The 144179-nt window shown below is 42.2% G+C and overlaps 2 protein-coding genes across 4 annotated transcripts; one reads left to right on the forward strand and one right to left on the reverse strand.

Annotated features, from left to right (window-relative positions):
* The first annotated feature begins 6844 nt into the window (after nt 1-6844).
* Nucleotides 6845-56358, forward strand: COG3 (component of oligomeric golgi complex 3). Of its 3 annotated transcripts, none has more exons than XM_032790380.2 (23): nt 6845-7153; nt 16270-16416; nt 16989-17050; nt 18195-18360; nt 20586-20660; nt 20777-20869; nt 21177-21302; nt 23290-23370; nt 24317-24360; nt 24622-24748; nt 25186-25277; nt 26092-26231; nt 28355-28515; nt 34416-34521; nt 36536-36660; nt 39911-40000; nt 44178-44298; nt 47318-47406; nt 47516-47650; nt 50100-50175; nt 51842-51969; nt 52886-52984; nt 54351-56358. In XM_032790380.2, exons 1-23 carry the CDS (start codon nt 6995-6997, stop codon nt 54378-54380), a joined length of 2472 nt encoding a protein of 823 aa, XP_032646271.1. In that variant the 5' UTR covers nt 6845-6994; the 3' UTR covers nt 54381-56358. The 3 variants fall into 3 exon arrangements, with proteins under 3 accessions (XP_032646271.1, XP_032646272.1, XP_032646273.1); XM_032790381.2 differs by having other exon boundaries at nt 28358-28515; XM_032790382.2 differs by lacking the exon at nt 20586-20660 and having other exon boundaries at nt 6905-7153.
* Nucleotides 56359-58808: 2450 nt separating this feature from the next.
* On the reverse strand, nt 58809-110269 carry ERICH6B (glutamate rich 6B). Its single transcript, XM_032790379.1, has 15 exons — nt 109888-110269; nt 103292-103349; nt 98844-98953; nt 96638-96718; nt 90885-90983; nt 87663-87719; nt 80791-80858; nt 75380-75481; nt 74152-74306; nt 71997-72061; nt 71235-71350; nt 67511-67599; nt 67046-67198; nt 60538-60766; nt 58809-59033 (listed from the first exon to the last, which is right to left on the reverse strand). The coding sequence occupies exons 1-15, from the start codon at nt 110267-110269 to the stop codon at nt 58809-58811; spliced, it is 1989 nt and encodes a 662-aa protein (XP_032646270.1).
* Between the last annotated feature and the right edge of the window lie 33910 nt (nt 110270-144179).

A 144179-nucleotide genomic window follows, 5' to 3' on the forward strand; every position in this document is an offset into this window, starting at 1 on the left:
GGTCAGGCATAATCAGAGCACATACTGTAGCAGTGTTAATTCTATCATGAATTTTGCACTGCCACACAGCTGTCATGCTTAGTGGAGTGTAAAATGTAGCAATTTTTGGACCATCTTTGAAGATTAGGGTTTTTGCCATACTCCTTGGACACTGTCCAAGCAACCTGCCCCAGAACCTCATTCCTATTGTATATTCCAAAGAAGTATCTCCTTTAGACAGCCTAAACTGCCAGCCTGCACTTCTGGTTCCTGTTGCTCCCTGGCTGCAAACTAAACTCTAGCTCATTCCCTGTGTAGTAAGTACAGGCCCTGATAAAGGCCCAGTATGAGGCCTGAACTAAAGTAATGGTCAAGACTTAGCTAAAACACAAAGTCAAGCTGTGAGCTGAAGGCCGGCTTGGTTCACAGAAGCTGGCAAGGAAAGGGCTGATGTTGCATAAACATATATTCACCTAGCATACTGAAGTATAAGCATGGTACCAGAACACCTTATACTGGAACATTCCAAGGCTAAGAAAGAACAGGCTGACCCATCCCAATGACAGGGGCAAAAAAGGTAAAATGATGGAGTTGTTTTGATTGAACCAAGTTGTACAAGGTGAGAGATGGCCCCTTACTACGTAAAGGGGTTGCACCTCAATACGTCAGGAGTGATGTGTAACCTGTTTGTACCTGTGTATAAGAATACATCCCTGGGGCAGTGTCTTTGTCCGGCCTAGGGGGCAGTGGAAAGTCCTGCTACTAACTGAGCCGAGTCCATTGACCGTGCGTACATATTCGTAGTATGCCCTGAATTGGCTAAGAAACCTACAGGGAACTATTATTGTGTCCAATACGGCAATAAACCTGGTCGACGTGCCTTCGTACCTTACTAGACTCTGTGGTCATTGGGGGTTCTCTTCGGGTCTGCTGTGTCAGCTATCTGCACAGAGCTGGGGCAGCACATAGAGGGAACACACACACGCAGCCGAGTGATACTACAAGGAGAGAGCAGAGTACCAAACTTGGTAGGAATCTGACAACACACCTCTGACAACACCTGCCCACCTTTGCTTCTTGGTATCTAGATGTAAGCAGAGTCAGGATGAGTGCTACCTGACATCTGGTGGTGAACTGTAAGAGTAGTGGAAAAAATTTCAAATTTGCATTGGCATCCATTCCCCCTCCCCCACTTAGGCATAACCCACCGCAGGCTTGAGATGGTGATTTTAACAGCTCTGGGATCCCAATTTCTTTGTTGTTGGGGCAGGAGGAAAAAAAGTTTGTCACCCTGATTGCGTGAATGGGGAGCTGTGGGACTGCTTTGTACAGAAATGAGCTCAACCGTCAGTTGGGGTGGTACTTGCTAAACATGGAACATGGTTCCAAAACCCCATGAATTGAGAGAGGGTGGGACTGGTGTGTGTGTACTAATGGTATGGGTCCTTTTTGAGGGCCTGGAACACACCAAGTTACATTTTCTCTCTTCCACTGGTAAAGAGTAGAGCTAATTTTGATTCTATTAGGAGTCCATCTAGAGACTGCTGAGCTGAATTCATATTGGGCCAATGGTCGCCACCAGCGCCAGGGCTCCCCTACTAAAGAGACTGAAATCACTGTAAAGAGCTGAATTGAGATCACGGAGTGTGTCGTTAACCAGCGCTGGGGACCCTGCAAGACTATTTGTTAAGTGGTGGCAGAGCGAGGGCAGTTTTGCAACATGTTGGAGCAGCCCCATGAAAGTGAGTGAGTGAAGCGGTTTCGAGGACAGTGGAGGGCGGCACAGCTGGTGTGTGCTGCGCAGGCTGGTCGTGGCTGAAGGCTGTGCAGAACTCCACCGAGAGGTGGTAGCAATTGGCCCTGGCCCACGCTTAAGGTGCCCCATAACACCCTGTGTGGATCCCCCCCCCCCATTTCACCCCGGGGGGGGGTAAAAACTCTGCAGATAAACTCTCGAATTCTAGGGTGGCACTGACCAGAGACTTTTGGGTTGTTGGACTTTGGGGTGATTGGACTTAAGACCCTAAGGGGAAAAGGACATTGCCAAACGTACTTGGGGGTGGGTTTTTGTTATAATCCTGTTTGTGGTGTTTCTCCAATGGGATGCCGCATTGTTTCCTTCCTTTATTAAAAAGTTTTTGCTACACTCAGACTCCGTGCTTGCAAGGGGGGAAGCATTACCTCCTAGAGGTGGCCAGAGGGGTGTGTTATGTAAGTGTCCCAGGTCACTGGGTGGGGGCTCGAGCCGGTTATGCACGGTGTTGTTGAAACGGAACCCCTGGATACTGAACCCGGCCCTTGTTGGTGCCAATTCAGAGGGGCAGAAGGGTTACACATGGAAGAGCTCAGGAGGAAGTATGCACTGTAATCAGATTAACCACACCTTGTAGGGAAAGTTAGAGTGCAAGATGCAGGACCGGAAGGGCAAAAAACAATTATAGTGTGCCCAGCTACAGCAACATGGTAATCTATATTTTAGAAAAGTCCAACTCTGAATGTGGAATCGGATTGCAGAGCTTCCTAAGATAGATAATGCAGACCCACCTCACTTGTTTTCCCGTTCTTGCCAGGCTCTGGCAGGCACCACTGCATCAGTTTGTACTATGGTTATATTTTCAAGGTTATCTCCATACCTACAAGGGCTAGAAACATTTATTTAAGAGCAAGAGCTCAGATAAATGCTGGAGGAACCAACTAGGGTACAACTCCATACCAAGGAGCCAATTCTGCAGCATATTCCATCACAATAGAAGTAGACAAAGTCTGAGTATAGTGTGATTCATTACAGATAATTAATATTTTAAAAAGTCTCTTCAGTTTTCAGTCTGGATTAAATTTGATCACAGCACCAGAACTCAAATAATTTAGGAATGTTTAGTGACTTGATCATTTTGCTATACATTACTTAGGGATGAAATTTAAAGTATAATTTGTTTTCTAAAACAGTACTAACCATGCCTTTTTATATCAAGATCTTACATTTATAATTAGCTGTAGTTATAATTGCCATTAAACTGAAGTGTTACTTAGCTTTTTGTACTGCTTGCAGTAATATGTGCAGGTGTAACAGTATGACAGGGCTGTTTTATAATCCACAGTCATTACCTTCAGTTATACAGAAACAGAGAAAAACAAACTCAATAAATCTGAAGCATTCACTCCCCACAGAAACATAGAAGAAAAAGTCTCCCAAAACGTTCACCTAAGTTGCAGTTAGTCTTTGATCATCAAATCTATAGTCTGCGGAGTCTAAAGTAACATCTTCCCTCCACTTGCTTGTAGGAATCTTCAGCTGGAATCTATGCAGACTCTTCTTCTGCTGAAATAACTACTAGCCAGTCAGCTAACTGATTAAATCTATGCACTTAACTGAAGGAGTGGTTAAACAGATTCCTGCTGCACAATGCTTCTGGGCTGAGCTCTTAACTCACCCAGCACATGCAGTGCTCTGAAAAGCAGCTGCCTGACTGCTTGCCCTCATGGAGTCTGACCCCAGGAACAGGGAACCTATTGGACCATACACAAAACTACCACTCTCAATTCCAGAAGCTTTGAGATGTGGAGTGATTAATCTGCCTAGCAACAATGATCCAGACACAACTCTCCTACCTTCCCAACAATGGGCCTCTTAAAGAGCTATCTTTTTATTAGGCACATGTTAGACTGACTTTTCAGAAAGTCCAAATTAATCAACTGACTGGATAAGTGCTATATTTTCTTCATAAAATAATATGGAAAAGTAAAATTAAAAAGTAAATTTTTAATGCAAGAAACATGCTTAGCAGAAAAAGTACTATATAAATGAGTCTGGATGCTAGTTTCAAAGCTAAACGATAAACTGGGAAATAATTGCAAGATTGTTTTAATGTTCAAAGTGTAGCATCTTTTATTACTGCACAAGCAAGTAAAGCTACATTTAACATAGAGCAAGTCTGAAGTTCTTCGCTAGTGAAACCACAGAAAAATCTGAGAGTCTCTGGATTATGAGTAGAAGGGTGAGCAACAAGGGAGGTGGTGTGGTGGGAATCTACTGTAGACACTAGACCAGGGGAATGAGGTGGACAAGACTTTCTTCAGGCAACTAACAAGTTACTAGATCACAGGCCCTGTTTCTCATGGGAGACTTCAATCACCCTGATATCTGCTGGGAGAGCAATACAGTGGTGCACAGACAATCCAGGAAGTTTTTGGAAAGTGTAGGGGACAATTTCCTGGTGCAAGTGCTGGAGGAACCAACTAGGGGCAGAGCTGTTTTCGATGTGCTGCTCGCAAACAGGGAAGAATTAGTAGGGGAAGCAAAAGTGGATGGGAACCTGGGAGGCAGTGATCATGAGATGGTTGAGTTCAGGATCCTGACACAAGGAAGGAAGGAGAGCAGGAGAATATGGACGCTGTACTTCAGAAAACCAGACTGACTCCCTCAGGGAACTGATGGACAGGATCCTCTGGGAGAATAACAGAAGGGGGAAAGGAGTCCAGGAAAGCGGGCTGTATTTTAAAGAATCCTTGTTGAGGTTGCAGGAACAAACCATCCCAATGTGTAGAAAGAATAGTAAATATGGCACGTGACCAGCTTGGCTTAACAGTGAAATCCTTGCTGATCTTAAACACAAAAAAGAAGCTTACAAGAAGTGAAAGATTGGACAAATGACCAGGGAGGAGTCTAAAAATATTGCTCAGGCATGCAGCAGTGAAATCAGGAAGGCCAAATCACACTTGGAGTTGCAGCTAGCACGGGATGTAAAGAGTAACAGGAAAGGTTTCTACAGGTATGTTAGCAACAAGAAGGTGGTCAGGGAAATTGTGGGACTCTTACTGAATAGGGGAGGCATCCTAGTGACAGAGGTTGTGGAAAAAGCTAATGCACTCAATACTTTTTTCACCTGTCTTCACAAACAAGGTCAGCTCCCAGACTACTGCACTGGGCAGCACAGATGGGAGGAGGTGATACAGGATACAGAGGGACCGAGACAAATTAGAGGATTGGGCCAAAAGAAATCTGATGAGGTTCAACAAGGACAAGTGCAGAGTCCTGCACTTAGGAAGGAAGAATCCTATGCTCTCCTACAGACTAGGGACCAAGTGGCTAGGCAGCAGTCCTGCAGAAAAGGACCTAGGGGTTATGGTGGACAAGAAGCTGGATATGAGTCAACAGTGTGTCCTTGTTGCCAAGAAGGCTAATGGCATTTTGGGCTGTAAAAGTAGGAGTATTGCTAGCAGCTCAAGAGACGTGATCATTCCCTTCTATTTGGCATTGGTGAGGCCTCATCTGGAGTATTGTGTCCAGTTTTGGGCCCCACACTATGAGAAGGATGTGGAAAAATTGGAAAGAGTCCAGTGGAGGGCAATAAACATGATTAGGGGGCTGGAGCACATGATTTATGAGGAGAAGCTGAAGGAATTGGGATTATTTAGACAGTAGAAGAGAAAAATGAGGGGGGATTTGCTAGCTGCTGTCATTTACCTGAATAGGGGTTCCAAAGAGGATGGATCTAGAGTGTTCTCAGTGGTAAAAGATGATAGAACAAGGAGTAAAGGTCTCAAGTTGCAGTGGGGGAGGTTTGGGCTGGATATTAGGAAAAAAATTTTCACTAGGAGGGTGGTGAAGCACTGGAATGGGTTACCTAGGGAGGTGGTGGAATCTCCTTCCTTAGACGTTTTTAAAGTCAGGCTTGACAAAGCCCTGGCTGTGATGATTTAGTTGGGAATTAGGTCCTGCTTTGAGCAGGGGCTTGGATTAGATGACCTCCTGAGGTCCCTTCCAACCCTGATAGTCTATGATTCTATGAGAAGAGTAAATACAAGTAAAGATTATGGAGTTTAATGTGCTTTGTGGCAATATTGAATAGTAAGGTCCAATAGTGAATAAACCAAATTGAGGAGAAATGACAAATATTGCAGGGCTCCTTGAGAGATTATACAATGAATAAAGACAACTAATTTTAATATCCATGAGAACATACATAATTCTAGGTGTCAAAACATGATGACTCATATGTTCTTTGTCTGAGTGAAGGGAAGAGGCAGAGCCTACACAATTGTGTGAGGACACCTGCAAGTATGTCCCCTAGCCATGAAGGGGTGATACCTGTGAGGGGTTCCACCCAGTGGCCTCTTTTGGGGTAGTGATGGTGCCTCTATTTTCCCTCATTACCTGGTTTCAGAGTTAATACCTCTTGAAGCTGACTAGATGGGTCTGAGTGCTCAGTCTCTTGCCAATCAGCACTTTCTTGTTCCAGGCTGGCTGAAGACTTGGGCATATGCCCTGGCCATAGTTACACGCACTTCATGTTTCATCATTTTAATTGTCATCAGGCTAGAACTAAGCTTTATTTTTGAAATCAGTGGGGTGTGGCTTCCAGGCTTTTGCTGCAGGAGGATTGCAGGGATGGATACAATTGGCCAAGCAGTGCTACTGACCCTCCCTGAAGTATTGTTATGACAAAGCAGGAAGCAACCTGCCACTACGGTGACCAGATGTCCTGATTTTTGGGTTTCTTTTTAAAAAACATAGGGTCCCACCGCCATCCTGATTTTTTGCATTTCCTGTCTGGTCACCCTACCTGCCCCGGCCAAAGCGGGACGAGAACACGTGTCTCAGGGCTCCTAGCGCCGCTGAGCACTAGTGCCTCGAGCCGGCAAGGGCCACTGTCCGCACTGGTGACTTTTCTCACGGGCAATAGCTGCAGAATCCTGCGCTCATTGGTCACAACGGAGCGGGTAAGCAGGCCCCGCCCCCGTGCCCGTCCACGCATCGCAATGATGTCACGAGGGCGAAGGCACTTCCGCCCTATGGGATTCGAAGAATCCCTTCCATGCACCGGAAGTTTCCGTCCCCGATCAGTTCCTCCCCCTGGTTGTGTACGAGTGGAACCCTCCCGCGTGCCTCGTTCCCTCCGGAGGCGTTTCCGGGTTCAGATGGTTCCGCTCCTCTCTCTGCCTCTCGCTGCGTCGGACTCTCCCGGATCCCGGAAGTGGCCCCTCCTGCTCGCTCCGGCTGCTGCTGGCCGTGAGGATGGCGGAGCCGCCCCCGGAGCTGGGCGACAGGGAGATCCGGGACAAGCTCGGCCTGTGGGACCGCAGGCCGCGGCCCCTGGCGCCTCTCACCGACCGACAGACGGACTCGGTGCTGGAGCTCAAAGCGGCGGCCGAGAACCCGCCCGTCCCGGCCGAGGTGAGCGGGGAGGGGCAGCAGGTGGCGCGGAGCGGCCGCGGCCGGAGCCTGTGGCGGGGCCGGAGGCAGGGCGGTCTGGCGGGCGCTGGGACCTCCCCGTTCCTGTAACGGGAGTAGCTGCCACGTAGCCAGGCTGGAAATCATGGTCTGGGCTGGTCGGAGGCTGCTCCCCGGGGCCCGCTGGGGGCGTATCGGGCCATCTCCTGCTGCCTGGGACGGGCCCTTGGTCCGGGTGGTGCTTTGCCCCGGGGCGCATCGATACCGTGCGGAGCTGCCCCCGGTGGGAGGAGGACTCGGGTCTGGCAGGCAGGGGCCTCGCTGGTGGGAGGGGGCCCGCAGGGCGGTGGTGAGGCAGCGCAGTGCTGTCCTGGAGACGAAATGTGCGAAGTCTTGAGGAGTTATGTGGTCAAGAGGGCCTCTCTCTCTGGCATCTTCCCTAAGAGTGAGCTCCAGTACCTGCCGTATTCTCCATGCAAATAACTATATTCTAGCTATCCTAACGTGCTACTCTGGTTTTACCTGGATTCACTATCCACTTCCTGTACTAAACTGATGCAGGGCGCCGTTAATAGCGGTGCTGTTCCACCCCAGAGATGGCTCCATTCTAGTATTTCTAGAATCAGAGGGACCTCGATAGGTCATCTAGTCCAGTCCCTTGCACTGACACAGGACTATTATCTTCTAGGGATGGCCAAACTGCGGCTCGCAAGTAACAAAGTAACTCTTTTACAGTTAAAGTGTGGCTCATGGAACTCCCCCCCCCCACTCCCCACCATTCTCCTCCTACCAGATGGAGGAGGGAGGGAAGCTTGGGGCTTCTGCAGTGCTGACGAGTGGTGGGGCTAGGGGCTTCTGCCCCAAGGGAGACACCTGCCGGGTCAGGACTTCAGCCCTGCTCTTGCTGAAGTCCCGAGCACTGACAGGTGTGCCTGACTGTCAGACTTCTGAAGATTATCATATGAAACTCAGAGGATCTGAAAGTTTGGCCACTCCTGAATCTAGTCCATCCCTGAAAGGTGTTTATTTAACCTGTTCTTAAAATTCTTTAACAATGGACATTATATAACCTTCTAGCTCGTTTGTTCCACTGCTTAACTACCATTACAGTTAGAAGATTTTCCTCATGGAAGAGCCTAAATCACCCTTGCTGGAATTTAAGCCCATTACTGCTTGTGCTTTTTCAGTGGATAAGAACAGTTCTTCTTCGAGTGCTTGCTCATATCCATTCCAGTTAGGTGTGCGCGCGCCACATGCACGTTCATCGGAGATTTTTTACCCTAGCAACACTCGGTGAGCCGGCAGGGCGCCCCCTGGAGTGGCGCTGCTATGGTGCCGGATATATACCCCTGCCGGCCCGTCCGCTCCTCAGTTCCTTCTTACCGCCCGTGTCGGTCATTGGAACAGTGGAGTGCAGCTTAGCTGACCTCCACCTGCCTAGCGATTCGCTCATTTCTATTGTATTGTGTATATAGTTCGATTTCCTGTAAGTATAGTTAGTGTTTAGTTATTAGTTCTGTAGTAGTTATTGTATATAGTTAAGAGGGATTGGGGGTTAGCCCCTTCCCCTCACCCGGTACCGGGGCCCATGCCCGGTTCACCGGGCTTCAAACCATGCTTGGCCTCTCATAGGTCGATGCCCACAGGAGACCCTCACGACTTCTGTCTCAAGTGTTTGGGTGAATCCCATCTCACGGACAAGTGCTGCATCTGTAAGGCTTTCAAGCCCTGGACTAAAAAAGAGTGGGACATTCGCCTGAAGCAACTCTTGATGGAGGCAGCGCTGACTCTTCCGTCTTTGGCACCGCCTGCAGTACCGGGAACAAGTGCCTCTTCTGCACTGGAGCGCGCGCCGACAGTGAAGGCTCCTCGACATCAATAATCACCGGCCCAAGCACTGCTCTCTCTCACCAAGGAGCAAGAAGCACAAGCCTCCTGCGGCTACTGTATTTACGCCGCAGTCTGAGCGCTTAGCTAAGTCGGACCGCCCGGCACTGACAACTGCCACGGCACCGACGTCCTCCGCACCGTTGATTCCAGCCTCGCAAGAGCCGTCGAGTCCGGTGCCTACCAGCTCCCCGGCACGCGCCGTGGTTGAGCTTATTGTGCCCTCCACTCCGGAGACGTTTTCCACAGCACGGGACTTGATTGCCTTGACGGAGCCTGAGCTGCCTCAACCCCCGGCACCGCCGGTGTGGGTTGTTCAGTCAATAGGCAAGCCGGCCTTCATGAGACCATCTTCGCCCGGTACCACTGAACGTCGCCTGTCCCGATCCAGGTCCCACAGACACTCTCGGTCCCGTCATCGATCCCGGTCCCGGCGCCGCTCGCAGTCCCGGTCGAGGTACCAGTCGTACTCGCGGCACAGTTCGAGGTCCTGGTTGCCGACCAGATACTCTCGGCACCGCTCTACGTCCTGACACCACTCGCGGCACCGTACCTCTCGCAGCCGATCTCGGCACGGCGATTCAAGGCACCGGTCGACCTCCCGGCACCACGCTGGTCGCAGGTCCCGATCCCGGTCCCGGCACCGATACGACTCCCGGTAGCGTTCTCTGGCACCGCGTGGGGACAGATCGAGTGGACGCAGGGACCTGCATCAAACAGTCTCTGCCCCTCCGTGGCCTTCTCGTCATTCATCTACCTCCTCCCATGAAGACAGTGCATCCTATGGGGATTCGGATACTCACAACACGTTCTCCCAAGGAACCCTTGGCACGGACCAGGGACCTTATCAGTGGTCCTTTTGGACACCTTGGGCTTATCATCAAGCCCAGGGTGAACCCCCTATACCATCGCGCTCCGACCCTTCCGAACACTGAGCACCAGAGGCCACCATTAGCTGACCTCCCTCGGCTGGTACGGAGGAATCTCCTGCCCACATACCAGACCCACAAGATCTACCGGCTCCGGACGTTCCTGAGGATCAGGAGTCAGTCCAGGACTCGCTTGTCCCTGGGGTTTCATCCTCCTCCTCCCCGGATGAAGCAGTGGCAGGGACGTCAACATCGGGACCCCCTCCAATCAACCTCAGGTCACATCAGGACCTTTTGCGGCGTGTCGTCCTTAATATCAACTTACCTGTAGAGGAAGTTCCTGAGGTGGAGGACTCGGTAATCAGTATACTGTCGTGGAGGTGCCAACTAGGGTGGCCCTCCCCTTCATTCATTCGATCCAGGCTAGAGCGGATACCATCTGGCAATCCCCGGCATCCATACCGCCCACAGGCAGAGAAGTCGAACGGAAATACATGGTGCCCTCCAAAGGGTATGAGTACCTTTATGTACACCCCCCTCCCTGTTCATTGGTTGTACAGTCCGTCAATGAATGGGAGAGCCATGGCCAGCAAGCCGCTGCACCTAAATCAAGGGAGGCCAGGCAAATGGATCTATTAGGAAGAAAAATCTATTCCGCGGGAGGCCTCCAACTCAGGATGGCGAACCAACAAGTCCTCCTGAGTAGATACAGCTATAACACCTGGGAGGTGGTAGGGAAGTTTACAGAGCTCGTCCCGCAGGACTCCCGCCAGGAATTCACAGCACTCCTGGAGGAGGGGAAGAAAGTTACGCGGACCTCCCTCCAGGCCTCGCTGGATGCCGCCGATTTGGCAGCTAGAATGGTCGCCTCTGGAATCGCCATGCGACGTATATCATGGCTGCAAGTGTCAAGCCTGCCACCTGAATTTCAGCAGACTATACAAGACTTACCTTTTGATGGCCAGGACCTGTTCTCGCAGAGTCTAAAAGACAATCACATAATTATGTGTTTGCTGGGAATGCATACGCCACAAACTCAAAGACGGTCTTTCTGGCCCCAACCTCAGCGCCGCTACCCCCCGCCTCGGCCAAGGCAAGACTTCACCAGAAGGCGAAGTCTTACCAGACGCTGACGTCAGTCTGGGCCTCAAGGGGGTAACAATTCCGGTCCCACCAAGCCACCAGTGGGACTGAAACCAAACTTTTGAGGGTGCGCCCAAGAGCAGTGTACCAATGGCCTCCCAGGATCCTTTTCAGTTCTACAACCGCCTTGCCCCATTTCTCCCTGTGTGGTCCCAACTAACCTCGGACCGTTGGTTCCTACGCACGGTAGAGTTTGGATACCGTCTTCAGTTTATTTCAACCCCTCCCTCCCATCCCCCCTCCTCGTCCCTCTTTAGGGACCCCTCTCACGAGCAACTCCCTCTCACGAGCTATAGAGGAGGTTCCGGAGGAGTTAAGAGGCAAGGGGTTCTATTCCAGATATTTCCTAATCCCCAAGGCAAAAGGGGGCCTCCGGCCTATCCTGGACCTGCGAGGACTGAACAAATTCGTGAAAAAGATCAAGTTCCGCATGGTATCCCTGGGAATCATCATCCCTGTAGAACTGATAAATGAAATTGTTTGTTTTTAATTGTTCACTTTATTAATGTAAGTTCTGTTCACCATTCCCTACACTTGTCTGCATTGTAACTTCTGTTCACTGTTTGATTTTGTATTCCATATGACTTGGCATTGTGCCTCTCTCATACAACTTTGTATTAGAAAATTGGTAGAAAACTTTGTATCAGATGTTATAGCCCCTAAAGATAGTATAGTTAAAGTGAAAGAAACATGTGCCTTTTTGCTAGAAGTAGAATAAGATCTCCCCCCCACTCTGTAATCAATTGCCCCATTGACTGAATGAGGTGTGAATGAGTGAGGCTTGGAAGACACCCACCTCCAGACAGCTACAACAGTTATACAACAGATTGATGAGATGGGAATGAAGCAGAGCAAAGGACAATAGAACTTGTCAAGTGGGCCCATATGTGAGCGGGAGCAGAATATTGAGTGACCTCATGGATTATAGCAAGCACCTTTCTTTAGAAAACGCCCTCTTTGAGCAGCATTGGGACAACATCCCAGAAAAAAAGCTAGCACAAAGACCATACGGACACAGACCAGATTTTGAATCTGCGTCTGGATTTGCATAAGAGGAAGCTGCCTATAATACAATGGTGTCTTCCAGAAGGACCTGTGGTCTCGTCTTGTCACATCGGGCATCGATCGGTCGGCAGAAGCCCGGCTCCCCCTCCCCCATCTAACTCACCTGGCCAGGCTGCAGTTTAAGGGGAACAACTAAGTGGTTAAAACAGCCCAAGACGGAGTTGTTTGTTCTGTGGGTGGTGTGTGAATGCCATGACGTAAATATATCATATGCATTATGATTAGAGTAATTAATCTAATACCTGTTATTACTTAATAAATGTGCGTTTTGCCTTAACCCCCTGAAAGATCCTCGTATAGTACTTTTGAGTACAACTATCCCTCCTGGATCCGGAATCTCTCTGCCGGCAGGGGTATATATCCGGCACCATAGCGGCACCACTCCAGGAGGCGCCCTGCCGGCCCACCGAGTGTTGCTAAGGTAAAAAATCTCCGACTGACGTGCACACGGCGCGCGCACACCTAACTGAAATGGATATGAGCAACACATCTCGAAGAACTACAGTTACAAAGGTGAGTAACCGTCTTTTTATCACCCTCCTCTTGATAAGTCTTTTTTGTTCTTGATGGTTATGTTCCTCCTCCGTATTCTTTTCTCCTAAATAAACCCAGTGTTTTCAATATAATAATCCTAACAGATACAAACTTTGCGTATGGCTTTCATTTTGTAAAGGACTTTAGGATGCTTTGTTGCCACATAATTTAAAATCAGCACTGGAAGGGAGAATATTCATTAAAATACAACTATGTGAACTCAACCTTCCATAATGTCACAAAATATTAAACACTAAAAAACATAAGTTGATTCTGTTCTCATGTGATGTCTGAGGAGTTGTGAACTGCAACAAATATGGAATACTTGAGTTATGAACACATTATTTAGACAGCATATGTGCTGGTGTAGAGCCTATCAGTTAAAAATGAAGTATTTCCACTCTTTACCTTCATAAAAGTTTATGCGCTATTGATTTTTAACAAGAAGCAATGGAATCAAATTATTTTAATCAGAAGGTAGTCAATAACACATTAGGGTAGTATTGGTTTTCGGTTTAGTAGCTCTGCACATTATCACTCTTGTTTGTCTTACCTGCAAATTGTAATGCTGCCCATTGCATATAATTGTTTGAAACTGTTAAGATTACTGTGATAAATAGTGTTGTTAGCATTCCAAATACGTATTTCTGCTAAGAAGACAGGCCTGTCTGTATCTTGGCAATAGCTTTTGTTAGTATAGGTCAGTTTATTCAACACCCTGAGTATATTTAATTTCTTTGTGTGAAAATCGGAGTCTCACAATCAGTTTTCTCATTTGTTTGCTAGAAGGAAAAACATACATAGCAGCAGATAAGTGGGAGTGGAGTTTCCTTAATATATTTAAGATGGGCAATTGGGGTATACATGAAGAAACTGTAAAACATGTTGTTACTCTCTTCAAATTTTCCCTTTGAATGAGAAAAGATTTTATAGTTCAATAGAATTATAGTAGGTGTTACAAATCCTAGTATTTCTTTAATGCTATTGTATAGACAGATCTATGAAGAAAAAAAGTGAATTTAAAAAAGGAACAAAAATGTTGCTACTCAGAAATGCTAGGTGAGTTAATTGAAGTATTTCCATCTAGCGCCATTCTGTTCTAGCTGAATTTTACAAGAAATTCTTATTTATGAATGACCAACTTCCCTATTCCTTAAGTTGTATTTAATTGAAACGCAATAAGCTGTCAGCAGTCTGATAGTCCAGATGTTTATAGAAGGGTTGCTCATGCTTGGACAGCATAGTGACCGAAAGAGTTACTGCACATGATAATACTTAGCACTCTTATAATGCTGTTCTGTCATAGATCTAAATTTATCTTACAAAAGAAGGTGGGAAAACTGAGGAGCAGAGAAGTTATGGGCTTGATCTTCACAGATGCTGAGCACTCTTAGCATCCATTGAAGGAAATTGGAATTGTGGGTCTTCAACATCTCTGAAAATTCGTTTCTAGCTGACTTGCCTGAGGTCATACAGCTAGTCAGAATAGAAGTCACGTCCCTTAGCTCTCAGTCCTGTGTTCTATCCATTAGCTTCTCACTTCTGGAAATCTAAGTTAAAATTCCACCTCAAGTCAATGGCTTCCCCATTCTTAGACCCAGTTTGTCCACATTACAAAACTACCAGATTGTTAGGCATGGCAAACCCTGCCCAAGCAAGGATCAGGATTAAATGGTGGCAGAGTCCTTGACCCAACCCCGACGAGACCCCACTACAAAGGTCAGGTTTATGTCGGATCAGGAAACAACCTTAACATGTATGGTCGGGTTGTCCCTGTTCACCTTGTCTTGTTTGGGGATCCTCATCAGCTGCGGGCCCTGCTTCTGCCAGCCATCACAACCTTGTTGGACTGTATGTGCTAAAGTGTGTTTGTGTCAATGGGTTGCAGTGCCTTTCACTCCACAGTGCAGCAGCTGGTGGTAACTGGCAGGAGTGGGCCATACAGCTGCCACTGTGCCAACTCTGCAGGTGGCCGGAGATGGATTATGGACATTGGCTATGGGAAGCCCCACCAGGCTGAGCCCCAAGCAGTGGCATGCTGACCAAGGTTTGGAGTGGGAGTGTTGTGGTCAGGTCTGAAAATGACTCAACCCTCTTGGGCTCTGGGCAGGTCCTGCTCAGACCTCTACATAGTAGGGGTGTTGAATGTCAAAATTAAGGTGCATTGACAAAGCTATCTGAGGAACCTGACATTATCAGTCTCTACTTTTATGTCTACTAAAAATGCCTATTGAGAAACCCCTCCCCAACCCTAACAAAAATCAAAAAGATATGATGTTCTGCTGAATTCCTTAGTTATCAGTGTTTTAAAACCTAGACCGGGCTTTTACCAGGTTAATATTTTCACATAGTGACTTTTGTTGCCACAGATAACTTGTTCTGTGTAGAGTTGTAATGTGATTTTTTTTTTTAATTGTGTGCAGTGCTCTTTTGTTATGTTCGTTGTTGTAAGCTTTAATTGTGCAAATGTGTCTAAGAGGATGTTATGTTAGAATAGTTAGTGAGAACATTCTCGTTAGCTGTAAAATTTTATTCAAGGATAACATACAGCATCTAATTCCAAGTCTCCAATCTAAAAATACTTAAATTATTCCAAATTACTTGGATTTTTTTTTCATGTTTAGTAAAAGATATTTAATAAACTGAAATTCTGAAAAATAGGAATGATCCTCTAAAGAAATCTTCCTGTATAATCATCTGGAGTATCTATTTGGAAGTATTATTTACAATGTTGTTCTGAAATTATTGGAATTTCAGGTTGTGGCAATGTTGGGTTTGGAATTTCCTTTTGTCATATGGCAGTAAAATCTAATGGAAGTTTGTTTAGCTTGTATGCCAATCAAAAGGTTTTTGTGCTGGGCAGATACTGCAAACCTTTATGTTATTTTGTCTTGCACTTGGAAATATGAATCATTGCGGTCTTGTCTCTACTACCTGTGGGATCAATGTTACAGCGATCCATCCACCGGGACTCGATTTAGTGGGTCTAGTGAAGACCCACTAAATCGACTGCCGATCGCTCTCCTATTGACTCGATACTCCACCAGAATGAGAAGAGTAAGGGGAGTTGACGTGAGAGTTTCTGCTGTCGACCCAGCACTATGCGTATCCCACTGTAAGTAGATCCAAGCTACGCTGACTTGAGTTACTTGAGCTGCGAAAGTAACTCAAATTGCTTAGATCGACTTTTCCCTGTAGTGTATACCTGCCCCATGTCTTCTGATATTAAGTCCACAAATATTAATTTGTCTTGCTGTTCAGCTAGCTAAACTGGAGATTTGTAAAGTTTTTCAATAGTATAGGAGATCATATCCAAGAGGGTTGTATTAATTCATTTTCAGTTTTTCTTGTTTAGTAGAAAGTATTCATTTAATTCTTTGTCGTGTGATAATTAAGTGAATATTTTAAATATTTCTGAATACTGATACTCTGGTGTTTAATTATGTTATTGAAATAATTTTTTAAATGTCCACACTGATTAGTCCTTCAAAGTTAAACAAATGGGAACTTAAGAAATAAGTTTGATGTGATTGAGATATTGTTTACACTATAGCATATTAATTTAAAATTAAACATTAATTTTTAAAAAGTCATTTAAACTGATGGGGTTTTTATGTACAGCTTCCAATTGAAGATTTATGCAGTTTAACATCACAGTCACTAAGTGTCACATTGGCTGCAGCAATACCTGAATCAACAGAGGATATCCTCTTGAAAGGCTTCACCGCTTTGGGAATGGAAGATGAAAGAATTGAAACTGCACAGCGGGTAAATCACACCAAATTGCTTTACAATCCTAGAGGCATCACTTTAGTGCTAAAATTCTTCCCAGTGAATCTGTGGAGCTTTTAATACTGTGTGCCTTTCTTATGTTTTTATAAAATTATTTTGTTAGCATTTAAGAGACATTCAAAAAAAATTGAAGAAAACAAAACTTTAGCGTCTTCGTTGTGCAATAGTAGATTTTTCCCCCTGTATTTAGAGGCTAAAGCATCTCCAAAGAAAAGTGGTGCTGCCTGCAGAATGTCGCATGTCAACCCCATAATGTTTGCAAAGAGATAGACAGTGCTAATGTTGTATTCCTAGAAACTCATGGAGATGGCATTCTACCTTTTTCCTTTAGTTAGGTGATAGAATTGTGCTCTGCTATATGCCGGACTATCTGAATCATTGTTGACTGTTTAAGGTTTTTTTTCCCTTTAATAATGAAAGATGCTCATGTTGTGGTGCAATTCATCATCTGTATCCTGTTGATTGCTCTGGAACTCCAGATATGATGGTTTCTTGTATTGGTTCCTTGTAATGTCTGGTTGTTGACAATCTAAAAATCTTTGTTCTAGTTCTTCTCATGGTTTGCTCAGCTGCAGGCCCAGATGGATCAAGATGAAGGTGCTAAGTACAGGTATGATCCTTCTTCCATTTGTTGAATTTTATCACTGTATATTTTTAGTCTCTTCACTGAGCAACAGCTTCTAAACTAGAAGTGAAATTTTGCTTTTCTGTATATATCAATTCTCCTTTAAACATATTGCAGCATATGATATGTAAGATTTTATCCTGTCCACTAATATACATGCATGTAATTTTTCAGCATCCTATGACACTTTTCCCAGTTATGTTTAATTTGTATCTATTTTGACTGACTGATTTTCTTCAGTCTAGGAAGGACTACTTTCAACTGACTTTAGCTATTTATCAACAATTCATAAGGAGTTGTGTCTGAAAGAGTTCTGGAGTGGCTAATGGTCTTAGATATTTCTGCTGTGGCTAGTGCCACAATTTTGAGTTGTCACATCCAAAATTAAGAGTGTGCATTACATTTTATTGTAAAGTAACCTGCTCTTTTCCCTGTCTCCTGGGGTTTTTTGGTCTGCTTGTTCTCTGGCCTTTATTGTGGGAAGAGTTTTGTGTTGTATCTGGAAAATGGTAAGGCTTGGACTTATTCTGAGCCCATCTCTGTGAACTGTCGCAAAGTTGGAGAGTAACACCCCTGTTCTCTCTCTTACGATATGTTTCTGATGCATGGCAGTAGTGTTTGTAGATCACAGGTGGAAAAGTGGTCTATTAGATGGCTATGCTGTGTCTGTTTTAGTTGGAGGAGTCTAGAGAAGAGTGTTAATTAGTTCTCTGCCCTTACTATTCTGGGGATTACACAAGTCTGAGGAGAGTTTGTGATTTTACATACTGTTATATATGTCCACAGTAGTTGATGCCCAAGAGTCATTAGTTTTGAAGTTCCTTTTTTATTTAAATTGGACACTTAACATTTTAATTTATGCTTAATAGTGCTTGAAAATTGATGTCTTTATCAGTTTTAAAACAGAATCTATGACCCGTGAGCTTAAATATCAGGTTAGTTTGTGATTTAAGATTTTATTATACATTGTTTTTTGGTCTGTGCATTTACTTCCTGCAAGAGATTTACCTTTTTCTAGCGAGGTTTCTGTGTCCCCAGGAAAATGGAGTAAATAGTGCTATGTATTGGTTATGTATTTAAATATGTAAAGAAAAGCATTACCCTTTTTCATTGTGGTTCTCTTTTCTAGACAAATGAGGGATTATTTGTCTGGATTTCAGGAGCAATGTGATGCTATACTGAATGACGTGAACAGTGCTCTTCAACATTTGGAGTCTTTGCAAAAACAGTATCTCTTTGTGTCCACCAAGACAGGAACACTGCACGAAGCCTGTGAGCAGCTTTTGAAAGAGCAGGTATTTTGTGATACGGGTGTTACTGACGATTGTTAAATTTAAAGGTACCAAAAAATAAAGTCCTCTGTTTACAGACCAGGCATCTTGTGGGCAGTAATGGCAGTGCATGATTTACTCCTGAAGGAATTGTAGAGGCTCCAGCATAGCAGTGGGGAGCACAGCCCAGTGGCTGCATGGAGGTGGAAGATCACCCTGCAGCCCCCCCTTACCCTGGGACACAGACTCGGACTCAGACACAGAACAAGGGTCAGACCTGTCTCAGAAACACACCAGGGGTCTGCCTCTCCACGCCAGGTACACCAGGTGTGGGTAGGCAGGCTCAGCCCAGCAGGATCCAAGTATGGAGGGGCTTAGTGAGGGTGGATCGAGGTGCGTGGTGAGAGGGTTCTGTGTGGGGCAGTCTAGGTTCAGGTGGCTCAATGGGGGGCCTGAGTGTGGGGGCATCTGCATGTATAGGGTTTTGTTGGGGCAGTTCTGGGTGCAGGGGCAATGGGACTCTGCAGAGGGGTCCAGTTGAAGGTCGTTAGGGCTCAGCGGAGGGGAATGTGGGAGTGAGGGATGGGGCTTGGCGGGGGGGATGAGTGTGGGGGGCTTTTTCAGGGGGTCCTTGGTTCAGAGGAAGAAACAGAACAAGAGTAGCATTCTCTAGTCTCTTCACTGTGGTCCCTGGGAGTTGTAGACGAGAGTCTCTAGTGAAAACACTTTTCTGAAATTAGAAAGGTAATGTTAGAATTGAGTGAACCATTCACTAGAAAGTCATATGTTTTAATGTGGAAATATTTTCTTCAGTAGCCACCTAATTAAAGGAACATCCTAAGACTTTTTTTCATTCCTCTTTTTTGGACTGTTTACCTGTGAAAAATTTGGCTTAAGGTTTGTCATTTATACAGGTTTATTTAGCAGCTATTTCTGCCAACCATTTCCCAGCTGGGGTCTGCCCTTTATATTTTGCACCCCTTTAGTAAAAGATTTTTAAAAGGTCTCATAAACTCTTCTTGCTTATTCATAAACCCACAAGTCATTCAAGTTTCAATTTAGTTGTCAGCAGACTGATGACATTACTGTTTGAACATTTATGGAAATATTGTTTAAACTTCCTCTGTTTGAAAGCAGCCAGAAAACTAAATGAGTTGTAGGCTGTTATAGCTGATTCTCATCTTACATCATGTTCCTCTCAGACAAAATGGTCATGAAACATTAACGAAAATTGTCCAAGGTTGTTATAGCTAAACTGATACTACTCTGAAAAGTGATGCCACATAAACAGCATTATGAGGGGTTCTGTGTTTGTTTGATATCCAGCTGACTTCAAGAGCAAGTGCTCAGAATATAATATTTAAAGAAACAAGGTCAGGTAATATCTTTTATTGGACCAACTTCTGTTGGTGAGAGAGACAAGCTTTTAAGCTTACACAGACTCTAAAAAACAGTCTGTCTCACCAGCAGAAGTTGGTCCAATAAAAGATATTACCTCATCCGCCAACATGGCTACACCATTGCTGCAACAACACTGCATACAGATTTTTTTTGTCAGCACTGCAAACTAAGTCTGAGATATTAGTCAAACTGCTTTCATTCCTTATCCCATATCACCGCCCATAATAGGGTTCTGCAGAGCAAAATATGCTCTCAATGAGCACCATCCACCCATTGTTTAAATTTATGCCCTCAGTGACCCTTGTGTAAACACCCCCATTGCATTCTGTGGCTTTGCACAAGTGCAACTGCTTAGAAATCAGTAAACAATTCTGATGTTGAGGGAAGCAGGATTATGTAAAAGTAAATGATATTCTCCAAACCTGCTGCTTCTGCTGATCTTCAGTGACTTCTTCTGAGTCCTATTTTTGGATGCTTTTGAGGGATAAAGGAACTGAAGATAGGAATGTATGCATGGTATATTTTTAAAGAATGTTGGGATCCTGAAGTGCTTCAGAATACCATTTAATATTCTTACTACTTGAAAAGATTCTATGGCTCCTTCAGAATACTGCAAGACCCCTAGATTGTGCGTCTGTAAAGACAATACACTCGAGAACAGCATTTAGTGGTAACATTTCTTTTTCTAATTCAGAGTTTAGAACATGACAAGATTTCTGCCTTTGGCAAATTTTTTGGTGGTCTATTATGTAGCTAGCAAAATATGATCTAATTTTTTAAGCGTCTTATTTGAAACCTAAATTGTTCATTAAGTTACTTGCAATCTTTTATTTGCTCTGTTTGAACAGTCAGAACTCGTTGACCTGGCTGAAAATATCCAACAGAAACTCTCTTATTTTAATGAACTAGAAAATATTAACACAGTAAGTGTTGTTTTATTTCTTATAATCTTAGAAAGTCTAGTAGACTATATTAATCACCTCAGTTCTGTGACCAAAATTAGTTATTTCTTCTGATTGATGTATTTTGTTTTTTAAAGAAATTAAGTTCCCCCACATTGTCTGTGAACAGTGAAGGATTTATACCTATGCTGGCTAAGCTTGATGATTGTATTACATATATTTCATCACACGTAAGTAACTTAACATTTTGTATTTTTAAATTAAATCTTAACACTTTAGAGATACATATTCTAGTTATTTTGGATTTTTCTAGATGTATTTATTTTTACAGAGGGGAAAAAAAGGCAAGGATGACACTGTCTGCTCCTTAAAATGTATCTCATCTGCATACTTTTAGTCCACTTTTGCTTAAGGTTATAAACCTACAACAGTTAGCTTCCATTAGATACTTTTTGCCTATTACTTTTTCTTTTAAAAGTGTTTTTTTATGTCTACCATTACTGCCACATTTAAAATGCTTTTCTTTATTCTCTACAGCCTAATTTTAAAGATTATCCCGTGTATTTGGTTAAGTTTAAACAATGTCTTTCTAAAGCTATGCACCTTATGAAAACATACACTGTGAACACACTACAGAACCTCACAAGCCAGTTGATAAAAAGGGTAAGTTGGTTAAGCAGGTACTAACTTAATTAGTCTGATGTATTTGTCGTAACCCTAGACAAGGGGATCTCAAACTGGGGATTGTGACTCCTCAGGGGGTCACAAGGTTATTACTTGGGGGGTGAGAGCTGCAGCCTCCACCTTGAGGCCCGCTTCACCTCCAGAATTTATAATAGTGTTAAATATTTAAAAAAGTGTTTGTTTTTTTTTTTAACTTATATGGGGGTCGCACTCATAGGCATTTTTTCCAGCTTCTTCCTTTCTCGTCTCCTCGTCCCAAGAATCTCACTTATTCCCCAATTCCTCAGTCTCACTGCTTTTCTGATCTCTCTCCAGTGTCTCCCTCCTATATCCCCTGCAAACCAAGGATCTGTCTACAATGCAAAATACCCAGACCCACGCAACTAGTCTCACAGCCTGGGTCAGCTGAGTTGGGCTTGTGCTGTGGGGCTAAAAACAGCAATGTAGACAGTTGGGTTGGAGCCTGGGCTCTGAAACCCATCAGGGGGCGTGGGTCTCAGAGCCTGCCCTCGGGCTGGAACCCAGGCTCTGAGACCAACCTGCCTTGTTGGGTTTCAGACCCCAGGCTTCAGCTCGAGCCTGAATGTCGACACCGTTGTTTTTAGCCCTGTAACATGAACTCAATGAGCCCGAATTGGTTTTCGTGGGCTCTAGGACTCACTGCTGTAGACCTTTTTTTTGCAGCGTACGTACTCTAGGGATACATCTGCACCACAGTATAGCACCCATGACTGGCTTGTGTAAGCTGTGGGGCTGTAAAATTGCAGGGTAGGTGTTCAGGCTTGGGCTGGCGCCAAGCTCTGGGACCCTGCGAGGCTAAGGATTTAGCTAGATGAAAAGAGGGATTGGACAGTTATATGAATAACAAGAATGTTCAGAGTTATACTAGTTAATGCTAACAAAAAAGATACTAGAAGAGAGGCAAAACTTCATGTTTCAAGGTTTAAGTCAATCTGTAGCTATTGGGGATTATGAATGAGACCTTCATGGGGGAGGAGAGGGCAGATTACCCCATATCCTTCTACAGTGGGTTTTTTTTTCACTTTCCTCTGAAGCATCTAGTGTGGCTTCTGAGATAGGATAGTAGATTAGATGGCCCACAGGTCCAATCCAGTAAGGCAATTCATATGCTTCTATGAGAAGAAATTCATTGGGGCTAGCCTGCTATTTGCAGTCTCTCCTGCTTTCTCTCTGAAAGTCTTCTGTCTGTCTCCCAGTGGCACAGGGACAGGGAACCAGTGTGGTGGTCTCTATTTGTGGGAGCACAGACAGACTGCTCCAGGGGATGGTTAAAGAAGAGTTAGAGATGGGGATACTTTTTGCCCTCTCCATGTCACAGGCTGAATGCTGCTCCGCGCTTGTGGAGTGGCCTGAGAGGGAGGTGAGCTGGTGGCTAAATATCCAGAAGGTATTCAAAATGGTAGGCTCTTTTTTCTGCTCTCCGTTCTGGTCTATTACTAGAACAGGTAAAAGCTCTTGCTCTGCACTGAGCTGAGCCATAGAGGGCAAGGCAAATGCCTGAGACTCAAGGAAGCCCAGTTCAGGCTTGGGTGAGAGAGAGTTGAATGTTAACTCAACCTTTCAGTTCCAGGTTTTCCAGGATAGAAGTTAGGTTTCCATTTATCATTGCTGGTTAATCAGTGGAACAGCATTGGCAGGTTTCAGAGGAAATGGCATTGTGACTGTTTTTTAGTGGAGAAGAAGGGAGAGAAGTAAAAATGAAAGTGTGCAATAAATATTCTAACCCTTGCTGCTCTGGTCTTGAATATTGCTCTCCCAACTGGGTTTATCTGAGCTTTTAGAGAGTGACAGCCTTTGGCACACTGAATAAAAAAGCATAAAAAGGTCATAAAAGTGCAAAAATTTCACAAAACAGTTCCTCAAAAGCTTAAATGTCTCAGCCAGTTGATACTATCAGCTAAATATAGAGGAATCTTATTTATCAATTTGTTTTTTCTCTTTTCAGGATCCTTCATCTGTGCCAAATTCTGACAATGCCTTTACACTATTTTACGTAAAATTCAGAGCTGCTGCTCCCAAAGTTAGAGTAAGTAGCTTGGTAATTAATAGCTGATAGTGAAGCCATAAAATGAGTTTTAAATTCATTGTTAATGTTAATATGTGGATTGCATTTTATACCTGTTTTAAGGATAATGTTCAGATCTACCTTCCTATGTTAGAAAATGGTGAATGATGCATTTCTTATTTACTAGATGACGAACATTAATTTTTTTACCCATTATTTGTGGCAAACCATGTTTTGGATGGAAATTGGAATTAAATTAAAAATACACCAACAGCATTTTAAAATTGTTTGTTATTAGTTAAATAAAATCACCTTTAAATGTTCTTATACTTTTTTTCTTGTGTAAGTATCAAAGTATGTTTTGCATTTAAAACTGAATTATTAAACAAGGGAAATATTATTTGTATCTGGGAAATTAATGTGATTGTTTCTGGTCACCACATCTTTCAAGACTTTAGAATTAGTGGATCTCAAACTCTCACCTCATTTTTGATAGATTGGGAGAGGGAAACAAGCTTTTCTGTTTTTGTTTTTCCAATTCTTAATTTTTCTCAGCTTTGAACAAACTAAACATTGAAATGAATGAGTTGAATAAACCAGAATGAAGAAAATATTCTCTCTCCATCTACAGAAGAGCCTACTACCGTGTCAAAAGCTGGTTTAGCAACAAACTCTTGTTCCAAGTGCTTAGCCAGTGTCTTCCACCAGTTCATTGGTTGGACTTTCTTTAAAACTTCAGGAAAAAACATACTGCTCTAATATTTTGTGGTTTAATTGATTTTAATAGGTTATAGTCATCTTAAACCTTAATGTAGGTTGTCATAATTTCAAAAGTAATTTTAAACAGGTGTATTTTTGAAAAGAAAAATATTTAAATTTAAGACAGATCTTTTTAATTTAAAAGTAATTTTTGTCCATCCTTAATGTGCTTGGAGTTCATGGATTTTTTTCTTCTTTTTCAATATAGACTCTTATTGAGCAAATAGAGCAAAGAGCTGAGAAGATGCCAGAGTGAGTATAATGTAATACGGTTATTTTCAAGTGTTTGAAATTCTGGAAGCTTGGAATATTTTACCTCCGTTAAAATATTGAGTTAAAAAAATACCGTTTTTTTCGGGAGGGCAAAAGGGGGGAGGACGGACGACAACTAATAACTTTGTTTTGTTTTGAGACTGTGTAGCAGAAAAGTTACAATACTGCCAATGGTGACCTGAAAATCTAAATCTCTTGTACACGGTTGTTTGGGGGTTTTTTGTTTTTGTTTTTGGCTAGGTACCAGCAACTTCTGAGTGAAATCCATCAATGTTACCTTGCTCAGCGGGAACACTTGCTAGGCCCTAGTATTGCTAATACTGTAACGGAGTTAACCAGTCAGAACAACAGAGATCATTGTGCGCTGGTAAGAATCTTAGTGGTGGGGTTTTTTGTGTGTTTCCCGATTTCTTTAGCAAAACTCAATTTCCTTTCTAGATCCAACCGGTCTTGGATAAAATGACTGGTTTCCAGAAATTTTATTAGTGTGAAACTTTGTCCAGTTTTCAGAAAAGTCCCCCCCCCCCTTGTAAAATCTCTGCTGCTTCTCACAAAGTGACATGGAAAAAAATGGTTCTCTTTTAAACTTTGCCCAGCGTATGCAAAAACAAAAAGTTTTCCAAGGAGCCTTCTCTTGTTCTGCAAAATCTGTGCTAGAGATCTAGTACCTCGTTTTTAACATAGTGTACTTTTGAACTGCTGGGAGATTAAACTCCAGATTAGTCTTATCTGTAGCATGACTTTCAATGTACATGCAAGAAGGATACAATTTGTTAATTAAATATTTGTTTTTATTAAATGCAGGTACGAAGTGGCTGTGCCTTTATGGTCCATGTATGCCAGGATGAACACCAGCTTTACAATGAGTTTTTCACAAAACCAACACCAAAATTGGAGTAGGTGGTATATACTGTTCTTGTTTTATTGCATACCATGCCTACTGTAGTGTTATACCAGGGGTCGACAACCTCTGGCACGCGGCTCACCAGGGTAAGCACCCTGGTGGGCTGGGCCAGTTTGTTTATATGCCATGTCGGCAGGTTCGGTGGACCGCAGAGTTTAAGATTATCTTCAGAATCATAAGGGCTAGAGACTTAAAAACATTTAAATTCAAGCTTTGATTCTGGAGCACAAAACAGGAACCATCAGGAAAAAATATTAGTCTATGCCACCTCAACACTGCCTAATCTGACCTCTGATGATACTTATTGTATAACACAGGGGTCGGCAACATCTGACATGCAGCTTGTCAGGGTAAGCACTCTGGTGGGCTGGGCCAGTTTGTTTACCTGCCGTGTCAGCAGGTTGGGCAGATCGCGGCTCCCACTGGCTGCGGTTCGCTGTCCCAGGCCAATGGGGGCTGTGGGAAGCGCTGCGGGCTGAGGAATGTGCTGGCTGCGGCTTCAATACTCTTAAGTAGGGCTTAATTATAGAACTGTGCTGTCAAAAGCAACACATCAGTTCTAAGGAGAAAAGAGGCCAGATTGTTGTAAATTGGTCTGAGATTAGCTATCTTCAGTGTAGATTTTATATAATTCTGTTATGAATGGTAACGTCAGTTGGATTAAAATTAGGATACGTTATGCTGAAAACAGTTTATTGGTGCTGGCATACAGGAACTAGTCCTTTCTGTAACATGATCTTAGTGTCATATTTTGGTATCCTGGAAATGTTTTTTTAACAATATTATACATTTTATCTTTCTTCTAGTGAACTTTTGGAGAAATTGTGTGTCTCATTATATGATGTCTTCAGGCCATTGATCATCCATGTTATTCACTTAGAAACTTTGTCTGAACTCTGTGGAATTCTCAAAAATGAGATGCTTGAAGACCATGTACAGAACAATGGTAATACATAGGTGAAAAATGAGTGATTGTGGTGTTAATCAGTGTTAGAAACTACTAAACTTTATAGGAGACCGGATGTGGGTGTTTTTTATATGCTAAACATGTCAAAGGTGACACATGATTATTTTAAATGAACTTTGTCCTGTTTGGTTACATTATGGTAAACAATTTATTTAAAAACATTTCTTCATTGAAATGAGTATACAAGGGGTGTTCTAGAGATTCTTGCTACATTTTGATTTTACAACAGGCCTTGATCCTGCAAATGCTTATACATGTGTATAACTTTATTCTCACAACTAACCATGTTGATGTCAATGGAATTACGCAGATCAATTTGTGCACTTGTAGGGTACAGGACTAGTGCTATAGAGTGCAGTGAAAGGAATAGTATATGTTATACTTTATATCTAGTCAGGGATTCCAGTGGGAGGTGTGTGTGTGTGTTTTTTTGTTTTTGTTTGTTGAAGTCTTATTATTCATGTAGGAACCGGGGTTGGCAATTTCCTGGGGAAAAAAGCTAGCTTAGGACATGATGCTGGTAAATTCCACTTAAACCCAGTTTAAACTGGGAAAAATAATTGCATCAATGTCCAGCAAGTTCAGCAAGCATAGAATGAATCTTTTCAACTTTGGATATATCCATTCAAAACTGAGGAATGAGCTCAATCTATCCACAACATCAAAGTTGGTCTTCTGCTGTAGGCTGCTGCAAGGTCAGATGGACCTGGACTGGTGATCTGCAACTCTTCATGCTTGTGATTGCTTAATGCTTCAAGCCTAGAACTCTGCATTGTTGTTGTTTTCATATATTGAAATGTTTTTGACTTTTGTTTATGTAATATTGAAAACTGAAATGAATCATGACACATTATAGCTTCCTTGAGAAGATACTGAACCCAAAATGTGTACAGACATTCTGATGTTCAGTATTATAATTTTATATATATTAATATTACACCCACTGCAGTTTTACTTTTTATTTGTATAATCCTAAATTAAGCTATGAATCCTATTGTCTTATGTAACTAAAACAAAGTGTAAGGTGTGAAATAATGAACCCGTTTTCATAATAGAAAATGCCTTAAATTGAGGTGGTAAAAATCATGATTTTACCTGGTAAAACCACCTCTGGTAAATATCAAACCATTCCTGTTAGGGACTAGTTCTTCATCTGTGGCTCACTGTGAAACTTATGAACTCTGGGCCATATGCCTTCAGGACCTTTTCAGATTTCCATTGCCTTGTAGTATATAATTGCATATGAAAAAATATGCAGACTGTTTTACTTTAGAAGTATCAGTAATGTCAAATCTGTTTTTTTCCTGATTTGAGAACGTTGGATGTGTGTATTGTGAGCTGTCTCACGTATGCTGAAAGAGCAGGTGTTGAACCTGTAATAAAGACTTTTTTTTCACCACAGCACAAATCAGAGTGGCTGTCTATCTCTGGGGTTGTGAAGATAAGTTAATTTACTTTCCGAAGAGCAGAATTTTGGCCCTGATCCCTCACACTATCAAAACCAAAACACAATAACTTTGCAGAGTAGCCTCTGGGCTAACTTTTACTTACTGGTTTTACCATTTAAACATAGAGCTGATATTTTGATTTAAGCTGCTTCTGCTTGGATCAATAAGTACATACAAATGTCTTATTGAGGTAGGTAGGCTAAATTACATGTAGCTCTTTTCAGTCCACGTGGTAATACTGTGCTGTGTATATGACAAAACTAATCTAGGGCATATTTTTAGTATGTAGGCAAAATCTTCATTTTGACATATTTTTAGCATCTCCTGAAACATCAGCATACTTAAACTATAATATGGTATGTTCTGTCATATTCCCAGTTTGCGTATGGGGCAATCTTAGGCAGAGAGAGAGAGCTGAAAGTGACTGGCTCTACACCACATAGCAAGTCACTGGCAGCGCTGTAGTTAAGAGCACAAGAATTCATGGTTTGTAACAAACCACTCAGCATGCAGCTCTTCAAATGTTATTTGGGCCTGACTTCCTTTGCAGCAAATAAATTAATTTGTGACAAAGTATGAAACTCAAAAGTTCTTTTTAAACATTACTTTTCTAGATGTAATTAATGAGCAATTGTATTGATGTTCTTTTGTCAGCAGAACAACTAGGTGCATTTGCTGCTGGTGTCCAGCAGATGTTAGAGGATGTACAAGAACGTCTTGTCTACAGGACATTCATCTACATTCAGACAGACATCATAGGCTACAAGCCTGCTCCTGGGGATCTTGCATATCCGGATAAATTGGAAATGATGGAGGTATAGTATCAGTTTGCTTAATTTGTTTTCCTAGTTATACATCATATGCAATTATATAGTGAAGAGCACGGCAAACAGGATTTTTCTGTTTATATATGTATTTTAAAGCATTGACATCATCAGCGTGGCATCCATTGATTAATCTTTGGCCCTGAAATCAGATAGTATAACGTATCTTAGATCAAGTTAAGTGAATCTGGCCACAGTTTTCAACACCGCGGTAGTGTGTATTGTGGTGCTTCTAACTTCTCTTTAAACAATTTCTGTTTGTTTATTTAGATGTTCTTGATTTTTGTTTTTGTCAATGGAAAGTTGGAGTTAAATGTACTGAATTGTAGGATAAATTCTATGAATGAACACAGTTAGCTGATATTTTGTTTTCAAAGTTGCTGGGCAGATACTGGCTTTAAAAAAGCTTCAAAGATGAATTTGTTAGGTCAGTAGTAGTTCCCAATAACTTTCTCTTTCAAGTAGCTACTGTCTCTAGCTATTCATAACAGCCATTCTCAGCTCCCTGCAGGATAAGTTCATGCTCTTCACACGGGTCCTGCCAGAAAGAATTAAAATGATAATTTTACTTATAATTTAAAATAAATTAGTATAATTAATACAAGATCTCAGGTAAATGACTCATAATGTCAATATCTTGTCAAAGAATGGTTTAAAAAATCTTTTGGATATGAAGAAAACAGTGAACTTAATACATAATTTAAGGCATATTAAAAATTGATATTTTATTAAAGGGGTAAGTCATAGTAAAAAGAGCGATTGCTGATGCTAATTTGGCAATGAGAGCTCAGAATGTTAAAGGATTTGACTGGACCCTTGCCTTACTTGGCCATTGTGTTTGTAAGATTGTAACTTTTAGTCCATTTTATTTTCCAACTGACCTAACAGCACAGATGACATCATCAGACTTACTGCTACTGAAACATCCTCAGAGGCAGTTTTTTGTGAACAGTGGGTTGGTGCATGTTACTGTAGGTTTAAGTTGTACAAATGCTTGCCTTGGACAGGAGAAATAAATTTATTAAAGCTGTACGTAATTTTTTTTACAACTCTGTTCTTGAAACTGACAAAGCTTTATAAGAAGTGTCCTGTTCAATGCCCTATCCGTGTTCCTATAATCTTGAATGTTTTCTCACCAGTATAAAACGTCTTACAATATTATTGTTCAAGCATAAGTAGTAAACACAAAATGCCCAGGATTGTATAAAAGTAGTTATGATGTTCATATTTGTGAACATATTATCCTTATACATATAGTATCATTATGCCTTCCCATAAAGTATAATGCCTTTTTTAAAAAAACGTTGTTAAATGTGATGAATCCATTCAAGCCTAATCTACAGTCAGGTTTTACCGATATAACGATTTTAGTTAGCTGTCTTTTTTAACCGAAATTATTATACTGTAAGCCCTAGTGGATGCAGTTATAAAGGTATGTGGGAATACAGGTGACTTTTAAACCAGTATAGTTATTCCTCTTCCTATACATGGATAGCTATACCGGTATAAGATACCTTTATCCTGATATAACTACCGTCACGCTTGGCAGGGAGGGTATTTTTTACCACTCTAACTATAGCAGTATAACTAAAACAGTACAGCTTTCTAGTGTAGCCAAGGTCTGTCTTACTGATAATACGCTAATTGAGATTCTGTGGCTGATCATTTATAGAGAAGAAGAGGTTTACACTTAATTTCACTGATAGATAAAGTTTACACTTCTTACATGTCCTGATGTGTCTGTCATTGTGATTCTAATCACTTTTAAACCTCAAACTTTGAATATTTGGAGAGCAATGATTACGTCTAAGTAAATGAATTATTCAAATGTAATGCTTAAAATGCAGTGAAAGAGCATGTTTTAAGCTCTTTGCTCAAATGTCCTTTTTCCACTTTCAAATGGCTGCTGCCAATCTGACAAATAGTTTGAAGTACTAAAGTGCAGCACTGTAACAGGACTTCAAAGTGCTAAGCAGAGTCTGGAGAGTCTTTTGCTGATTTCTTGTGAAGAATGAGCTAAAGATACTTCTCTGATGCCACCCGCTGATAACATTTCTACGAGTAAACAATCCAAATCAGCATGTGGATTTTAGAATACTGAGAATTGTCCACCTTTAAACAGAAAGCAGTGCCCAAACTTAACTAAAGCTGAACAAACCTGTCCCATAAATTATGATCTGCATGGAATCTACTGAAATGTTGAATCAGGTTCCATGGGTCAAATTTGAACAGCTGATTCCTAATTGGACCAATTGTCCAAATCTCTGTAATAGATGAATATTGGCAAACTGGAAAGTGTTCAGTTAAAAAATCTTGATAAACAAAGCACCTTAAAAAATTGTGTTTAGTTAAAAAGTGCTAAACAAAAATCAAGTTTTGCTATCCTCACTTTTGCCCTTTTTCCACGTACAAATCTGAAGATTTAAACAAAAAAAGGTTTCACTTGGTTCTCCACAACCTCCATTTTTAGTTGACGTTGTATCTTTAATTATATACTCTTCTACAGTACCAGAGTTCTGCTTAACACAATTTTAATAGAAGGGATGAAGAAACACAAACCAAAATAGGAAAAGAATAGGTTAAAGAATATTTAGATAAGTTAGTTGTATTCAAGTTGGCAGGACTTCATGAAGTTCACCCTAGGGTTCTTAAGGAACTAGATGAAGCAATCTTGGAACCATTAGGCATTATTTTCGAGAACTCATGGAGAACGGTGAGGTCCCAGAGGACTTGAGAAGGGCAAATATAGTACTTATCTTTAAAAAGAGAAACAAAGAGAACTTGGGAAATTATAGACCAGTCAGCCTAGCTTAGATACCTGGAAAGATGCTGGAACAAATCATCAAACAATAATTTGTAAGCACCTAAGGCTAATAGGGTTACAAGGAAGCAGTAAGGACACAATCCATATGACATTCTCATAAGCAAACTAGAAACATGTAGTCTAGATGAAATTACTATAAAATGCATGCATAACTGTTTGAAAAACCATAGTCAGTAGTTATTAATGGTTCACTATCACAGTGGGAAGGTATGTCTAATGAACTCCCACCGGAGTCTGTCCCATTTCCAGTACTATTCAACATTTTAATGAATGACTTGAATAATGGATGGAGAGTATGCAAATAAAATCTGCTCATGACACCAAGCTGAGAGGGCTTGCAAGCACTTTGGAGGACAAGATGATAATTCAAAATTGATAAATTAGAGACTTGGTCTGAAATCAATGCAGTAAAATTCAGTACAGACAAGTGCAAAGTTCTACACTTAAAAAGGAAAAATCAAATATCCAAATACAAGGTGAGGAGTAACTGGAAGGTAGTTGTACTGCATAAAAGGATTGGGGTGAGTGTGTGTTATGATGGATCACAAGTTGAATATGAGCCAACAATGTGATGCTGTTACAAGAAAAAGCAAATATCATTCTGGAGTGTATTAACAGGAGTGTCATATGTAAGACTTGGAGGTATTCGTTCTGCTCCACTCAGCACTGGCGAGGCCTCAACTGGAGTATTGTGTCCAGTTTTGGAGGGCACACTTTAAGAAAGGTGAGGACAAATTGGAAGTCAAGGGCAGAGTAACAAAAATGATAAAAGTTTTAGAAAGCCTGACCTATGAGGAAAGGTTAAAAAAGGGGGGATGTTCAGTCTTGAGAAGAAAAGACTAAGAGGTACCCGATAAGCCTTCAAATATGTTACTGTTATAGAGAGGACCGTGATCAATTGTTCTCCATGTCCACTGAAGGTAGGAAAAGAAGTGATCAGCTTAATCTGAAGCAAAGGAGATTTAGGTTGCATATTAGGAAAAGCTTTCTAACTGTAAGGCTAGTTAAGCACTGGAACAGGTTACAAAGAGAATCCCTGTTAGTGGAGGTTTTTAAGAAAAGGTTAGACAAGCCTGTCAGGGAAAGTCTAGGTCCTGTCTCTGCCAGGGTCCCTTTCAGCGCTATATTTCTATGATTCTGTGGCACCTTCCAGACTATGTAAACAAATAGATTCTCTACACCTCAGAGCTTGCATTCTGTTAAATGTAGATGTTAACCTCTATTTTAAGGTCTTACCTGAACCCAGCACAGTAAACAGCAATAAAAAAAATGAATATCTCACAATCTTCATGTAATACAATATTAAGTCAGAGTTGCTCTATTTGCCCAGTGCATTTATGAATAGATTTTTCATTCTCCATGTTGTTGGTTTTCATACTTCAAAAATATAAAGAATATTTCTTTCACAGTACGTGAATATATTTATGTATTTTGGCCCAACAGTAACAATTACAGTAACTTTGCTTAATGAAACCACCCTCATATTAAAACATACCATACATACTAGTTCATTAGCCCGTTTGTTTATAAGATGGTTAGGTAAAAATAGCAAAAACTGTATGACCCTTTCATAAGCCGACCCTATATTTCAGGAGTTGGCAAACTTTGGCTCCCGGCCCGTCGGGATAAGCTGCCGGCGGGTCAGGATGTTTTGTTTACTTGGAGGACCTGCAGGCAGGGAGCCCTTCAGCTTCCAGTGTCCGCGGTTTGCCGTTCGCAGCCAATGGGAACTGCAGGAAGTGGCACACCATTGGCTGGGAATAGTGAACCCGCGGCCACAGGGAGCTGAGGGGCTCCATGCCTGCAGATGCTCCAGGTAAACAAAATGACAGTGTATTAGATATTCAATTCAATGATTCCATAGAGTTTAAAGTCATCAGATTTTGGTGTAGACCCATCTATAAACTGACCCCCACTCTTTGATGCGTCACTTTTTTACCAAACATATTCGGCTTATGAATGAGTATATACGGTATATCACTTTACATTCACGACTGTCTTCGGTCTTTCTTTGAATATTTTTTACATACTGGAGATGCCATTTTTTAAATCAAGGAAAAATGACTTAAAATGTGGCAAGTAACTGTCGAAATGGCACCTCTTTACTGGATAGATCTGTTATGCATTTGTATGCAATTATATTTACTTTAGGGGGCATATTTTTGTCTTTTACTTCTGTTAGCCCTAACAAAGGTAACACAACTAACAAAGTGAGCCCAGTGTCTGTTTCTTCTGGCTCATCAGCAGAGTTGTTTACCTGAGATTCAATTGTTTACACTTGTGCAAACCAGTTAAAGGCAATAAGATCACACAGGTCACTGAGCCAATATTAAAAGGCTTTAGTGCTGCCCAGGTGTAACAGAGGGCCTACACTGACCTACAGAACCTTGATTACTGGTGCTGGAGCGTGAGAAGGAACAAACCCAGCTTGACTGAGTCCAGGTTTAGTTTGTAGGTCTGGCAGAATTTTTGAGATTTTGAAAAATTTTCTCATCCTGAATCAAGACAAAAAGACAAACTCAAATTTTCACTAGCCCAAATCTGAATTTTTTGGATTGGATCTGTCCAAACACTTCAGTTAGTTTTAGACTTACAAAGGAACTTTTTCATTTGGAAAGTGTCAAAATGACACATTTAGACAATCTTGATCTCTGTTTTAAGGTTGTAGCTGAACCCAGCACAGCAAATAGCAGCAGGAAAAAATGAATATCTTGCAGTCCTCATATAATGTAGTGTTAAATCAAAGTTACTCCATTTGCTGAGCTCTTCTCTGAATTTTCAAATGTTTTTCACAATGGAAAATTCAGAATCAGCCCTTTCCCACAAACTGTTTAGGTTTTGATGAATTAGCATTTTCTGATCAAAAAAAAAAAATTCTGGAAAAAATTCCTGACCAGCTCCATTTAGCAGCAGCAACATTTGTTCAGTTATCTGTTTTTGCCATGAAAATCCAGGTAGGCTGGACACATTAATACAACTTTTTTCTACATTGTAAACATAAGTTACAGTTTCTTCTTTAAAAAAAATTGTTTAATGTAATAATTGCATGATATATATTCCCCTGCAGCAAATTGCACAAAGTTTAAAAGATGAACAGAAGAAGTTGCCTTCTGATGCTTCATTTTCGGATGTGCGGCTAGAAGATGCAGAGTCCTGCAACCTAATTAAATCTGGTATGCCTGGGAATATATTTTATATTATCAAATGAAGTAGTAAAATGGGCATAGTGGGCATTAAGATAAGCAAATAATGAGAAAATTATATTTACTTTAATAAAAAATTTTTTAAAGTATTTGGAGAATTTTGGGAAGATCTTGCATAAAAGGAACTTTGACTCAAGAATTTTTATTTAAACTTTTAACATTTGTCTTCCCGGAAAACCTCAGGAACTGGATTTTCAGTGTGTTTATTATCTGCCTTAATCCTGTGATGGTGATTGTGGCACATCTGTACTACAAACACATTCATTCTGTGAAATACTTACTCCTGTTGTCAAGGAGCATAGCTTTTTTTAATATGACATATAATAAAGAGCTGAGCTCACATGAGAAGAATGGGTTTTATATGATTCCGGCATGTGTATTATGTGAGCATTTTGGAAGTTGTAGTTCAAGAATGTTTTCCTGTTTAAAACATAGAATCAGACAGTGATTGCTTCCTTTAATGTTTTTCTTAACTGATTTCAATAACTTGTAGTCTAGTTATTGCAATAATTCATTTAGTCTATGAATTTTAGAACCTTATTTTGGGATCCATGTTTTTATACATTTATAAAGAATTAATTCTGTGACATTTGATTTTGTTAATACCAGAACTCCACCTGAGTACTGCTTACATGCCTTTAAATGTGCCTGGAATCCCTAGATGACTTTTTTCCCCTCCATCTTACTACAGTTTACTCACTTATTAATGTTCTGCTTCCCAGTTGTATCTTTCTAGCTCTGGCAGTTGTCTTCACTATTCCATGAATTTATCATGGTTTCCTACTGTGGACATACCAGGCTGACACACCAAAGACTTAGACTAGAACACACAAGTCTAGACTTGAGCAAATGGTAGGAACTGCACAATTGTAAGAGATTGTTGGATTATCTCCACACCAGGACATTGTAGGCTTTTGTTCCATGACTGGTTCTGTTGACTTCCTTTATTTTTTATTATTTAAAATGGTTGTCACTGAGGTTAACTAGTAGTTGCCCCAAAATCTAGAGGAAAGATGAGTTCTGTGAGGCTCTCTACCACCAATTATTAGGGAAACCCAATCTGAATGTGCACAGATGGTTTTGTACCTCCTCCACCATTAAGGGTGCTCTTGTAACAGGACTGTGACTTGCAATAAAATCTGTATGACAAAATCATTGTTCTGTGTCCTAACAGCTGACAATGTCATATTAGCGTGGGTTCTAAATTATGTATTTCAACTGTGTTAAATCTTCTCAGGTCATCTACTGTACAGCAAGGAAAGAATAGCAAAGTAAACTCATTCAATATTGTTCCTTTTCTCTCCTCCCTCTGGGTTCCTGTTAAAGCCCTGTGAGCAACCCTCCTATATTTTGTCCACTGTCTTTTCTCCCCCATAAGTCTCTTCAGTAGTTACGCATCACATCCTTTTAGCAGCTAGGATACTACAGTGACTTCCAGAGAAATGCCTATAAAAGTAATACATTTAACAAAGGATGAACTAGATCTCCTTTGGGCAGTCAGTAGTACATGTTAAATTGGCCAGGGGTGAAGGATTAGATGATTGTCATTGGGTGAAGGAAGATACGCTTTCTCAGGGATGGGTCACTGGCTGTACCTGATGGCCTGAAGATTGAGTGTGGTAGCAAAGTTATTTTCAAATGTCTTTTAGCAATTTTTTAATTTAGGAGGGCAAGCTTTTGTTTTTCTGATAACCATGTATGCCCTCTCCTTAAATACATGTTTCAGAGTATATACACTAATTCAAGATTACCTAGTACATTTTCAAGATGAATTCAAACTCTACACAGCTGCTTGCATACTCAGTGCATGTATATACTTGAAGTCAGGTTTCTTCCCTCTGAGGAGTTTGAAAACAAAGTAATTTTGTAATGTGTGACATTCCTATGGAGGTCAGCATTAAATAACACTCACTACATACTGTTTTCAGATGGAAGGAAAGAGTAATAACTTTTTTTAATGTGTGTTTTTTCTACCTTTAAATAGGTACAGCAGAATCCCTTAATCCCAGACTGCAGACTATGATTTCACCAGCAGATCTACATGGAATGTGGTATCCCACAGTCAGAAGGACTCTAGTGTGTCTCTCTAAACTGTACAGATGTATAGATGTATGCACAAACTTCCTCTTCTTTTATCTTACTGTACCATTTTAATTTAAAATAGAAAAGAATATACTACAAATTCTAGATATTTTTGTCTAAAAATAACCGTAAAATGTTAATATTTATCTTTTGTTAGCTGTTGCCTTTTTTACTGGTCTCTTCATATAAAATAAGTAAATTGGAAAATTGCCGATTGGTCAAAGACAAGTGATTTTGCACATGTAAATTTATAAAGTAAGTACCAAATCATGTCCAAAATTGCATTTGCCATCTTACTAAGATTTTTCAATGGGTAAAGTTTAAAAAGTCATGTACCTTACAGACCAAAAAAATAAAATAAAAATGCTCCAGCTCAGTCAAGTTATGAGATTCATGTAGAATTTATTGGGTGAAATTCTGTGGTCTGTTGCTCCTGGATGCACTGTGTTGGTGTTCATTGCTGGGGTCACCAGCAGTGGTTGAGCCCTTCCCCCCTCTGGAGACACCTGGAGTACAATGCTGAAGGAGCAGGCAGCCCGTGAATTCCCCATCTTCCCAAGGGCAGAGGGGCTTAAGCTTTGGGCTTCAGCCCTGGAGTGGTGGGGCAGCAGGCTCTGCAGGGGGTTTCGGGATCCAGCCCCAGGCTGTAGCTGCTCAGCGGCAGGGTCCAGGTTCCAGCTATGGGGCTGGGGGCTTCAGGCTCCAGCCCCCTGCTGCCTCCCCTGAGCCCCTATCCAGGGCTTCGTTTGTCCCCAGGCTTAGCAGGGCTGAGTAATGCTGCTGTGAAAAACAATACTTGTACGTTTGTTAATATCACTTTTCACAACAGATTTACTAGTTAGCAATAAATAAGTTACAATGATTTGGATGTGTTTATGTGCATATTTATTTGTTTTTCCTAAATAATTAAGTATTTTAGGAAAAAGCGTGAGAGCGGCCACCAAATTTGTTTCCTGAGAACCCCTGCCTTAAAGTATATGAAAGTATGCAACAGCCAGGGCCGATGCAACCATTTAGGCGAACTAGGCGGTTGCCTAGGGTGCCAAGATTTGGGGGCGCCAAAAAGCAGCGCCCCCCAAAAATTTTTTAAATGGTTGCAGCAGCTGCTGCGTAGTCTGAGCTGCCGGCGGCAGCAGCTGCCTGCAGCCCGGCAGCTTAGGGCGCCCCCGGGGTCAGCGCGCAGTGCGGTGTGGTTGCCCGGCAGCTTCGGGCACCCCGGGTCAGTGCCGCGCAGCGCGGCCGCCGGCCCTCGGCAGCTCCCGGTCCGCAGCCCCCGCGACCGACGGGCTGCCGGAGCGCGCAGCCGCGGCCGCCGGCAGTTCGGCGCCCCGTCGTGCGCGGCTGCGGGCGCACTGCGTTTCGGCAGCGGCGCCGCGGCCGCCCGCAGCTTTCGGCGCCCCTCGGGTGCAGCCGCAGCCACAGGCAGCCCGCAGCTTAGGGGATCCCCGGGTCAGGGAGCCGCCGCAGCGGTCCGGCCCCCCCCCCCCCCCGGGTCAGGGAGCCGCGGCTGGTGGACCTGCCGCAGCATGCCTGCGGCAGCTCCGCCGGAGGCGCAGACCCGGCGCGGGGGGCGGCGAAATGTCCCAGCGCCTAGGGCGTCAGAAATCCTAGCGCCGGCCCTGGCAACAGCGTGAATCTGGGTAAAACACATCTAATAATAGCGGATACAGTAAAACACTCTGTTCATGGAGATTCAAGAAATACTTATTCAGATAACATACTCTTAAAGGGAAAGTTCCACAATTAGATTGCCATTTAACATAACTACGAAAAGGCTGGTAAATCTCTGAGAAACCCAGGGAACACATGCATTTTTGCTGTATGTTGATTTTTGTTTTTACTCAGTTGATAAGAGACACAGCAAAAGGGCTACTTTGACACTTTTGAAGAAATCCTTATTTGAGAGGCATAATTCGTGAAAGTGTGGGAGGTGTCAAATGGAATATGGAAAAATATAATCGTTAAAATAATTAACACTTTGATGTTAATCTCAGTAAAAATAGTAATGTTTTTGATTGGAGCCCACTGTTTGAAAGAAAGAAAATGCAGTTTGGACTTATTTACATAGCCCAATTATAAGAGTGTGTGTGTATGAAGAAGCAGGGATCACTGATCAGCATACAGTTTTCAGTGAACCTTTTGAAAATCTGACGCTTTACATATATTATTGAGTATCTAAAGCCCTGGCTATGCCACATGTACAAAAGTGTTTTTGTAACCAGTTTTTGTGACACACTCATTTGACTGTTTACAGCTAACACAGTGGAGCCAAGTTCACACAACTTTTTTCCATGATGCAACACTGTGTCTTGTGTGTCCACACCTTCCTCCATATCAGTGTATTCTGGGAAAATCTGGGTAACTATCCTATGTTACCTAAGCAGGAGTGGAGTGCTCAGAAGTATACACACAGGGCTTGGCTACATTGGCACTTTACAGCGCTGCAACTTTCACGCTCAGGGGTGTGAAAAAACACCCCCCTGAGCGCTGCAAGATGCAGCGCTGTAAAGTGTCAGTGTAATCAGGGCGGCAGCCCTGGGAACGCGGCTCCCAGCACTGCACTCTACACCCGTAAGGGATGTGGTTTACAAGCAGCGCTGGGAGATCTCTCTCCCAGCGCTGCGGCTCTGACTACACTCACACTTCAAAGCGCTGCCGCGGCAGCGCTCCCACAGCGCTGCCAGGGCAGCGCTTTGAAACTTCTAATGTAGCCAAGCCCTGTGTGGCACTAACAGTATGTGGAGTAATGCAATGTGAGATGTCCTACTACCCAAGAGAGCTGTGAGAAAGGAGGACTAGCCAGATTGGTTTTCCAGCTCAGGCAGGTGGTGACATCTACACTGCAAAAGTAGTGTTCTGAATAATTGCAGGAAGACAGGCATGTTCTAACCTAGGCAACTGGCAAGGGCAAAACACTGTTTAAGTGCCATGGTTACTAATAGAGTGTTAACCATGTGGTGTATAAGGACACAAAGCATATTCAGAGCAATCGTGTCACTAACTGGTTACAAACTCTGTTAAAATTTGTAGTATATGTAGTATATTTCTTGTTTTAGTTGCTTAATTTTGTACCCACCATATCCAGTCGGTTTACTTGTTTTTAAAAGCTTTTATATTTGTGGGTTCCCTGCTAGTGTGGCTTCAACCCAGTACACTTACGTATATGCTTAACTTTATGCATTGTGAGCGGAACCATTGACCTGAGAATCAGAGCCACTGTCCTGGGTGTTATTTAAGCTATGTAGAAGGTTGACAAACATTTTTTTCCTCCCTCTAGAAGGCAGTATTCCAAGGATTATCACAAGAGGCTTTATCTGCCTGTATTCATTCACTGCTGGGAGCTGCGGATTCAATTTCCAAAAATAAGGTCAGGCAAAGTTATCTTTCTAGAATGTAGTAGTGTTCATTAGGAAAGATTCTTTCATATATAATGAAGGGCCTTAAAGAGTTGTCCAGGATTCTGTTGAAATCTCATTAAAATACACTGTCTGTCTCTGTCCCCAGAGATCCATGGGAATTGCTTGCATTCCACTGTGATATAAGATGTGGTAAAGCAGAGAAAATGATGCATACACAAATCATGCTGAAAAACTAAACTTAAAAATCGTAGAGATAAATGTTATAGGCTAGTGTAACTCGTATGACTCAGCGAAACAATAGACTAAAGTGGGATTCCTCTAATCTCTGTACCTAATATTTCTGTGTATCTTATATTTTGTTTACTGGACTTGCATGTGTTATACTGAGTATTAAGTCTCCTATTGGGCTAGTTGATAAGGCTGTTCCTTGCAAATATTGGTCTGTACAATGAAAAGAGGTGCTCTTATCTATCATTCCTTTTTAATGGGACACTATCAATTTAGTTGGTGTTCTATATAATAAAAATATTTGTGAAAACGCTTTCTTAAATTTCATTGAAAATATGTTTTAATGTAAATGTTTCTCTCCAGTTTATTGAACACAAATATTGGAGTGTTGTTGCTAATTCGTTAAAACCAGAAGATAAATTACTACACATACAAATTTTTTTGTGGGCTATAATAATAGACCAAACTTAGTGGATTGTATAAATGGCAGAAAGTATTTAGAATTTATTTAAAAAAAAAAGTCTCTTTGTTTCAGTTGCCTAAGCTAGTTGTATTTGCACAGATCAGGAATTGATTTGAAATACACCTACTTTTTTTCAAGTGTCATTTTAAAAGCATAATTCTCAAAAATAATTGATAGATTTAGGGAAATCCATTGATATGGGAAAATTTCACTTGAAATTTCTGTAAATTATTATCTTTTATATGCAGCTTGTTCAGAGTTCTGCAGTTATTTGGTATTGCAGTGTTTCTCAAACTGGTGTCGCCGCTTGTTAGGGAAAGTCCCTGGCGGGCTGGACCAGTTTTTTTTACCTACCTCGTCCGCAGATCTGGCCAATCGCGGCTCCTAGTGGCCGCGGTTTGCCGCTGCAGGCCAATGGGGGCTGCTGGAAGTGGCGGCCAGTAAGTCCCTCGGCCCATGCCACTTCCAGCAGCTCCCATTGGCCTGCAGCAGCGAACCATGGCCAGTGGGAGCTGCGATTAGCCGGACCTGCAGACGGGGCAGGTAAAAAACCGGCCCAGCCCGCCAGGGGCTTTTGCTACACAAGCGGTGACCCCAGTTTGAGAAACACTGTGGTATTGTGTCAATATCCTTTATTACATCAGCCTTGATAGAAAATGTTGTAGAGAATGAGGCCTTGATTCTGCAGTGAGTTCTGTGCAGGCACGCCACTTCCTGCTATCAGGATTTAAGGCATTTCACTCCTGGGGCATGTTAATTTAACACTCACTAGAGCACTCAGATTAAGTCATGCATTAATTAAAAAAATAAAGAGGCAAATTCCTATATTATACTGTTAGTAATGCCTTGATTTATTAAAAATGTTCATCTGATTTTACTTTTCACCAGTTTTGTTCATTGTTTTTTCTTTTGAATTACTTTCTTTTTTAATGCCAAAGTACAGCCTGTAATATAAACAAATGTTGCTGCTTTGTTAACTTAAACCTGGAGAAAAATCTCTCCTACCTAGCAATAGCAACAGCAGAGGTGTAATCTTGAGTCTCATTTCCTTTACCTTACTGAGGCATGATCTTCAAGATTTAAAAATGTATGCAGCATTAAAAGTCCACAGCTGAAATAGTAAAGAATGCAAGAGTTAAGGTTCCTACAGTATGGTGAACTCTGGCCTTGTACACTCTGTGTCTTTGTTGTACTACTTAGAAATTAACTAAGCTTTACATTTAATGATAAAAACTAGGGCAGTCAGTCAATCACATTTAACTCATGCGATTAACTCAAAAAAATTAATTGTGATTAATCGCACTGTTAAACAATAGAATACCAATTGAAATTTATTAAATATTTTTGGATGCTTTTCTACAGTTTCAAATATATTGATTTCTTATTGCAACACAGAATACAAAGTGTACAGTGCTCGCTTTATATTGTTTTTGATTACAAATATTTGCACTGTAAAGTGATAAAAGTATTTTTCAATTCACCTCATACAAGTCTTTATCGTGAAAATGTAACTTAGAAATGTAGGGGTTTTTTTTGTTATGTAACTGCATTCAAAAACATAACAATATAAAACTTTAGACTAGCCTACAAGTCTACTCAGTCCTACTTCTTCAGCCAGTTGCTAAGACAAACACGTTTGTTTACATTTACAGAAGATAAGACTGCCTGCTTCTTATTTAATATGTCACCTGAAAGTGAGAACAGGCGTTTGTATTGGCACTTTTGTAGCTGGTGTTGCAAGGGATTTGCATGGCAGATATGCTAAACATTCGTATGCTCCTTCATGCTTTGGCCACCATTCCAGAGGACATGCTTCTCATTAAAAAAATAATGCCTTAATTAAATTTGTGACTGAACTCCTTGGGGGAGTATTGTATGACTCCTGTTCTGTTTTACCCTCATTCTGCCATATATTTCATGTTATAGCAGTCTCAGATGATGACACAGCACATGTTCATTCTAAGAACACTTTCACTTCAGATTTGACAAAACGCAAAGAAGGTACCAATATGATATTTCTAAGAATAGCTACAGCACTCGAACAAAGGTTTAAGAATCTGAAGTGCCCTCCAAAATATGAGTGGGATGAGGTATGGAGCATGCTGTCAGAAGTCTTACAATAGCAACAGTCCAATGCGGAAACTACAGAACCCGAACCACCAAAAAAGAAAATCAACCTTCTGCTGATGACGTCTGACTCAGATGATGAAAATGAACACGTGTTGGTCCACTCTGCTTTGGATCGTTATCAAGCAGAAGCCCTCATCAGCATGGACTCATGTGTCCTCTGGAATGGTGGTTGAAGCATGAAGGGGCACATGAATCTTTAGTGCATCTGGCACAGAAATATCTTCTGACACCGGCTACAACAGTGCCAGAAGAACGCCTGTTCTCACTTTCAAGTGACATTGTAAACAAGCAGGCAGCATTATCTCCTGTAAATTGTAACCAAACTTGTTTGTCTTCCCGACTGGCTGAACAAAAAATAAGACTGAGTGGACTTGTAGGCTCTAAAGTTTTACATTGTTGTATTTTTGAATGCAGTTATTTTTTTGTACAAAACTACATTTGTAAGTTCAGCTTTTATGATAGAGATTTCACTACGGTGCTTGTATTAGGTGAATTGAAAAAAAATATTTTTTGTTTTTTTACAGTGCAAATATTTAATCAAAAATGGCTATAGAGTGAGTACTGTACACTTTGTATTGTGTTATAATTGAAATCAATATATTTGAAAATGTAGAAAACATCCAAAAATATTTAAATAAATATCAGAGGGGTAGCCGTGTTAGTCTGGATCTGTAAAAGCATCAGAGAATCCTGTGGCACCTTATAGACTAACAGACGTTTTGGAGCGTGAGCTTTCGTGGGTGAATACCCACTTCGTCAGACGCAGGTAGTGGAAATTTCCAGGGGCAGGTATATATATGCTAGCCAACACAAGCTAGTAGATAACGAGGAGTTAGTTCAATCAGGGAGATGACGGCCCTGTTGTAGGCCGCGAAGTTAGAGGTGTGAACCAGGAGGAAACTGGTTCTGTAATTGGGCAAGCCATTCACAGTCCCTTTGTTTAGTCAGGAGGGCTGGATGGTTCAATTGCGATGAACGCCAGCTCAGCACTTTCTCTTTGAAGTCTGGCCCTGACTTCTTGCTGCAGGAGCCACCTTAAGGTCTGCTATAGTGTGGCCAGGGAGGTTGAAGTGCTCTCCTACAGGTTTTTGTATATTGCCATTCCTGATATCTGATTTGTGTCCATTTATCCTTTTCACTACGGAAAAGGAGTTATGCTTTCTTTGCACACTAATGCAGAAAGCATGTACTCAGGGTTTATTAAGGAGCATGCAAATGGTCTATTTCTGTTGAATGAGTTATCAGAAATAATATAGAAAAGTAGCGTATCAGACACTGGTCATATTTAGGAGAACTTACAATTGTGCTCTTATATTAATATTTTTCTTTAAGTTTTTGACATTCTTTTTCTCATTATAATTTAGACCCAGATTGATGGACAGCTTTTCTTAATAAAACACCTTTTGATTCTTCGTGAACAAATTGCTCCTTTCCACACTGAATTCACCATTAAGGAAATTTCCCTGGACCTTAAGAAAACTAGAGGTACTTCACAGTGCTGGCAGACAGAGCTGGGTGGGCTTGCTCTCCCCCTGATGTGCTAGCAAAGGTGGTGGGTTTATTTTATGTTCACCTGCAATGATCTGCATGCTTGCTACATTGTCTTGCTTGGTCTAATCCTTTCTAATACAGGTTTTACCTACTACGAAGAGCAGCCCAGAATGCTTCTAACAAACTCTACTATACTTCTGATTTATATTAAGTGCTGTATCTGTGCTTTAGCCACTGACCTGTCTGATTCATACATGCTGTTTAAAAACAAAACCAAAAAACTATTGCTAAATAAACTTCACATTTGTATTGTGCTGAAATATTTCATCCTTAGCTGTACTCTACAGAGCAGTTTCTTGTTTCTGCTACTTAGCAGATTGATTTTAACAACATGAAACTTACTTGTCTAGGCCAAAATTAAGATTGCCCCAGTCTTTTCTGTAGAAGTTTGACTAGAGAAGTATTCCTTATTCTGTAAAGTTAGTCAATACTTTTCTGTTTGTCACGGTGAGAGTTGTTTCATGAAGCATACATACATCTAGTAAGAAGGGAAAAAAAAGAGCAGAGGCCGTCCAGAAGAGGCAGTAGTTGTTAATGTTTTCCTGAGAGTGCATTATGAAGCACAGAGGGAAAAAAACTGGAGGAAAAAACAGAAGGGTGAGAGAGACTCAGTACTGTTCATAAACCTGAGAAAAAGGAGCTAGAACATCTCCTTCCATTACAGAAGAGTCAGTTGAAGAAATAACCTTCCGTTTCTGTCATCTAATACGCTGTTATCTTTGCTTTGAAGTTACTGAATCTTATTACTAACAATTTCATCTATTGCATTTGAACGTGAATGAGATCTCCCCCCTATTAAGTGGTTTCTAGTTGGCTGAAGGTTAAAGGGTAAATATGTCCTTATGGTGTCTTGTCTTGGCTGACATAAAAGTTTGTTCTGTATCTTTTTTTTAAAATGAATAAATTTTTGTACCAGCCAATGCCTTACGAAGGTGGTAAGTAACAGGAAAAGAGGTTTGATTGGACCAAGCTTCTGCATATTGACTTAACTTAAATCAAATGTGGATTTAAAGTTCGAGACATCATCAACTTAAAAATCATGCTCCAGTATGAAAAAGAGTTACTTCTAAGTAGTACTTATAACACTAAGATTATTATAACTGAAAGAGATGGGGGGGGGGGGGTAGAATATTATATTTTTTGTTTGTTTTGTGCATTTAACAGCACTTCCAAGATAGCTAGTCTTGCAACAGTCCAGTTTCTCCTGTTTGGGTGGGCCTTTTATAAAGCAACACAGGAGAGAAACACTTTTTAAAAATAAAAGGAAGATACAGGTATGTAAAACAACAAATTGGCAAATGGACTCTGGGACACAGGCAGTAGCTGAAACTACTTCCTATTAATTTTTTAAAAGTTGACTAGATTTCAGGCTGATGGTATCTCTTTAATCTCTCATACCTTTGGAAATGGGTTCATTTTCTTTGGCCCTTATATGTCGGTACACTTACTGCAGGTATCAGTGTTACTACTTTTCTTCTCGCTACTTCCACATACCTCATAAACACAAACCCTCTGCAGTACTGAAATTTTTTCACCTTCCCCTTATTGAAAAACAGACAGACACCAGGCATCTAACACATCAGTCACTGGTTTGGGATGCTGTGTGGGTCTAATGGTATAAAACCTTTACTCAGGTGACTAACTTTCCCTAGTTCTGTGAATAATCCCACTGACATCGGTAGGACTACTCACGTATAACTCGGGGTTTGCAGGATGATCCCTAAACGATTACCATTCTCTGCATGGCTGAGTACATTTTGATGTATAGTAAATTTGTCTATCTGAAGTGTACCTTTGTAAGAACGGGTTTGGTCTTGTACAGCCCATTTACATTGCTGGCACTAGCAAATATTAGGTTGTCTGGCTATACCACGAGGAGGACAGGAGACTCTGGATGTGGTTTAATTAGCCTGCAGTTTTATTCCTAAATGTCTGAGAGTAGCTGGCAGATATGTGTATAGGGCAGGTACTTCCATAATCATTTACATATACCCAGGCCTCCCTCTTTCCTATCAGTCCTCAGCCAACCTGCTGCTGCCCGCCCCCCCCCTTGAATGAGTATTAAAAGGGTCTATAAAGGAGGGAGGTTGGCTCCCTGCCATGCCAGTCATTGGAGCCCCAAGCCCTCAATTTCTACTCCTTTAAAGAATACCTCCTTTAAATAATTTTCCAATCCATTTTATCTGATCACCGTATCCCTTCCCTACAAAAGAGCTGCAGTGGACATCCGCCCCAAGCTTACATCATGAGTTGTGACATCACAGCCTAACTCCCCCCTTTCACTTGTTCATCCTACTAAGCCCCCAACTTCCTGGGGGAAGGTGAAAAGAACCACCTCTCTTTGGCTAATCTGGAGGTGAGGGAAATATTCCTTCCCAGCCGCCCCTCCTGCCTCCCTCCTTGCCCCCCCCCGAGAAGGGCTTGACTAGTGTACTGCCCACCGCAGATCATGATGAAATTTAGTATTTCAACTATTCCCATGAACGGGAGAGTGAGTGCTGCTCAGCCTGGTCCAAGTGAAAAAGAGAGTTTGTACTGCACAAATATGGGTGTAAATAGTCCCCTTCTCTTCCAATCACCTGAGGGCAGAGGGAAATGGGTCTGCATCCCCATGCTGACCTGACCTGGAGCAGCCTCTACTTAGCACATATCTCACTGGCTCTCTACTCCTTAAAGGGGCAACACCCCTTCTCTGACAAGCCAAACAAGGGGCACCACTGCTTAATATGCAGTGAGGTCATTGTAAGCTCCCCAGTGTGTGGACTCCCTATTTTCAAGTTGTATTGGGGCTAGCACGAGGGACGCTCATCTGATTGGAGCCTTGGGTGTTACTTTAATAACAAATAGTAGTAATCAAGCCATGCCACTGTAATGAAGAAATTAAGTATTTCTGTTTAAATTACTCTGGCTGAATCCTGTACATTTACAGTCTGGTTGACTTTCTGCTTCACAGATGCAGCATTTAAAATCCTGAATCCAAAGACTGTTCCAAGATTTTTTAGACTAAACAGCAACAACGCACTGATACAGTTTTTATTGGAGGTAATATGGAGTCTTTTTGTTAACTCCGCGTAGGGAAAAAAGCTCATTTTGTTTAAATGTGTGGTGATTTCTGAGCAAATAAAAAGAAGATAATTGTCTTATGTTCAAGGGTACTCCAGAGATCAGAGAACATTATATTGACTCTAAGAAAGATGTGGACCACCACCTGAAATCAGCTTGTGAGCAGTTTATTCAGCAGCATACCAAACAGTTTATAGAGCAGCTGGAGGAGTTCATGTCAAAGGTACAAAGAGGCTATGTATTACTGAAATATTTTTTTCTGAAATGGCAGGATTAATTTGTATTTAAATTTGTTTAATGTTCATTTTATAATAGACGGGGCTGGTAGAGCAGCCTATACTTAAGGCTGCCTGACACTTCCCATGATAAGACTTTGTTTTCAGTTGCTTATAACCTCAGCAGAAATTGTTCCACCATTGCTGAGAATGAGATTAGGGAAACATATATTTTGCCCACGTTAAAATTAATTCTCATGCTGTTTCATTGAGAAGCTGCATTGCCTCAGTGCTTTATAGCAGGGACATGAAATTTAGCCAAGGGGGAAAAGGGGGTCTCTTTAGTGCTGGGGATTTAAGTTTTGCTGTTTCATGAAAAGCCAGCCAAATTTTCCTGAGTGTATAATCACAGATGTCATGTGCTTAGGGGCTGAGATTGTGGTAGTTCATTAAATTAGTTACATTCTTGAAAGAGTCTGTCAGTATTTGGAATGCCCAAGCCCGTGAACATATGGGGTGAGCAGGGCTTTTCTTTGCAAGTGCTGCTCCTGCCACAGGAGGAGAGGAAAAGAGAGGATTCGGATGAACGGGATGGTAGGGTGGGGAGACTGAGGCAGAAGGGTCTATAAACAATAACTTGGAATGGAACCCAAGATTCTTGAGTTTGGTCATTCTTCTGCTATCATTAACTATACACTAGCAAATACGTCTCATCCCCCTCTCGTATTTGTCCACCTGGAGGATGGCACTCTACTGTTGCTGCCAGTTATTCTCAGTTCAAGTGGCGAAGATCTCTGCAGTGGATATTAAGGTTCTGATCCTGCTGATGAACCATGTGGGTGTTAATATGATACCACATGATGGAATTTGTTTTCAGTTTGCTTTTTTAAAAACCCAGGATATTGCAGACATCATAATGTTAATTTAGCAGTTCTTTATGTATAAAGTCAAGCACTGAAAAGTTAGGAATTGCCAGAATTAAGGCTGCATGTTCAAATGTATTACAATAGTTTCTAATTTCCTAACTTCTACATGATTGACTTTGCAACCGTTTTATTTTCTTAAGATAGTTTTTGCACAATTTTTATGAATATGGTATTGAAAGCTTTAATAACAGAATTACCATGTCACATTTTAAGTTGTGAACATGAACTAAAACCAACCAAGTGAACATACCTGGGAATAAACCCTAATGGTCTTGCTTAGAATGGCAATACAAGCTTTATTTGCAGTGTGAGAGATTGTAACAGTGCATTTATGACAGTGTTTTTCATGGAAGAATAGTGTTCTTATCCTTGGCAGATAGAAGTAGTCTATATGAAATAACTTTTTTCTCCTGATGTATACTGTTGAGATGGAGGCAAGAGATCCATGGAGGTAAGTTTTGTCAGTTTTTTTTTTATAGTAACACTTTCTGTATGGTATACCTTAAGCAGTAAATGTGTCTGTTTGAAGGAGGGTGCAGCAAAGCATCTTTTCTGTTCAGTGTACATCTCTGAAGCAGTATTAATGCTGAGTTTGTTCTCTCTTTTTATGCAAGTTCAGTGTGGAAAGATCATACAATAGAAATGATGTTTGTAAAGTGCTTTGAAGAGGAAAAGCACTGGACATGCTGAGCATTGTTGGGTCCTCGTATTTGTAACATCTTTAGTATAACTGCACATAAACAGGTTTATCATGAGGATCGTGACACCTCAAGACTGGTGGTTGCAGTTAACACCAAAGTTATCCTGTTTCCTTGCTTTTGGGAGTTCAGAAAATTACAACAGTGAATTTACTTTTAAAAAGTGCCTTGGTCCATGGACTAGATGAAATATTTAGATGCGTAAAGATGGAGGTAGGTGCCTAGTGAGATTTACAAACATGCCTAAGTGAGTTAGGTGCATAATTCCTATGATTTTCTATAGAATTTACGCACCTAGCTTACTTAGGCCCCCAGTAGGATATACTAAAGTGCCTATCTGTAGGCGTCTAAATATATTTGTAAATCTGGCCCCTTTTCTAATTTCAGTTGTGAGAAGAGTTTTTATATTGTACAATAAGACATTCTGACAACTCAGCATGTTAAGATGCCTACATAGGTTTGACTGCTGCATTTGCATTTTTTTTGGCCAAGATTTGCTGGGTACACAGTTCCTTTTAAGGGCTTACTCTGTTATCTTTTATGTAGCTACAGATTCTTTTGAAATAGTTAAAGTATCTCGATTTGCTTCCTTTCATTTATGTCAGGCATAAGTATGATTAAATTAGCCTCCTATTAATTGTATAAATAAATATGGAACAGAAATCTTACACTATTGTTTTTGGAATTGCATTTGTCATGACTTGACTTTCCTTCTATTTATATCCTCAATCAAAATATACAAGAAAGGAAAAAAACTGTCTCAGACTAGAAATTTGTTTGATATGATTTCACTTTTTGATACCAATGGAAACAAAAATTTCTCATTGTTTTAGGTTGCTGCATTAAAAGCAATGGCCAGTCAAGGAGGTCCCAAATATAACCTTTCACAGCAGCCTTGGGCACAGCCAGGTATTCCTTTGCTTTACATTTTCCATTTTATTCAGAATAGTCTTACTGAGGCTCTTGTAGGGTAATATATTGGCTAATAGATGACAGTTTGTATTAATTCCTACTTTTCTAGAACTTGTTTTGAAAACTATTCCACTCAGCCAAACAACCTTTCTAGTTATCACTTTTGAGAACATTAAAGCAATACAAAATGCATTCTGGGCTAGACCATTTCAGGAAATAATTTGTTTTCTGTTCTACTAGGCCATGACTTTCAAAATTAGCCTAAAATGTTAGGTTCCTTTCTCCGTATTTAGGAACTTTTCTGATTTTCAAAGTGCCAAGCACACAACAGCTTCTCCATCGCTTTAGTTTTTTAAAATCTTGGCCAAAGTATTTTCAACAATTGTGTTAGTTTCAGTATCTAATACCAGAGAGCTTCATCTTCCATATCCTGTAGGTGACTTTAAATGTCTGAAAAACTTCAAAACATGAGTTTAATTTTTGCAGTATGTGGGTGCATTAAACAGTGTTGAAGATGTGACAGTTGAAATGCACTTTTCATGTGATGACCATTTAATGCACAGTGTACTTGAAAGTTACCTTGATTAGATTAAGATAAAGCTCCTGCTTCTATACCAAAGGGATTACTGAATATTACTTTGAGGCTTATTGTTTATAGTTTTGTAAATAAATTACATTTTCAACTCTTCAGAATATGCAAAGTGAGAAGCCGACTACAAATTCCTTCATATTATGAGCTCAAATGAGAACACTTCCTAGGAACCTTTGTTGGGATTGAGGAGCTAATATTTGTGATATTTACAATATGTAGATCTAGAAATCTGAATCTTTGTGTCATAGATCTGAACCTTTAGTGCACTAAGTTCTTAAAATGTAAGGCCTGACACGTTTCTTCATAATTCAATGCTGCCTCGTTGCAGGTCAAACAGTCTTGTTGCTAATTGGAACTCTTGGCTATAGTTTCTAGCCTGTCTTAACATTTGCTTTGTGATTCTGTACGTAATTGCAAATGTGAACATAGCATGTTTGCAAATGAGAACCTGTTTATTTTAAATGAAATTTCAAGAACCACCTGGTATGTAGGACAATCCCAATGAGCTATTTGCCATGCTGTCAGATTTCTCGGAGGCCAGAGAAGGGAAAGGAAAATACAAAAGCTGCAAGAGTAAGAAAAATAAAGGATGTAACCCTTTTTCCGCCAAAGTTTGTGAATATTTCCCCATGTTTTTTTTCAAGCCTCTTTGAAAATGGCATTAAAAGTATATAGCAACAATATAGAAAACACGTTTTAATCCAGCACAACATTCCTGTGATTGGTAGGTTGCATACCTGTCTCAAGCATACGGTTAGTTCTAGGTGCGCTGTCTCCATGAAGACTGGGCATGAGCGCTTTAAAGAAATCCTGCAAAGTACTATTTTCTTTTCTTGAGCTGAGTATTGCCCAACAGTCACATCTCCAACTAAATTAGGAACATTGAAGGGAGGAGTCTTGTCAAGGCTTTTGACCACTGAAGGGTAATGAGTGTGATTTTGGGGGTTCAGAAGGGTGTGGGGTGGTGATTTGCATAAAGTAGGGAAAAAATAGAGGGGACCATTTGGAATATAGACTTTCAACCAGCAGGAGCAAATATTTGTGTCTCATCATTTTAAATTTTATTTCCAGCAAAGGTCAATGATTTAGTGTCTTCCACTTATAAGACAATAAAAACAAAGCTGCCATTGGTATTACGAAGCATGTCATTATACTTGGCCAATAAGGACACTGAATTCATTTTGTTTAAGCCAATTAGGGTAAGTATTGTTAGTGTATACATCAGCATACTTTCCATAGATTGGCCAACCTTAACGTAGTTGAATAGATTCTGAAAGTGTGCTTTGTAAGCTCATTTATTTTTTGTAGGAATGAATTAATGTAGCTGTTTCTAAGTTTCTTTATTAGACGATTATTTATTTTTCTTGTTAACTTTTACAGGATTTTCTAAATTTCTGTTGCTTTTGTCCATTACATATTCTTGTATGTGCATTATTGTACATTAGAAATCCAGACAGTAATCATATTGTAGACACCATGCATGTAGTAAGCAAGCAGTCTAGGGTATCATAAATCATAGTGTGGCTTTGCTCTGAAAAGAGACCATGTAAAAATGAAACCTTATTCCACAGACCTGATGTAAGTGTTCAGATTAAGAAAATAAATGTATATTGCTTTTACTCCTACCCAGTGTGCACAGCAAACATTGTATTGAGAGAGTTGTCTGGATTGTGTTTCTTCTTGTGTATCACCAAAGTTTGGTAAGTCCAGTCAGGTACACCTGTGTAGACCGATCAAAGCCAATGAGGGTTGCCCAGGTTTAACAGAGGACCTGTTACTAGTGAATGTGCACAAAGAAGAAAACCCAGCATGGTTCTTAGATGCCAGGTTAAGTATACAAGGCTAAGTGTTAAGAACCCCCCCGCCCCGGTCTTTTACTTGTTAACATAATACATATTATCTGGAGTAGTCATATAATAGACAAGGAAACCTCTCCATGCTGTTTTTAGAGTTACTTTTTAGAGGAGAACCACTTTTAAGAGCACAGAGTTCTACCACACACACTTCTCCATTCACTTTAGAGGCTGTTTGATACACAGGATGTTCAGTTTGTTTCATATTTGAGACAGATCTTGTGATATTCCAACACTAAATGTTTTTCTTTCCTTTATAAAGACTAATATTCAGCAAGTGTTCCAGAAACTCCATGTTTTGTTAAAGGAAGAATTTAGCAATGAAGATCTCCAGATCATAGCTTGTCCTTCAATGGAACAGGTATAAAGTGAAGCTCCTTATTTTATAGATTACTCATTTTCGCATGACTAGCTCACACTTTTTAATTAACCTGCTTTTCCATTTTGCCTAATATTTATTCATATTCCTCTTTTCTGATTCTTTGAAAATCCAGAATTAATTTGAATGCTAAACCCTGAGCAAATGCAATTGTTTAGTTTTTACAAATATCTGTTAAACTGTTTTAAAACTGAGATTAGTGATTAAGACATGCAGCGTTGGGATTTTATTGTACAAGGTCATGGCAAGGATTGTTCTGGTGAACTACACCCGCTTCGGGCACCTTTCCTCTTTGGAGAAGTGATCAGATGTGCTAGGTGTGTAAAAATTCTGAAGGAATTGCAAGGATCCGTTTGAACTAACGAACAACTGGAAAAATGTAGCTAATCATGGAAACTTAAACAGAATTTCAGGTTTAAGGAGGGCTTTTATCCTCAAAGATAATCAGTGTAAGGAACTCTGCATCAGAAGGCCCTGCATAAGCCACACTCTTAGTGATCCCATAGCTTTAAAAAAAAAATGTATTGGACGTCCGTGGTATCTTGGGTATACGGGATCAACTGGTGATTCTTGTTCACACAGTATTAAACTGTTAATCAAATATGTGGACAAGAGGAATTTCCCCACAGGGTATTTTGATAGGGAACATGAAGTGGGAGAAGAATATTAACTTCCTCTGAAGATGGAGCAGGAATAATCTACTGGGATAAGGTGAATTTTTCCCACAGTAGTCAGATTTCTGTTCTTTTAGTGATGGACAATGGTGCACCAGTATTTTGGATCTCTCTTATTCTCCCCCTTCTGGTTTATGTAAGCTAAAGTTTTCTGGGTTATTAATATTGTAAATGATTCAGAATGTGCCTCTTGGCTATTTTAAATGTACTTAATTATCTATCAAATGGCTACTGCACATAAATTCCTTTTAAAATTGCATGCGGATCATAGAATATTAGGGTTGGAAGGGACCTCAGGAGGTCATCTAGTCCAACCCCCTGCTCACAGCAGGACCAATCCCCAGACAGATTTTTGCCTCAGATCCCTAAATGGCCCCCTCAAGAACTGAACTCATAACCCTGGATTTAGCAGGCCAATGCTCAAACCACTGAGTTATTCCTGCTGAAAGAGCCAGTTTGTCAAGTCATTGATTACGGACTCTTAGTAAGCAACTTAGCTAGAACTGGTGACTGCACTTTTTGACCAATATTCTTATAATTGTTCTCTTGGTTCCTGTAAATCCTTGAAGATTTGTAGAATGTTTGTTTAGATGCTCAAACAGCATAAGTCTGCTCCTGACCTTGGATAATGGTAACAACACAAAAGCTAACGTATATTTCATTTTGCCTTTCAGGTGAACCTACTTTTGTCACTGTCTAAATAGCCCAACAGTCAGGCCATTTGAGGTAAATCTCAGTGGTATGCCAGGCAGTGAAGGGGACATGCAATCATTTGCCGGAAGTAAATAAAGGATTTACACTGGGATCTGTCAAGGCATCAGCTTTAATACTCCCCGGGCTGCTTAATACTGATTTACAGAAGAATTGAGTTCTACAAATTGTATGGCAGTTTTTTCTTTCCTAAAACTTAAGGGAACAAACTCGCTGAAGATTTTTATCTAAGCTCGGTTTCTGCCTTGCCATCATCTGTAAACACGTCTCAGATTGAAATGCTAAGACTTAAATATATTTAAGATCTCACTTCTTTTCCTTTTATGGAGAAGATGTGCGTGCAGTAAAAGAACTAGCAATTTCATGGCACACACTGAAGATAAATGACAGGAAATCAAAGTTGAAAAAAGTCAGCGTGCACCGTGTTTGAATGGGGTGGTGACCTGAGTGTGAAATGTTGCTGCAACTTCATTTTGACAGGCACACTCATTTTTCTCAACCCTTCGAAGAATCCTTTTAGTCCACAATACATTTGAAGAACATAGTTCAAAGTATATTAGTTTGTGAAAACTGTCTTGTTTCCCTTGAATTTCAGAACGTTCTGCAATATTTGACGCCATGTATTTTGGGTGCCCTATAATGATTAGTAGAAGTTAGCACTGACACTTGTACTCTGTTATTCTGGAGTGCTCTAAGTGAAGAATCTTTAAAGAGTTCTGACCATGTTATGAAATGAATATGTGGGGTTTGCAGTGGAAAGCTGTGCAATATAATTGTTAATGTTTGTGAGGGGGAACTACCCATGTACTAAAGGCTTTATGGCAAAGGTGAAGCTTAGCATTAAAGTTTTCAGGTACTTAAGGTTTCAGGTTAAGGGGTTTTATTTTTTCTGATTTAAGGTTGAGCAATGCCGCCGCATTGTCAGAAGTGAGTGCTCAGATGCTGTAGGCCAGGAAAAGGGGCTCGAAGAGCAGCTCCTACTGGCAAAGCTGTGACTGTGGAACTTGTGCAGTACTGGTGCGGTGGAGTAAAGATGTGTAAAGGAGAAGTGATCATGAGTGAATACAAAAGCACCTTTGTAAGTTAGGGTCATGAGAGAAGTACCTGCTGATCAGTAAACTATGCATATGTGTAACATCTGATTATGGTCAGTGTGCAATGAATGATTGATACACAACATTGCCATGTTCCATTTCAGGTTAAGTGCTTAAACACTTGTCCATAAACTGAATGAAACACTGAAAATGGCTTTAGAGTGTCTTTACTGACCTTATTGTAAAGATATGTGGAAGGCAAGATAGCGACTTAAATGGCAGATTTTTACTTATTCTCTAGTTTGCATGTTGTAGAAATTTTACATATTTTTGGTAACTTGATTTAACAGTTTTGCTGTTACAGATCAGCTGACTGGATACTAAAATGGCAAGTTTTAAAGCCACCATGAGCAGCATTATAGCAGACACTCTGGGGTATGAAAATGGTACTTATGGGATCTCATGTAACTTTTTGAAATTAACTAAGGAACTAACAAGGAAGAGAACATACCCCTTCTCTTTATCTATTCAAGAACATAGGCTGTAAAATAATGTCCAATGCCTTGTAATATATGTACATTTGGTCTTTTTATAGTGTTTTACAAAAGAGTGCATGAGTGCTGTACGGAGTTATGGCTGAATTAATTGTACAGAAATGGTCTGAAGGGTAAAATATTACGTTAGTCTTGTGTTTTGAATCTTTTCACTTCTAAAATACTCAGAGAGCTCTAGCACAGCTGATTTAAAAGATTGCAAGAGCAATCAGTTTATTCAGCCTGTTTGCTAAATGAAGATTTGTTTAAACATGTACAGTTTCAGATATTTACATATATAATAGTGTAAATAATTTCAAAAGATTAATTTAAAGTGCTTTATATGATCTGACTAGACATTTGCTGTTTTTAATGTTTTTTTAAAATAAAAATTTTGCTTCCTATTTTGGTCCCTGAGTAGAGCTTTGTGTGTATTTGAGACTTGTCTGACAAGATAACTGTAATGGCAAACCAATAAATATCCTGCAGGCATGTACGATGCTTCATTAAGAAAGACAAGATCTATTTTGTTGTTAGCAGTAAGAGCACTGGCTTTATCTGGCACAGACAGATGCATCACTGAGTACTGCGTGTGCAGCTAATTGTGTTGAATTCATCTCTTTATAGTCATAATAAAAGTAAATTTGTATTTTCTTTACTCATGAAGGATCTTGTGTGACTAAATGGTCTCTTCACTGCAATTTTATTATAGGGAAGAAGCCAAGGTTGTAATATTTTAACTAATTGGTTTTTGCTAAGAGTAAACTTGGGAGCTGATGGCAGAACGCACCAGTATTATTCAGCCCTTGTTTTATATGATGACTTGACTTGTTGCCTAGTTACCTGCTGGTTCATCTATCTATCCTTTGTCATTATGTATTGAATGTATTGTTCTTCTGGTGTTCAGTCCTGTAGGAATGTTCCTTCCAGAATGTTGTGGTTTTTTCCTTGTAATGGCAACATAAACTTCCCATTTATCCCTTGGCTTTGACAGTAGCATTTGAATTCACTATTTTTTAAAAAATCCTGTTTTCCCTAATCTCATTTGTAGAATTCAAGTGGTTTAATTGTCACGCGGTGGTGCCTCATAGCAGTTGTTTCCTGATCACTCTCCTGAACACACACAACATAATGAAGAGGCAGGGTCCTAACACCTGTTAGAATTATACCATTCAAAACTAAATTGAGTGAATAACTACATGGCACCCAAAGAAGTCTTTTGGACATTATTATTGATTTGTTTTGAGTCTCGGTCCAGTTTCCACATCCATCCCAGTTGCTAATACAGTAGTGAAAATCGTAGGGGCACCCTTTGTATCCAAGCCAAGAAGTTTCAAACAGGAGGAATGATGTGGGGACAACATAAAACACTTCAGAATGCACTCAGTTTATGGAAGGAATATTCATTAGATAAGTAATTTTTTTTCGAAGTTTATAAAATTCTGTAACATGTCATGCCTTCCTAGGTACACTGGATGTAAACATTTATAACAGCCATAAAGAATAAGCAGAATGAGTTTATAAAGAACGTCATGCCACGTGAACATGATCACCTTTTAATACATTTACTAAACTAGTGAATGAAGTACATCTACGGTCTGAAATCTGGTACATCATTTGATAGCATCTTGAAATTTTAGTTGGAAAAACAAATTGAAATTGGTTTGGTTATGAGTGCATGTGGATAGAAAGCTAACTGGAAGACTGAAGAAGTAGTGATGACTACTAAAGGGAGCTAGAGAGGTAGAAATATCGTCAGGAAATAATAAAATGAATCTGAACTTGTTAAAGTGCAAGCTACTGTAGCTGGGGGAAATATGAAACCAGGTATTCAAGGGGAGAGAAATCTGGCATGCAGTAACATAGAGGCCAAAGTTTGATAATAGTGAATTAGGTATGAGTTGGTTCTGTGAAATGGTAGGGGGGGAAATGCTTAGGTTATATGGACAGAGACCATATGTTATGGAGAGCAGTGAACATATAGTCCCTTTTCATTCAGTACCAGTCAGACCACTCCTAGAATATACTCCATTCAGGTCTGGGCACTTCAAGAAAATTGTAGACAAACTGAAGGCCTTTCAGAGAAGAGCAAAAGAATCATGAAGACTTGCGAGAGTGACTTACAAGGAGAGGCTGAAATAATAGTGGTGTCCAACTGTTTCATTTAAGAAAACCAGTTCAGAGAGGAAAAAAATTCTTAGCTCCATTTGTTTGATTAACTTGTCGTTTTGGTTAGGATCTGTGGCAGAGCCCTGTTCTCTTCACCCTGTCTCACTGACGGACACAGGTGGAGGCTTGTTCAACACCAACCCTTGTCGCTCAGGCTACTTCACTGTTAACCCTCTGGGATGATCACTGTGATAAAAATTGGAGAGAGTTCATACCACACAAGGCTCTTCGTCCACAATCTTTTTTACTTTCATTCATATTCATACCCTTCCCCTTTAGTAACCAAGGGGGGTGTTTTGTTGTACTATACACACGCTGCTTATTCATCCCACAGTGTATTTGTGGGCAGAAATGCTGGGCAAGGCATGCTCACTGGGTCACGCAACAGGCACTGTTTAACATAGGCTCCCACCAAACTTAAGGTTACCATATTGTCCTTCCTCCTACTTACAAGAACCACCTTCTCATTCTATCAAACTAGTGCACATGTATTGGTCTATCCATAGGAATATACAATCCACTGCATATTTTCAAATGTGCTGTTTAGTGCCATAGATGCTCTACATTGGAATACAGCTAAACACTTAGGACATGCTTGAAAATGAGTTTTATTGTTTTCACCGTGAACTGCTCACATAATCTTACTTGACTAGAGGGAAATCTAACATTGCAACAACCAAAGTGTCTACTGGGCAAGAGTCTTTCTACCTCTCCATTTCAGCAGTTTACGCAGCTGTGCTAGAACAAGAAGCAGTGCCTGAATTTTGTTTAATGGTGTGCGCTGCAAGTCTCGTAATACTTTCTTCATTTTGGCTAGGAGGCTGTTGATCTGAATTCTTCTGGAGTGCAGGAGTAGCCCCAGTTGGTGTTCTGCTGGTTTAAGTAAGTGGAGTGTGGCTGTGTCTCTCAACTTCAAAAAAGCCAACATAAAGAGAACTTAGTCTTCCGAGTCAACCGAAAAGGCTGCATGATTAATACTTATAATCCCATTGCAGAATATCAGAAAATGCTGACTATCAGTCTATGCAAAGTGTTTACAGTGAGCTTTTATTTAAACCATATTAAATCTTCACCTGTAAACGGAAAAACCTAAAATAGTTATACACCTTGCAGCTGTGTCTCTAGTAGCCCAAAGGAGATAGGGGTTATTTGCCACAGAAAGTAAATTAAACTTTTCACACCTGTTTACTGTGAAATCCTCCTGGTGCATCCTTTGTTCACTGAAAATAATCCCACAATGCATCATTCTGAGACACCCTTGTTATCTAGGCATGCCACAAGAAACCTATTTTGATTTTATTTGTCACATTCTGGAGTAATTTCTGCAAAGCCAAGCAAACCCTCATTAAAAGTCTAAGGAAGCACCAACAGTGTCCCTGGGTCCTTCAGACAGGAACTGAGTAAAATTGAGTGAACACAGGTGGAACTAATCCTTCCATCTCCAATTTGTCTTTCTCCCACAAGCTAAATTTTTAAAAAGATGTGTGCGGAGGTTGTGTAGTGGAACTTTCAGCTGTGCAATAATCGATACAGCAGCTGAAGAAAAGTCTTGGGACTTGTGGTCTCCAGCTTACTGTTTATGGGTGTGAACTTGGATCTTCCCTCTTCAAAGCTGCAGGAGCCCCGCCACTTGAGCTAAGAGATTTCCATAGCTGCTCGCAATATAGGAACAATGGTAAAGAGCTGAGTAGTTCTGTTTTCATCCAGCAGAGGGCACTGATATACACATGTATGCCTGCAAGTTCACTACTCTATTATTAAGCCAAGTTCAGCAGGAGAGCTAGCTGGGCAGGAACCAGAATTTCCATTTCACAGGATTAGTTCTGAATTGGAACAAAAACCATTTGTTTCCTGCAAAACAGGCTTTTAGAGGAGGGGAGGGATTAGTTCCAGGGTAATTGAAACATTTTGTTTAGAGAAAATCAAAGCTTTTGTTTCAATTGACTTATTTTCTATAATACATTTCAAAATGAAAGTAATTTTGAAACAAAAAAGATCAAAACATTCTGTTTTGAAAATGTTAAAATGGAATGTTTTAACCTTTATCAAAATGCTTTTTATTTCTTTTCTGAATTGAAATTTCATCAGAATCAGTGCTGTAGGAAATTTTGCCAAAACAGCATTTTCTGTCAGAACATTTTGCCAAAACAGCATTTTCTGTCAGAAAAATGCTCCAATATACAATTTTCAGCTTGCTCTATTCAGCAGCAATTGCAGATGTGGAATAAACTTTCTAAATAGCCAGTAAGGATTTTTAACAAAGGACGCTAACAGGACTCCAGAAAATGTCACATCTCAGTCGAAAGCCATTTCTATGAAGAAGTTAATGCCCTGTCCATTGGGACAATTTAGTCCTGTTAATTGGTGAATAGGAAATGGATTTGTAGTGCTGATGCTTAATCCTGAGAACTTACCTTTAGCCTCGCCCCCACGTTGAAATGGATGCAGTTTTGTTCTTTAGTGAATGATAAGTAAATTTGCTCCTGAGCTACAATTTTAATCCTGATATAAATGTTTAGTTTCATGCAGATGGGCTGGAAAGGAGGCGCATGAACATGATGGCTGAAGTCATGCCAACTCCAGTGCTTCTGTCTTCTTCCTTTCTTATCAAAGTAGGAGCCAGTGAGGCGATCCAGATTCAGCCTAGAGAAAAAGTCTGAGTTAAGAAGACAAAAGCGCACACTGCCTGGGGAATATATATAATGAAGTCTGTCTTTGGTCTCTTAGGACCCATTCTCCTCTCACTGGTGTAATTGTTGCCATCAGCGTAATTTCTCCTGATGTTCTACAGTATGAATGCGATCAGAATCACGCCCAGCATGTTTTGTTTGGGAACTCAGCCAAACACAAAAGCATCATTTACACCCTATTAAGTGTTGGATGCACTTGTAAGCAAAGCTGAGTAGGAAGTGGTTTTCTCATCCCAGGAACATTTTTGAGCTTTTTGAAAAAATGTTCCCAGTGCCAATCAGGATGAAAAGCCGCACTCAAAAGTTCTTGGGAACTGACCATCAGAAAAAGAATAAATCAAATCTGGTCAGGTCAATCGTGAAGTTTGGTTTCAACTTTGACTTTTTTATTAAAAGTGTTAGTATACTTAGCTTAAATTTCTAAAGGAAAGGTTGGTTCAGATTGAAGACAAAGTGGACATTTGTTTAGAAATGTCAAAATGGGATGTTTAGACAATTTCAAAGCAAGTTTTCAAAAAAAATTTTGAACCTCGAAATTTGTTGAAAATGACCTATTCCGTCAAACAGTTTTGGTATGTTCCTGACCAGCCCTACTTATCCCAGTTTCCATAATGAAGAGGAAGTGGGGAAGGTGGATGGGGCTCTAGGAAACAGATTTTCAAGGGCTCTGTCCTACAGTTGCAGCCAGAGTTTCAAAAGACCCTAGCTCCTGTGATAATACTTATGGCCAGGTTTTAAAAGAAGTTCAGTGGTCAACCTGTGGGACTCTTCATCTGCTACCTGAATGGGAGTCAAGTTCTTGAAAATCGGCCCCAGAGTGTGGCTGATGAGCTTTTTTTTGACCCCATTCCGTCTGATCCAACTTAACTGACGTCCACTTGATTCACTTAGACCATACTGGCTTCATCCTAGGCAAATAGCTATTCTACAGCCATCAGACACTTCATGGGTGTGGCCTGTCAAATTAAGGGGAAGCCAGTGTGTGTGGTGCATCTCTCACTGCTGAGCAAGTATTTGATGCTAAAACTGTACAAGTGTTTCCCACCTCTGATCTGTATTCCTGAGCTAAGGGAGCTCTCACCATTCGTATGTATCCCTTTGGCACTTTTCTTTTACAAAGTGGCACGGAACTGGGCTGCAGTCTTTGCCACCCACTATACACACTCACCATTGAATTCGTGGCTGTTGGTATCCAAAATGCAACAGAGATAACTGGAATACTTCTAAAAGCAGTTGGAGCAGGGTAGGTGCATGTGTGCTGCTCCCAATGGGTGCTTATGGCTAGCTGTGGAAGAAGAATGTCCCTACATAGCCTCTCGGAAGCATTTCTGGCTATAAGATTAACCACTTCCAAGCAGAAGGCCATCTTTCACCTGCTGTTCTCCAATATCTATTTTCTGAGTATAACTTTCAATGGCCTCAAAAGGGGATTATTTAACTGAACATCGCAAATGCCAAAGCTGAGTGACAATGTCGCACACTTACTCCCCAGAAATCTATTAAAGTAGCATCACAATTGCCCACTCCAGCTGCCTGTAGGAAAAGAAACTGGACTAGGCCTTGAGAGGGTCTTTCTACTGTGTTTTGATCGTAAGTGTGAGGCACTCACATTTCATGGGGATGAGCACATGGTACATACAGTTACATGAAAAACTACCTATCTGAGTGGAACTTAATTCCTTTTGTTACTTTGTGGGCTGACACACACCCAGAAAATGATTTTCATGATGCTTTTTGTTTCCTAAATCCCACTAACAGAGCAAAACGGCACTCCCCATGCAGCTGTTCCTGAGCGTTTAAGTATAGCCACTTTGACAATGAGTGGTTAGGCACTAATTCTGTGTGTTGTGTTGCTACATTACACTTCCTGGTGGGTGATGGTCACCCCAGAGCAGAGGGCCGGCCGCACTAGGTTGATGCACCACATAAGCCCTATTTTAAGGGTGTAAGTGGCATCTCGGCCTAGTTCTGCTCCTGTGCCCAGGACTGAATTTCATTCTGCTATGTTTATTCAGCAGGAATGCTGAGAAGGTCCTGTGTGGGATGGGCAGGGTGGGGTTCATATATTCTAGTTTGGCTTAGCAGTGCAAGCCGTTTGGGCCCAAAGTGCTTTGAGACCTGTTTTCCATTCTGAATGGTGATGTCAGGCCCTAGTCCAGGCGTGGCCAACCTGTGGCTCCAGAGCCATACACAGCTCTTCAGAAGTTAATGTGCGGCTCCTTGTATAGGCACCAACTCCAGGGCTGGAGCTACAGCTGCCAACTTTCCAATGTGTGTGTGCAGGGGGGTGCTCACTGCTCAGCCCTGGCTCTTCCACAGGCCCTGCTCCCACTCCACCCCTTCCCGCCCCCTATCCTGAGCCTGCCATGCCCTCGCTCCTCCCCCAGAGCCTCCTGCATGCCACAAAACAGCTGGACAGGAGATGCGGGAAGGGATGAGAGGAGCTGATTGGCAGGGCTGCCGGTGGGCAGGAGGCACTGGGAGAGGGGGTGGGGAACTGATGGGGGGCTGCTGACATATTATTGTGGCTGTTTGGCAATGTATATTGGTAAATGCTGGCTCCTTCTCTGGCTCAGGTTGACCACCCCTGCCCTAGCCATTTCTCCTCATAGTGGAATCAAAGAGAAAACCCTTTCAGGGTCCCTCAAACAGGCTCTGATGCTGTCTAGAACATGCTATTTGACACACTTTTGTTACAGTGAGAGTCCAAAGGTTCATTGGATTTCATTCTATGGCTAGAAGAGCTGTACTCAAACTGTGGGCCGTGACCCTGCTTTAATGGGGTCGCCAGGGCCGGCATTAGGCTTGCTGCCTAGGGTCAAAGCCAAAGCCCAAAGGCTTCAGCCCTGGTTACAGGCTGCACACCTGGGGCTGAAGCCCTTGGGCTTTGGTTCGCCCAGGGCAGCAGAGCTTGGGGGGGCTCAGGCTTCGGTCCCCCATCCTGGGGTCACGTAGTCATTTTTGTCATCAGAAGCGGGTCACAGTGCAATGAAGTTTGAGAATCCCTGGTCTAGAAGATTAAATATCTGAAGAATTACACTCCGAGGAGCAAACACTGTATCCCAGCAGCTTGGATGAGGAGAAATGGATGTGAATTGAGGCTGTGCCGCGGGGTTCTCCTCGCTTTAATGTAACTCACCTCACTTGCTAAATGTTGATGCTGTGGCTCAAACTCTGCCATTATTTCCACTGGCAATGCCTACCCCCTTACAGCTATAGGGTTGCCTCTGTGTAAATGATAACAGTTGGTGGCCTCATATTTTCATTACTTTTTTGCCCATATGTTAAAAGGCTCTGTTCCCGAGCTAGTGAAATCATTGACCTGAGTGGTTGTAGAATCAAGTCATGTAAGTTAGCACCTACATCTTTGTATCTCTCTCTGATCATTTCTTTTTTTATTGCCAAACAAATCAAAATGTATTTGTACCTTATACATGTGCAGCGTTTCAGTTAAAACTTAATACATGTTCTCTGTATTTTTGTGTGTGTACCAGAGAGCTGACTTGCTGGATAAAGACAGCTGAATGAAATAGAAAATCAGCACAAATTCACAAGATACAATGCTGGCAGAGAGAGAATCGGGGAGATCGCTCTGAGAGCTGATAAATGGCCCCCCAATAAAGAGTTTGGATAGTTTTTATAATTTAGCCTATATGTCAGTCTGAATTTTTGTCTAGTTTAAATATAAAGAAATTGGTTCTTACCTCACTGCTACACAAAACTGACCAGAACAGCAATGGCCGGTGAATGGCTCAGCAGCCATGTTACATTGTGTGTCAAGTATTAAAAGAAATGCAAAAACAATAATACACCCCAGCGAAGCTGCTCTGGAGCACAAATTGAAGACATGTTTGAACTGGTCTATGTTAAAATTAGATGACACGAAAGTGAGTTAGTTTTATTTTGAAACCAAGGGTTTTTTTTTTAAATATGTACCGTAATAGTAGTTCATTCTATATAGCCCTTAATTTCTGTACAGTGAAGCACCAAGCAAAGGCATCCCCTCTCACAACAGTACAGCTGTAAATCAAGGACCAGGTCCTTGGCTAGTGTAAATCATCTACACGATTTACACCAGCTCAAGATCTTGACCCTAATGTTCCCCCCCAAAAAACTTGTACCAATCCCAAAAGAAACCTGGAGTGATTATGTGTTAACTCAAAGAACTGAAGAAAGGCAGAGGCAGATCAACTAAGTGCACTGTAAGTTGTGATTATGGAAGGAGAAGCACATGGTTAAGCAATCTTAAATGTTAAGATTACTCACCATCAGTGCATTTCCATAAACTCATTCTCATGGTGAAAATAGGATTGTGACTATGATGCTTGCTTCCCTCTGGGACTTGCTGTTTGCTGCTGCACTATAATATTTCTCTTTTGGATCCATGATTACTGCTGTGACCCAATTGCCATCGGAATACAAACAAGTGTAGGTGGTGTGATCTGACTCCAGTTGGTGAAAACATTAAAAATGAGGGAACATAGTCTATAATCACAACTGTAGACTGAGAGAGAGAAGGAATGAAATAAGGGAAACAAACAGCTGGAATACTTCTGAAAACAAGAGGAGCCACCATTGTGTTCTTAAAATGAATGCACAGGCATTTCCAGACCAGAGAGACAAAGGAGTAATGGAAAGACAGCAGGAGAGAGAGGTGGAAAACAGAGGATCAAGTCTAGGGGGTCAGTGGTATTTTACTGCTGCTAGGAATTGCTGTGTTAGAGTGTTGTAAAAATCATACTGCTTCATGATGGATGAAAGAGCAATGTGTCTGGAGACAAATACTGGGAATGTAGTGGCCTTTATGGACATGTTATTAAAAAAGCTATTTGCAATGATTTGTAATATCCAGTAAGACATTTAATGTATCCAATAATTAGTTTCAACACAGAGAGGACTTGTAAAATTTAAATCAGCACATACTTACTTCCCAGTGTAAGAGATTAAAATGAAAAACTGATATTTATGTGCTGCATTGCTGTCTTTCATTCCCTGGCTTTTTAAGGTAAACTTTCTGGGGGCGGGGAGTTGGAAATTAGGATGTTATGACTTAAAAAGCAAGGATTCCTGTTGTAAACAATCTATTTATAGATATTAGGGTTTAGTCTATGGAAGAAATTGGTCACCTGAATAATTCTTTATGGCCTGGAGCATTCACTGGATATGAGAAACAAACCAAATGCAAGGTTGCCATGAAGCCAAATGATACCGGCCCTTGCAACTGCCATTCTGATGCACAGACTAATGTACAGAGTCTGGGCAAAACAGACTGGGAGGTAAATGCCAGGAATGTTGGCATAACTGGGTTTAAGCCAACTGATAGCAAGGGGGTTGCAATAGACTGAGATGTGTAACTGGGGTAATCAAACTCTGCTGAACACTCAGAATTACTGGCAACTGGCCCAAAGACTTTTGTCTACAATTAACGTATATAAAATGGAGCAGACAGCTGCTACTGCCCTCTTTAAAGAAGAAGTGTGACACTATCACTACAAATACCAGCATATCTTGGGCTGAATGCCCTGACCTCAGCTCACAATGGAGTACCATACCTCTGGATTAAGTCTGAGGGTAGTGGGTTGCCTTTGGTTCACTGTCGCTATCTCTAAAGTTGAGTATGCTGATCGGTTTTGGCTCAGAGTTACCTTGTGCTCCCCTGTTTATTTGTTGTATGAATTGTTGGCTCCTGTCGTATGCACACGTTGCAAGCTCCTCAGGACAGGGGCCACCTTTTGTCCTGTGTTTGTACAGCACCTAGCACAGGGCCCTAGTCTGTGATTAGGGCTCATAGGCGCTGCTGCAATAATCAATCAAGGCTGGACTGGTCAAAAGAGCACCCATAGGTTTTAGAAAGTAACTACACTCACCCTCCATATTCTTAGCTATTGTATGCACCAGAAGCAGGCCAAAGGACAGCAGGACTTCTGTCACTCTGCAACCCCCTCTTCACCTCCAAAGCTGGGCACCCCCAAGTCCCAGTGGCACATCGCTTCTCCTCTATGACCAGCTAGGAAGTGGCTCAGCTCCTTCCCTAGGACAGTTGGCACTACTACAGTTGGTGGAAGTGTGCCAAATCTCCAGCCACTCCTGCCTGCTTAGCTATCCTCACCTCTGAGACTTCTCTACCCCAAAAGCCAAGGTGGTGTCCCCAGTCACTGATCATTAGACTCGGGCTTCCTGGCTGCAATCATTAGTGCTAGCTGGAAGACTGTCTAACAGTACTTGTGCTCACCAGATGATCCCATTCCTATGGTAGCATGTGGCATAGCCGCGGTTTGTGAAGAATGCTCGAATCCCTGAGTATGTGTGATCCTCTAGGATGATGTATATAAACTGTACTTCCTTGACATAGACGATCAGGATGGCAATGTTACCTGATGGATAACTGGGAGATAGTTAAGGAAAACCCTCCCCGCAGAAACAAACACACACTCTCCCACAGCTCCTGCAATAAGGCAGATTTCGGTGGAATATCACCCCCAGTAGACGCAAAGGCTCAGTTTCTTGGCTGGATTTAATCAGCGTAGCACCACTGCAGTTACTGAAGCTAAGCTGCTTTACACCAGCTGCGGATTTGGCTCACAACGCTGAGACATAGTTTATCTGTTAGTACAGGAGGAAACTCCTAGCCAGAAAAATCCTCAAATCATTCTGAAATTTGGCCCACTATTTAAAGGAATACATCTTTGCAGGATACAAAACCTGACCTGTCCCATCTGGAAAAAGAAGAAAGAATTTCTGTCCATCAGGATAATATCTTCTCACAGGGTCACGAGCATGACAATTCTGTAGAAATACAAGGATTTGGTGAAGTGAGAAAGTGTGAGGCGAGGGGAGGCGTTCCAGGCCTAATACCCATCAGGACTGTTTTGCGATTGTGTATGCAGCACATGCACCCCCAACTAAAAATCCGTAACAATGTGACAGAGAGGCTTAGATTCCAAATACGATATTCACGAACAATTTCGCCTCCAATATTTGCTCATCTCCAACTGGGACCAAATGATTTGGCCCAATAATATAAATCGATAGATGCTGTATCTCCCATTTTACTGTTGAAGTTTGTTTTTTTTGTTTTTAATTAAAAGTCTGCTAACTGACACAGGAGACAACACCCTCCACAGTTTATATTTTACACGTCTTATGTACAAAGCTCAGCTCTTTAATTTATATTGGTAGCCTTTCCCCGATAATATTTTGCCAAGGGGCTTTCTTTCCATCAGACACATAAGTTAATTTACCCTGCCATGTACTGACAGATGATTGCACAGCAAATATAAACATGCCTTTACTTAGGGGTTGGCTCCAAGCACTGCAGGAGGTTGAGCTCCATGCTTCCTTGTAGGAACGAACAGCAGAGCCACTTGCTTCTCCTAGAAGAATGCTGAATAGTTTGCTTTGGGAGGGAAAGGGGAGCAGTGGGAGCAACTTTACACTCTAGCATTTTAGCATTATTAAAGCAGCAGCTAATTCAGAAATGCAGAAAGAGGCCTTCCCCGCCATATCTCTCTCCAGGAGATTAGAGGTCCACCTCAGTAGCTTCCAGGCTTATACATTTCTCCTGTGTGAAGTGACTGATTCTGGCCGTAACAAACGCCCTAATTTATAACCCGAAGATGTATATTTTGGCTCTGCAAACTAGCTAAAAATGATCTCCTGGTTGTGAGGGGATGGGCAGGGAGAAATAAATGTTGCTCTCGCTTCCATGTTTCAAAGACTTTTTATGAAGCGCAAAAGCAGGAGGTTCTAGATAGGAGGCTTTGTCATGCACATAGCTCACAGGGGAAAGTAGTGTAATGGATTTCTAGATCTACAATAAAAAAAATCCCCCCATCGCTTGTGATGTAAATCAAGGTAATTTTCATGTAAATGTGTGGGCACTGTAACATTTTCTGCTTTGGAAAGCAGGAGGGATTTCAACATAACAGCCCAGCCCTTGTTCACAATGCAGTTTTGGTGCTGAACGCCTTGTACTCCCATTGTGTTCCACGGGAGCTGGGGTGATTAGCACCATCCAGGAGAGCCTCAGGCCCATGGAGTAGTAACATACTCTTTGGGTATTGCCACTTCTTCTTCGTGTATGCGCAATGTGCCTCAGGTGGCACGTGACCAAGATTCATCACCGAATTTGGTTCGCTGGTTGGATCATTAGCTTCCCCAGCTCTGGCCGGGTACTGATGGGGTGTGTGGCATACCGGAGACAATAGGATTGAAACTCCTCGTGGAATAAGGGGCTACTCAACAGGAGCAAGGCCCTAGATTATTGGCTGTAGTTCAGTGACATGGATCTGAAGAAACCCTTTCAGGGAGTGAATGGAAGAGCAGAGGTGTGGATTCAGGAGGGTAAAGCCAACATATCATATTGCTACCCTCCTGTATATAACCTGGTTTCCAGTCCAATGTAAATCATTGGGCTTTGCTAATACCTACGTCTACACAGTATACATCTGTTATAAAAGCAGTTGAACACTTCCAGCAAAACATATCCCAGTCCACAGGCACATCCTGGTGTAAATGAACTGGCTCCCTGCATAACCTTCAGCTGTGCTGGCTTATGAAGTACCACACTCAATTCAGCTTCAAATTCACCTCTGTCCAGAGTCTGTGACTCGCTGTAGACCAGGAGCAAAAGAACCAACAGATAGTGGAATATATCAGCCCTCCAACCCTCTCTTGGTGGCTTGATGCTCACGAGAATTTGAGTGTGTGGTAAAGACCATGACACCCTCAGAGAGTAGTGATGGAAAGAGAGATGGGGTAGCTAGACGAGGCAGATACTCAAGGGCATGGGAGACCCTAGGAAAAGGCAAGAGATTGCATGGCTAAGGTGGAGGAGGAAGAGACCCAAGGACTAGGGGGAAGAGGACCCTAGATATGATAACGTCAGGAAAGAGGTGGCTGAGATAGATGGGGTTCCACCAGAGGGGAATATAACTGAGGTGAGCAAATCCACCAATAAGCGCAGGATCCCCCCTTGGCAGAGGAGAAACTTTGTCACAATTGATAACTATGCTATTAGCTTGCTGTTTATATTACTGACACCAGCAATGTGAAACAGTGGGGAAACACTCTACAAGAAACTAGGGAGATGCTGAAGGATGGATCCTGCATATCTCTGGCTCCCTCCTCTGCTGTTTCGCTGTGGTGGTTTTGTGTTAGGTCCATGACACATATTTGGCCCCTGCCAGATGAAGAGCTCTGTTACCTGTCTCTCTTGGTAAAATGGATGGGCCTCTTACCATGGATGGACAAAATAAAAAGTCCTTTGTAACTCTGAAAAATTAGCTACTTTGCATGTAATATTAAGAGTATGAGAGCACTGGTCTGAAACAAGCATGCTGCCTAAGAGCAGCTACTGTGCCTGCTTTGATCCACCTCCCACCCTTCTCTGCCAGTGCTTCTCAGTACTAATATGCAAAATCCATACTATTCCCTGTCTGGCTCTCTAGTGAAAGACACCACTACTGGAGTCAAATTGTGAATAGCCTCTTGGGTAGAACTGGAGGCAAGACTCAGACGCTAGTTCCATGCTCACTGATGAGCGATGCTGGGATTTGAAGTTGGCTCTCTAAAGCTTTCAAGCTAGACAGAGCTCTTCTTCAGGTCTAGGTGAAAAAGAGCTCTGCATAGACCTGAAAAGGAGCTCTGTGTGGCTTGACAGCTTGTCTCTCTCACCAACAGAAATTGGCCAATAGAAGATATTACCTCACCCACCTTGTCCAGGGGCAAGTCACATAATTTTGCTGTGACTCAGTTCCCCTTATGTAAAATGGGGATAATAATAATTCCTTTCTCTCAATTGTTGTCTGTCTATTTTGACTGCAAGGTCTTTCAGAGCAGGGACTCTCTCTTATTGGGTCTGTACAGTATCTTGCACAATGGAGGCCTGATTTCTGTTGGGACCGCTCAGGGCAAGTACAGCACAAATATATTAATAATAATAAAGCATGTCTCTGGGCAGTTCATAGAATAGACTGCATCCTCCTGAATCTCTCTTTTGGGGCTGTACTTTCCACAGGGAGGAGGGCTCTGTATGCTAGTTACAGGATCCACAGACACTTGCAGTGTATTCACCTTGCCGGCCCCACTCTGAGACAAGCCCCTGAGGAGACACGTAAAGTGGAGTACACAGTGCTGAGAGGGCTGGACAGTTGTGCCAACTCCCAGAGAGCAGCGTTCTCTTTAAAGCAGAGGCTCAGCATATTCTTCCCACCGTTCGAGTGAAGGGTTTTGTGTCACCATCCCACTTTTCTAAGTCCCATTGAGATTTACTGTCACAGGTGTTGCTGCCCTTATAACAGCGCTTTCAAGAGAGGTTGCTGAACAGACCAAATCTCGTGAGCATTCAGACAACTTACCTATGTGGAGAGATAGGTACTATCATCAAAAGACAATACAGCCATCAGGTTATCATCACACACCTTTAAGTGCTCTCCTCTGAACTCTGTGTCCAGGTCTTCAAGAGTCTGAGGCAGCGCTGGACCAACAACTGGGACCTCTTCTTGGGGTTGCGAGAATTTAAATGAAATTTTGGTCACTGAAACAATTTTAAGATGAAGGTGTTCAGGGAATTCAGTGCAGCTCTGCCTCTCAAAGCTCAGAGTTAGCCTAATTTCATCGATATAATGGAGCATCTGTTTAAGGGTAACTCAATTGCAAGGAAACTTTAGTCTAAACATCATGGAAAACCTGACAATGTGGTCTATAGGTTTGGCTACACAGCATCTGCGAGTAAGCCTCCCAGACCATGGCTGCAGACTTGTGCTAGTGGAGCTTGTGTTAGTGTGCTAAAAATAGCTGTGTAGATGTGGCTTCCAAGCGTGGGGGGAGAGTGGGCACTGAGAGACTGAGCGCCAGCCTGAGCTGCAGAGTCCACATAGCAATGTTTAGCATGCCAGGGTGAGCCCTACTATCACAAATCTGTCTATGAACGCACTCCCAGATGCAGTGTAGAAATACCCCATGAGCCTGTGGGACAGTTTCCCAAGGGGAGTGAGGAAAGCCCCATTGCTTAGGGTAGTTAAACTAAATGGGCAATATGCTATCAAATGTCATGTAGGGAACAATCCTGCACTGACCAGAAGATGGATTACATGTGACCTAATAGATCTCTTCCATCCCTGTCTGATATGATTCTATATCAAACACAATGCCTAAAACAGTACCACAGTAACCGTACTTACAGGCACCAAACTTGATATGCCGCTCATATAGTTCCCTGTATTTATCAAAACTTCTCTCTTTCAACCTAAGGACAACAAACAATATATTTTAAAATCACACACTTCTTGTTGGCTAAAGACAACCTAAACAATTTCAGAAAAACATGTGACATTAGGGCATGATGTTCTACCTGCACATTTACATATATAAATAATTACTCCACCTGAACACCCCAAGTCATGTCAACATTGTTGTCTGCCCAGCAGGGCCTTCTCTGAGAGACAACACTGAGTTGGGGTCCAGCAGGGCTGTGGGACCCCTCTGCCCCCTCCAGAAGCCACTGTCTCTGGGTCCAAAAGAAGAGGTTTTATTGCTTGTCTATGTACATGACCGCATACAAAACTGAGGAGAACATGGAATTCTACATGCAAAGCTCCATCAGTTACACTCTAGTGTATTCGTCAAGAAACGTAGTAGAAAGGGAGTCCTGACTCCTGCAAAGGGTTCTGGATAATGGGAGAGGGTAAAGGAGTCACCTGAGGTTTTTCTCCCAGATGGTAGGAGAACCCGACCATGCCCAGTTATTTACACTGGATGGCTCCAGCACAGACCCCAGTGCCTTACTTTTTGCAAGTATAAGAGGACCATTGCCTCCTTACTAACATTCAGTGGAGGTGTTTTGTCTGGCTAGCTCCCAGCACTAGAAGATTGGGGAGAGGACAATGTTCCAGGTCAGCCTCAGCCTCTGAGCCTGATTGACAGGGCGGGCAGGCTAATCAGGGAGTCAGGAGGCCGAGGGGGGGGTGGGTCCTGTCCTGTGTGTGAGATGGAATTGCCTGGGTCAAACAGAGTGGGGCCGAGCTAAGGAGAAAGCAGGGTCCCAAGCCGAGCTGGGGAGCAGAGCCATGCCGGATCCAGGGGGGCCAGAGACACAGCCCAGGCAGAGCAGATCCTGTGCTGGGAGCAGAGCTGCAGCCACAGAGCCAGATGTGGTGAGCACCTGGGGCCAGCCAAGGGGGGACCTTGGGCAAAGGGCCCAGTGCAAAAAGACACCCCCAGCCAAGGATCCTTGCGGGCCAGGCTGGGAGGGGGATCTTAACCTGACGGGGGGCTGACGCTGAGAAGAAGGGTCCCACCACCCAAAGCCCGGAGGTGTGTGGCCACCACCACTGCAAGTGTCCAACCCACAGCATCCCTGTAGCACAGCCAGGGCCTGAGCAGGAGACCTGGGACCTACAAGGAACAGACTGTGAAATGCCCTGATGTCTAGAGACACTGTTTATAATGTTCCCTGCCACAGAGCGGGGTGATGTGTTTTCCTTTAACCTTTCCCATTTTTCCTTATTCATTTTTTTTAATTAATTGTTAATTAAACAACTTGTATTTGCTTTACATTGTATGAAATGATTGGTGGGTCAGGGAGGTGCCCAGTGCAGAGACAGTAGCCCAGAGTGGGGCACCCTAGCCTGAGTTCCTAGGTGACCACAGCAGGGTTGGGAGACGAGCCCCCCAGGAATCCTAGGCCCAGCCTTGTTACAAGGATTCTGCCAGACAGGAGAATGGAAGGGGAGTCCTTTGGGTAAAGGAAGTGGGAGCGAGGACTCAGATTCTTTCGCTAGCCCATTTCACCAGGGTAATGCAGAAGCCAGGAAAGTTCCCCACAACAGTGGGACCATTCCCCCACTTACAGAAGGAGGCCCTGCCTTTTGATGGGGGATCAGAAGGAAAGTTAAATGTCCCAATGCACTCGGGAGTACCCACTTTCTAGCACCTTTCACAGGGTTGGGGAAGGGAGGGTGAGAAGTCCACAATGCAGCCAACAATACAGCATCTGCAGAGTGGGTTTTGAGAAATCTCTCTGGCTGGGCTGCTGAGTTGGACTTATTCTGTCTGGCTTACCCTGATTGTTCACTGCACCCTGTAGGGTCGGGGTGAAGATCTCCTAGATAGGGGTTCTCTTTGTGGCTTCAGGAGTCCCTAGAGCAGTCTCTTGCATAGGGTACTCCTGTTCCTCCCCACCCTGAGCTGACTGCAGTTTCCTCCTCTTTAAATGCCTTCTCCCCTATCATACATGATTGACAAGGCCAGAGGGGCAGGGCTAGCCCTGTCGCTCGGGCCTCTCTGGCACCTTCCTCATCATCATGGGGTCTATGACCCCCTCACAGAGACACTTACTGCTGCTCAAGTTTCTTTCTGGTTTCACTCTCTAGCACTGCTTCCGGAAGGTGAGGATGAGGAGCAATGTCAATCTCGTCATCAGATGAGGTGCTTTCCATCAGCTCCTTGATCACACACTCAAATACCTCCTTGTACGTCCTGCAGCACAAAAACTACAAAATACACCAGACGTGGGAACACAGTGGGACCAGCCTACAGGGAACTGGCAGAAAGTGTAACCTTTTCCACACATGGCTTCACATTCCTCCCAACAGGCAAGGAGTCTGAGATTAGGCAAGATCATCTCATGAGTGATGCAGGATTTTCCCACTTCATATGGCTTTACTAATGCCAGCAAACCAGGTTCTCTGGTCCATTGACTCACCACTGCTCCATTTCCAAGAACCCAACGCTTCTATACCACAAGCTACAGCTCTTCCTCTTGACTGAGGCCAGAATGTCTCCCTCCAACTTTGCTTCTCTGACCATCCACTCCTTCAGTGATCTCTTCCCATTCCCCCCTCATCACCAATGCCCCAAAGGTGCTTCTCTTTTCTCCCCCTTGCCTTCTTAATCCAATTTCCTAACCACTCCAAACTGCTTGTCATCCAGCTCCTTTCAACCCTCTCCATACTGCCCCCTTAGCCCTGCTTCTGCCTTCCTCCCCAACTCTGATGGCTGGTTATTGCTCTGCTTCCCACATAACAACAATCACTACAGCATATAGCAGGGGCTTTCTTCATTTGTCTCCCTCTCCTTTCCATAATGTATCAGCCTACGTTTATGGATACTCAGGCTCAGGTTAAAAAGTGACTTGCTTATGGTCACACCTCAAGTCTATAGTAGAAATAGGAGCAAATCACAAGAGTCCTGAATCTCAGACCTTGCACCCTGGTCACTGGACCAAACTGCTCCCATTTTTTGTTGTGGATTTTCCCTCCATTGGTATAATTCACAATGATTTTTGGGTGACCCTGTCTTGTGTCCAACTGCTGATGGCAGCAGGAATTCTTGGGGGTGCTGGGATGCCAAATCTTCTTCCTTCCATGGCACTACTTGACCAAAATATAATCCTGAATATGTTACAAAAGACCTAACAGTTCCCTCACCTCCACAGTCCTGGTCTAATCACCTATGTTTGGTTCTAGTTATCAGGAACTGCAGGGGCATGGTAACCTATTGGCTTTGCTGCTGGAAAACTACCAGGACAAGATAGCTTAATTGTGTAAGTAGCACAGCTACTCACAGTTTCCAGTGGCTCTGTGTCCAGGTCTTCTGTTGTTGGGATGGGCTTTGCAACAGCCATACAAAACTCACAGTTTTCATGTACTTCAGTGAAGTGATTTTCCTCAGAGGACAAAGGAAAATGGTGAAGAACATTAGCTTTTTTTAAAAAAAATTAATTGTACTTAAAGCCTAACTGCTCACATGAGAAAATCACATTTATCTAAAAAGAGTCAAGTTTGCACCTCTCCATAACTACCACTATCAGTAAGGTGATGTCATGAGGCTATCCAGGAAGTTCTAGGTTATGTGTGAAAATCTGTATTCCCAAGTGAATTGCTGATCTTTACTCTTTCATCAGGGCTGGATGAAAAGTGTTAATTGCTTTTCATGGGAAATTTTGAAAAAAAAATTTTTTTTCCAAAAAAGTTTCGTTTCTTTTTTTTTTTTAGATTTTGATGAAAAAAATGAAAAACAGATTAAAAAAAAAAGAAAAGAAAATTCCTGAAGTTTTGAAGGTAATTTCTACAAAGAACAGATTCATAGATTCTAAGACCAGAAGTGACAAGAGTGATCCTCTAGTCTGATCTCCTGGATGACACAGACCAGAAAACTTCCCCAACACAATTCCTAGAGCAGATTTTTTTAGAAAAAACATCCAGTCTTGATTTAAAAATTGTCAGTGATGGAGAATCCACCACAACACTAGGCAAATTGTTCTAATGGTTCCTTACCTTCATTGTTAAAAATTTACACCCTATTTCCTGTCTGAATTTGTCTAGCTTCATCTTCCAGCCATTGGATCACATTATACCTTTCTTTGCTCAGTTGAAGAGCCCATTATTAAATATGTGTTCTCAAAATATTTTATAGATACTTATAAACTATGATCAAGTCCTTTAACCTTCTATTTGTTAAGCTAAATAGATTGAATTAATTGAATCTGTCACTATCAGACATATTTTCTAATCCATTTATCATTCTCCTGGCTCTTCTCTGACCCTCTTCAAATTATCAACATCATTCTTGAATTGTGGACACCAGAACTGGACATGATATTCCAGCAGTGAACACATCAGTGCCAAATATAGAGGTAAATTAACCTCTCTATTCCTACTTCAGATTCCTCTGCTTATACATCCAAGGAGTGCATTAGTCTTTTTGGTTACAGCATCACACTAGGACCTCATGCTTAGCTGATTATCCACCACGATGCACAAATCTGTTTTGGAGTCACTGCTTCCCAAGATCATGTCCCCCCTCCTGTAAGTATGGTCTACATTCTTTGTTCCTAGAAAGAATAGTCTTTCAAGAAATTAGAACTGACAAGACAGACTGTACATGGCTCTGGAAGAGTTGTTATCATCTATCTTACAAGTCTTGACATTTAGATGAATATGTTAATGAAGTATTATTATTATTAGTGTATTGCCATTATGGTCTATAATGTTAATGTGTCTGCTCTGCAGGAAAACACAATCCATGTCATAAAATCTTTTCAAAATTATTTGTTGATATAAGTTACTGCCATGAACAGGAGTCAGCTTTCAAAAATGATTTTCATATATACACATCATAAATGGACATTCCCTTTCGGTCTGTGTATTTCTTTGTTTAGCTTTAATCTCACAGCTCTTTTTAACAGCCAAGTTGCAACTATAAGATCCTGAAAGTAAGGGGGTGAAGAGAGAGTTGATATATCACAAATTGGAAGGAATCACTATCTTTACAGCAGGGGAGCCCAACTTTGCCCTGTGGAGGGCTGTAACGGGAAGCTGACAGAAGAGTGAAGGCCACAGCTACAGTAAACTACATAGCACAGAGGCTACTGTTTAAGATGCAGCATTGCATGCTGAGACCAGAACCTCCATATTAATGATGAGGCTTCCTTGCACTGTGTGGGCCTGCTCAGGTTCCCTCCTCAGCCACCTCTGAACTAGACACAATGTAAACATTTAGACACAATGTAAGCATCCAGATGCAATCGCCTCCCTCCCCCTCGGTCCCCAATTGAAATGCTGGTGGAAGTAGAAACAGAGGGTATGTCTACACTACGGGGTTATTCCGACTTTACATAAACCGGTTTTGTAAAACAGATTGTATAAAGTTGAGTGCGCGCGGCCACACAAAGCACAATAATTCGGTGGTGTGCGTTCATGTACCGAGGCTAACGTCGATTTCTGGAGCGTTGCACTGTGGGTAGCTATCCCATAGCTATCCCATAGTTCCTGCAGTCTCTCCCGCCCATTGGAATTCTGGGTTGAGATCCCAATGCACGATGGTGCAAAAACAGTGTCACGGGTGATTCTGGGTAAATGTCGTCACTCATTCCTTCCTCTGTGAAAGCAATGGCAGACAACCATTTCACACCCTTTTTCCCTGGATTGCCCTGGCAGATGCCATAGCATGGCAACCATGGAGCCCGTTTTGCCTTTTGTCACTGTCACCGTATGTGTACTGGATGCCGCTGACAGAGGCGGTACTGCAGCGCTACACAGCAGCATTCATTTGCCTTTGCTAAGGTAGCAGAGATGGTTACCTGTTGTTCTGTCCTGTCTGCTGTGTTATTGTAAATTAGCAATAAGGTGATGGTTATCAGTCATTCTGTACTGTCTGCTGCTGTCATGGGTGCTCCTGGCTGGCCTTCACTGAGGTTGGCAGGGGGTGTAAAGACAAAAAGGAATGTCTCCCTGAGTCATTCCCTCCTTTATGTTTCATCTAAAAATAGAGTCAGTCCTGCCTAGAATATGGGGCAAGTGTACTAGAGTACCAGAGAGCACAGCCGCTCCTGTCAGATCCCGCAGAAATGATGAGCTGCATACCATTCTAGGTGGTGCCCCTGCAACAACCCCACCCGTTGCTTCCCTCCTTCCCTAACTGTTTCTGGGCTACCGTTGCAGTGTTCCTCATTTGTGTGATGAAGTAATAAAGAATGCAGGAATAAGAACACTGACTTGTTAGTTGAGATAAAATGAGGGGAGGCAGCCTCCAGCTGCTATGATAGTCCAGCAGGACATTAAACAGTGGTGGGGGAGAGGAGCCCAGCATCCTGCTGCTATGATAGTCCTGGCAGTACAGAATCTTTTCTTTAGACATGAAGGGTGGGGGCTGATGAACTCAGCCCCAGTTGCTATGATGCAGACGGTTACCAGCTGCTTTGTACCATCTGCCGGGAATGACGCGGGAGTCATTCCTATTTTACCCAGGCGCCCCTGACTGACCTCACCTGAGGCCAGCCAGGAGCACTCACGGGATGATGATGAGGACAGCTATCAGTCATTCTGCACTGTACCATCTGTCACCAGGGAAGGAGAGGAGACGATGCTGCTGTTCAGTGCCGCAACCCACCGCGTCTACCAGCAGCATGCAGTAGAACATACGGTGACATTGAAAAAAGTCAAGAAACGATTTTTTTCCCTTTTCTTCATGGGGGAGGAGGGCGGTAAATTGACGAGCTATATCCTGAACCACCCCAGACATATGTTTGACCTACAGGCACTGGGAGCTCAGCCAAGAATGCAAATGCTTTTCGAAGACTGCGGGGATTGTGGGATAGCTGGAGTCCTCAGTACCCCTCCTTCCTCCATGAGCGCCATTTGATCTTTGGCTTTCATTACGCTTGTCACACAGCACTGTGCTGTGGACTCTGTTCATAGCCTGAAGATTTTTTTCAAATGCTTTGGCATTTCGTCTCCTGTAACGGGGCTCTGATAGAACAGCTTGTCTCCCCATACAGCGATCAGATCCAGTGTTTCCCGTATGGTCCATGCTGGAGCTCTTTTTGGATTTGGGACTGCATCACCACCCGTGCTGATCAGAGCTCCACGCTGGGCAAACAGGAAATGAAATTCAAATGTTTGCGGGGCTTTTCCTGTCTACCTGGCCAGTGCATCCAAGTTCAGATTGCTTTCCAGAACGGTCACAATGGTGCACTGTGGTCAATTTGCGGCCACACTAACTCTAATTCAACATAGCAATACCAATTTCAGCGCTACTCCTCTCGTCGGGGAGGAGTACAGAAACCGATTTAAAGAGCCCTTTATATTGATATAAAAGGCCTCGTTGTGTTAAATCGGTTTAACGCTGCTAAATTCGGTTTAAATGTGTAGTGTAGACCAGATCAGAGAGATAACCAACTAGCCCTCTTTCTTGTCTTTATTTTTAACTGGGTGATGGCTAAGCACATGACACTGCAAAGGAGGAAAATAAGATTGTCTGAAAGGCTGAAATACCAGAGGGTCTGACATCCATCTCCTTTTAAACGTGGCTTCACTCTGAGACGCTGCAAAACCAGCAGGAGGATAAGGAAGACAATTTGACACATGACACACCCACATGTTTTGCATCAGGTCACCATGGCTCAAGAGCCATCTGCTGTCTGAGTCAGTAACATATACTCTTTCCTTTTCTTGTCAAACTGCTCCTGTTGTTTTGATGGTCAAATGTAAATCTCTCTTAAAAGGAATAGCATTTGCCTCTTCAGCAATTTTTGCTCTATTGGCAGGAAAGCAAAGCTAACTTCCTTTCCCCTGGACAGTACTCTCAGTTTCAGAAGTGTCAAAACTTCCCAAGAGAGCACTTTTCCAGAAGCTAGATGTCTTTTCTGAAAGACATCTCACCACAGACCTGACAAATCTTACGCTACCTGACTGGAAATATAACCACATGGTATTAGTGGGGTTAGGGAAAACAAGCCCTGCCTAAAATCCTCTCTGCTACTGAAGAGTCCTTAGAATAGACCTGCTTTTGGTGTAACTCCATGGAGATCAATAGAGTTATACCAGTGATGAATTTGGCCCTCTGTTTCTATGTGTCAGGCGCAAGGAACTTTCCACGAGCTTCCCTCCAGTTTTCATCGAGGAGCTGCCTTCCTTTGTCCCTCTTTGCTCTGAGAGAATTTAGTACTTGTCAGAGGTGGTAAAGTGATGCCTCACAGGACACCATTTATCCACAAACAACACAGCAACCTACCCCCAAAGCCTACCCACAAAAGAAAGCAAAAATAAGCATGCCTCGACCTTAACCAGAAGGGACAGAACCTCTGCGTGAGTGGGGATCATTCAGTTTTAAGGCTCATTCAGTTGTCAGCTCCCCTCTGAGCTGAGACTGATGAAAAAGTTGCCCAAGTGAGAGAAGTTTTTTTGACATGAACATGTGTCCAGCACAGACTGGACTGAGATCTACCCACCCACTTCACACAGACCACAGCCCCATCCTCAGCTGATATAAATTGGAAGAGCTCCACCAAGTGAAAACTTGCCAATTTACACTAGTTTACACCAGTTGGCTGTGAGTCTTTACCAGCACATGTTGGGTGTGGAATGGTGATCTACAGGCGAAAGGCTCCATTGTCCAGTACCACTTCCCTGAGCCATGCAGCTTTCTCTTTATGAATGACTGGTGTATTCATTTTAATTTCTCCATGGGCCTCACCTCATGTAGAAACAGGGTAGTTATTTTCAGGTCATCACGAATCGCCTCTTCTGAATCGAGCCCCTGGGCTTTTTGTATGAACAAAACAAAGATGTGAATTAGCCTTCACTGACTGTGTAGAAATGTTTTGACATTTGCATCAATTGTCAATTCACCCACAGAGGTGCTGGAATCAAAAATTTCAAACCTGACTGCCTACGGTTAGGATCCCACATCTATTCTTAAGCAGCTCAACATAAGCGGCCTAAATTTTGATGGTGCTGAGGAGCTCTGTTGATTTCTATAGTCTGAGGGTGCTCTGTGCTTCAGCCCATTTAAATCCATATGTAGCCACTTAAAAGTAAGTGCTTTGGTTTTCAGCTATGGTGTCCAACTCCAGACATGTTAACTGGGCCTGATTTTCAAAAAGTGGAGAACACCGTCCCTTTGCAAAATCATCCCTCCCCCACTTTAACAAAATCATTTGTGACATGGGATTTAGAAGCCTAATTTTAGGAACCCAGGTGCTGACATTTTGACCTTGGTGAGTAACATAAAAGGAAACGTTGCAAAGAGGGTGTAATAATTGATATGGACTTTTGGTGTATAGTATAGAAGAGGGATTATAAAAGTGTTTCATAGGAATAAACTGCATATTAGACTGCAAGAATTGATGAAAACGAGTTATTATAGTATAATACAAATGTCTCATTATGGCAGGTTATAAACCTCTCTATATTATAATTTTAAGAGCACGATGATGCACAGAAAAATAAGAATTATAAAATCTGTGTCAAGAACAAAAATAATTTAGAAGCAACTTTACCCAGATTATTAAATAGCTGCTATAACATCCAAATGTCACTCACTAATGCCTCTCTGCCAGGTTTTTAGAAACTGGAGAGAGGGTAGATACTTTATATGCATTCTCAGCTAATTTCAAGACAGATAATGTCCCACATTAAGGCAGAGTAGTTCAAGTGTGGCCCATGAAACCTTACACTACTGCCTATCACCACCATCATCTTTAATACAACATCCCAGATTAAGGAAATGTGGTTTCTCAGATCCAGATGGAGAGTTCCAATGCAGTGAATCCATAGGTAGAGACAGCAGACAGGATGATATAAATACATCCCACCCACAAATAGAGGAAGCTGGGACTAGAACTTGTTTTCCTTTAACTCCTCCCAAAAGGCCTCTACCAAAGGAAAACTCTGGGAGCTGCTATAGGCAGCATGTCACCTAGCTTCACTCTAGGCCAGCCACTAAAGAACAGATCACTTACTCCCAGTACACTACTTCTTACTGGGTCCTGCAGTCTGTTGGGGCCACATCTTTGTATAGAAGATGAGGAGGGCAACAGTGTGGTGTTTCTATACTGTGGTAATTAATGGGAGCCCCTGAGCAGACTTTGAATAAAGTGTCAAACTCCTGTATGTTCTGCATGCTCCCTGTAGCTTCAGCAAGTGATGCATTAAAAAGACAGTATCCAACCAAATCTAGGGGACCAGAGGAAATCCATAAAAGCCAAATCCCCCTCTCAGAAACAGTGGCCTCCCTAAATACCTATGTTAGAGGTAAAATAACTCTGAAACACACCTACTGGTGTAATCCAGGAGCATACGTTACACTATATGCAGACATTTTATATGTATATCCTTTGTGAGTGGATGCATGCCCTGGCAGTGCCCATATTTCTGAAAGAGCACATTTTATGGAAATCAAGTTGTATGCCCTCAACTTTGCTTATATCATCCTGTTTATCATCATTGCAAAGTAGTGTTCAGATAGAACCAGCTCCTGATCAGCTTATTATTCATGGTTACATGAATAATGGCATAGGAGGCGGAAAGAACATAAATAAAATTGGCTTCACTAGGTTATTTGAACCTGTATTACGCACAGCAGCTTTTCCCCTAGTGAATTAAAACAAACATGCATGCACAGGCTCTAACCATCCAACGTGCAAGGACCTCTTTTGGGATAAAGGCTCAACTTCTTCACTGGAGGAACTTGTACCTATTTACCTGGGTGTTTTTTGTAGAATTGGTGTAAAACCATATGTCTCGGCCGCGTAGCCAATCTGAACGGTACAAAACTAGCATTCCTACTCCAGACCTCATTTTCTTCATGGTATAAGAAATGAGCATTAGGGATCCGGCTATTACAAGATAATCACACCCCTGGGGAAATTACTGGGCCCATGTATCTATGTTCCACAGATCATGATAATCTCATTGGGGTCGGTTAGCCACCAGGAAAGCTTGTTAAAGCAGCATGGCTTGTCAAGTCCTTGTCATTCAGAATGCTTACCAGACTGTCCTAGTTTATAAGGCTCTCTGGGTCCCATGAACTTCCTCAGTTGGCATTTTGCACCAAGGTTTATAACACAGACACAATGTTTATCTCCTAAAATCTATCATTTTAAATCTAAAAAAATGTAATAATTTAAAGAATGTGAGACCCAATCCTATTCTTATTTGCACTAGTGCCCTTCTGAACTGACTTCACTGGAGTTACTGCTCATTTACACGGATGCAGGAGGAGAATTAGGCGCTCTTTAAGCCTGACTGATCCCACAATGAAGGGATCTCTGCAGGGCATAATGCATATACAGAGAAAAAACAAGTAGTGACTTGTGAAAAACAGAATGAATCTTCCCTCCCTGCACCTATTATTAGTAAATATTTCTATTATGGAAGAGCCCACAGGCTCCAATCAAGATCAGGTCTCCTGTGTGCTAGGCGCTATATAATCACAGAGGAAGACAGGGTTCTCTCCTGAAGACCTTACTATGCAAATAGACAAGACAGAGAAAACCAATACACAAAGTTCAAACAACATGTCTGGGATGATGACTTGTGCTGCTAGGTACATGCCTTGTTAGTTACAAATCTTCCCCCTCCCTTTCGTCAGGTGCCACCGCCAGCCTGCTGTCCCAATGTGTTGTCCTTCTGTACAACTCAGACATGGTGTGAAATAGAAGAAGGAAAGGGATGACAAAGATTAAAGCAATATAACCCCCCCACAAAAGTCAAACAACCCCCCCTACAAACCTTGATTATTGGCTCTTTAGGGCAGGGACCAGTTTTTTCATTCTGTGTTTGTACAGAGCCTAGCACAACGGGGTCCTGGTCCATGACAAAGGCTCCTAAGCATCGCTGTCAAATTAATAATCCATAATAATGATGAATCTTGCGGGGGGGTTCCTTCCCACCCCACAAGAGCCAAATTGACATACCAGTGGTCTGGTTACTCCTCATACTCCAGCACCATGTGGTATGGATAGGGCCCCACCAAATTCATGGCCCATTTTGGTCAATTTCATGGCCATAGGAGTTTAAAAGTTGTAAATTTCATGGTGTTGTAATTTTAGGGGTCCTGACTCAAAAAGGAGTTGTGGTGGGGGGTTGTAAGGTTATTGTAGGGGGGGTTGCGGTACTGCTACCCTTACTTCTGAGTTGCTGCTGGCAGGGCGCTGCCTTCAGAGCTGAGTGCCTGGCCAACAATCGCTGCTCTCCAGTTGCCCAGCTCTGAAGGCAGCACAGAGGTAAGGGTGGCAATACTCTGACCCTCTTATAATAACTTTGTTACCCCTCTGCAACTCACTTTTGGCTCAGGACCCTCAATTTGAGAAAGGTTGGTCTTCCCCCTAAAATCTGTATAGAATCATAGAAGAGTTGGATTAGAGTTGGAAGAGATCACAGGAGGTTATAGTCAACCCCCTGCTCAAAGCAGGACCAACCACAGCTAAATCATCCTAGCCAGGACTTTGTCAAGCTGGGCCTTAAAAAACCTCTAAGGATGGAGATTCCACCACCTCCTAGGTAACCCATTCCAGTGCTTCACCACCCTCCTAGTGAAAAAGTTTTTCCTAATATCCAACTTATACCTCCCCCACTGCAATTTGAGACCATTGCTCCTTGTTCTGTCATCTGCCACAACCGAGAACAGCCAAGCTCCATCTTCTTTGGACCCCCACTTCAGGTAGTTGAAGGCTGCTATCAAATCCCTCCTCACTAGTCTCTTCTGCAGACTAAATAAGCCCAGTTTCCTCAGCCTCTCCTCATAAATCATGTGTCCCAGCCCTCTAATCATTTTTGTTGCCCTTCACTGAACTCTCTCCAGTTTGTCCACATTCTTTCTGTAGTGGATGGCCCAAAACTGGATGCAATACTCCATATATGGCCTCACCAGTGCCGAATAGAGGGGAATAATCACTTCCCTCGATCTGCTGGCAATACTCCTACTAATGCAACCCAATATGGACTCTGCACTTGTCCTTATTGAACCTCATTAGATTTCTTTTAGCCCAATCCTCCAATTTGTCTAGGTCACTGTGGACCCTATCCCTACCCTCCAGTGTATCTATCTCTCCCCCCAGTTTAATGTCATCTGCGAACTTGCTGAGGGTGCAATCCATCCCCTCATCCAGCTCATTGATGAAGATGTTGAACAAAACCAGCCACAGGACAGACTCCTGGGGCACTTCGCTTGATACCAGCTGCCAACTAGACATCGAGACATTGATCACTACCCGTTGAGCCCGACAATCTAGCCAGCTTTCTATCCACCTTATAGTCCATTCATCCAATCCATACTTCTTTAACTTGCTGGCAAGAATACTGTGGGAGACCATATGAAAAGCTTTGCTAAAGTCAAGATATATCATGTCCACCACTTTTCCCCATATCCACAGAGCCAGTTATCTCGTCATAGATGGCAATCAAGTGTAGTATAGTTAAAAGCACACAAAATACCAGATTTCACGGGGGGAGACCAGATTTTTATGGTCTGTGATGCATTTGTCATGGCCATGAATTTGGTAGGGCTCTAGGTATGGAGTAACAGCTTCTCTCTGCTGACTGATTGTGCTGTGATGCTAACAAGAGTCCCATGCCCTGCCCTGGTTCCTTGGCTTTTACTGAGACACAGCACAAGGTTTCCATCTCCTTTGGGCTAGAAAGAAGCTTCCACCCACAAGTCCCCTAACCTCTCAACACCAGTACTGGACACGAGCCTTGTTGTCTCCCCCTCTCCCCTTCTCTTCCACCTGGCAAGCAGAGCAGTTTGGGGCAAGCGAGGGAGGGAAAAGTCACACACTAATTTTTGCCTTAAAATGCAAGGTCCCAGTTAGCTGCCTATGGGCTGTCACCAGTGCAACATCAGAGTCTTTGTCGAACCAGCCCTGCCAGTGTTAACCATCTGGGGGAATTTTATTATTAATTATTCAACACATTTGCTCTGATAGCACCTTAGAGTCACAATGAGGTCAGGCCCCTTTGTGATAGGGATTGTATAAACTCATGATAATGATAATCCTTGCCCCAGGGAGCTAATGGTATAAAAGATAGTAACAGGCGTAAGGAACGAAAGCGCAGTGAAACCCTGCAAAGATCTGATTCCAAGCCCACTGAATGCAATAGGGGTGGGGGGTGGGTCTACTGATTTTAATGATCTTTGGTTCAGTCTCTCAGCTGAACTTAAGGTTGCAGAGGGGTGAGCTGGAGTGGGGAAGGGCCAGGAGAAGTGTGTGGCGCCATTTAAAGAAACTGGGGAAGTCCAGGGCCAGAAAACTCTACGACAAGAGGCAGTGCAATTGCTACCTAGTGTTTTCCACAATTTAGATTTCTAGCAAACTGGTGGTTGCTGCTTTAATTATCTCAGCAAACACCTCACACCGGTGAGTACCTTATTGTAATATGGGTACACTGAATAATACATATCTACTGTGAAGAAAGGAAGGTGTTATTGAGTGAGAAGAATTTGGCAGCTCTGAATACTGAGCAGCAGTTTCTGCAGAGCAGTAGGATTCATACCAGTAATCAAGCCCATTAACATTAAAAGGAACTGTCTAAATGTCAAACCAGGTCCGATAAATAAGCCACTAACTCATTTAGAAATGGTTCAGAATGGCAAATTAAAAGTTCTGCTGCTAATTATGTTTCTTATTCTGGAGTTCTGTCAGTTCTTGCTTTTTGCTTCCATTCTACTGAGATAATCATCTGCTGCCAAGATGTTCTGAAAATGGAGGCCAGGCAAACTTGGTCATAGAAAAAAAGAACTTGTCTGAACCTCAGACCTCATTCACAAGCATTTGGAAGAGCCAAAAACTATGAGTGAGTACCCACTAGCCAGGTGTCTTTTAGTATCACCCCCACCCCCAACCCTCATGCTGGACATCAGCCTGTGACCTCTTGTTTGGACCCAGAGACTCATTCCATTTCCTGCCCATCAAAGTCCCCCTTTTCCATCCCAGCTTCTGGTCTGCACCTGGGCCTTTGTGGATCTAGATACTAGATCCACCAGAGGTCTCAGCAGATCGGAAAATCGCTGCCGGGCCCAGCCTGGCTGCTGTTTTCATCTCCTGTGGGATCAAGAGCCTTCCTTAATCAGAAGTACCGCTGGAATATATTTGCACTGCCCACTGCTGACCTGTCCTCAAACCACCCCCTCCTAGCTGTCAACACTTTCAGTCTCCTTCACAATGAAAAGCATCCTTAGCCCCCAGATTACCCAACTCCCCGTGTATCGTCCAGCCCTGCCACGATGAGCCCCCTCCCACTGAGCGCCTGATCTTGCAAAGTGCTCAGTGCCTCCTGCAAAGCGCTGGGGCCCCCAACTCTTCTTGACCTTAAAAGGAGTTGAGGAGTCTCAGTTCCTTGCAAGAGGCACTCAGCTGTTTACAGGATGTGGCCCTTACTTTTCCTGTGGCTTTCAGCCATATTAAAAAGCAGTTATTTGGCCTCTGTAACTAGTCAGGGTTGGAACATCTCTACAGAAAAGCAGTAATGAAGAACTCCAAGTTGTTATGCCTGATTTGGTCTCTTAACTGTGTAGAGAGGACAGTTGTCTCATGACAGTCTAAATGGCCACATATCCTGGCATACCTTCATCATCTGACTTCCTGTCTTCTCCTCCTGCTGCATCACTTTCAGCTCTCACAACTACAGATAAAGAACAAGAATGGCGTGTTTTAGTGGCTAACCTGCTTGGGCAATGGTAGTCGCCTTACCTACATGTCATATGGCCAGATTCAGGAGTAGTTTAAGTGTTAAACTTGTAGAGACTGAACTGAGACATAGGAAATGTCACAGTGGAACTGGCTATTGGTTCAGTCAGTCAGGTACTTTGCCTCGGATAGCGACATATAACTGATACTCCTGGTGAAGGCAAACCATTCCTTCTCCTTTATGCACCTGGTCAATCATACAATACCTTTTGATAGCATGGGAGAAACTAATTTTTGACACCCCCCCAGATGGTAATCATCGTATGCCCTGACGCATAAAGATTGATAGACTGTGTAATTTGCAGCCTAGCTAGTGCAATTGCAGATGTTAATCCTATATACATAAATTCCAACCAAGCACAAGTGGGGACTCTGTGATGAGAGAGAGGAAAAAGGCAAGGTTTGTACAGAGCTTCCTCCATAAAATGTTGGAGTCCAATGCCTTCCATTTTTGAAGACTCTAACATATTTCAGTTATTAAAGTGTCTGGATCTGGAGGAGGGTGGTGGTGGAAGAGAGGCTACGCAGGGATGGGTTTGTCTGGAATTCTGTCCTACTTTGCTACTGTCAAAGTACATTCTGTTAAAGTACCAAGAAAGGCTGCACATCAAAACCCCAGGGCCTAGATTCACGCATGTGTTTCCTACCTGACAACCACAGAGCTACATATAGAAACCAGCATCAGCACAGTACAGAACAAAAGCAAGAAAACCCACACAGGGAAGCAGACTGATACCCCATGCCTTCCTCCTGTCTTGCTCTGCTAGGGACAGATGTCATCCTGATCTATAGATATAAAAATATATTCCTATTTGGCTTTATGTAGCATTTTAGTGCCAAACTTTCTATGAAACAATGAGAAAAATTAACTTGCTATGCCCATCTGCCTTGTTCTTTGCTTTCCTGTGTTTGCTTTGCTAGCTGCATGTTTGTTTTCTCTTCAATTTTACCTCTAATTAATTTGCCCCCCTTTTAAGTCTTTCCCATCTTCTGACCTATCCCCACTCTCCCTTACTCTCTTTTCATTCTCCTTTTCCTCTTCCCCTCATGCCCTATGCCTCCTCCTCCTTCCCCACAGTCTTTCCTTCCCACTGCTTTTCTTTCATCCCCCCTTCTCTCAGATTTATTGTCTACTTTCTGACTCCCCCACATACTCCTTTTCAGTTTTCTCCTCCCCCTAGTCCAAGCTTTTTCTTGCCTTTCATGGCGACTGCAGATTTCTACCCCTCCAATAGGATTCCCGCACGCTCCCAAAGGATGGGAATGTGGGACTATCATAGCCTCTTTCCCAAATCTGGACTTTAGCGTCCAAAAATCTGGGTGCCTAGCATGAACCTCTCTAAGCTCAATTTACCAGCTTAGATCTGATCTCGCTGCCACCATCCAAAATTTCCAGGGTTTTGCCCTCGTCTCCCCAAAACCTACCCTGGAGGGACCCTAAGACTCAGAAACCTGAGCCTACAACAAAGGGAAAAAACCACTTCCCTTCCTCCTCCCTCTCCCACCCAAACTTTCTCTCTGGGCAACCTGAGAGTATTGATACAATCTCTTACATCACAATACCAAAAGCATGTCTCCTTTATTCCACAAAGAGACAAACCCAAATACAAGAAACAGAGATGATTCTATCTCTTCCCCGTAGCTTCTTCCCGCCCTGGACACTAGGAGAGTTAAACACAGAGCGTAGTGTTGCCCCTCCTCCTGTCTTTCCTTTTCTCCTTAACCAGAGAAAACTCAAACAGGTTTTTAAAAAGAAAGCTTATATAAAAAAGAAAGAACAAAGATATCAAATTATTCTCTGCATCAAGATGACAAATACAGGGAATATTGTCTTTATAAGAAAATGAATAAACATCTATTCAAAAAGATATTCCAATTTGAAACATTCCAGCAAGTTACACCCATGTAACAATACCCCAAACTAAAATAAAAGCCTTATATTGTTTTTCTACCTTGTTAACTTACAATTGGGACACAGAAGATTAGTAAGAAGAAAGAAGCTTCTCATAGCTGAGAGACAGACAAAAGACCCAGAGTCCAAAACTTCCCTCCCTGACTTTGAAAAATCTGGTTTTCTGATTGGTCCTCTGGTCAGCTGTTTGGTTCCCTTTGTTAACCCTTTACAGGTAAAAGAAACATTAACCCTTAGCTATCTGTTTATGACAGGGACCCACTGGTGAAGTTGGGGAGGGAGGCCACATGTTGCTAAGTGTTTCATGGTGAGATTGGGGCAGGGAATGGTAGGCTGCCTCCTTCAAACATTCAGACAGGATCAGGGGAGGTGGCATGATCCAGTGCCCAGATGGAAGCCACAGTCTGAGACTGTGAATGGACAGCAGCTGTCTGTGGACTGACCCTCTCAAACAGACTGGAGAGGTGGTCCATGCTGTGCAGGGATGCAGCGCCTCTTGATGCTTCTCACAGAGACAGGTCTTCCTGGAAGGTCTAATACATTTTGACTCTTGCTACCTTAGTTGCCTCAATAGCCTCCTGCAGCAGTGAGTTCCATAGGTTCCTTACACTTTCTAGTTAAAAGTATTTCCTGTTATCCTTTTAATTCCATGGAGCATCCCATGTGGCTGTATTGTGGGAAAGGCCTGGGAGTATGGAAGCTAGTGGGACAGGTACAGATGGGAGATGAGGGAAGCTGAAAGATGACTGTGTGGTTAGAAGGAAAAGGGCAAAATGTTACATCATCAAATGGGCAAGCCCAAAGTAACACCTACCTCATTCAAATCCCCACCCATTAGCCAGAGCCCTCCTGCCAAGGTGCCAACCCCCCCTCATTTTGGTTGCTTCCCTGGACAATATTCCTGGGCAGGGTGATTTATCCCCCATTACTACGGAGTGTTAGCCATCTCTCCTCTATAGCAACAAAGCTGGGATTTCCAAAGGAGACTAGTGCAACGGGCGTTGGGCACTCAACAGCCTTAAAAACCCCACTTTAATTTACAGTTACCAGGATTATTCATAGATTCCCAGGCCAGTCCAAAGAACTTCCCCAACATAGTTTCTTTTGAACTAGATTCTCTCTTTTAGAAAAAGATCCAATCTCGATTTAAAAATTGCCCGTGATGGAGTCCCCACAAACGCACCCTACCTTTATCTTCGGATTTTGTTTGATTAGTTTCTTCGCTGCCTTCTTCAGACTCTTGTGTCTCAATTTCTTCACCTATGTCAGTAAAGAGTACCACAACGCCTGAAACATAAAAGCAGAGTTCATGTTATGAGTTGGTGCACTGGCTGTACTGAACTAGATGAGGCTAATCCTTAACCAGAGCCATGTGGTGTGTGGCCAGAACTCTTGTCCCATATAGAAACATTATATTGGAATAGGATGATGATCCATCTAGTTTGGTTTCCCAGCCCTAGAAATGCTTTAATTGGGTGCTTCAGGGGAAGGTGAAAATCCCCAACTTTGTACCTGGGTAACATAGGCTCGGGAACTAGGGGCATGGCAGAGGATGCAGGCAGCATCCCCAGGTTTCACTGTGAAAAGTTTGCTGGTGCTCAGAATGGAGTTGGCTTTATTTCGCGATTCTTGAGAATCCTGGAGATGTGCTGCACCTGTGTGGTGTGAGTGGGATTCACGGTTTTTTACATTGCTTTTGAACACACATCATTTACAGTTTCATTAGCTGGCTTTCTGCACCCCCCAGCACCACTGCCTGGGTAACCATGAACCATTAGATACCATGGGTGGAAATTACTTCCCAATCCCAGCTGGGGATCATTTATGTCCCTAAGCATAAAAATGGATAACATAACTTTGTTAGTATAAAATCGGATTGTGACCCAGGCACCTATTGGTGCCAACTGTTAGAGGACAGAGACGATGCATAGAGTTTTACAGGGGTCCCCTGGGTTGGACAGATGCATATAAATTCACCAAAGTTTGGCATGTACGGTCTCTACTGAGAGCCAGTTGCTCATAAATGGTTGCCACAAATGATTGGTTGCCATAATCATTGCAAAATGTAGGTACAGGTAATATTTAGGGAGTTCTATCTCTATACTTAAAGTTATGTTCTTAAGGCAGGTAACCAGGCAGTGACATCTCTCAGACAGTCCCTTTTGAGGCAGTGGGTAACCGACGCTTCTCTCCCTGTCTGGCCATTGTGTATTGTGCTCATAACAATGTAGGCCTATTTGCATATTGAGCTAGATGCTGATTAAGAGATTGGGAAATCTACAAGTAAAGAGTGTACAGGAAAAAAACAACCAGCAGGGGGGCTGTCCTGCTTATGAAAAAGGACAATGGATTGTTCTGATATATCTGGGGCTGCTAATAGACACCCTGGATCTTGACTCACGAATGGAAGATCACAGCCTAGCCTGGCTGTAAAACGCTAGAAGAACTTTGGGTGAGCCTCGATCTATAAGACGTGAGAGCATCTAGTTAATTAAGTCTAGGTTTTAGATTGTGTGTGATGATTTTATCTGATACGTGACCCTTTATTTCCAGTACTTCTCCTTGCTGCCCTTGAATTGCTATGCCTTGTTAATTAAGATCACCCTGGTTTTTACCATACACGTGCCTATGGGATGTGGGATAAACAGAGTGGTGATCTGAGGTGGAGCTGATAAGCTGGAGTGTACTGCTTATTTGGAAGCAGTAAATCTGTGAATACTGTAAATGTCTGTCCAGTGGACCAGGGGCTGGGCACTCCAGGGAGACGCTCAGAGTACTTGGGAGTTGGGGGTGTGTCTATCGCTAACTTGCAGAGAGCAGGGCATGCATAGACATGGAGGGGTGTGCTTGCATTGCCCATGGCTGGTGGGGTTGGCGAGCTGAGCCATGGTAGGGACAGACAAGGACCCTGGGTCACAACTTGGTACACCCAAGAGGTGTCACACTGATACTATCTTGCTAGACGATAGGCCCTGGAATGCCCCATGGCAGTGATTTTGGCTGTTAGTCTGACCACACTCTTTTTGTCCAGCATTCCACAGAGCTGGAAAGACATGATTCCAAACAGAGGCCAATAGAGATGGCACAAAAGTACTAAAAAAATCCCTGTCCTTCTGCTTTGTTACTTATCAAAACTGGCGTCATGCCTTGGAGGTGAAAGAGTCAGCAGGAGAAGCAGTTTGGGTCCTACTTGCTTGTGAAAGCAAGAGGTTTATAAGAATTAAAGGGCAGAAATCATGAAGTGGTTGGTTCTAATCCCTTCATAGTCACAGTTGTCCATAACTTACAGAGGAAGGATGGTCTAGGGGTTAGGGTGATTCAGGACACCTAGGGTCAACTTCCTCCTCTGCCACAGACTTCCTGTGTGAACATGGGCAAGTCATTTAGTCTCTGTGTGCTTCAGTTCCTCATCTTCAAAAGTCCTTCCCTACCTCCCAAGGGTGCTGCGAGGACAAATACATTAAAGAGTGAGAGCTGCTCAGATATACTGGTCATATGCTGGTCAAAGACCTGCTGTAGGAATAAGACTGAACTGCCCTCTATGAAGAGTTATAGGAATTCGTTATGGTCTGTTGATCAGCTAATAAGGACATTCCTTCCTCTACACAGGTTCTCGTTTTTCAATCTGGCACTTAACTCTGAGGGGCTCCGGGACACACAATATTATGGGCCAAATGTTCAAAGATAGGCATCTAAGCTGAGCTCATTATATACAGATATACATTTGTATATGGCATCTGGTTCTTGTGCATGTGGTCACCCATTTTGCAGGCACACCTGTTTCACGGGTACCTATTTTTGAACATCTGCCTACGATCTATGAACCAGGGACTCTCTGTTGTATAATTTATTTACCCGGGAAAGCTGCAGTGTCTGGGAATTTACTGTCATTTTCCCTCTTGGGTAAATTTGGTCATTACCTGACCTTCTTAGGTTTCAGCTCAGCCAGATGTTATGGACTTGATGCAGGAATCACTTAGTGGCCTGTGTTTTGCAGGAGGTCACACTAGATGATCATAGTGGTCCCTTCTGGCCTTAAAAAAAATAATCTATGAATCAGTGTCCCATAGCAAGAGCACAGGTGAGCTGGGTTTATAATTTAGGAGTCCTCTGGCTTTTAGTCCTGGACCTCCCCAGCCCCTAGCCCATCCAACACCCTGTCACATGCTTTACCTCCTGATGTGTTATTGATTAAAAGTTCTGATGCCCTAAGAGATTAAGAAATATCAGTGCTGAAAAAATGTAATCTGGAACAAAGAATGATTAAAGAGTTTATTTTATTAAGAATCACCAGTTTATATTTCCGGACATTTTAGTTCTAAGCTCACAGGTTTTTTTATTCTTACCTCACAGAATGTTTTCCATGCTGTCCAAAATCACTGGTATGCTCCAGTGTTTTACATCACGCTAGAAAGGCAAAGCATAATAAACCCAGCTTCATTGGCTGGTTACACTGAGTTTGTAGCGTTAGGGTAATGCAAAGCAGCTGGATCCTGCTGGTGAATCCATCCCCAAAAGCTGACATTTCTGTGTTACCTTGGCCTCATCATACATTATGTGCATTGCCATAGCAAGTAGGGCCTCAGTTCTGGACGAGGATCCCATTGTGCTAGGCACTGTACAAAGAATTAAGTGTTAGCTGAACCACTTGGTAATAGTGACTGTAACATCCCTATGCACAGGAAAGCACCAAAGCAGCTCACCACAGTAGCATTTAATGTCAGAAAGGGGGACTACACAAAAATGAGGAAGCTAGTTAACCAGAAATTAAAAGGTACAGCGTCAAAAAGTGAAATCCCTGCAAGCTGCATGGAAACTTGTTAAAGACACCATAATAGAGGTTCAATTTAAATGTATACCCCAAATTAAAAAAAATAATTAAAGCACTTAAAAAGTGCCACCATGGCCAAACAACAAAGTAAAAGAAGCAGTGAGAGGTAAAAAAGCATCCTTAAAAAAGTGGAAGTTAAATCCTAGTGAGGAAAATAGAAAGGAGCATAAACTTGGGCAAGTTATGTATAAAAATATAATTAGGCAGGCCAAAAAAGAATTTGAAGAACTGCTAGCCAAAGACTCAAAAAGTAACAGAATTTTTTGTTAAAGTACATCAGAAGCAGGAAGCCAGCTAAACAACCAGTGGGGCCACTGGATGACCGAGATGCTAAAGGAGCACTCAAGGAAGATAAAGCTATTGTAGAGAAACTAAATGCATTCTTTGTACTGGTCTTTAGGGCTGAGCAGGTGAGGGAGAGTCCCAAACCTAAGCCATTCTTTTTAGGTGACAAATGTGATGAACTGTCCCAAAACTGGGTGTGTGGGCAATGAAACGGCAGATGAAATTCGATGTTGATAAATGCAAAGTAATGCACATTGGAAAACATAATCTCAGCTACAAGGATACATATAAAATGATGGGGTCTAAATTGTTACCACTCAAGAAAGAGATCTTGCAGTAATTGTTGATAGTTCTTTGAAAACATCCACTCAATGTGCAGTGGCAGTCAGAAAGGCTTACAGAATGTTGGGAATCATTAGGAAAGGGATAGGTAATGAGACAGGAAATATCATATTGCCTCTATATAAATCCATGGTACGCCCACATCTTGAATACTCACATTTTGCCTCATCAAGAAAGATATATTGGAATTGGAAAAAGTACAGAAAAGGGCAACAAAAATAATTAGGGGTATGGAACAGCCTCCATATGAGGAGAGCTGAATAAGACTGGAACTTTTCAGCTTAGAAAAGAGACGACTAAGGGGGGATATGATAGAGGTCTATAAAATCATGACTGGTGTGAAGAAAGTAAATAAGAGTGTTATTTATTCCTTCTCATAACACAAGAACTAGGGGTCACCAAATGAAATTATTAGGCAGCAGGTTTAAAACAAAAGGTTCTTCACACAACACACAGTCACCTGTGGAACTCTTTGCCAGAGGATGTTGTGAAGGCCAAGACTATATTAGTGTTAAAAAAAGAATTAGATAAGTTCATGGAGGATATGTCCATCAATGGCTATTAGCCAGGATGGGCAGGGATGCAAAACCACGCTCTGAAGTGTCCCTAACCTCTGTTTGCCAGAAGCTGGGTATGGGAGACATGATTCACTTGATGATTACCTGTTCTGTTTATTCCCTCTGGGGCACCTGGCATTGGCCACTGTCAGAAGACAGGATACTGGGTCTGACCCAGTATGACTGTTCTTAAGTGGTAGTGTCTATCCCTGTTTATTATTGAAGGTAGGCCTTACTACATTGCTGCTTATGTTGTTAAATGTATACAGTAAATACACTGGATATGCAATCTGATCATGTTAAAATTGCTGTAGGAACCTGTTCCTTTGGATTTCCTGAGCCTCACTTAAATCACTGGGCTGGGCTCTAGGGGAAGAAGGGGGTTTGGGTGTATTGGCTTGGGGGAGCGTGGCAGGGCTCTGTGGGGAGAGTTTTGTGTGTCTGACCCCCCATCTGGGCTCTGGGGAGGTGGGAAGAGCACAGAGAAACAGGAACTGGGTTGTCATAGGGGTTTCTTTAACACACTACTCCTGGGGGAATTTTTTGTGTGTGTCTGTATTGTTACAGACATACTTGCTGACAGGTATTTTGAAATAAATTCCCAAAATAATTGAAACTGGTGTGATTATGTAGTGTTATTCTGACAAATAAAATTTGCAGAATTTTAAAATATTGTGTACAGAATTTTTAATTGTTTGGAACAGAATGCTCCCAGGAGTACTTTAGACACCGAAATCCCAAGAAAATCAGTGGGAGTTAGGTGCTTAAATGCCTTTGAGGGTCTGATCCTTAGAGCCTAATTCTGATACTTACAGTTCAGTAGCATTTTACTCTCTCTGTGATCACATTGGCTTTACTGTGGCTATTTGTGGAGTAAGAAATAACATAAGAAAGCGTATCTGAATCTGACCTGTAGCACTCCTCACCTTGACTTGGTATGGACTCAGGACTGTCCTTGCCATCCGCATCTTCTCTGCTCCTCTTCTCCTCTCTGATTACTGATATAGCTTAAAGATCATGTTTTAGTTATGAAGTAAGCTTAGGAAGTAGGAGGGAAATTAAATGTACTGCTTCTGTGACTAGAGATATGAAATAAATCTCAGATTCAATGATAGATCAATAACACCAAGATTGGTTTTAAATTATTAATAAACTATGAGAAATGAGCATAATAATTCTATGAATCCCAGTTCTGGGATCCTGTACATTTTCAAAACACAACCTGCACATCTTTTGGCAAAATCTACCATTAATAAGTTAATGTCCTTTGTTTTGCTTGCTAAGCATTTAATAGATTCAGAGGTGGGCTGTGATAGGTTGGCGGTAGTGCATTTTCTGTCATAAAGCCATGAAAATACTACACCATCCTCTTCCAGTGGCATGACAGACAACCTCGCTCAACTGGGGCCCAATGCAGTCTGATTTTTTTCCCCAGGCTCTGCAACAGAAGAGGGAATGTCCTCCTTTGAGGGGGCCCATTCTGCTCAAAGGCAGATACATAGGGCCTGATTATACTCTCTCACCAGTGTCCCAGAGTAACTCCACTGAAACTACTGGAGTTACACTAATGTAAGAGGACAAGCAAGCCCTTGAAGGTGATTTTACACCATCACAGAGACTTATCTTGTTCCTAGGCATCCAAGAGAAACCAGCTCCTTCTGCAGGACAACAGTGGGGCCATTTTTGAACCAGCTGACTGAGAGTCCATTATGGTCAGTGCTGGCTCCAGGCACCAGCGCAGCAAGCTGGTGCTTGGGATGGCCCTTGGAAGGGGGCAGCACGTCCAGCTCTCCCATGGCAATTCGGCTGCGGGTCCCTCTCAGATAGAAGGACCTGCCGCCGAATTGCGGTCGATCGCAATCTTGGCTGTTTTGTTTTTTTTCCCTCTGTTTGGGGCAGCAAAACCCTGGAGCCGGCCCTGATTATGGTAGAAATTTTAAGGCACTCACACATGAAGTGAACTTTCCCATCCAACAACTCCATTATGAAGCAGGAGCTGTCAGTGAGGGAGAAGGGGCCCATTAGCCTGAAGAGACCTGTAATGGTCATGGGGATAGAATGGGAATGTGAGCAGAAAGGAGTTCCCCATAACTAGACTGTTTCTAGGTGCGAGGTCTGCTGTAGGGTATGTCTACACTGGAATTAGACACTCGTGGCTGGCCCAGGCCAGCAGACTCGGGCTCCTGGGGCTGTTTAATTGCAGTGTAGATGTTCAGGCTCAGGCTGCAGCCTAGACGCTAGGTCTCTGTGAGCAGGAGGGTCCCAGAGTTCAGGCTCCAGCCCACCCCGGAACATCCACACTTCAATTAAACATCCCCTTAGCCCAAGGCCATGAGCCTGAGTCAGCTGGCCCGAGCCAGCTGCAGGTTTTTAATTGCAGTGTAGACATATCCCAAGTGTCCTCATTGGTTTTGTCTGGGTTTCCAGACACCCCTGCAGGCTGGCCACATGAGGGAGCCATCAGCCAACAGAGGCAGTGAAACTGACAGCAGTTTGGCTAAGCACACACACACCCGGAGGATCAACTCCCACTAAGGCCTTTCTTCTGTTGCAAGCCTCCCTTCTGACTCCTGTGAGGTCTCTCGGGGAGCACTACTCAATGCTGGGGCCTTGACCCGTTGCAGATAGGCTCTCCGAACCTATGGGGATTTGACTTTATATGCAGGGAGTCATTACGACTCAAGGCATTGCTGCTGCTGCTCAAAAGCAGTTCTCAAGTGTAACCCTGGCTCTGATTTAGCCTCAAATCTGAACTCTAGCCTATGTCTAATGCCAAGCTAGAGGTGGATCTGAGCACTGCTACCCAAGCCAATCTTTGCATAAAACCCTAGTAAAATACAAAGCAAAACAAACCTGGCTGCAGAAAACCAGCTGTTCAAGTGTAGATGCACTGCACTGAATAACAGGAGGGCAACACACATTAGCAAATCAGGAATGAGAGACATTTATCCTCCTGTCAAAATGATTCAAATGCATCGAAGTTCATGCTGAATAAAATTGTGCATTTTTTTTACCTGATGCCACAAAGCCATTTTTGAAAGCAAACCAACTGTTTCGTTTTTCCAAAGTGCACTCTTTGGAAAGCAGAGTGTTTTGGATGTTAAATATGGTGTTGCTGTTTGATGAGCTCACCATTCTCAACGGAGGCCAGGGATTTGTCTGAATAACTCCATTCTGTCTGGGTCCCCAAATCCTCAACCTCACATCTTCTGTGAGTGGCGGAAGATCCCTCAGCAGACTTTCTGAAAAGAGGCCACAGCAGACTGGCGTTTACGTTACTACGAGTGACCAGAGTGGAAAAAGCATCAGAAATGTTCACTGAAGTAATGCACAAGCCAAATTTTTCAGAAATGACAAGTGATTACAGCAGGGGCGGTGCCAGCCTCTTCCCCGTGGCTAGGGCTATACATCTTGTGGGCACATGACACCTTGCCTTCTGCAGTTCTGCGCTGCTGCTGCTGGTGCTGCTGCTCTCACAGCTGGGCTCCCAGCCAGCAGCTGCCGCTCTCCAGCTGCCCAGTTCTGAAGGCAGCACTGCTGCCATTAGCAGCAATGTAAGGATGGCAATACCATACCATGACACCCTTACTTCTGCATAATGTTTGGCCTTTGCATGGGGAGGGGTGGCTACTGGGAGGCCAAGGCAAAGTTTGGAGTGGCTGTTACCTGTGCAAGCCACCCTGGATTTTGGGTGCCTCCAACTTGAGATACCTTAAAGGGCTCTGATTTTCAATGTGTGTGTGTGTGGGGGGGGGGCTGCACTTTCTGAAAGCCAGACTCCTTTAAGGTGTCTCATGGTTGGCACCCACAATCACCAGTCACTTTGGACTCACAAAGGGAACAGATCTGTTGCATAAGAGGCAGCTGTCTTCACACAGAATTTTTCAGAAGAAAGCCACACTCTAAAATGAATGAAAACATGGGGGCAACTATCAGCCTCAGGCACCCAAAAATATTAGTGGGGATCCAGTGTATAAGAGCAAGCCTCCAGCCTTGTCACTTTCATTACCGCTGTTCCCCAGGGATTTCTAACCTAAGCATGACTGGCACGTGCTCATCAAGCCTAACCTTAGTTTGGAGTGATTGATACTCTGCTTATTTCATCTTCTGACTATGCAGCTCAGCTCCACTTCTCAGTGTAGCATTCAGTCTGCATTGTGTGTGCGCCACAGTCTGACACAGAGGCCGAATGTATTGGTGAGGAGAAGGAGGTGGGTCTCTTGGACCTCAGTATGATTAGCAACCAATGTGGTTTGAGGGATTGGCCTGTCATATTCTGCACTTTCTTTTCACCTAAAATTGACTGGCAAGCGGCGAAATCATTTTGAACTAGTGTTGACGAGCTGACATGGTTCCTGTCCAGCCATCTCTACCTGACATCTCTGTGAGATAGACAGTTAATTTAGTTTGCCTGCTAAATGGTCATTTAAAGCTGTTCAAGGCCTTTATGAGTATCCTCCTGCACAGGAGAAATGAGGCTGACAAAGTGCCACCAGGGACTGATTGAATGGTACCCCCAGAAAGCCAGTGGATTTTTTCCCCATAGCATTAGTGATTCAGCGAGGCTGTTACACATCACTGCCTTCATATTAGGTGTCTTATGGTTAAGAATTTTAAAAGATTCTGGGCACTGTACACACTGAAATTTACATATTAACTGATGAAAACCCCACAGGAATGATTAATCTAAGTTACTTATATGGCCCCATTACTGTAGTGTCCGAGTGCCTCACAATCCTTTACCATTTTTGCCCTCACAACACCCTGTGAGGTAGGGTAATGCTAGCATTCTCAGCTTATAGAGGAGACACAGAAGCACAGAGAAATGAAATAACGTGCCCAGGGTCACACAAAGTCTGCTGCAGAGCAGGAAATTGCACCCAAATCTTCTAAGTCCCAGGCTAGTGCCCTAACCACTGGCTTAGATCCTACCTCACCTTGGAGCCAGAATTACCCACCTCCAGGGAAGGAATAAAGCCCCCCCACCCCGCTTTTCTACTTTCTAGGTTGCCAATAAGATTTTTCTTTCATTTGCAGAGACCATTTGCTTATTCTTGTGATCTCCCATTAGTCCTCTTCAGAGTTGTGTAGTTAATCTCTCCTCATATCACAGTGAAGAATTTACCCCAAGATGGGTATGTGACACTCTGGTGCCCCACTATTCACCACTGTCATGTAATTAGGATATGTTTTGCACAAAGTATGTCTTGTGAGGTATCATTCTAAAAGTCTTTTATTTACTTACTTGTTATTTACTTATTCCCATAATATAAGAACTAGGGGCCATCAAATGAAATTAATGGGCAGCAGGTTTAAAACAAATAAAAGGAAGTTCTTCTTCACACAGTGCATAGTCAACCTGTGGAACTCCTTGCCTGAGGAGGTTGTGAAGGCTGGGACTATAACAGCGTTTAAAAGAGAACTAGATAAATTCATGGAGGTTAAGTTCATTAATGGCTATTAGCCAGGATAGGTAAGGAAGGTGTCCCTAGCCTTTGTTTGTCAGAGGGTGGAGACAGATGGCAGGAGAGAGATCACTTGATCATTGCCTGTTAGGTTCACTCCCTCTGGGATACCTGGCATTGGCCACTGTTGGAAGACAGGATACTGGGCTGGATGGACCTTTGGTCTGATCCAGTATGGCCATTCTTATGTTCTTATGTCTTGATCTGCTAGACATTAATATCTTGTTGGATTATATGTATTATTGTCATAGGTGAAGTTATGAAGTTTGGCTATGTATGAACTCCTGAAACATGTTGTGAGATTGAAAACACCCACGAACAGCCTTTCAAGTACAACAGTAAAAAGGCCAAACAATGTTAATGACCTATTGAGGAACTGCACACAAGCACAAGGATTACCCCAGGAACAGTGTACAGTAGAAACCTCTCAGAGATAGCACTACAGAAAGAAGACTGTTTGACCCAGGGCACAGCAAAAGAGCTTTCCAGCAAGTGGGAAGAAGATATAAAAGAGGGAAAATGACATCATAGGGGGTCCTTACTCTCTGTGCAACAACACACCTGGAAACACCTGAGGGGCAAGGATTGAACTGTGGAAAATGATGGTCCCAACCTAGAAGGACCATTAGCCTGTGTATGAAAGCCTGGGAAAGCCAAAGCAACTTGTGAGAATTTGTTAATTTATATCCTACCTATCTAGTGCGTTAAGCTCAGTTTGCGGTTTTTGTTTATTTACTAAGGTAATCTGCTTTGGTCTGTTGGCTATCCCTTATGATCACTTAAGATCTACCTCTTGTACTTAATAAACTTGCTTTTGTTTTAAACCCAGTTTGTGTGATTCAAAACTAGGGCATGAGGGGAAATCTGTGCATATCTCTCTCCACAGTGAAGGAGAGGGCGAATTTCAATTAGCTTACACTGTACAGTTCTCTGTGCAGCGTAGGACAATACAATTTTGGGTTTACTCTCCAGAGGGGGGAGTGCACTTGAGTGCTGAGCAATTCTTTAGCTGAGAGCCTTCCTATGCAATATTGACCTCAGTGTCTGTGTCTTTCTGCAGCTGGGTGTCCCTCTACCTGTGTGTGTGCGTTAGAAGAGGCTTGAGGGCCTGGCTTAGCAGGACAAGGTGAGGGAGCCCAGGCTGGTGGAACAGGTGGGCTCAGTGGTACCTCAATACATCAGATGGCTCCCCAGAAGTGTATGTGGGGGGGCACAACCCATCACAGTGTACTGTTTTCCCAATTTTTCAGAATTTTGAAATGAATGATGCCTCAGTTCTTCCAAGTTGTAAATTACAATCTATGTTGATAACCCAGAAGGAGACATTTCTATGTGTCTACATGTAGCAATACAATAAATGCTCTTTCTATAAACAGACTATTGTAGCTATTTTGACTAGTGTTACGCACAGACCCTTAGGCGTACGGGCCCATCTTTTTACTATGGGAAAATATTGCTCAAATATTAATAGTTAAAGGAATAACATCAGTGGGGCACATTCACCCTTTGTGACAAGGCAAGTACACCAGAGATTAATTTGGTCCAATTCATTCTGGGCCAAAATTGTACCTTCTTTTGCAACAGCTCTGTTATTTCTCCCTCTCTCTGAGATTAAATAGGTCTAACATTTATAGAAGTGGGCATAAAAAATGGATCAGATCCTCAGATCATGTAAATGAGCATAGCTCCACTGAAGTCAATAAAGTGAACAATGGAGCTGCACTTATTTACATCAGCAGAGGATCTGGCCCATTGTTTCACCCAAACTATACAAACATTTGGTCAAATAAAATCATATAAATACACATACAACATCAAGAGCTGCTGTGCAGAATGCATTTTCATTTAAGAAACAAACAATCATATTGATGTCTGGACTGGCTGACAATGTTCTTTTTAATATAGCAAGCGTTGCGGACTATGAGACAATTACTTAGAAGTAACTTCCAGACTATTAATAGCACAGATACAGCAGATCCTGCCAGATTGTAGATGACGAAGACATACTGTACATCTCCAGTTGTTAGATATTCACAGTACTAGCCTTGGTATTGTACAAATATACCGTAACCTCACTGAATTGTACTGAAAAATGTTACCAAATACTCTCCTTACTTTGACTCCTCTGACTTAGAACCAGCATGCGGAGTTGATAGAGAAACTGCCTGAAATTCTAAAGGGAAGGGGAAAGAAAAGTTTTCTTTAAATATGTTTTGCCCTCTGGAACTATGGGGCTTTTCAGTACGAATTTTCTTGCTGTTCTGCTATTTTGTATTTCAGACAACACTTTGCCAGAGTTGCTGCCTTAATTGGAAGCTTTTTGTATTTTAATGATACAATAAATTGTATGGGGAAGAAGGGGGAAGAAAGCATTTAAAATTAGTTATAAAAAAAGCCCTTGGAGTCTGAGGACAGAATTTTCAGAAAATGATAAGTTTTTACAAGCAAATTTACTTTGCCTTCCTATTCAGTTATGATTATAACTGCCCTTATTATGTCATTCTCTGCAGGCTGTACTGTATGCTGTTCTGAAGACTCCAAGCACTTTTTAAAGAGATAAAGCCGTGACAGTGTGCCGTGTAAATTACCCTACAAACCTAGCAATATGCCATGTATACACAGTTAGCAATGTTATGTAAATTGCAATAATACATACACACACACAAACACCAACCTACAGCAATGTGCCTTTTAAACTACCGCTGCCAGCATGCCAAATGAATTCCTTGCATACAGTATAAACCAATATGTTTTGAAAACTTTTGTCCAAACCTCCCAAAGTGCCATGTAAAATTTTGTATATGGGGAGTTAAATTGGCTAGAGTTTGGCAGGAACCGTACATTTTGCCCGCTTATCAAAATAGTGGACTCTTGTGAATTTGTCATTCCACCTAATCATGCTTGTGCTTCTGCACAGGTAGTGTGCTCTCAGGGATGTACGTGTGTGTGTGTGTCACTAATCTGAAACTTCTAGAATTGCACAATTCTTTCCAGCTGAAAACAATTGTTAGTGGTGCTGAGACTGAGAGTGTGCGTGACCCACACATCTCCTAGGTGTGTTGTTCTGTCCCATCTACTGGCACCAAGACCACTTAGAGAGAGAGAAAATGAGTCTGCTCTACAGCCTTAGCTAACAGCCAGTTGATTGTCAACGGCGTTACAGGTGATATTGTGAGGAGCACAGAGAGGCTAAGATTGAGTGTCCCCTGTTGCTGCTCAGAGAGAGCTAGTGAGAGTATAAAGAGCAGAGTAGCTACAGTAGCATGGGTAGCAGCAGTCGAGCCACGACTGAGCTGTGCCGAGTACAAACCACCTGAAACTGGGTGGGTACATGGCATGTCTAAGCCAGGCCTCTGCTTCTGCTACCCATGTTACCACAGCTACACTGGTACTTATACTCAAGCCAGTTGGAATGACAGCTACTGTGTATTCATACGTGAGCAGAAAAATCAGCACGCTAGCGTGGAGCATAGATGTTGTCCAAGAATATGCCTACACTGCAAGCAAAAGGTGAGATTTTAACATGGGTACACGTGCCTGTGCTAGCTTTAACCTAGCTAGCATGGGTTACAATAGCAGTGTGGGCATGGTGGCATGGGCTTCAGTATGGGCAAGCAACCCAAGTATGTGTCCAGGGTCCCTGGAGGACTTGTACTCAGGCTGCTATCCTGTGCTGAAACGGGGGACACCATATCTGCACTGCTGTTGTTACCTAGGTGATCTAGATCTGGATATGCCTCCCTGTGCTACCATCCCATCTTTATCTGCACTACAGACACACCCTAAGAGCTGGTCTGCACTTGGGACTACCTCTTACACTGGTGCAAACCCTTAGTGTAAACATGCTGCTCCAGTGTAAGAGGTAGTTTGCACTGGTGTGGTTTACCCTAGTTCGCAACCAGGCAGGGCCGGCTCCAAGTTTTTTGCTGCCCCAAGCAAAAAAATTTCCTGCCTCCCCTCGACCCCATCCCATCCCTTCCTCGCCCCATTCCAACCCTTTCCCCAAATCCCCGACCTCACCTCCTCCCCCGGCCGCTCAGCATTTCCCCTCCTACCCCTCCCTCCCAGGCTTTGCCCCCCCGGGTTACTTCCTATGGCCCTCCCCATACCCTCCACCACTGCAGCTCGCCTCTACTCTGCTTGTTCCCCTGATCGCGCCTCTGCTGCTCTGCTTCTCCCCCCTCCCTCCCAGGCTTGCCGCAAAACAGCTGATTCGTGCAGCAAGCCTGGGAGGGAGGGGGGAGAAGCAGAGCAGTGGCATGCTTGGGTGAGCAGGTGGCAGTGGAGCGGAGGTGAACTGGGGGGCGAGTGGTTCCTCTTCCCGCCCCAGGTTACTTCCAGCGGCCCTCCCCATGCCCCCCACCGCCGCAGCTCACCTCCGCTTACGCCAGGCTTCCGGCTTTTTGCGCCCCAAGCAAAAAAAAAAAAAAAAGGGAGACGGAGTGCTGCCCTTTGGAAAGTGCTGCCCCATGCACATGCTTGGAGCACTGGTGCCTACAGCTGGCCCTGCAACCAGGGCAAGCTGCATCAATGCAAGCCATTTTTCACATGCGTGCAGCACATCTATACTAGGTGCTGCTGTAACCACTGGTCATTGTGTGTTACACATCCCCCTCTGTGTTACACATCCCCCTCTGTACCCACTCCACAGAGACTATGGGTCAGTTACAGCTTTCAGCTAGACAGTCTAGCTCTTTAGCTCAAGCTGTAGACACTCTGCTTTAAAGATCCTTGATTCAATTCCTGATGTTGACCAACATGGTGGCCAAGGCCATCACACCAGCATCAGTGCAAAAATCTCAAGCATACGTGTGCTCTAAAACAAAAGAACTCAAATAGAGGGAAAGAGGACAGACACATTCAGAAATGAGTAGGAGATGGAAGAGAGATATGAGACCATCAGGGACTGGGGGAAGAAAGAGACAATGGACAGCAAGAGGACAGAGAGGGAGGTTTTTACACTGAGGTGACAGGAAGAGGTTGAGGATAAGAAAGGGAAGATGCAGAAGACACCTGAGGAGAAGAAAGCACAAGAGAGAAGTGCTGACAGTAACTGGACAGGTAGCTGAAAGTCTCAAAACAAAGCTTCCTGTATGCCACGTTAATGCCCATGCTTCATGGGCCATTCACGCTGGGACCTCTTTATGCTGCTCTGGCAGCATGAAGAAGCCTAAAAGTGGGTATCTGGTGCAAATGTATACCCACTTTTAGGCCACTTTACACTTCTAGAGTTACTCTCATCCAATCAGGGAGCAGAAACATACCACATGATCACAGTATAGCATACCATGTGATCAACGTGTCCAATCAAATCTAACCACACCAGTTCAAATTTCAAATACTGAATTCTCCCACAAATTACTCACAATCTACAGACCAAGAATTATTTGTGACAATTATTTAATCGAACAATGTTAAAAACTGGAAAAACATTGAGAAACCTCTTGGTTGTTCAGCCAGCACGTGAAGAGAATACGGCAAAATTCCTCCTTTTTTTTGCTACAGATTATTTTACCAGCTTTCTCAGTTTTTCCTGCTTTTTCTCTTTCTTTTGAGATTTTTCCCCACAGAAATATTTTATTTTTTTCAAAAAGAAAAAATAAATCTAATTAACAATGAATAAAGAAGATAAAATTACATTTGAAATTTCCCTTTTTTGACAATCTTTGTAGTAATAAGAGTCTGTATACATTTGTATTATTGACTGTGCTTTCTGGGTCCAAAATGAGGAGTTCCCAAAACCCATATTTGATTTTTTACCTACCATCCATCCATGTACCTTTCTATGCCAAGGAAGCCATAGACAGAATATCATCTTGCATTTTAAATTGCAAGTCAAATGTTTGTGATCCAACATTTTAGTTCCAAGCTTCCTTCATCAGAATGGCATTTGCTGAGGTTACTCTATGCATTCAGCTCTAGTTAGCTGACAGGATTGTTTCAAATCTTTGACCTATTCCAGTGGGGGATTTACTTGCAAGGATGTGGCTCACGTGAGTGCATGCTAAGAATATTTGATTTCATTGTAGAGAAGAGAGACTTTAAATGGCTTTCATGTATTTAGAAAATAAACCTAGTAGCTGAGCAGAGATGACTATTGTAATTCTAAGGAAGTGGGTAAGGCATTCATTGAAAATATAGAGTTGAGGGGGAAACACCTATCTCCCCTACATCTCCAGAAGACACAATGCTGCAGCGTTAGCTCCACAGGAAGAGGCAACTGCAAAAGCAGTGACTGTCCCTGCAGTGCCCAGCTGTTTGCCACTGCCTCTTCCCACGGCCTCAGTTCCTAGCTTGCTGGCTCCAGCAACTGCTGTGTAGGGAGGGGACCTTGCAGCATCATGTAATGGAGTTAGGCCAGCACACCCTGGCAAAAATCTACGGGGGCATGACACACATGACCCCACGTGCCTCGCATACACGTCGCCTCTGGCTTCTGCTCAGCAGGGAGTGGGGTCTTGGGGTTTCAGCTTTCAAACTTCTTAAGATTGTTGTATGTGGCTCAGAGAGTCAGTAAATTTGGCCACCGCTGGTACAAAGCCTTTGAAAATCATGGTTCCTACATGCTCAGTAGAGACCTCTTCAATTTTAGAAACTAAAAACCAAAGTTTGTCCTCCCTGAGCATGCTCAAGCCTCTCACAGCTCCTAGTGTGAAGTCCCCACACAGCTACAGAGCATACTCCAGCCCAGACTTCCCCCTAGTGGCCACTCTCAGCTGCTCTGGGCTTGGAGGATGAGTGGTTACTGGAACTCAGAACAGGGAGCCTGTCTCCTCTGAGTGCTCAATGACCTGTCTTACTGGTATTCACACAGTGTGGAGGAGGAAGCCATCTGATTCTAAAGCAGAGGGGACAAAAGCTGGACCGGGGTGAAGGAAAGGAGAGATTTGTAGAAGAAGTGAGTGAGACTGGGACTGGGGGTAGGAGAGAAACTGGTATTGCCTGGGCAACGAGACTGGGGCTTGGATGAGCAGCCTGAGGGGTAAAGACTAGGACTGGCTAGTCGAGAATTGACTGGGATGAGGAGCCAAGGGTGGAGAGGAGACAAGAAAGGAAAGAACATGGACAGGTTGAAGGTGAAAGACAGAACAGAAAGAAAACACTGGGCCCATGAGAGAACACTGCCCTTCAGAGCCTGGAATTGAACCCACAGTTCCTAAGTCTCACTGTCCCTCTGCTCCAATCAAAGAGGTCTGTGCAGTGGATCTGAAAGTTCCAATGCTGTTATTGACTAATGTGAGTGTTGAATTTGTATTTTTCAATTGCTTAAAAAACAAAATCTAGAAAATTATATACCCCTTCTCCCAAACCTGTGTGTAAAGACTTCATAAATATTGCAAAATTAAAGTCTCGAAAATTACAAAATACCAGCATCAAGGTTGCCTCTGAAACTTTAATTCAGCATCCTTATGCATATGTTTTATGACTCAGTCTTTAATTACACAATCACATACCATTTTTGCCACATTTTCTAACTTTTGAGTGCTTGACATTGCAATCTTAATCGTGTTCTTTTAACATAGATTTTGTGTGTTTAATTAAATCGAAGTGTGGTTATTGATCACATGTGAGCAACTCATTGCAAAATAAATTTGGATTTTTAATCCCATATCCACAAGACATTATTTCATGTGAACTAGTGCATTTATAGAACAGGACCTGGTTTTTCACTCACTCCCTGGGTTTACACCAGTGGAACACCAATGACTTCAATGGATTGGCTTCTGATTTACACTGGTACAAGGGAGTGGAGAATTGGGTATTTCTTACTACTAGTTTTAAAGACAATCATGTATAGCTAAGTGACTCCAGAATACTGGGGACTACAGTGAAATAAAAGGTGTTGAAAACAGCGTGACACAGGTGATGAGGCAAAACCATAGTGAGTATAAAAAAATATGATTTTTGTGACTCAAGAGATACTTTAACAACCTCTTCATCCCTCAGTTTTCTGCTTTGTAAGGTTGGCTGGATTGCCTGACAAGCAATAAAATACTGCTAAAGGCTGGATATAAAGCAAAAGAGTTGCAATCAAACAGATTTAGGATATCATCACCTGACATTGTCTTTTATTAATTTGCTGGTGGTTGCATGCAGCAGAATGACTTGTTAAGTTCCAGATGGGCATAAGCCACAAAATTCACATCTGGATTTCAAGCACCCTCAAAGTTCCAAGGTGTTGTTTTGGCCCCTCAGATGGATAGGATGGGATTTGCACCCAGCCTTGCCCTAACTCTGTTCCCATCACTGGTAAAATTCCCACCGACTTCGGTGGGAGTATCTAGGCCAGAGTGCAGCACTATTGAAAATCCATCCCAGAGGTTCTGTATTTGAAATTTAGATTTGGGTTCTGACCCCACCATTGAAGATCAACACCCTTCTCTACCTAATATATCTGCTGCAAAATATCCATCTGTTTATGTAGCAGCTGTGGGTCCATTTCCCAAAGCTGGGTACCTAAAATGAGGTGCCTAAATCTGGATGTAGGTGTCCATGGGTGGGATTTTCTAAAGCACTCAGCATTGGCCTAACTCTGCTCCCACCAAAGTCAGTGGGAGTTTTTACTGTTGCCTGCACCGGGAGCATTTAGATCAGCACTGAGCATTTTTGAAAAGCCCTCCCCGAGTACCCATGTACCCATGTAACCATGTTCTCCTTGTCTGAACGCATTTTAAAAGGACAAAAAGAAACCCCCCTGTCAGCCAAAATACCTGCCAATGAGCTGCCTTTGTGTAACATTTCTTCAGCCTTTTCCAAGTGAGTTTCCCTGGACTTTTTAGCCGGCTCTCTTGGAAGGAGGGAGATGGCACCTTCTGGATCTTTTTTATCTGGGACATGCTCTCCGCTGACTTCCTCACTCCTCTCTCTCTCCAGCAAACAGAGATTACTTTGCTTAATGTACTCCTCCACAGATTGGTTACTGAGGACTCCTTTTGCAGTCAAATACTCTTTTTCTAGCTTTTGAACATTTTCTACAGTGAGAAGCAAAATAGCAGATTGGGAATCTGATGAAATACACCCAGATGGAGGCGGGGTTGTTCTCGATTGGGACTGGTTACTGCCAGCCCCTGACAGCTTGTGTCCTTTCGACATATCTGCAATGCATTAAGGAGATGAAAATCTTCAGCAACAGGCAAAGTCAATTCATCATTCTGGTAACAAAGAAAGAAAGAATAATCCCATTAGTCATTTGTTACTGCTGTGCACATTGATTTATGTAGTTAAAATATTCACACGGAGATAACCTTATTAGATTGAAAATCACTCTCTTTTCAGGCGGTTCTGCTAGGGCTCCAATCCAACAAAGCACTTAAGCATGTCCCTAGTATTAAGCATCTGCTTAAATCCCATGGAGGTCAGCAGGACTTTGTTAAGCGTGTGCTTAAGTGTTTTGCTGAACTGGGCCCTGGGACAGCTTAAAAAAGTGAAACACCAAAATACCTCAGAGAACTCCATATTCATAGGCCCAAACTCACTAAAATCAAATACTTCGCCTCATAATACACAATGTTACCGTGGTACCCACTAAAGATTGCACTGGCGATTTCATTATTAATCGACTTTTCCAGAGGCTTTGTCATTGGCGACAAAACGCTGAATGGTTGAAACTTACCATATGAAACCTGGATCCAAGTGCACTTTATATTCATTACCAGCATCCATACAAATTGTTTTAGGCATTTTATGCTACATGCTGGCAAAGAACACAAATATACAGAGGAGTCTGTTTAACTGGCCCAGTTGGTGGTCCATTTAACATGCCAATTAAGAGATGACAAACAGGACAGCCCAAGAAAGACTTGAAACAAATACAAATATTAGCCTTTGAAAATCCTGTATGGATTTGATATTTTTAGTTTTGTACCGCTCTTGGTGAAACATACACTAGTCAAGCACAGTGACCTGACCTGCTCTTTTGAATATCTGGCTGACAATATCTTCTTCCTCTGATCCACCCAATCCATTTTATGTTAAAAAAAAATGAAAAGGGGGGTAAGAGTGGACTAAAGATAGCTTGACGGCCCCCGTGCTTCACAAAGCCACCTTGGATAATCATGCATTGTTTTCCTCTACTCTAGTTGCTTACCAATATTGTCATTAACACTCATTTTACCTACATTAAACATCAGATCAATAGTTTGGAGACTCTCCTTTACCTTTTTAAAGATTGGAGAAACATTCAGCTTCTTCCAGTGATTGGAAAACTCACCTGATTACCATAGATTCCAAGGTCAGAAGGGACCATTGTGATCATCTAGTCAGACCTCACATATAACACAGGCCATAGAACTTCCCCAACATAATTCCTAGAGCAGAGCTTTTAGTATAATATCCAATCCTGATTTTAAAATTGTCAGTGATGGAGAATCTATCATGACCTAAGCTTCCTCTAAGCTGTGCGGCCGCGTAGCAGGCTATCAACGGCCGCACTGGCACATAGTGGGGAGAGGCGCCCCTCCCCCAGACCCAGGCTGCTGCGGTGAAAGAGGGCTGGGGGGAGTCTTTTCTCCCCACCGCAGTCCCGGGGCAGTCTGCACTCCAAACCTCTCATTCCCGACTCCACCCCAGAGCCCGCACTCCCAGCCAGGGCACTCACCCCTTGGTACCCCAACCCTTTGCCCCAGTCCTGAGCTCCTCTCACACCCCAAAGCCCTCATCCCTGACCCTACCCAAAGCCCGCATCCTCAGCCAGAGCCCTCATCCCTCCCACCTCAACACTCTGCCCCATCCCTGAGCCTCCTCCCACACCCCATACCCCTCATTCCTGGCCCCATTCAGAGCCTGCACCCCAACCTTTGCCCCATCCCTGAGCCTCCTCCCACACTCCAAACCCCTCGGCCTCATCCCCACCACGCATCACCTCCATATTGGTACACATAACAAAATTCATTCCGCACATGGATGTAAAAAATTATAGGGAACATTGATCATGAGCCATGGCAAATTGTTCCAATGGTTAATTACCATCACTAATAAAAAAATTAACATATTATTTCCTGTCTAAATTTGTCTAGCTTCATCTTCCAGCCATTGGATCATGTTATACCTTCCTTTTCTAGATTGAGGAGCCCAATATTTGTTCCTCATGTAAATACTTACAGCTTGTGATTAAGTCATCCCTTAACTTTCTCTTTGTTAAGCTAAATAGATTGAGCTCCATGAGTCTGTACCTATAAGCATGTTTTCTAATCCTTTGATCATTCTCCTGGCTCTTCTCTGAGCCCACTCAAATTTATTTACTTTCTTCTTGAACTGTGGACGCCAGAACTGGGCACAGTATTGCAGCAGTGATCACACTGGTGCCAAATATTATCCTTGCTGTAGCTCTGCTATAGTCTCAGATAGTTCCTTTGGGGCTCTACATTACATGTCTACAAGTTCTGGAGAGTTTTGGCTTTGTAGAATACTGATCCACCTTTTGATGGAGAGCTGGCTGTTTAGTTTGGATGGCCTCCACCTCAGAAGAAGAGGGATCAATCTACCCAGGGACAGACTGGCTAGAGTAGTCAGGAGCGGGTAAACCAATAGCAAAACAGGAGTGTAAAAAGAGGGAAGATCTGAGCACTCAGCACAGAATTAAGATGAGAACAAAATTAATCAAGGAATCAAAGGGCATGAAGAGAAAAAATTCATGAATTGCCTCAACACCAATGCAAGTAGCCAGAGTAACACACAAGAGGAATTGGAATTGCTCATTTATAAGGATAAATTAGATCTAGCTGGTGTTATTGAACCCTGGTGGGATGATGTGCACAACTGGAATGTTAAAATAAATGGTTATAACCTATTTAGGAAGTATCAAGTGCATAAAGGGGGAGAGGGAGTAGTACCTGTTTCCGAGTCACTGACAACTTGGAAGAAAATTATCTGGAATGCTTATGAATCACTGTCCTAACAGATAAAGCACAAACTGGAGTATTAGTTAGTCTCTGTTACAGATCACACTAGGGAACAGTATGACCACCTCCTTATGCACCTATCTATAATGTGAAGAAATAAAACTAAGCGATCATGGGGGATTTCAATTTGAGTGATATATACTGGAGGACACATGCTGTCAATACTAAAACATCCTTGAATTTCTAAAAAACATCAGAGATGACATTTTCCCAGCCCAAGAAGTGTTGCAGTCAGCATGGGGGAATATTTTATATATCTTGTCCTAATGGATAAGGAGGAACTGAACACAGAACTAAAAATTAACAATAGTTTATGTACAAGTGATCATATTTGTAAAGTGCAAACAGAATAAAGTCCAAGCCCATAATATAGATACTCGATGCTTTAATATAGCCAGTTTCAAAAAGCTGAAAACAATTATGAGCTAAATCAACTGGAAAGAGGAATTTAATAAAAAAATGTGAATGATAATTGGGAGTCATTTAAGAACACCTTACTAGATGCCCCAAAAGCCACAATCCCACAACTGATGAAGAAATCTGTGCTGATTAAAAAAACAACTGGTTTGGAAGGGGAGAGAAGGCAGCTATAAAAAGTAATATATCGATATATATGTTGACAAATTGGAAAGGGTTTAGAAATGAGCTACAAGAATGATTTAAGATCTAGAAAACCTGCCGCGCATTGACACTGAAAAAACTCAGTCTATTTAGTTTATCCAAGAGAAGGTAGAAGGTGACTTGGCTCACCATCTACAAGTACCTCCAGGGAAATAAACGTTTATAGTAGAAGACTCTTTAATCTAGCAGACGTAGGCAACAAGATCCAATGGGTGGAAGCTGAAGCTAGACAAATTCATGCTAGAAATAAGGAGCAAACTCTTAACAATGAGGGAATTTAACCATTGGAACAACTTACCTAAGGTTGCAATGGACACTGTCACTTGAAGGCTTTCAATAAAGAGTGAATGTCTTTTTAAAAGATACGTTGTAGCTTTTTAAAAGATACGTTGTAGAAGAAGTTTATGGGTATGATCCTGGAAATCACTTGGTGAAATTCTATGGGCTGTGTTATGTTGGAGGTTAAATTAGATTAATGTTATGGTCCATTATTAAAATCTATTAATGTAAGTGAGGCCTGATCACAATTTGGTCCAGTAGTGGCTATTAATTAATAATAATAAGCACTAGAGAATAGATTCATTGATCCATAGATTCCAAGGCTAGAAAGGACCATTTACCATGAAGATGATCGAGGCTGACCTCCTGTGTAACATAGGCCATAGAACTTCCCCAACGTAATTCCTAGAGCAGATCTTTTAGTAAAAACATCCAATCTTGATTTTAAAATAATTGTCAGTGATGGAGAATCCACCATGACCCTTGGCTAATTGTTTCAGTGGTTAATTACCATCACTGCTAAAAATTTAGACCTTATTTCCAGTCTGAATTTGTCTAGCTTCATCCTCCAGCCATTGGATTGTGTTACACCAGTCATTGCTAGTTTGAAGAGCACATTATTAAGTATTTGTTCGCCATGCAGATACTTATTCACCATGATCAAGTCATCTACTAACCTTCTCTTTGTTGAGCTAAATAGACTCAAGGGGTTCAGTCTGTCTCTATAAGGCATGTTTTATAACTTTTAACCATTCTTGTGGCTTTTCTCTAAACTTTCTCCAGTTTATTAACATCCTTCTTGAGTTATGGACACCAGAACTGGACACGCTTTTCCAGCAGTGGTCACACCAGTGCCAAATATAGAGGTAAAATACCTCTCTGCTCCTAACAGAGACCTCCCTGTTTATGTACCCTAGGATTGCATTAGCTTTTTTGGCCACAGCAGCACACTCAGAGCTCCTGTTCACCTGATTATAAACTATAACCCCAAAACCTTTTTCACAGTCACTGTTTCCCTGGACAGTCCCCCATCCTGTAAGTATGGCACACATTCTTTGTTCCTAGATGTATGTGTTTTACATTTAGCCATACTGAAATGTACCCAGTTTACCTAGTAATCCAGATCACTCTGAATCAATGACCTGTCCTTTTTATTATTTACCACTCCCCCAATTTTTGTGTTATCTACAAATTTTATCAGTGATGATTTTATGTTTTCTTCCAGGTCAGTGATCAAAATGTTAAATAACATAGGGCCAAGAACTGATCCTTGCAGGCCCCAACTAGAAACGCACCTGCACAGTGATGATTCTCCCTTTACAATTACATTGTGAGACCTATCAGTTAGCCAGTTTTTAATCCTTTTAATAGGTGCCATATTAATTTTGTGTCACTAGTTTTTTATACAAAATATCATGTGGTACCAAATCAAATGCCTTAGAGAAGTCTATGTATATTACATCAACACCATTACCTTTATCAACCAAACTTGTAATTTATTCAAAATATGTATATCAAGTTAGTTTGACAGGATCTATTTTCCATAAACCTATGTTGATTTTCATTAATTACATTACCCTTCTCTAATTCGTTATTAATTGAGTCCTATATCAGCCACTTCATTATATTGCCCAGGATCAATATCATACCATTTACCCTTTTAAAATATTGGTACAACAGGAGCTTTCTTCTGGAACTTTCCCAGTACTGTACTCCAAGACTTATTGAAAATCAGCATTAAAAGTCCAGAGAGCTCCTCTGCCTGCACTTTTAAAACTCTTGGATGCAAGTTATCTGGATCTGCTGATTTTAAAGAATCTAACTTTCATAGTTTCTGTTTAACATCCCCCAGAGATACTACTGGAATTGCCATATGATGAGACTATATCATCTCTTTTATCTCCAAATACAGATCAGAAATATTTATTGAACACTTCTGCCTTTTCTGCATTATTATTAATAAGGCTAGCATTTCCATATAGTGATAGACTGATACAATTGTCAGGATTCTTTTTGTGCCTAATATATTTTAAAACTCTTTTTAACTGTCCTTAACTCTGCTGGCCATAGATTTCCGTTTGTATCCCTTTGCTTCCCTTATCAATTTTCTACCTTTCTTAACCTGATTCATAATCATTACTACTAATTTTCCCTTTCTTCCACTTGTTTTTATTATCTCTCTAGATAGATATAGATAATATTTTATATTATATGATAAATATACTATAAATAAAAACAAGTGGAAGAAGAGGAAAATTAATAGTAATGATTACGGTAACATCTTTTGTAAAGTGTCCCATTGTGCTAGATGTTGTACTTACTTACACAGTAAGAGAATATCCGTGCCCCAGAGAGTTTACAATCTAAATAGACAAGACAAACTAAGAGTGGGAGGACAAACTAAGAGTGGGAGGACAAACTCAGGCAGTGATCTGAAGTGACTTACCCAGGGTCACATAGTATGTCTGTGCCCAACAGGGACTAGAAATCAGGCTTTCTGACTTTCAGCTCGGTACCAGTCCACCAGCGCATACTGCTGCTCAAATTTACTAGTACTGTTGCTGCGGCCCCTAGCCGGGCCAAGAAGAGGAGTTCCCAGCTCACTTTCTCTTCAAGGAGTTCCCAGTACCAGTTGTTGTGGAGGAAGTTGAGAAGTTTTGCGTGTGAGACAAGAGTGAGATAAAGAGTCTGTTGGGACTTCTGCTATTTTATTTAGTTGCTTATTGATATTGTATTATTTATTTAAAATATTAAGTCTCAAAACCATCTAAGCGTTATATATGGCTAGGCTTTGTAACCTTACATTTCCTCTCCCTTCTTCATCCCTTCCATCCGTTAGTTACACCCTGTTATGTCTTTTCTCATAACAGGACTTGATCCTGCCAATGGGATCTACACAGACTCAGGCGCGAGCCCAGGCAGATACATTTGACAGATCTCATCTAGCCTTTAGAATATAAACTCTGCAGGGCAGGGACTGTCTCTTACTTTATGTAACGTGCACTGTGCAACACCTGTGACCCCAACCTTGATTGGGGCCTACCACAATACAAATAATTTTTCTTTCGTTTGTTGGAGAGGAAGAGGACTCTTCTAACCAACCCATCCCTGCCTTTCTGCAGCTCTGACCAAGGCTAGTACACTAGAGCTAGTCAATGTTTTTTTTCTGATTAAAAATGGCCTTTTTTCAACCTATGGGACTTTTCACAAAAAAAAATTGAATATTTTTCTTCTTGAACGTTTCAGTGACATTCTTACTGATATTTATCATCCATTTTTTACTAAATATGTTTGCTTGTGTTTAAAAAATCATAAAAAAAATAAAAAAATACACAGAAACTTTAGTGAAATAGGCCCATTTTGAACCCTGCAAAATAGAGACAGTTCTTAATTTTCATACAAAGCGGATTTTCTTTTTTTTGACTAGCTCTATACAATAGCAGAGCTTCATGGCAGTATCCACTCCCTAATATACAGCGTGTTTAGCCTGACCTCTCACCCTCCATACCCTTATATTTTTAAAATGAAATGTCAAAATCAGCTTACAAACCAGGTGCAAATGTAACACCAGCGCCCTTTTGTGGGTTGTTGGCAGCAGAGCTCACACTTGGAGCCTTTTACTACCTTTTACTACTTGAACTAACACAACCCTCTCTGTTAGCTGGTGCTGCAGCTGACTCATCAATTTCTAGTTGACTTACCGACTACTAGAGCGGGACAGAGTGCCACACTTTCACAAAGAACTAATGGTGGGAAGTCATTTCCAATGTATTTTTCCCCCTGCCGCACAAGTGCAAAGTACGAACTCCGTACAAATCTCACATCCTAGACTGTAGGGCAGGGGACTGTGTCTACTTCTGTGTTTGTACAACATCTGCCATAATGGGGCTTTCATCCTGATCCAAGTATTTGGACAGTACCGCTATTAATACAATTTATATCGCAATAGTTTCTAGGGGGCCCAATAAAGGATCTAGTCCCTGTTGTTCCCTACAAACATATAAGACAGTCTCTGCCCTACAGAGATCATGGTCTTGGAAGCCATGAAATAAAATATCAAATAATAATCCAGTCGCATTAAAATTATAGCCTAGAAAATAAAGTACAGAATGTTAAATTGCCATTAAAAATATCACAAGGGATCACCTGTTTAGAATATACAAATGTTTGCATGCAGCTATTCCTCTCCTGCAACGCTCTAAGCTGAACCAAATCAAGCAGTGCCAGGGCACCCAGACATCACAGTTGTATTTAGAAAAGTAAGCAAAAGTGATGCTTATCTGCTATTTCCTTTACACAGCTTCACATTCCTTGCAGCTCTTCTATGCTGAAATCTAGTCCGAACACTTGAATCTTAAGGAAATAAACACATCTGAAGTGGACTGAAGATTGCAGGCTTATGAGGCAATCTCCTTTGATTCATCAGGGGACATAGGAAAAGAGATGATTATATTCATTTTAATAAAAGGGGACTCATCTAGCTGGCATAGTTGCCCCTTGCATTTATTTCTTCCTTAGTTTCATCTTCTGTCTCACTACCAGTGCACTTCAATTCTCCGTGGCAATCAGAACTGACATATTTGCTGGAAGCAGCAGGAGGACCTTGTTTGATCCAGGGCCTCCAGGCAGTGAAGTGAGTGTCAGAGCAGTCTTCCCTCATTAAAAACAAAACATCTGGTCACTGACAATCTCGCCCAGATAAAATTGACCACTCAAGTGAGCTCAGAGTCCCCCTGGTGAAGCAAGTGACTTAGCATGGCCTACTGTTGGCATAATATACATTCTGGTCACATCCGCTTGATTAACGATTAAAAACATGTTTCCCTTACTCTGAGCACTTCAATCATAGCTCATAAAAATCAAGCTGTATTCATTCCAGTGCATGCATCTTCATGATTTGGGCTTGGAGGAAGTCATCACTTGTGAATCAGAAACTCTTTCAGCTTACACTGGGGGTAAGTGCTATGGGCCTTAGAGAATGATCCAGGAAGGAAGGCTGAAAATGGATCTTTATGTTCAGGGATGAGGTGAGTGCCTGGCTCTCTCACATGTGCTGATGCTCCCCCGATGACCTTCCTACCTTAGCTTGCATGGAGAGAAAAGTGAAGAGTCCCTGAGGCCTTGTGGATACTCAGGCATAGCTTTGATTTGGCACTAGCACTGACCCCTATAGACAACATTATGCCTGGGGTTTACTCTGACTGAGCTAATTGAGATTTACCCCTTGGTGCAACCAGGATAAACTCTGATTAAGTCATTTGAAAAACTCCAGCTTCCTTCTCCTACACATAGGGGTCAGCAGTGATGTAGCTACACAGATTGTTGACCACTGATTGCTGAATCAGAGCTATTCCTGACGTTAGATAAGGCCTGATTCTCCCCTCACAGTAGTCTTATATTGATATATACCTATCTCAGAGATCTAGAAGGGACCTTGAAAGGTCATCAAGTCCAGCCGTCTGCCTTCACTAGCAGGACCAAGTACCATCCCTGTCAGATTTTTGCCCCAGATCCCTAAATGGCCCTGTCAAGGATTGGCTTTAATAGGCCAATGCTCAAACCACTGAGCTATCCCCCACCAACCTTCTCTAAGATATTCCTGATTTACGCCAGCTGGGGAGAATAATCAGGCCCAGAGTCGCTGGCAATAAGCTCTGTAGTGAGTTGAGCCCGGGTACCACCCCTGGGAACCTTGCGTGTTGTTTGCGGGTAATGAAAGCACTTGGAAGCATTTCTCAGATAGAATCCCTAGCAGGCATCAGAGCTGAATGAAACTGCATCAGGATCCAGTGCACGCTGTGAGTATACAGAGAAGACTCCCTTCCTCTGGGATTAACCAAGGACAGGGGAGGGAATCTTATTATTTGATTTTTAATATTTGTATTACTGCACATCCCAAGCCAGCTGCAGGAGGAGGAAAATGTAATCCTTTTAAATGAGGTTAAACACAAAGTATCATACTGAGAACTGCCAGCAGAATTATTTCTAATTGTAAACTCCCTATACTTGTCCCAAAAGATAGAAAACTAATATGTATGCAATGCTAAAGAGACTTTTGTATACAGCAACTTAGGCACTGAAGGAGAATTTTCACACAGCAGTAAGCCTGGAAATAATACTCTTTCAAAAGAATTTTACTCAGCCTGCATTTTCCTTTGTTATATTTAAAGATAGTTGTGCTTGCACAGGTGATCTTTCCTTCCAAGCAGTGATTGCTTGATCCCACAGTATTCATAATCCTCTACTTCCATAGCCTATTGCTATGGAAATGCATATAATGGTGATTGCTATTTGGAAAGCCCTGACAGGCACAGATCTGATCACGAAGGCACTGTCCCTGCTCGGAGGAGCTTACAGACTACAACAGGTGAACAATACAAAATGCATGGAGAGACCCAGAGGAAGGGCCTCAAATGCAGAATTGTGATTTTACTGAAAAACAGGTGGAGAGGCAGGATTTGCGGTGAGGGAGCAAACAGCAAATGGGCCCACTTCTCCTCTAACGGACACCGGTATGAATCAAAGTGTATTCCACCAGGCCAGGTTCTGCACTCAGGTGTAAATCTGGAGTAACTGAACTGGCTTCAATGGAGTTTCCTGAGATTCACTGGAGTAATGACAGCAGGGCTGAGCGTAGCAAAGTTACGCTGGTGCAAGAGGGGAATCAGGCCCTAATATCTTTGACAATTAACAAAATTGATGAGACGAATTAATAAATCCCTTAATCGTTTGGATACACTTGATTTCTGCTCAGCTTGTTGGTAAATTTCCCCGTGTGTAAGGCCTTCTTGAAGAAAGTTAGTTGAAGAATAAGGACTTGTCTACATGAGCACTTAGTTTGCAGCAATCTGCAGTGTGAATCTACCCTGCGCTAGCCCACCATGCACTAAGTGTCCGGGTGGGCCCTGCTGATGTGCATTAACAGTTTGTTAGAGCACTTTAATCCACTCCTGTTCTAAAGCAGGGTAGATCACATCATCAGAGTCCACGTGGCCAGTTAGCATGTGGCAGGTTAGTGGAGTGTAGATTCACATCTCAGATTGCCACAAACTAAATGCTTGTATAGACAAGCCCCTTAAGAGTTCAGTTACAAGGGCAAATCCCAGTATGTTATTCTGCTCCCTTTCAGGCCCCATCCTTCATTGGGCTTGTTCCCTCTCTCCATTGAGAATAAGATGCAGTGCTACATTTTTCCACCAAAGGACGAAATGTCAGAAGGGGTGGGGGAAGGGGAAAAATCAACAGATGTATAGCTGGTCCTTTTCGTCTCTTGCTTGAGAGATCAAGCAGTTCAGGAAGCCAGTATAACCCATGGGGACCTCTCTCTGTAATGCAGCACTTTCAGGCTGCTATCCTAATGAACACCCTTGTCATCAATACCCACAGACAGGGACCCCACACTTCTCATGGGGGTGGCATACCTGGCAGAAGTAATCAGAAAAGCTTTTGTAAAGAAAAAATATAAAAGTGCTGTAAAAATTCTAGACCATTCACATATGTAGGCCAGGTCTTCCCTCCGTGACACTAATTTTAGACCTGTGTACTCCCACTGATATCAAGTGAGGTACAGCAACACAGATGTGGTGTAACAGAAAGGAGCATCAAGCCCTAGTACGCAGGCTTAAAAATTGCAGACACATTTTAAGACAAAACAATCCCACACAGTTCCTCCATCATATTCCTGCCCAGATCTGTGCTTTCCCTACCACAGCTGATGTTATGGCCACCAGCGAAAATAGCTCCATTTGGCACTGCTCTAGGTGTTTGTCCAATAATCAACTATTGCAAGTAATACACAATTCGACACAGGGTCCAATTCTGACATCCTTACTGGCGCTGAGTAGCACTTACTCAGATAAGCACCAATAGCTCTATCGGAGTCAATAGCAGTACTCATAGTAGTGCATCTCAGTGTAAAGTAAAGGGTGGCAGAACTGGGTTAGACTGTAAAGTTACAATCTGCTCTGTGTAAGGGGGCAGCATTGTGCTCTGGTCTGCTCTTAGGATGGCAGAGTTAACTATCAGCCAAAATACCTTCTCTGCTCTCCCCCATGCTGTGGGTTGGGGGAATAGACTCCTTCATTCCCTTTAGTGCAGCAATTTACTCTTGTCTAGGCACCCAGCCAGCTACTCTGCCATTGCCTTCCTTAGCAGCCCATCAAACCCATAGTGTCTCGATCCCTTCTGGACCAGATTGTCATAGCATTACTTATGCTGAGTGGCACCTGACTTCATGATCATTCCTACCCATGTCAATGAAATGCACCATACATGGAATCAGGTGCATTCAGTATGAGTAAAGATATCAGAATCAGGCCTCTGTACAAAAATAAGACAAGTGTTACTCAGAGAAGACCTTAGCTCAGTGGAAATTTCTATCGCTGGGCCTGATTCTCCATCACCTGGCACCTTGTGCAGTCATTTACAGCTGTGCAAAGTATGTGTAAAATGCTAGTAAATGAGAACAGTTACTTCTCTGCATTCATGTTACACAGGTGTAACTGGCTATACCAGGTTCAAAGGAGGTAAGAATAAGGCCATAAGTCTTTGTCTTTGGTGTTTTCAACTCATCTATCATATTGGTATTTAAATGGCAGGTTGCACCAGTGCATCCCAGGGCAGGCTGGGCACATGTTCTATTAACAGTTGAGGAATTTACATTTCTGAAATACTCTCTAAAAAGCTTCATCGTTCAACAGGAAAGCGGTTATACGACATAACAAAAAAGAATGGGTCAGTCCATAAATTGCAGTTATTGGTGAGCATTTATGGATGCTTGTCATAAAAGAACAGAGGGAAAGTGTTGCTGGATAGCTTGAATGCAAAGAATTCCCAGAACATAATATTTCCAGTTATACTGGCTCCTTCGTGCTTTGAAAGTAGAAATGATTGTTCTGATGATACCACAGAAGAATCATTATATTTAGCTTTAAGTAATATTTCTCATTTGAGTCAGAAACAGTGGCAGAGTTTTGATTTCCAGCATGGCAGCAGGTTTCAGGCAGAAATATTTTTGATCCATTTCTGTATACAGGACCCGGTACTCTAGTCACTTCTGTGTGTTTCACGCCAGTGTCACTCCATTGACTTCAGTGAAGTGACTCCTGATTCACCCATGTGAGAGAAGAATCAAGTCCATGGAACAGTGCAGGAGGCCCTTTTCTTTGCAGAGGGAAAGTATTTCAAGAGGGCCCAGTTCTGCAACCTTCACAAATAAGCAAATAAGACCTTAGTCCCTTAGGTCCATATAGAGGCCCTAGGGGCCCTAAACACAGGGCTAAAAGTAAATTTCACCAAGTACCTTGTAGAGGACCAGGACATAATTTAGGTGCTAAGCTAAAATATACCAGGATAAGGACCAAATTTAAGACACCAGATTCCAGTCTCATTTATACTGGGCAAATCTGCAGTAACACCAAAGATGTAAATATAGTTACTCCAGATTTACTCTGGACTAAATGAGTCACTGAGTTATTCATAAATAAGCATCTAGAATTCTAGCATTATGGGTAGCTCTCCAGAGAGCCGGAAACACATCCAGAAATCACTAGCACTTTAGTACCTATGTTCTCATCTATATACCTGCTTCAAAAATGGTTTGCCCTTAGAGAAGCCCTCACCTTTTTTCAGGCCTACTGACAGTATTTTGGGAAGGTTTTGTTTGTTTATAATCCAGATTGCAGAGGGGAAAATTTGGAGGTCAGTACAAACTAGAAAAGGTATATTATATTAAGCAATATTAAGGCAGCCACAGTGTTTAATATTCACAGCTAGATTCTCCTAAACCTTCCAGTAATAAAATCTCAGAGAGCTGTCTCAAGAAAGTGCAATTTTTACCTCTTCTTTCTGAAGAAACATTTGAGTGAGTGAGAACCGCCTTCTTCCTGACTCAAACCCCTCAAAGACTTGCCACACACACAGACCCCTCAACAAAGTCAGCCTAGTATGTGCATCTATGCTCACCAGTCCTGCCTGCCCCCAACGTGAGGAGGGGGACTTGGGCCAGCCTCACCTGGGGGGTGGAGGGCTAGGGCCAGCTCACTGTGGTGTCCCATTTTCCCTTTGGGAGATATGGTCACCTTAGCAATAGCTCAAAACCAAAACAGACAAAAAGCCCAACACCAAAAAAATCTCTCTCCCTGCACAACCAGATTTTCCTTTCTCTGCCTCCCACCCTGGAAACTTACTTCCCTAGTTTTGCAACATGTTTTGCCTTTCAGTGACATCAAGAACTAATTAGTGCTTGTGAGAAATGAAATGCACTCGATCTGCAATTCATTCCTCTCTTCTGTCCCACCTCTCCTGACCAGCCAGTTCTGCTCCTGATCAATTTTTGGCCCAGATACCATCACAGTGCTCAGCATTCCGCACCCCTACATTTAGACCTTCCTTTCGAATCCTCGCACCTCCAACGTTCGGAAAACATTGTCCTAACGTTCTCTCAGCCACCGGGACTAGCAAGCCCCCAGAAGCCCAGAGCTTGCTCCATCCTCAGCTGGCCCACAGCCGTTAGTGTGTTTCGCTTTCTACTCCCATGGCACCCCGAGTACCACTGTCTTGCCCTGAGGGATGCTCGGCCAAGAGAGCAGATACCCTGCATGGGGGATTGCTTGCAGCTTACTCATCTTCTTTCTGGCTAGGGAAATTCCTTAGGCATCCCGTGCTAATGGCCTGGCACAGACTTAAATCTCATTCCTTTATATACCTGGAACATTACCTGGACTGAAATAGGCATACACCGGAGAGGGATGAGGTTTTGGGAGATGCTGTGTTCCTGGAAGCTAAAGTCCTCTGGTGAGGAAGAGTTCAGCGACACCTTTCTTCAGAGTCAAGATGTTAGCGCCTATATCCTGGTCCATTTCCAACTAAGTATGGCTTTCTGTCCCCTAGTTTTCCCTAGGACAAGGAATCCCACTTCCCTTTCTGTCCTAAACTGTTGTGCAGTGCAGTGGCGCCCCCAGCCATACACGTTACTCATGGTACATACTCCCTGGCAGGGATACCAACTCATCATTGTTGGCCACTCCCAACAGCAGTGGTAAGGAGGAGCAAGTTTTGCCTTGTGCCCCCTTCATCATGACAGAGAAAAGCAACACTGCAAACCCCAGGAGCCAGATTGTAGTGCCACTCACTCAGTTTTGGCCCTATGATCAGTTGTCATGATAGTGGGACAGCAGGGCCAAATGTGGGTGGGTGGTGTGATGGACAATACTGCTTCTCCTTGCTGCTGCTGTGGGGCTGGTTCCTTCACTAGGGCTTCCCCCTGGTCCAGCCTAACCTTGCCCTGCTGACAGCAGCCCCTATCCCCTTTGTTGTGCCAGGGCTGCAGGACTCACTCAGCAATAGCCTGAAAACCTGCTGCAAGTATGGGGAGCTGCAGTAAATGTCCACACTGGAGGGCCTGATGGGAGAGGGGCAGTGGACAGTACCATGTGAAAAATTTCTGGGCTGCTTTGTTGTTCTGTTCTGTTAACCAATAGCTCTGTTTCCACACAAAAGAGTGCTACAGTTCAGTGGTGAGTGTTATGTTCCTATATATCCTTGACATGCCACATCCCTCTTGCAGATCTGTTTATCGACCCAGGTTTTTATACGGTTGCCCATTAGCATGGCATCTGAGCAGCTGAGTGTACAGTGCCTCTGTGTTTGGAAAGTCTTGGAAATAGGCAAAGGCTGGTTCTGTGCATCTGTGATGTTATTGATATAAACTGGGACCATATAGAACATGGTTTGCAACCAAAGTCCTGTAGTGGCACCAAATCTTATGCAAAGGGGGTCATATAAGGTGTCTAAGACCAGGTTATGTGTTGCTGGTTATGATTATGCTGTCTGTATGTCTGTATCATTTTGTAGTTGAAGTATGAGTATTGGCTCTATACTGTTTGTATTTCAAATTTGTGCTGTATTTCTGGGAAAAATCCCAGACAAGGGGGTGTTAGCTCTGCCTAGCCTGCTTGATGGCCCATTAAGGACCATCAGCTACACAATTAACCCATTGAGAGGAAGCAGATACGCCTTGTGACTCAGCAGGGTGTGCAGAAACTTGCCCATGTGACTGCAGACTCCATTTTGCTGTAATTTTCCACAGTAAGAACAAAGAAGTGATCTTACACCTGGAGATCATAATAACTGATGCCTCATCTCCATTTTGTCTTCATCTGCGTTCTTACAATCGGGCGACTTGCTAAAGCTGAAGCTCTACATATAGACCGCTGGGGAGTTACTCCAGAGACCTTATTTGAAATCTATATAACCAGCCTGAACTAAGAACTTGCATATGTATGCAATTATATATATTACCTCTAACTTTCTCCCTTATGACTAAACTTTCGATTTTAGGATTCAAGGACTGGCAACAGCATGATTTTGGTAAGATCTGAGTGATATGACCTGGGTCTGGGCTTATTCTTTGGATCAAGAGATCATTGGGGTGTTGTTCAATAGCCGTTTCTACCCAGGATGGTAATAGAGAGATATACTAGAGAATCGCTCAGGTGTGAATTGTGGTTGGCAGAGGGTGAAACCGAAATTTCATTTTGTCTGCTTGTTGGTTTACCTTAGAGGTGGACAGCCAGCCTTAGGCTGTGACTTCTCTGTTTGAGCAATTGCCCTGAATTGGCACTATCAGTTGGTCCCGCCAGATACTGCAGCATCACAGACATCATTTCAGATGTTCTTTCATATAAGAGGAGGGAAACTCTCTATTGCAGCTGGTATCGAAGCGAAGGTGCCCGGGACCTGGTCGCGGGCTTTTGTTCACATCTCATTAATAACTGGAGACAGGAAGGGATTGCCCCTCAGCAAGTTTGCAAGATGATAGTTGAGCTGGGGGGAGGAACAGTACACTGAAGGTAGGGATAGTGGTCCAGAGTGACCTTAGACAAATTGGAGGATTGGCAAGAAATCCTGATGAGGTTCTATCAAGGACAATGCAGAGTCCTGCACTTAGGATGGAAGAATCCCAATGCACCACTACAGGCTAAGCAGCAGTTCTGCAGAAAAGACTGGGGATTACGTGGACAAGAAGCTGGATATGAGTCAACACAGTGTGCCTTGCTGCCAAGAAGGCAATGCATATTGAGTTGTATTAGTAGACATGCAGCAGATTGAGTAATGATTATTCCCTCTATTCAGCACTAGTGGAGCACACTGGAGTATGCATCTAGTTTTGGGCCCCTCACTACAGAAGAGTGTGGACAAATGGAGAGAGTCCAGTGAAGGCAACAAAAATGATTAGGGAACACACGATATAGGAGAGGCTGAGGAACTGGGCTTTTATCTGCAGAAGAGAAGAGGAAGAGGATTTGATAGCAACTGTAGTAAGAGGAGATCCTGAGATATAAACCTTGGTATCAAAGGCCCGGTATGAGGCCTGAGGCCTGAACTAAAGTAATGGTCAAGACTTTGCTAGCATAAAGAAAAGTTAAGCTGTGAGCCAGAGGGAGGCCTTGCTCACAGAAGCTGGCAAGGAAAGAGCTGATGCTGCAGAAAGAGACGTACCTAAAGGTACTGAACACTAGATATCAGAACATTTGCATACTTGTACACTCCATGTAGATAACAAGGAACAGGCTAACCCATCCCAATGACAGGGGCAAAAGGTTAATATGATAGAGTTGTTTTGTTTGAACCAACATGTGCAAGGTGAGAGGCGGCACCTTACTACGTAGACAGGTTGTACCTTGCTGCGTAGAGGGGTTGCACCTCATACGTCAGGAGTGATGTGTAGCTTGTTTGTACCTGTGTGTAAGAATGCATCCCTGGGGCGGTGTCTTTGTCCAGCCGAGGAGGCAGTGGAAAGTCCCGCCACTGACTGAGCCAAGTCCATTGCCAAAGGGCACTTTCTCATAGTATGCCCTGTAGAGTAACAATCTAGGGGGAACTATCATTGTGTCCAATATGGCAATAAACCTGGCCGACGTGCCTTCGTACCTTATTAGACTCTATGGTCATTGGAGGTTCTCTTCGGGTCTGCTGTGTCAGCTATCTTTGAAAAGCTGGGACAGCACACAGAGGGAACACACGCACTCAGCCGAGTGATATCAACATTGAACAGAGCAGAGCACCACACCGGTAGCATCTGACAACAGCAACCTTCAGCTGCCTGAAGGAGAGTTCCCAAGAGGATGGAACTAGGCTGTTCAGAGTGGTGGCAGATAGAACAAGGAGCGATGGTCTCAAGTTGAAGTGAGGGAGGCCTAGGAGGGATATCAGGAAACACTATTTCACTAGGAGGTTGGTGAAGCACTAGAATGGGTTACCTAGGGAGGTGGTGAAATCTCCATCCTTAGAGGTTTTTAAGGCCCGGCTTGACAAAGCCCTGGCTAGGATGATTTAGCTGTGGTTGGTCCTGCTTTGAGCAGGGGGTTGGACTAGATGACCTCCTGAGGTCTCTTCCAACCTGATATTCTATGATTCTATAAACCACATTTAAAGAGACATCTATTTTAGAGTCTAGTGCTTATGTGGACAGGTGAGATTAAGAACTCTGTTGCACTTTCTTGGAGTCTTTTGCTTCATAGATCTCACTGGCAGCTCTGGCTTTTCATTGGTCCTGAGCCCTATATGTTACTTAGAAGGGTATTTTTCTTCTTTGCTATTATTCTTCTGGGGTGGCCCAACAGGGCGACCTTAAGTAATTTATGAGGAAGAATTTTTCTTATTTTCTGTTATTCTGGGTGTTGAAATGAGAAAAATGACAATAACTAAATGTGATAAGGTCAGTGGCCATAAAGTCATGTTGCCAGCAAAGCCCCATGTTCCACGTGCCCTTCGGCTTGCCAGCACATCCTTGCTTTTCTCTTTGTGAAATGGCAATAGAAATTGAACAAAATGTCAGTGGATTTGACCTTTGCAAGTCTGAAGGAGTTAAAATTGATAAGAGGACAGTTGGAGACAATGTAGTACTGGAGTAGCTTGCATCCCTTTACCTACTCCAGCAGCCAGGACTTCTTCTCCCATGCCAGTTGAAGATTTTAATCTGACATCATGGAGGACTTGTTAAAGTCAAACTCCTAGACCATTAAGTTATGTATAGCAAAATTGTTAGAAAAAATTATGATGCACTTTTAACAAGGTTGAGAGGGCTTGGAATTTCAGTTCAAGATGTGATTTTGGGGAGAGAAGAATTTAGGGCTCCCTGATGTAGGTTTTTTTAAAATATGTATAATTCACTTCAATTTCCCTTTAGAAAAAGGTCAGTAGTTATCTTTCAATGATAACTGAGAGGAGGAAACCTTAAGACTATTCAGTAAGCAGGCAAAGAGATCAGAGACATCTCAGCTTCTCCTATTTGATCTAAAACAGAGTTTACTGCACCTACTCCCTAATCCCCTTTTATATTTAGATAGAGGTCCTGGAGCTTAAGTAAGGACAGTTTTTGAGATAATGGAGGCAAACCCCTGGAGCCAAAGTCATTATTTTTGCATGAAGTGTTTAATGCTAAACATAAATATTGAGAGAATTGAAATCCCAGACCCCTGTAGACTTTATACTTACACATCAGATCTTGCTTCACATCCAATTATTAAGAACACGATCTTAAGTGAATAGAAAACTGATAGGAAAACTTTAAAGCAAAGACAATTAGAAGGCATTATTTTACAGTTAAAAGGAAAAAAAGCATTTTTTGATACAAAACAAAGAAAAATGGGGCACCTTTTAGCATCTCATCACAGACAGCACACTCCAGTGGGTCTGTAAGAGGGGAAACACAACTAAGGGAAATGACTTTCTGCAGTGAGGATCCAAGAGTGGATTAAAGTGTGAGTTCCTGTGGTGCACATTCATCAGTCTCTCTATTGTAATTCTCATGATTTAGATCCCCACAGTCATGATTACATGGGGAAAAAATGATCTACAGCCTGGATGACTCCAAAAAGCTACATTCTTTGTCCAAATCCAATCAAGTTCCATGGCTGGCAGAACTTTTGGTTTAGCATTAATTTAATATATGAGGCCCTGAAAATAACTCCCATGGCTTTTGAAACCTCAGAGGTGAAAATAATGTTGCTTAAGTACTGAACAGCAGATTACCTCTGAAATCTTGTCATTGCTCATTCACGAGGGAGTTTAGCTTGAGTGAACAATTGGGCTCTAAATCAGGATGGAATTTATTGCAAAATGTAGTCAAATATAATTTCTTGGGCAAAATTTGGTTCTCATGAACACCAGGGAAGTCTAGAGTAACTGCACTGGAGGTGTTTATGGATTTACTCGGGATTTACACTGCTGCATAATGGACAGTAGAATTTTGCCTCTCATCATTAGACTGCACACAAGTGAAATCCTCTTTGCATTTCTTTGAATGCATAGTAACAAGTACAGTAGAGGTTACTAAAATGTTTCCACTCTGTGTGAAATCCTGGCTCCATTGAAGTCAATAGGAGTTTTGTCATTGACTGCAATGGGGCCAGGATTTTATCTAACACTGATCCCCAGTTGCTCATAACTTTCTGAAACTTTGAGCTACTGAGCTGTATAAAAAAATCCTAGAAAAAAATTCTCCAGAATTTCTTTCTATATTTCACTGAAATGTCAAACCCTTAAAAAAAAATCTGGCTATCTCTAATGAATAGTAACAATTTGTGATTCAACCATTCAGAAGAGCCAAACAGCTCATGGATATGTGGAAGGAAGAAATCAGGGGTCGCATATTACTTAGCCACCACAGATTCAGAACATGAATTTGAATCAAAAACTTAAGCTGGATTCATTCAAAGAGATAAACGAACTAGAGTATTTTTATTAGCACACTACATATACAGATTAAAGAACAGGAGTACTGGCACCATAGAGACTAACAGATTTATTTAAGCATAAGCTTTCATGGGCTACAGCCTACTTCATCAGATGCAAAGACTGGAACATACAGAAAGAAGATATTTATACATACAGAGAACATGAAAAGTGGAAGTAGCCATACCAACTGTAAGAGGCCAATCAATTGGGATGAGCTATCATCAGCAGGAGAAAAAGTGATAATCAAGTGATAATCAAGATGGCCCATAGAAGGTGTGAGGATACTTAACATAGGGAAATAGATTCAATTAGTGTAATGGCCCAAACATTCCCAGTTTCTGTTCAAAACTAAATTAATTGTATTTAATTTGCATATTAATTCAAGTTCAGCAGTCTCTCTTTGGAGTCTGTTTTTGAAGTTTTTTTGTTGTAAAATTGCCACCTTCAAGTATGTCACTGAGTGGTTAGAGAGGTTGAAGTGTTCTCCCAGTGGCTTTTGAACGTGATGATTCCTGATGTCATATTTGTGTCCATTTATTATTTTGCATAGAGACTGTCTGGTTTGGCCAATGTATATGGCAGAAGGGCATTGCTAGCACATGATGATATATATCGCGTTGGTAGATATGCAGGTGAACAAGCCCCTAATAGTGTGGCTGATGTGATTAGGTCCTATGATGGTATCATTTGAATAGATATGTGGACAGAGTTGGCATCGGGCTCTGTTGCAAGGATAGGTTCCTGAGTTAGTGTTTATGTTGTATGGTGTGCGGTAGCTAGTGAGTATTTGCTTCAGGTTGTGGGGCTGTCTGTAAGTGAGGACTGGTCTGTCTCCCAAGATCTGTGAAAGTGAGGGATCATCTTTCAGGATAAGTTGTAGATCTTTGATGATGTGCTGGAGAGGTTTTAGTTGAGGGCTGAAGGTGATGGCTAGTGGTGTTCTGTTATTTTCCTTATTAGGCCTGTCTTGTGGTAGGTGATTTCTAGGTACCCATCTCACGCTGTCAGTCTGCTTCCTCACTTCCCCAGGTGGGTATTGTAGTTTTAAGAATGCTTGACAGAGATCTTATAGGTGTTTGTCTCTGTCTGAGGGATTGGAGCAAATGGAGTTGTATCTTAGAGCTTGGCTATAGACAATGGATCGTGTGGTGTGTCCTGGATGGAAGCTGGAGGCATGTATGTAAGTATAGCGGTCAGTAGGTTTCCGATATAGGGTGGTGTTTATGTGACCATCTCTTATTAGCACAGTAGTGTCTAGGAAATGGACCGCTTGTATGGATTGGTCTAGGCTGAGGTTGATGGTGGGATGGAAATTGTTAAAATCATGGTGGAATTCTTCGAGGGCTTCTTTTCCATGGGCCCAGATGATGAAGATGTCATCAATGTAGTGCAAGTGGAGTAAGGGCTTTAGGGGTTGAGAGCTAAGGAAGCGTTGTTCTAAGTCAGCCATAAAAATGTTGGTATACTGTGGGGCCATGTGGGTACCCATAGCAGTGCCGTTGACTTTGTCCTCATCCACAACTATTTCACATTTGGGGACAATATATAACTTCAAGTCAGCTGTGTGTTCCAGTCTATGCATCCGATGAAGTGGGCTGTAGCTCACAAAAGCTTATGCTCAAATAAATGTGTTAGTCTCTAAGGTGCCACAAGTACTCCTGTTCTTCTTGCGGATACAGACTAACACAGCTGCTACTCTGAAACCTGTCATTATACAGATTAAAGCAATATTCTTTTCTGTTAATTATGTAACAACTAACCAATCATATTACACAGCTGACAGTTCCTATATTCTTGTGTGGTTTTCCTTTTAATCTTTCTAGTATGAACAGAAAACTCTAGTGATGATTGTGAAGAACAGATACAGAATTACTGGGCTTGTATTAGTAAAGAGTATGAGAACTGACAGGCCTGCAGTTTGCATAGGGAAAAAAATGATGAGACATTTCAAAAGTTCACTACATTGACTGAACAAATGGGATCTGTTGGAATTCATATAATTTTTGTCCCTTTACAACTGCTCTGGGAGCCTGTTTGCAGTGAGATTCAGAAGACATTGGAATCTCTTTTTGTAGCTTTTACTGAAACTAAACTTAAAGTAAGTTATGGACATCTTTATACAATATCTGTTGTGTACATAATGTCCTTCATACAAACACCACGGGTATTTCATAATTCAAAGTTCTACAAAATTCTTAAAGAAGTAAATATTCCACAACATGTCACAGCCTGATATCTCACTTTATGTCAGTACAGACAGCACTCCATCATTTACAGCATCGTCTAGACTGATGAGAATTTTAGGGACATCTCCCACCATTGCAGTAATAGGGGCACTGCTTAAACTGACCGCTAATTTTTTAATTCTCAGGTCATGTAATCCTGCTCAAAGAAATGGTTGGAAGTTTCCTTATAAATTTCAGTGTAGGCAAGGCCATCACATCTCTTTCAAATGAATCTGTAGAACTTATCTCATCAATAATGATCTTTTGAGGGGGCAGTAGACTCCACCAGTTTCTCTTTCTCAGTCAGCTTCTGTCCTTATTCAATGCAATCCAAATTATAGTTGAATTTAAAAATTGTGTTGCCAGTTTAGCTATTAGATTTGGAGACTTTTTGGTTTCCCTAGTGAGAAAATAAGTGTCAAAGTGACCAGTGACAAATCTAGCAACTTTCACTGCCAATTACAAGGACATTCAGAGAAAGAAGTCACCAATATGTGCAGTCACAAAATCATACATGGGCAGCTCGATAGTGATAATAAAATCCATTCCATTTCTTACTACTTTCTTTTGCACATCAAGTCAATGTCATTACGTCTCAACTGAGCACGTCTTGGAAAGGAATCACATTCCAGGGCTTCTTAGGCTGAGATCACTATAATCTGCAGGTGAGAAAAATAAGTTAGTGGAGTCTAATTAAATACTTTGCTAATGCCAGGAACACTTTGGGTTTCCTCCCTGGAGGCACAGTGTCCCTTCCCCATGGAGGCACAGTGCCCCTGCCCATTGGGGGACATGGCCCTGTCTCATCCCACCCCACCTTCCATCCATGCAGCTCTCCTCGCTGGCTAACCTGCCTCCCTGGCCCTGCCCGTTTCATTAGCCATCTTTTCCTGCATCATAGGGTGTGCTAACTACTACAGAATAGCGAGAACGAACATGCCCTGGCTAATGTGCTGCTGTCTCCAAAGTGCACCTGGCTTTAGCAAGGTATTTAATTAGCCTCCACCAACTTCTTTTCCTCTCCTAAGCATGATACCCAGATGTACAGACACTTTTTCTCCAACCTACATATTATATAATTTTTTTAACATTAGCTTTAATAAAATTTTTATATCAGTTCTTATAAAAAAAAAAGAAGAGCAGGGAAAATATTTTATTAGCACTATTGAGCTCCTTGTGAATGATTTTGTGACTAAACTTGCCTGGGTGCATGCACAAAGATATGTATATATAATTCTTTGTTGAATTCTCTGGAAAAAATTTTTAGTGACATTTTTTGCTTCTTTTGAGTGCTTAAATAGTTACATGTAGTGACTTTTCACAGTTGGTCTGGTGACTTTCTGCCATATGGAGTTGGCAATATAGTGTTAACTTTAAACTCCAGCCATTGTGTATTGTCACGAAAATAAAACTAAAAATCCTTGTAATATGGCAGCCCTTGTCTCTCTCCTCTCCCAAAAATAATTAATAAATGTTAGGCTTGTTGCCAGAGACTCAGAAGAGACAATGAACATAAATAGCAAAAGAGGGCTCCTCAAATGTTCAAGCGTTAAATGCAAAGATCAGGCTAGTATGTTCTCTGAATGAGACAAAAATGTATGGAGTTTGATGTAGGGCATACAAAGACACTGAAGTCGCCTAAGAGGAAACTTGTAGGTAAACCACCTTAAAGTTTTTAAAGATCATTTGGAAACCAGTAGAAGTCTCTCAGAAGAGGTTTAATGTAATCTTGACACCTCTAATGAGTAGCCCTGCTGTGAGATTCTAAAGCAGCTGAAAATGGTATAGTTAGTGGGAAGATCAAAGACAAGAAAAGAGCAGTAGTTGAGAAAGAGAATGACAAAATTATGTTTCAAGTATTCTGTTTCTCCTTGAGATAACAGAGGTCTCAAATTAGAATTATCCCTGAAAGGGCAATAAAAGGCTTTGACAACCTGATTGATGTGGGCATTACCACAAGTTCTGACATAAAATATGAGATGCTGCAGGTGCTTCATTTCTTCCCGGTGAAAACAATTAGCACAACGTAGTTTGCCCAGATATAGTTGCACAATGTTCTATCTATGTTTTCCATAAAATCATATGAATAAGTGCCTTTATAATGAAATATAACTATGTGTACCAGTTATTTTATATATGTAGGCTACTATGGGCATTTACATTAAAGCATTTTTAACAAACCTTATGGCTAGGCAGGGTTTCAGTTCAACCACAGGTGTCACATCTGCCTTTCATATCTGGAAAGTTCCTTAGTGATACTATTGTTTTTAAGAAAAAGTTGTGTCCCTTGCTATTTACTGATATTACATTTGTTGAATATGAACCAAGGTTTGGTTTAGGTTACTGTAAGTGGCCTTAGTTACAGTATTAAGTATTTTCCTTTAAACAAACTAGATTCAAGTTTGGAGTTGAAAAAACACAATTTTGCTTGCCATGAATGTTTACTTGTATTTTCCAATTGGAAGCAGTTTCCTTTTCAATCACTGTGCCTACCAAGAGATCTGCATCACGGCCTTGGTGATCAACAAGTACAAGAATGTTCTTGGCTTCAACTGTGCATCGTAAATGGCACATCTGGCCAAATTCTGAGCAATTTCTTGGCTCAACTTCTCAAGCACATTTATTGCACAGGAAATGCTGCCTGTCAGAAATGATTTTGTTTTCTTTCATTTCCTCTTCTTCTTCTTTGCAGTAGCACCTACAGGCCCCCCACTCGGGAGCAGGGTCCCATTTTGCTAGGTGTTGTACACATGAGTAAAACAAGGGCAGGTGCAAGAGAGGACAAGCCGCAAGAGAAAAATGGAGACGGGGTCAGGTAACTGAAAAGAGAGTCTATTTGCACAATTTAATAGTCTCAGCCATAGAAGTCACAGGTGGCCGTCAGCCTCGCCAATTTCTAATTTTCTCTTTTGGAAATGGTGCCACATGAAATAGATACTCATTTGGTATTGGGTCATTTAGGGCTTGATTGTACACTCATTGAAGTCAATGGAAATAACCCAGCTGATTTCAATGGGCTTTGACTCTAGCCCTTAAAGATCAAAACTGCAATGCACTTTGTTCACTGGCTCCACTAGCGCCTGTGGCTCATGTTAAATTAAATCAGCTTCATACAGTACTTTGCACTTGATACAGTGATTTCCTGTTCCATCTATCTGCCTATTATTTTATTAAGGAGTTGTACCTCAAATTCACTTTTGAATTTTAAGTCAGATAGACATAAATTGGTTCCTATTGCCCTTGGTTACACATAAAACCCAAAAGTCTCTCCTGAGTAAGTAATATTTTTTCTGGTGTTGCAGTCCAGTTACAATTGATCTATCATCTGTACCAAATCCTTTTTAACTTCCTTCTGCTCCATGTAAAAGCCTTACAGACTTAAGATACTGCTGGGACAGCCACACAGAAATTTCTCAACATGCACTTTAAAAATGTCTCCTCAGCCTCTGTGTTTCTGTGATGGTTCCTTGCAAATCAAGTGGATTTAATAAGCACCCAGGAGGAGGCAGGTTTGTCAGGAGAGAAGGCACAGCACTTTTATTAATGACAGAAGCACCCAGCTCAGTCTGAACTTGCTCAGACTTCTAAAACCTCTAGTTTGCACTGGTATAATATTAGCATAATCAGTCCCATGCTAACGTTACATCCTGTCATACAAATAACTTTATACTTACTCTTGCACATGGTACAGACAGTCTCACTTGGGCAAAACTGGATGAAAATCCCATCTCAAAGCACTCAGCTGTTTCTACTCTAGATCCTTGGGTTGAATGGTTACTGAACGTAGACATGTTAGCCTAGAACCATCGGATTTCATTTCAGACATATTTATAGTCCCAGCCTCCCAAATTACCAACCCGCTCCAAAATAACTAGCCTGCAGATGACAGAAATGTCAACAAGGAAAAAAGAAAGAAATCAAACTCAAAAAAAGGAGCTCAGTGATCTTATTTCATAATATTGCAGCAAATCACACAGGCCTTTGTGAGAAAGGCATGTTTTTTTATATTTGTTGTAGACAAACTTCCTAAGCACAGAATGTTGCTGTTTTTAAATGGGAATATGAGATCTAATATATGGAGGTACACCTATCTTATAGAGCTGGAAGGGACTCTGAAGGGACATCAAGTCCAGGCCCCTGCCTTCACAAGCAGGACCAAGTACTGATTTTGTCCCGGACGGCCTCCTCAGAGATTGAGCTCACAAGCCTGGGTTTAGCAAGCCTATGCTCAAACCACTGAGCTATCCCTCCCCACTTTGTAAGGGAGCCATTTAGGAATTTTAGCAAGGAAACTTTCTCAACATCATTGATGGTGAACGAGGAGTTCAGAAGCTGTGCAGTTAAACCTGCAATATTTTCTTCATGGCAATTCATAGCTATCTGGGAATTATGTATACTGTTAGCAATATATTTATATTTTATATATATATAAAAATGCTTGTTGCTTTATTTTCAAATATATATGAAAGAGTCAACAAAAAGGAAATATTACAGTGTGTGTGTGTGAGAGAGAGAGAGAGAGCGAGAGAGAGAGAGAACGAGCGAGCTCTGGGAGGCGAGACAGACAAAATCTTTCTTGGGGAAGAGAGAAAGTGAGTGACGTTTGAGAGCTTATAGGTGTAGTGGTGGGATTTGGGGGAAGGGGAATGAAAGACTGAAGTTTTTGTGAGGAGGGGAAGGTGGACTTTTGGGAAGATGATGAATAATATGGAATTTTGGTGGTGAGAGTTTTCAAGGCAGGAAGAGAAGAAGGAAGAGAATCTGCCTTAAAGATACTTGTGAAGCATTTTTCTTTGTGCAATTTGTTTGTTTTGGAATGTGCCAGATTTCACCAATTTATTTCCTCTTGGAAAATGTCCTCCAGGCCTCACTGCAAGGCCTGATCCTTTTCCTAGATGAATGCTCCTGAACATTAGCTTGAGTTTCTTTCCTTCATGTCTGCAAATTATTCAGGGGGACTGATCCTTTGAAGTGCAGAACTCCTTCAACTTTTGGTCACTTTAATGGGAGGTGAAGGGGCTCAGCACCTTGCTGAATACACTCTAATTTGGGGGCTGGTCAAAAGACACTGTGAACCACTTTGTATCTGCCAATCAGGCCTTGCCATGATAGTTCCCCCCAGCCACTCTTTACCACTGTCCCAGAACGCATCTGCACCTGTCTTCCATACACAGAGCTGGCATACAGACAGCTGTCAGTCCCTTTTCCTGAGAGTGGCATTTGGAAGAGTGAGCTGGATTCCATTCTGGCTCATCAACAGAACTGTTAACAAAATTCTGATTGCTCACCAATTTTCTCTCCTCTGTTACAACACTCCCCAAACGCTTGTCTGTATTCCCAGAAGCTTGTCATTTAACCAGTCATTTTTTTATTCCTGATGAAATAGAGAAAATAAAAATAAATGTTTTTCAAAAGAAAAAAATTGATTTTTTTCTCTTTTACTTGCAAATGGAGCAACTTTAATACATGACCCATTGAGACACAGGAAATGTGGAAGTCCATGGTGAAACTTTTACAGAGTCCCTTTCAAAACAGGACAACATTTTGCTTTCTTGCTGGAAGGAATTTTCCATTAATATATCAATGGCTTTTAGCTCCCTTATAAAGTAAAGTACCATTTTAGAAGGAAAGTTACAGAAAACAGGCTCATCAATTCATACCAAAGTTATAAATCTGACATGCAAGACAGAGGCAATCATTTTCTATATCTTCACATACCTTCCAATACAACTTTCAGTACTGTCAACTCTTCTGACTTTATCTCTCAACAACTCTCATGGTGATTTATTTGAAGCCTCAGATCCTGGAATCATGTGGTTGTAAGAAAATCATAAAAAAATGTAAGTTTCTACCCTTCATGGTTGTGAAGAAAAGCTTGAAAATATGACTCAGAAACCAGAAGACTAATAAAAAGAATCAATTTTTTATTTATTTATCACAATTTCATGATTTTGGGGCAGGCTGACTCATGATTGTGCTTGGGGTCAGCAATACTGAACTCTGACAATGAGACTGTACAGTACAGATGATAATGATATTTTTGATCTATCAGGCATGGCAACAAAGATGAAGGTGCCCTGCCAAAACTGCTGAAGTTTTGGCAACCACTATTTGCGAATCAGTTTAACCATGTCTATAAATATGAAAGTAATGCACACATGTAAGTAGTTGTACATCCTTTCAGAAGAAAAATCTTGGTAATAATGCATTCTGTGTGACTTTGGATGCTAACTTATTATTCTGTGTAAGCTCTCTGGGACAGGGACTGTCTTTTTTCTCTGTGTTAACCACCATCTAGCACAACAGGGTCCTGGTCCATGCAGAGGCTCCCAGGAACTACTGCAATAAAAATAGTCCATCAATAATAAACTGTTCATGCAAAAATCTATGTTTGTGCAGACATAATTTTCCACTAAAAAGATAGGAAATGGCAAAGTTCCACATGGATCATGAAAAACTATCATTTACTATATGTTTATACAACGTCTGCCACAGTGGGTCCCTGACCTGGCTGGCCTCTAGGCACTATCACAATATCAATGTTAAATAGTAATGAGAATGATCATTTACATTATTTTCGTGACCACTGTGACCCAATATATTCCAATTGCTTTGCTTCTTCCTACAAACTGTATGAGATAAAGTAGCATTTTTTTCAGGTGAAAGGCGATTAGATCTATTTCTATCACACCCTGTTCTGACTGTTACAAGTTACTAATATTGTTGATAAGTAATGTCTGATGGTTTCTAATGTGGACAATCTGCTAGTGTCTGTGTTGAGGCTACAAACACACTTTGCTTTGATATTCCAGACATTTAAGGGCCACTTTTTTAATCCATGTGTGATGTTATTGATATAAACTGGGACCATATAGAACATGGGTTGCAACCAAGGTTCTGTAGTGGCACCAAATCTTATGTAAAGGGGGTCATATAAGGTGTCTAAGACCAAGTTACGGGTTACTGGTTATGATTATGCTGTCTGTATCTGCATCATTTTTGTAGTTAATGTTATGAATATTGGCTGTATACTGTCTGTATTTCAAACTTGTGCTGTGTTACTGGGAAAGATCCCAGACAAGCTGGTGTCAGCTCAGCTTAGCCTGCTTGATGGCCCATTAAGGACAATCAACTACATAATTAACCCATTGAGAGGAGGTGGATACGCCTTGTGACTCAGCAGGGTGTGCAGAAACTGGCCCATGTGACTGCAAACTCCATTGCTGTAACTTTCACAGTAGAACAAAGAAGTGTTCCTTACAGTGGAAAAGCCTATATAAGGGGCAGAGGCCTGATCTCCCATTTTGTCTTCAATTCCGTGCTTCTTACCTCTGGAGGGACTTTTCTACAAGCTCAAGTCTACTAAGGGACTTGATTGACCCATCCCGCTGGGATTCTCAGGAGACTTGATTTGAACCTGCAGGTTTCCAATCACTGCCTACCCGCCTGACTAAGAAACGTTTGCCATTCTGTATTGTATTGCATTGGCCATTTAATTCTCGCTCTCATCTCTATCTTTTCCTTTATGAATAAACTTTCGATTTTTGATTCTACAAGGATGGCAACGGTGATTTTGGGTAAGATCCTGTGTCTATATGACCTGGGACTGGGGCTTGGTCCTTTGGGATCGAGAGAACCTTTTTTATTTTTGCTGAATGCAGAATGTTGTTGGTTTTCATAACCATTCATCCCCAGGATGGGTGGCACTGGTGGTGATACTGGGAGACTGGAGTGTCTAAGGAAATTGCTTGTGTGACTTGTGGTTAGCCAGTGGGGTGAAGCCGAGGTCCTTTTTGTCTGGCTGGTTTGGTTTGCCTTAGAGGTGGAAAAACCCCAGCCTTGGAGTGTGACTGCCCTATTTGAGCAATTGGTCCTGATTTGGCACTCTCAGTTGGGTCCCGCCAGAACCACATCGTCACACCATGTAGCACTGTAATCCACATAGCACTCTTTCCATTGCATACAAAAGTCCAAATCCTGAGGACACTTATGTGGCTAAAAGCAGCTTCAGAGTTATGGTAGGGGGCCAAAGCAATGGAGGCCCCTGCACAGAGGGACTTGGCAGAGCTTCTGGGGTGCGCTCCGAACCAGTGAGGGCTGTGTCAGTCTTGCCCTGCAACCTGGAGTGCCTCACAATGCTTTGCTAAGATGCAGATCTGTTCCTGCTCCCCTTCCTTGCCAAAAAGAATGGCCATTTGAGAGGTGATTGCCCATCAGCTTTGATGACACCTGCTAGAGGCATCAACTAGTCCTTTGTCTTTGAGAAACTAGTTTACCCTGACTTGTCTGGTTAGCACATTTCAGACCTAATTTTCGCTTACATTTATAACTTTACATATAATGTTACTATGCACATTTCATCATGCTATTATTGACAAGTAAGATACTGGTTTTGAAATGATACCTCACAAGGCATATTTTGTGCAAAGATTATTACAATAGTGTGTAGGGTGTGAATACAGGGTACATTTGATCACAGCACTGTCTCTTTCCATTGCACACTAAAGCTAAAGTCCAAATCCTGAGCACACTTCCATGGCTAAAAGGAGCTTCACAGTTACGGGTCTGCTGCCCTAGGGGGCCAAATAGGGTGACCAGACAGAACCTGTGAAAAATCGGGACGGAGATGGGGGGTAATAGGAGCCTATATAAGAAAAAGACCTCAAAATAGGGACTGTCCCTGTAAATTCGGGACATCTGGTCACCCTAGGGCCAAAGCAACAGAAATCTCTGCACAGGGTCTCTTGGCAGAGCTTTTATGCTGTGGAGAAAATCACCATGATGGGACTCCATAGTTTGTGCAGAGGAAACAATGTGGGAATGTCAAGGGTAGCCAGTGGATCCTGCACAGCATGAATCCATTTGGCCACAGAGCTTAGCAGCTACAGCAAGTTAGCTCTATTACTCACTCCATATACTCTAGTAGCAGTCACATTCCAACTTCATTACTGGACAAGTGAAAGAGAAGTTATAGTTATAGTGAAAGAGAAGTTATAGTGTTAGCTGCGGGGAGGGTAACCAGATGTCCTGATTTTATAAGGACATTCCTAATATTTAGGGCTTTATCTTATATAGATGCCTATTAGCCCACACCCCCTGTCTCGATTTTTCACACTTGCTGTCTGGTCACACTAGCTGGGGGAGTGAGGATTCTTTCTCTTCCAACCCCTCACATAGTTTCCTCATGAAAACTCTTTTCCTTAACCTTTGCTTGCCTGGTCAGGAATTTGGGCCTGAGTCATCAAAGGAAAAAATAATGAAACTTCTTCAGTGAATTGTTTTTATTTATCACAATGAGATTTTGGTTTTGTAGATGTTGTATGTGCAGTTTCTCTATTGGAGGGGTAAGAAACAACAAGGACAATAGATTATAGGGGTCACTTCTTCCACCTTTACTTACGTTGAGATATATCTGACTACGTAAAAAGTCCCACTGATGAGGCTGCTTATGGAGTAAGGTGAGAAAGGGTAGCAGAATCAGGTCCATTATAATTAATAATGCTTAGCAGAAAACATGTTATTGCTTGTGGGGAAGGAAGTGGGAAATTTTTTATTATTTGAGTCTTAATTGGTAGCAAGTGAAGGTTCGCTAGATTATGCCAGCAGATGTTGCTTTATAACTACATTAATGTTAATAATTTCCTCCTGCTGCATGTGAAAACTATTTAACCTATTTCTAGCTCATTGTATAGTTTGCCTCCTGTTATTCGAGCTCCATTTGTTTTTCTGAGTGTCACCCAAGTGGGGTGGGTATTTTGTATAGATGTTCTATAGGTAGTTTAGTAGGAGTTGCAATTACTACATTCCATTTATAAACTATTTCTTTTGCAACCTCTAGTTACGTAGGGCAAGATCCTCAAAGGTAAATGAAAGATGAAATCAATGGAAGTTAGGAGCATATATACTTTTGGGGATCTGGGCCATAGGCGTCAATGGTTAAACTTAATAAATTAAAGATCGAAGGAAATGACTAAGAACTGCAGCTTTTCTGGCTGCAAAGGTTCTTCAGGATTAGATAATATGTCCAAAATTGCTGGTGCGACTGCTGACAATGGTAACTGGGGCCCAAATGTTTATTCTCATATTGTTGAAATCTCTCTATTTTTCCTGCATGCCATTAAAAAAGCACCACCATGGGACTCAAGAAAGAATTTTCAAGCAGTCTGAAGCATGGGCTGAACAGGTGTTAGAACTGCATTCATTGGAGCACGGTATACTTTGGCCTCATCAAACCAATGCAAGTATTAAAAAGGCAATCAGGGGGTAAACCCATGACAGCTGAAGAGTTTGGAATCATCTCACATTAGCTCCACCCCATAATTTGATTTTTGTTGTGATTCTATATTCATTTTTACTGTGTTATTATTCATGTATCTGGCACTGCAAACATACATGATACCATTTAGCAGTAGGCAATTATTATCTGCCCCAAAAGACCTATACTCTTATTATTAATGATTAATTTATATTGTGCTAGCAGCTAGCAGCCTCAGTTAAGGATCAGGGCCAACTGTACACACGTTGCATTGCTGAATCACCTGCACCGTGATTGGATTAGCAGGAAAGATGTGTGTGGTTCCAGTCCTCCTCTATCATCCAGGCAAACCATGTGCTACATTCAGTGCAGAAATTGCAATGAGAAGGGCAACAGATGTGGATGGAATGGAATGGTTTCTCTGCCTTTCCAGAGTTACTTCTGTAAGGGCAACTGCATGCCTTTTTTGATGGAGGCTTACATTTGCCATGTCTTTAGGCATCTGTAGCATTTTATAGAGGCAGCAATGACACCTGTTGCTCTACTACGCACTGTTGGCACTGCCGGGATTGTCTGTGACCTCTTATTAGAGATTTCCCTGCTTATATGGCACTTGAGGTCTTCTGAATATCTGGCCAACACAGGTATAGTGAAAAACAGATGGGGAAATTCTCTCAGATATTATGATAATGATGGTGTTACAAGCACGTTACAAAACAGAATGGAATATTACAGAATGGGATGTGCCCATTGCAGCATGAATGCTCTCAGAATAAGAGGCTGTTCAGTAATTTGTTGAAGGATAAGATAGTGGCCATTTGGCCTGTGCAGCATAAATAAGCTATTCAAGGAGTATGAGACAGCATGGAGAGAAACATGGAGTCAGGGGAAGGACAAGGTGATAAATGAGGCAATGAGGAATCAGATCCTACATAGGTTAGATCCTAAGGCAGAGGTTGAAGGAGATGAAAACAGAGACAGAG

Source organism: Chelonoidis abingdonii, chromosome 1, assembly GCF_003597395.2.
Source record: "Chelonoidis abingdonii isolate Lonesome George chromosome 1, CheloAbing_2.0, whole genome shotgun sequence".
NCBI classification, from domain to species: domain Eukaryota; kingdom Metazoa; phylum Chordata; order Testudines; family Testudinidae; genus Chelonoidis; species Chelonoidis abingdonii.

Bases quoted from the DNA above. Each gene is read 5' to 3' on its own strand.
- COG3 (XM_032790380.2), top strand. From the start codon at position 6,995: ATGGCGGAGCCGCCCCCGGAGCTGGGCGACAGGGAGATCCGGGACAAG. The intron at 20,870-21,176 runs GTAAGTAACTTA...TATTCTCTACAG, and splicing joins TTACATATATTTCATCACAC to CCTAATTTTAAAGATTATCC. The intron at 23,371-24,316 runs GTAAGTAGCTTG...TTTTCAATATAG, and splicing joins CTGCTGCTCCCAAAGTTAGA to ACTCTTATTGAGCAAATAGA.
- ERICH6B (XM_032790379.1), bottom strand. From the start codon at position 110,269: ATGTCGAAAGGACACAAGCTGTCAGGGGCTGGCAGTAACCAGTCCCAA. The intron at 67,600-71,234 runs GTGTGTGATGAT...GTATTTCTACAG, and splicing joins TCAGAGGAGAGCACTTAAAG to AATTGTCATGCTCGTGACCC. The intron at 67,199-67,510 runs GTATCCTGCAAA...ACTATCTCCCAG, and splicing joins GATGGGACAGGTCAGGTTTT to TTATCCATCAGGTAACATTG.